The sequence below is a fragment of the Leptodactylus fuscus genome, chromosome 1 (assembly GCF_031893055.1).
Source record: "Leptodactylus fuscus isolate aLepFus1 chromosome 1, aLepFus1.hap2, whole genome shotgun sequence".
In the NCBI taxonomy this organism is placed as follows: domain Eukaryota; kingdom Metazoa; phylum Chordata; class Amphibia; order Anura; family Leptodactylidae; genus Leptodactylus; species Leptodactylus fuscus.
In genome coordinates, this window is record NC_134265.1 from 137,869,284 (window position 1) to 138,013,462 (window position 144,179).

The 144,179-nt window shown below is 41.5% G+C and overlaps 2 protein-coding genes across 5 annotated transcripts in view; one reads left to right on the forward strand and one right to left on the reverse strand.

Annotated features, from left to right (window-relative positions):
- Positions 1-35,746: 35,746 nt before the first annotated feature.
- SEMA4D (semaphorin 4D) lies at positions 35,747-113,340 on the forward strand. Of its 4 annotated transcripts, XM_075276748.1 has the most exons (20): positions 35,747-35,885; positions 44,674-44,770; positions 77,508-77,577; positions 82,708-82,973; positions 83,473-83,618; positions 85,441-85,503; positions 85,806-85,904; positions 86,216-86,309; positions 87,683-87,799; positions 88,673-88,824; positions 93,980-94,155; positions 94,344-94,500; positions 95,632-95,854; positions 96,917-97,032; positions 98,969-99,141; positions 101,087-101,130; positions 103,840-104,046; positions 108,071-108,274; positions 110,116-110,210; positions 112,871-113,340. In XM_075276748.1, the coding sequence occupies exons 4-20, from the start codon at positions 82,877-82,879 to the stop codon at positions 112,898-112,900; spliced, it is 2,193 nt and encodes a 730-aa protein (XP_075132849.1). In that variant the 5' UTR covers positions 35,747-35,885; positions 44,674-44,770; positions 77,508-77,577; positions 82,708-82,876; the 3' UTR covers positions 112,901-113,340. The 4 variants fall into 4 exon arrangements, with proteins under 4 accessions (XP_075132849.1, XP_075132846.1, XP_075132848.1 ...); XM_075276745.1 differs by lacking the exons at positions 103,840-104,046; positions 108,071-108,274; positions 110,116-110,210; positions 112,871-113,340 and adding an exon at positions 101,832-103,655; XM_075276746.1 differs by lacking the exons at positions 35,747-35,885; positions 103,840-104,046; positions 108,071-108,274; positions 110,116-110,210; positions 112,871-113,340 and adding exons at positions 36,156-36,175; positions 101,832-103,655.
- Positions 113,341-127,433: 14,093 nt separating this feature from the next.
- Positions 127,434-144,179, reverse strand: part of SECISBP2 (SECIS binding protein 2) — a 26,150-nt gene continuing 9,404 nt past the window's right edge. Inside the window, exons 5-12 of the mRNA XM_075276981.1 lie at positions 140,499-140,637; positions 138,970-139,139; positions 137,079-137,238; positions 134,993-135,128; positions 133,435-133,655; positions 130,053-130,207; positions 129,395-129,590; positions 127,434-128,178 (exon numbers count right to left, since the gene is read on the reverse strand). Coding sequence (XP_075133082.1) covers positions 128,081-128,178; positions 129,395-129,590; positions 130,053-130,207; positions 133,435-133,655; positions 134,993-135,128; positions 137,079-137,238; positions 138,970-139,139; positions 140,499-140,637 — 1,275 coding nt within the window. The 3' untranslated portion in view covers positions 127,434-128,080. The remainder of the gene's footprint in view (positions 128,179-129,394; positions 129,591-130,052; positions 130,208-133,434; positions 133,656-134,992; positions 135,129-137,078; positions 137,239-138,969; positions 139,140-140,498; positions 140,638-144,179) is intronic.

A 144,179-nucleotide genomic window follows, 5' to 3' on the forward strand; every position in this document is an offset into this window, starting at 1 on the left:
ACTATAGACCGCAGTGGCCGGCAGTGAGTAGGCTCGGTGCCAGGCCGCAATCCCACTGCCGCTATTATTATACTCAGGGGCCTTTTCAGACCCCCCAGTATAATAATCGGAGCCCCAGGGGAGGTGAGAGAAAATAATAAACAGTTTTACTCACCTCTCTGGGATCCGATGTTAATCCTAGCAGGCTTCGGGCCTGTATGATAATGTCCCAGACGTCACGTGGTTTGGGATATTACCATATAGGCCCAAAGCCTGTGCTAGCAGTACCATATAGGCCCGAAGCCTGTGCTAGTAGTAATAGCCTGTTACTGCTAGCACAGGCTTTGGGCATATATGGTAGTATCCCAGACCACGTGACGTCTGGGCATTACCATATAGGCCTGAAGCCTGCTAGGATTAACATCGGATCCCGGAGAGGGGAGTAACAGTGTTTATTATGTTCCGTCCTCTGAAAAGACCCCCGAGTATAATAATAGTTCATGGGTGGGCAACTGTGGGGCGGGCAACTGTGGGGAATAATAGAGCTTGAAGGGTCCACTGTGGCCCCTGTAATCTTTATTATTATTATTATTATTATTTTTGTTTATATAGCACCATTAATTCCATGGTGCTTTACATTTGGGGGTTTACATACAATAAACAAAATATACAGGTAGATATAATACTAACAATGACCGACTGGCACAGTGGGGTAGAGGGCCCTGCCCACGAGGGAATTACAATCTATGAGGGAAGGGGGATAGAGACACAAGGAGAGGGGGAGACTATTTTGATGGTGGTGTGGTGGTAGTGTTATTGGAGGTTGTAGGCCTTCCTGAATAGGTGAGTCTGCATGGCCTTCTTGAGTCCTGTGATTGTGGGGATCAGTCTTATGTGTCTTAGTAGGGAGTTCCGGAGTATGGGGGATGTACGGGAGAAATCTTGGAGACGGTTGTGTGAGGAACGGATGAAAGCAGAGCGGAGTAGGAGGTCATTGGAGGATCTGAGGTTATGTGTAGGCCGGTAGTGGGAGATTAGTTTGGAGATATATGGAGGGGACAGGTTGTGGATTGCTTTGTATGTTAACATTAGTAGCTTGAACTCAATTCGCTGGGCTATGGGTAGCCAGTGGAGGGAGGTGAGGTGAATTAAGCGAACAGCGCACTTTAAGGTGGACTGGAGGGGGGCGAGGGTGTTTGCTGGGAGTCCATGGAGAAGGGTATTACAGTAGTCTAAGCGGGAGATTATGAGGGCCTAGATGAGCATCTTAGTAGTTCCAGGGGTGAGGAAGTCGCGGATTCGATGGATGTTCTTGAGTTGGAGGCGGCAGGAATTGTTGAGGGTTTGAATTTGTGACTTGAAGGATAAGTCGGGGTCCAGTGTTATCCCAAGACATCGGGCTCGTAGGACAGGGGTAAGTTTGGTTCTGTTAACTTTGATGGATGGGTCAAGGTGGAGGGGCCATATGGGGTGGGACAAAGATCATGAACTCCGTTTTCTCCATGTTGCATTTGAGAAAGCGGGAGGAGAGGAAGGAGGCTACGGCCGCTAAACATTTTGGAACTCTGGCCAGCAGGGAGGTAAGGTCTGGTCCAGAGATGCATATTTGGGTGTCATCGGCATAGCTATAGTATTGAAAACCATGAGATTCTATGAGTTGGCCCATGCCAAAGGTGTAGATGGAGAACAGTCGGGGTCCTAGGATGGAGCCTTGGGGGACACCTACAGAGAGAGGGCGTGGTGAGGAGGTGGTGTGTGTGTGGAAGATGCTGAATGTGCGGTTGGTGAGATATGAGGAGATCCAAGAAAGGACCAGGTCTGAGATACCAAGGGATGAGAGAATTTCTAACAAGAGGGAGTGGTCAACTGTGTCAAAGGCAGAGGAGAGGTCAAGGAAGAGGTGGACAGAGTAATGACACTTGGCTTCGGCAGTTAGAAGGTCATTAGTGGAGTGACGAGGTCTGAAGCCTGACTGTAGTCTGTCAAAAAGCAGGTTGGACGAGAGATAGTAGGAGAGTTCTGAGTGGACGTGTTGCTCAAGCAGTTTAGAGGCATGGCAGTGAGATGGGATGGTAGTTGGCTGTGGAGGACGGATCGAGGAACGCTTTCTTAAGTATAGGTGTGACTGTGACATGTTTGAAGGCAGAAGGGAAGGATCCATTGGCTAGGGATAGGTTGAAGAGATGGGTTAGGGCCGGAGTAATAACTTCAGTGAGTTTGGAGATGAGATGTGACTGTATCGGGTCAAGCACGCAGGAGGTGAGGTGGGATTTGGAGATTAGGGAGGAGAGTTTTTCATCAGTGATGATGGAGAAACAGGTTAAGGATGATGAGCAGTGAGCAGTTGGGCAGATGGGTTGCTGGGGGTGTAGGGTGAGACTTTCTCTGATGTGTCAATTTTATTTTTGAAGTAAGAGGCAAAGTCATCAGCTGAGATAAGTGATGTCGGGGGGCAGGAGGAAGGAGGAGGGAGTTGAAGGTGGTGAATAGCTGTTTGGGATTGCGAGAGAGTGCAGATATGAGTGTGGTGAAGTAGACCTGCTTTGCGGAGGTGAGTGTGTTCTTAAATGTGAGAACTTCCTCTTTGTAACTGAGGAAGTCTTCCTGGGAGTGGCTTTTCTTCCATAGGCATTCTGCAACCCGCAAGGCACATCTCAGTTTTTTAGTCAGGTCGGTGTGCCAGGGTTGCCTATTGATCGGTCGGGCTCTGGTGTTTGTGTAGGGGGGCCACAGAGTCAAATCAAATCAAACAGGCTTTATTGGCACGTCCAAATAGATATTTGGCATTGCCAAAGCTAGTAAAGTGTGGGGGGGAGTTGGAGTCGTGGGGGGGAGTGGTGGGTATGGGAGGGTGGGGTGGTTGATTTGGGGTATAACAGTCCATGGAGTCTCATCTTCCTCTTAGTTGGTGGCCGCTAAATGGGGAGGTGGGGTGGGGTGGGTGGTTTGGGGTATAACAGTCCATGGGGACTCATCTTCCTCTTGTTTGGTGACAGCTGGGCACGTATTGGGCATATGTCAAGGGCTGAGGTAATGGTGGTGTTATAGAAGGCAGCAGCGGCATCTGTGTCCTGGAGTGAGGATATGTCAGCAAGTGCTAGGAGTGAGTCTGAGAGGGTGCAGGTGTCAAGGCGGTTGAGGTTCCCCACAGCAGCCCCCCTGCAACCTCTATTATGCCCCACAGTCTATTGTGCCACTGTGGGGCATAATATAGACTGCAGGGACCACTGTATAGGCTGCAGGGACCACCCAACCCCTATATATATATAGGGGTTGGGAGCGTGGAGAAGTGAGGAGTCAAAGATGTCTGTGTTTCAAACTTTACAGAGTCAAGTCACAGCTGGAAGAAGTGGTCATGGCGGTCCAAAGGGAAGAGACGGGAAATGTGGGAAGACGTCTCCTGTGAGTATTACTGCACAAAATATTACTGCATTGTATTTATTGTAATGTTACCGCTAGCACCCCCAACAGTCTCCTTCACCCCCCATCCTCCCCGCCGTCTGAGGCGGAAAATCAAAAGATGAACAACACTCCCCCCCAGACTCAATTCCGGGGGGGGGGGCTTGGGGGGGTTGTCCTTTGATCGTCCGCCTCAGGCAGCAGAGAGGCTAGGTTCACCACTGGTTCTTCCCACATCACTTTAAAATATAAACAACTAGCCTCGGCCCGCGACTTCGTATGCGGGTTGTTTGCGTCGATGATCCACCTATATTAAGCAAATTGCTGGCATCTATGGTTTGCCTGCTTCAGCATTTCGGCAGCTCTCAAGCTGTCCTGCTGCTGAACTTTTTCCTCACACCGTGCCTGTGATTGTTATAGCATCTCAGCAGCTCACTGGGATGCCATATAATGAGCGTGTTGTTGGTGTTAATGATCCGCCTGCTCCAGTGTTTCGACAGTTGTCAAGCTGGCCTGCTGCTGAACTCGTCCCTTGCGCTGTGCCCGTGTTTGTTCCGACATCTCGCTGGGAAGCCATATAATGAGAGTGTTGTTGGCGATGATGATCCGCATGCTCCGGCTCTCAAGCTGGCCACCCGCTCAACTTGTTTCTCGCACTGTGCCTGTGATTGTTCTTGCATTTCAGCAGTTCGCTCGGACGTCATATAATGAGCGTGTTGTTGGTGTTGATGATCCACCTGCTCCGGTGTTTTGGCAGCTGTCAAGCTGGCCTGCCGCTAAACTCGTTCTTCTTGCTGTGCCTGTGATTGTGTTGGCATCTCAGCAGCTCGCTGGGACACAATATAGTGAGAGTGTTGTTGGCGTCGATGATCCCCCTCAGCTTGTGGAGAACTCTATTGACTTCTGGCTATCTTCATAGTTCTTGTTGTTTGCGACAAATTAGATTTTCTTTTTCCTGGCATATTTAAAATTGGCAAACTGCCAATTTGGATTAAAGGTGTTTTTCCATGTCAGTTTGTCAGCACTGCCTGGAGCAGATCAGATAATATGCAAATGCATTTACACAATCCACTGAGGGTTAGCCTGTGTTTACACAGAGACATAACAGCCCTGGCTTTATCAGAAGCTGAGATAAGGCTGCTGCAAGAGCAGTTTAATATAGTATGTGAACATAAATTCATAACAGTCGTGAAGCCATGTCATATACCGGGATAAAAAGCCTATGATTTAATCAAGGTTACAAACTATCTATGTGCCAAATTTAATTCAAATCCGTTCAGCCGTTTTTGCGTGATTGAGGAATAAACATCCAGACACACAAACTTTCACATTTATAATATTAGTAGGATAGGATATAGGAAGGATGGTGCCATACACTCAAAGAATCAGTAGCGAGTAGTGATGCTGGCAAAAAAAAAAAAAGGTTCTCTGACCCCTAAAGCACAGAAAAGTAATCTGCCGCACACACTTTCAAAGTGGCAAAAAATATTTTAATACCTGATTTCCACAAAATAACAGTAGTGGTTGATATGCCATGTATAGGAGAATAATGATGTACAAGTTGAACAGTAGGTCAATGAAAAACTAAAACGTTTCGGTCGCCAGACCTTCTTTATGCCAGATCTACTATGGTAATGATAAAGCTTCCATGGCATTCAACCATTACACCAAGTCAAAATCTTTAGAATATTTAATTATTACATAATTATTTCACTTCGGTTTCCCTGGCAAATTGTACCATCTAACAAATGATGGGCAAGGTGTTTGCACAAATTTAAACAGACTTGTTTTTAGGGAGGTGGGAAGATGTGCACGTTTTTTATAAGAGTTATGTTTTTTCACCAGTAATATTTTAACAAGGCGCAGATACATCAATGATATCGTCATACATCAGCTATAGCATGGTTATCTCATACCTTTTGGTCCCAGAATACCCACAGTGCTCTCTCTTTCACTCACTATTTCCTGCTTCCCTTTCTGAACTTCCTGCACAGGAGTATCTGTTACTGTATTTGACCTGTATTTGTTACCGAACTGACCCTCAGTATAATAATCCCACATGAAAATGATATTGGTCGTACTTCCTTTTAGGAAGCGTGGCTTTGGTTACTGTTATATAAGTATGAGGAACTAGTGAAAGATATGAACATATGAAAACCGGTACGTTCTGTAGCCCAGTTCTTCATTATCACCAACAAAGGGAAGAACATATTCCCCATTGCTGTCTATCATTTTGAGAAGACAATACATAGATTATATACACATAGATAGATCTCTAAAATTATATGCCGGGCTAACCAAACTTTTTTTAGGGCTGGCTGCAAAAAAAAGGTAATTAAAAGGATTTTCCAGACATTTGATATTGATGACCTATCCTTAGGTCATATTGTACCAGGTACCCCACCAATCTGCTGATTAAGGGCTCGTTCACATCTGCGCCCGGTCTCCGTTCTGCAGGTTTCCGTTTCCTGCATAAAACAGAGCAGGAGACGGAAACCTGCAGAACTCTTTCATACCCATTCATGTGAATGGATGAGAAAGCTGTCCAGCCGTGAGCAGCAGTGAGCGTTTTATTCTCTCTGCTGCAAAACCGTTTTTTTAAATCCAGACAGAGTCGGACATGCAGTACTCTGTGTCCGGTTTTAAAAAAAACGGTTTCACAGTGGAGAGCATAAAACGCTCACCGCCGCTCACGGCCGGACCCGGTCTGTGGTTTCTGTCTTCTTTCATGCAGAAGATGGAAACCACAGAACGGAGACTCGAACGTAGGTGTGAACCTAGTGTTAGTTGGAAGTAGATGTCTCTCAGCTTCGCCTGACATCATAATATACAGCCCTACATAAGTACTATAGTGTATTATAGAAACAATCAAATGATTGCCTACTAAATTTCCCTAAATAATATAACAACATTTAAATAATGTTTTATTTTAAGAAAAGAGGTTTAAAAAGAATAAAAATAACACAGTATTTACCTGAAATGTTTTAAAAATGAAAAAAATAATACAAAATACACATAATTGTGCTCTTTAATGGAGTATGCACACGATGTAACGCGGCACTGATTCTTGCACGATAACTCGTGTAAGAATCAGTGCTGCAAAACAGAATCCCATTGACTTCGATGGGTTCCGTTTAGCGCGCGTAACACATTGAAATCAATGGGATTCTGTTTCGCAGCGCTGATCCTTACACGAGTTATCGTGCAAGAATCAGTGCCGCGTTACTCCGTGTGCGTGCACCCTAAGCCACACAATGATCAATACAAAATTGAATCAAGTTAATCAATGAGATCTACTTATTTCCCCACTGTATGCACCCTAAAATGTTGCTATTAAACACCCTTACAGCTACGTTACAGTATCAGAGCTGCAGTATCAGGGTCCATTCACATGGAGTAAACGCTAATTCATTCTGGCAAAATACACATGTACAAATAAGACTCCCATTGACTTCAAAGACATTTTACACGTGTATTTTGACATGTTTTTTTACGTGTTTTTTTACACGTGTAAAAAAAATGTAATTGAAATTGAGCCAAAATGAGCGCGTGTTTACGCCGTGTGAATGGACCCTCATAGTGTCACTGCTTTTTTTTTAATGTTAGAATCCCTTTAAACTTATCCACAATTAACTGGCCTGATATATATAATGAGCATGTACTTGGGATCGTCTTTGCTGCAGTCAGAGGACACATGTCTGTTTCATCAAAACAGTGCCAAACAGCAGCAAATGGATGTAAGGTGACACAGGCTCAGGTTTTATTGAGTGTTGCAAGTATACATAAACTAAAACAAAACAGCAACACAAGAAAATCCAGTCCAGTTAAGCTTTGTTCACATCTTTATTCAGGCCATTCCGTTCCCCTATTCGCATGAAATATGTGGAGAGAAAAGTACTGCAAGCAGCACTTTTTTGTGCGGAAACTGAACAGAAACCACATAGACCCCATTATAGTTTATGGGGTCCGTGGGTTTCCTAAGGTAACTACTTTTTTATGTGGATAGGTTTCCATTCAGGGGGTCTCCAAGCGGAATCCCCGCATGGAAACCCGAACGCAGATGTGAACCAGGCCTTACTAAATATTAAAGAACCATCACTAGCAGCTGGAGAGCTCATCCCTGCAAGGTCATAAACACAAAAATGGTCAGCAACCACTTGCTTACATGTAGCTCTTATACCGACTGGCTTTCTGTGTCCCCAGACAGACAGACAAGAGTTGCCCTCTAAGTCTCACTTATATACCCACCCTGTCTCAATACACTAATTAGTAAGCAGGTGACGGCCTCTGCCTGCTAGTAAGAGAGGAATCTGGGAGAAATACACCTCCCCTCCATAACCAATCCAGCACATGTTTCACTATCATTTTATTTATTTATTTATTCATTTCTTTTTCAAAAAGTTGCACTGTTTAAAGAGGACCTTTCATCAGTTGGGGCACATGCGGTTTTATATCTGTGCCCCAGGTGAAGAGCTATTGGTGCCGGTACTGTAGCTCTTCACCGTCAGAAGGGCATTCCTGACAGTCAGTCAGGAATGCCCTTCCTCACAGCAGCGCCTATAGTGCTGTACTGTGAGAGAGAGGAGGAATGACCCCTCCCCTCCTGATAGTGCTCGTCCATAGACTAATACTGGGAGAGGTGTTCCTCCCCCTCTCACAGTACAGCACTATAGACGCTGCTGTGAGGAAGGGCGTTCCTGACTGACTGTCAGGAATGCCCTTCTGACGGTGAAGAGCTATGGTACCAGCACCAATAGCCCTTCACCTGGGGTACAGATTATGAAAGCTGACAGTGCGCTGAATTCAGCGCACTGTTGGGTTTCTAGTGGTATATAAAACCGCATGTGCTCCAACTGAAGAAAGGTCCTCTTTAATAAGAAATAAAATATTGCTAAAAAGTGCCTGCTCTAATAGTCCAAAGTCAGGATTGTATAGATACTGATCTGTCAAGTCAGTGCTGGGCAGGACAGGATCCTCATAACTCACAAAAAGCAAATGCATTAAAAGGAAGATTGAGTCTACAATGGAGTGGTTTAAATCAGGTGTGTCGTGGATCCAGAAGGTGGCCAGCCAGACCACACAGCTAACACTCATGGAGCCTTGGCATTTTCCGGTGATGCATTGTTGAAGTAGAGGCTAACTATGCATGTCCTATATGCAACCCTAACCCTCTTGGTTTGACGTGGATACGATAGGGGCATATATCATACTAACAGTAACATTGTAGTATCTAACGTAAAGGGATGTGAAAGATCTGAAGGACCTTTCATGATATAATAAGCATGTAACTAAGTGTGCTGTTTTGCTGCTGGTTCTTTTAAAGGGATCCTACCATTAAAACTCAATTTTTTCTGCCTACCATGTAGGAATAGCCTTAAGAAAGGCTATTCTTCTCCTACCTTTAGATGTCTCCTCCGCTCCGCCGCTCGGTATATAATCTGGTTTTCGTCAGTATGCAAATGAGATCTCTCGCAGCACTAGGGGCGGTCCCCAGTGCTCCAACAGCAGAACTCTCCAGCACCGCCTCCATCTTCTTCAGGAACGGGTCTTCTTCGCAACTTCTTCCGGCGGTGGCTTCATACTTCTAGGCCTTAGGCAGCTGAGTGCGCATGCCTGCCGGCCACAAGAGAATGGCCGCTTACAATATTGTGTAAGCGGCCATTTTCTTGTGGCCGGCGGACATGAGCAATCGGCTTTTCTCTAGGCCCAAGGCCTAGAAGTTGGAAGCCTGTGCCGGAAGAAGACTTGTGAAGAGGACCTTCCTGAAGAGGATGGAGGTCGCGCTGGAAAGTTCTCTCCCATCATTGGGGACGCCCCCAGTGCTGTTTAAGCTTTGATGCCCACCCCCAGTGCTGCGAGAGAACTCATTTGTATACAGACGAAAACCAGATTATATACTGAACGGCGGCGTGGAGAAGACATCTAAAGGTAGGAGAAGAATATCCTTTCTTGAGGCTATTTCTACGTGGTAAGCAGAAAAAATTGAGTTTTAATGATAGGATCCCTTTACGGTGTAAGACTCTACATTGTGGGGTGGATTTAGAAATGGTGGGGATTCATGTAAGACATACATAAAGTAGAGCTCTGTGTAAATGTAGTCTGCAGCATATGTTTATATGTAGCAGACCCCTGTGTACTGTGTGGTCAAGTTGTTTGTGCTGTATAGCAGTTGTGTGTAGAAGACACAGACATTAACAGTAGCAGGGTAACAATCACAGGCATAGCCCCCTTATCTTATCTCTTATCTTTCCATTGACTCTAATGCAAGCATCATGATGGACACTGTTTCAATAATGTTTGTTTACTTTTGTAACAAAAGAAAAAGTCCTGCATACAGGACTTTTTCTTCCAACAAAAAAGTAAAAAAAATCATGATGGAAGAAACCTTCTATCATGTTTTTTACATTGAGATGAATGCAGACAGATACCTGAGGGGTTGTCTGTTGCTCTCATTCATCACAGGACATTGAATAACGGCAGTGTGAACCAACACTTAGGGTGCATGCAGACTACGTAACGCCGGGCGTGTATGAGAGCCGTACACGCCGGCATTACGGCAGACTGCCGAACACTTCCCATTCACTTCAATGGGAGCGCTCGTAAACGCCGCTGTTACGAGCGCTCCTATTGAAGTGAATGGGAAGTGTTCGGCAGTCTGCCGTAATGCCGGCGTGTACGGCTCTCATACACGCCCGGCGTTACGTAGTGTGCATGCACCCTTAGGGTGCGTTCACACAATGTAAAATGGAGCGCAAGCTGGCACGTATACGGCATGTCAGCATTTTGCGCGCTCAAAAAGATCCCATTGATTTCAATGGGAGTTACGAGCATATACGCCGCGTAATTTTGGGCCCGTAATTTTGCGGCCGCAATTATGCTGCGTATATGCTCGTAACTCCCATTGAAATCAATGGGATCTTTTTGAGCGCGCAAAATGCTGACACGCCGTATACGTGCCAGATTGCGCTCCACTTTACTACATGTGAACGCACCCTCAGGCTTGAGACTTATTAGAGGCCTACAATTATATTTTAATTATGCTGTGTTATCAGAACTGTGTTGTGCTATATGCTATGTTATCTGGTTTTCTACTGTATCTCTGGTTACTGCTTTTGGCTTGCTTTCCTGGTTATCTGATTTCCTACTGATTTAGCTTTATCTGTAAACTCCTGGACCTGACCCTGACTGGGAATCTGCTATTTTTACGCTGTCAATTTTGATACTACTGTGTTCTCCTCATTAAATTAGACTCTTGTCTGCTGTAGGTTATCTGTTCTGGTCTTTGTCTGCAAGTGAGCCATTTTCTGACATCAGTTCTGGGTTGCAACCTGTTGTTCCCAATTAACAAAGACCAAGCTGCTTTGCAGTGGGCTCTGATGAAAACTTTGGGGGTTGGATTACTGTCTTTGATCTGCCAGCTGACTGCAAAATAATTAAAAATTAATAAAAAAAATTCAATCACTTGGAAATTGCTTAAAGGGAATGTCCAGTTTCAGACCAATATTGAAAGAAAAATATTATTGTTTATATTAAAAAAAGTTACATAATTTCCAAATATACTTTCTGTATCAATTCAACCTATTATTCTAGATTTGCTTGCCGTCATTCATTTTGTTTACTTCCAGTGGATAAAAATCAGTCCAGGGTCATGTGATGACACACAGGTACAAAGCAATAACGAACCATGAACCTGTGTGTTCATCACATGAGCATGGACTGATTTTTATCCGCTGGATAAAACCAAACCTGATTTCTGACCTATTTCTGAAGAGACCAGAGTCTCTTGATATATCAGGCGTGCCTTGCGCCTGCCTGTCTGGTATTTTATTAGACTGGTGTACAATTGAAGAATATGTTGCTGGTATATCAGGAAGTGAAATAAATAACAATTTAATTATGTCCCTCCTACTTTTGCAGTTGATGGCATTGTGCACCTACATTGCTATCTATAAAGCAACCATAAAATATTATATCTAATTGCCTAAGATCATAAAGGCTTATTTTCTGTATTTTTATAATACACTACTGATACGGAGAAATGGCGTGTACATCCTTGGTCAAACAAATGTTTTGTCATCCATAACAGTAAGGTCTCTACAGAGGGGATTGTTTGAGGATAGATGTCTCTTTGTCAAGTGCAAATTCATCCATGTATAGAAATCTGATGATGTAATCTTTCTTCACTGTCATCGTCTATTTTATTTGTCTATTCAGACCATAAAGGAGATCCATATCCCGTGCTGCAGCACGAGTTGCCATTTAAATGCTAGCACTAATGGACAGTTTCGGACATCTGTGGATTGCCTAGTGCCTGAACCAATTTAACCCCTTCTCACCACAGCCATTTTTCAATTTTGCTTTTAACACCTGCTGTATGAGCACTAATATTATTTGCGTAACAATGTGTGCATTATAATGAAATTGGAAAAAATTGCAATTGATCCTTTTTCTAAGGAATTTTATTTTTACAGAATTCTGTGGGTCAGAACGATCACAGCTTGCTAATATTCCCAAATTTGATTTGTCTGAATTTTCAGAAACAATCCTGGCAAATTTGGGGTTTGTGTAATCACTTGTGTTGGGGCAGAGTTGTTAAAAAATGTATACTGTGGGAACAAACTTTCAGGCTGAGACCCCACGTAGCGGTCCACAGTGAAAAAGCGCTGTGGTAATTTCTGGCATTATCCTTATAGGTATAAAGTAGAAAGTCCTTATAGGTATAGAGGTAGCAGGAATGCAGAGGAAAACTGCGGACTTTCTGTGAAAAACACTGTAGTAAAAAATGCAGTTTTGTACATTGCGGAAAAGCTGCTTTTTTTGTTGCAGATTGCGGGTTTTTGAGTCAAACCTAGGAGGGGCTACAAAAGAATTGTGAAATCTATAGGAAGTTCTCATACTTCTTTCTGCTTGATGCACTCCTGGCTTTGGCTCAAAAAACACAGCAAAATGTGCAATATAAAAAGCTACGTTTCGATGGGGCCTCAGCCTAAGACTAAGGCACCATGTTGCAGAAATCCAGCGTTTTTTGTTGCAAAGGATTAGATATACAGCTAAGCACACACTATAACACATCAGAGAATTAGATATAGATTTCAGCACACAGTATCACACATTAAAGGATTAGATACACAGCTCAGCACACGATATCACACATCAGAAAATTAGATACAGAGCTCAGCCCACAGTATCACACATCTGAAGATTAGATACACAACTCAGCACACATTACAAGAATACATACATAGCTGCACACACACTAACACACATCAGGAGAGTAGATACACAGCTCAGCACACATCATAGGATTCGATACACAGCTCAGCACACAGTATCACACATCAGAAAATTAGATACACAGCCGAGCACACACTATAACACATCAGAAAATTAGATACACTGTTCAGCACACAGTATCACACATCAGAAGATTAGATACACATCTCAGCATACGCCATCACACATCAGAGAATTAGATACACAGCTCAGCACACATCATAGGATTCAATACACAGCTCAGCACACAGTATCACACATCAGAAAATTAGATACACAGCTCAGCACACACTATCATACATCAGGGAATTAGATACACAGCTCAGCACACAGTATCACACATCAGAAAATTAGATACACTGTTCAGCACACAGTATCACACATCAGAGGATTAGATACACAGCTCAGCATACACCATCACACATCAGGGAATTAGATACACAATTCAGCACACATCAGAAGATTAGATACACAGCTAAGCACACACCATCACACATCAGAGCTTTACTCCAATTTTCCATATCAACCCAGCCATTTTTCTTCACTGTTGTAGGTCAGCTTTAAAGGGGCAGGGCGCCTTTAAACAGTTACACAAGTTCACATTCACACAGCTTTACTCTAGGTGTCCATAACAACCGATCGCAGATTTTTCACTGATATCCAAACTGATCACATGATGCTTACGGACACATACAAACGACATACGTTACTTTTGAACTCAAGGGGAGCGCATTAGCCTGGATTTTTTGGTTTTATCTGTGTATATATATATATATATATATATATATATATATATATATATATATATATATATTTATGAGTTATATTATGTATGGACTACACATTTTTGTAGACTTGAGTAATAACTCCACAGTGATTTTGTTAACAGTATACGGATATTATAGTACACTTTTATCAATATTCTTTGATGTATTTCCAGTGAAAGAAGGAACATTACTTATTTAGTTCTGCTGTGTAATTTTCTAAAATGCATATGCATAGCTGTTACTGAACATTTCTTGAAGACCATTGAAACTGGTGGTTGAAAAGTCATTTTTCTCCTTACAGATCCTAAACAGTAGCTATTCTGACCGTGCATCCTCATGTTCACAATTTTCCTGCACCGCTTCTTCTGACCTTCAGCGTGTTCTTCCTTTCTAAATCATTATAATCCAGGAATGGAAATATGAATTTGATCATGTGGAACACCATCCATAAAGAGAAAAGATTATGGGATGCAGAGTCTTTGAATTTCACCCAAAATATTTTCTCCTTGCACTTTATCTTACACACATCATCTCATGAATAACTCCATGGTATATTCCTTGACCTATAAAGTCACACTTTATGGTAAATGGGTCACTGTAGTCTCTGGTTGTGTGTAAAAGTCAAGTCAGTTATGGATAAAAGCTTGAGAAATGCTGGCTAACTGTTAAGCTCCTGAATTGCAACTTTCAGAGTCAGATGCATTTAAGCACAGCTTTCCATATCCCCCTTAATCCCTGGATCCATTTACTTAGTCTTGGTAAATGTGTGAAATTTTCACCTAGTGGTAGTCAGACAAGTGTCCGCAGCTGCTCATTGGTGAGTTGCAGCTGTCTGGAAAAAGTAAACTTAGCTACAAGTATTGCAAGGGGCTGTTGACTCTATCACTCACCACTGCACTTACAGATAATGCTCTTATGTACGTCATATATTAGTTTCAGGGACTTTAATATTTACATTTATATCATCACAACAATTTCCATCAGCACACATTTCCCAGATATCTAAATACAGTTTTCTCATTTACATTTGCTAAGCTGTTCTAAAATGAAATTTATTTTCATTCATATCCAATCTTTTAACAACAAACATTTATGTGTGTGTTACCCAATACCAAAAAGTTCCCATGGCCACCCCAAATTTATGTGGTGTGCCCAAGATTCTGGTGGTGTTGTGCACTCTTCTCACAGTATGGCGAGGGTCATTGTAGCCCCTGCTCACACTGCTCTATGCCATGCCAGCCTATGTATAATCAATAACGTGACATGTCATACTGTCTAGTCTGGTTGTCTATTCATGATAATTCTAGGCTCGGGCTTTCATACTTCAGTGTGGAATATTCCAGGCTACAGAAACCCCTATGTAATTTTCTCAGTTTTCTTTGTCTTGCATTGCTCCATAAACTAGTGTAAGTAACACATAATGACAAGCTCCAGTACATATATACCAAATGATTTCCTCCATAGTTTATTCAGACCAACAAAGAGAGTACTTTGTTTTCATCTCCATGTATTTGCTTGCTCCACTCTTTATATTCAGCTCATTCACTTGCTGTGGCTGTTCTATGGTAGTTCTGTTTGTTAACATATTCCCATAGATTCTTTAGAAAACTCTTTTCTTCACACAGTGCACTTTCTTTCAGAAATTATAAAACATTCTTAAGCAAGCCTATTGTTGTCAAGTTGAGGAAGAGAAATTTGATCCCACAAGTATTGGCAGGCATCCATTCAATGGGCTGTTTTACCCTCAAGCAGTATTCATCTACTTTTATATAGTTTTCATTTGGCTTTATATTGATTGTTCTACACTATTCCTCTTTATAATCCATATTCTAGATTAGTATCTACAACCACTAGCTGTAGTGTAACTGCAAATCCCAGCAAGCCGCAAGTATGAAGTTACCCTCCTCTCAAGTATCCCTCGTTTGGAAAAACAGTCCTTAATTTTGACTCAAGTCCCTCTGCAGACATTATGTCAAAAGCGCTACGGTAAAAACTGCAATGTGTTTCTGCCGCAGTTTATCCCAGAGCGGCCTGCCACTTGGGGCCTTAGCCTAAATGTCCATTTCATATTGGAAATATGTTTGCATTAATAAACATAAATATATTGTTCCAGGAACTGTCTGATCCAGTATTATTATTTATTTATTATTGTTTATTTATATAGCACCATTAATTCCATGGTGCTTTACATTTGGGGGTTTACATACAATACACAAAATATACAGGTAGATATAATACTAACAATGACCGACTGGCACAGTGGTGTAGGGGGCCCTGCCCGCGAGGGCTTACAATCTATGGGGGAAGGGGGGAGAGACAGAAGGAGAGGGGGAGACTGTATAGATGGTGGTGTGGTGATAGTGTTATTGGAGGTTGTAGGCCTTCCTATCCATAGATGTATACTAGACCTCAGCTTATATAATGTGTCATAATTTGATGCTGTTTAGACTTTAAAATATCTGTACTCAGTGTGGGAGAAGTAGGCTCAGCGATAGTAGCAGCGGACCCAGACAGTCAGAGACACACACAAAAATCAGGTTCTACAGGTTTTTAAGCCTGTGCGTTTATTTTGCAACAAAAAGGAACTGGCAGACAAAATTAACAAGCCTTAGCTGCAGGCACAAATAGTAAAAAACCTGCTCGTCTGAGCAACTAACTGAACAAAGGTACTCCAACTATACGTGTAGCTTGCTTCAGCCACAAGGGAAAACAAAACAAAAACAGAAGCTGTGGTGCACACTGGTCTCTCACCAGATATCAGACTGTAGGGAAAGAACCCGGTTCCTCCACTCTCCCTCAGGAACTGCCCAGGACTGAAGTCTTGTCAGGCTTTATAGGCCTGTAATGTGGTCCAGCTCCCACCTGTGCTTGAAAGCTCCTTCCTGCATTAGGATAAGAAGGGGTTAAACTCACAGGTGAGATTTTGCTACAACTATGTGATGACCTCACTCACCACACATTGGTGAGGAATCTGGGGGAGATACAGCGTCCTTCCAGAACTTTCCCTGTCACTTTCTTACATCAAATGTTGTTTTGTGCAAATAGTGTAATAAAAACTATTCAAGCATATTTGTAAGCAAACAAATTTTACATTTTCACACAGTAAATTAGAAACATCCACCTTTGACACTCCAAGAGTTGGGAAGTTGGGAAGTATGCAATAGTGTTACATAGAACTTACTTTTTCACCCCAGGTCTGGACAATCACCGGTTAGAGATACTGATCTAATTTATATTTATCAGAAGAATTTCTCTTTTATCCATTGAATAATAGCTACAGCCCACAAAGTTTCAGGCAACTAAGTGTATTGTTTCAGACTGCAGTTTCAGCTCAGTAGTTAAAATTAATCAGTTAAGCTTCAGAAATTCTCCATGTAGTCCAGGCCTAATGTAAACTATACAAAAGCTATACAAACATGCATACTCAAAATATGATCCAATATCACTATAGTACATTACAATTATATCCTAGAATAATTATATATATATATATATATATATATATATATATATATATATATATATATATATATATATATACACACAGTATATATACACACACAGGGTGTCCCAAAAAATGTATACACATTTTAGCAGCTGATAACTCTATTATTTTTTCTTTCTTTACAGACTGAACCCATTAAACCGAGTGATGGCATACAGACTTGACTTTGAAGAAAGGAAATTTATTCTAAAATGCTACTGGAAGTATGAAAATGCAGTAGAAGTGCAAAGACAATTTAGGAGGGAGTTTAACAAAGAACCATCTACACGAGTTACCATAAGAAGCGTTCCGGAAGACCACGTACCTCGACAAGCCCCATAAAAGAAGAAAGATTACTGGAAATGTTTCACAGAAGTCCAAGAAAGTCTTTGCAGCAAGCTAGTCGTGAGGTAGGGATTTCAAAATCAGCAGTCCATCGCATCATGAAACGTTGTCAGTGGAGAAGTTACATTCCAAGATTAGTCCATTCTCTTAATGACGACGATCCAGACCGATTCATACTTCCAGTAGCATTTTAGAATAAATTTCCTTTCTTCAAAGTCAAGTCTGTATGCCATCACTCGGTTTAATGGGTTCAGTCTGTAAAGAAAGAATAAATAATTGAGTTATCCGCTGCTAAAATGTGTATACATTTTTTGGGACACCCTGTGTGTGTATATATACTGTGTGTGTATATATATATATATATATATATATATATATATATATATATATATATATATATATATTGATTGTCAGGGTCTGGGGTTGCTAGGTGGGGTGGCATAGACACACAAGTCCAGTTTCTTTAGTCCAAAACAATAGTAGAGTTTTATTTTCACTCAAAAATATAGTGCAGCAACAAAAGAAAACAAAACAAAAGCCAGTAGAATCATTCAGGACACAGCTCCAAAAATATCACCTCTTTGTTGGACTCTCCAGCCAAGCTCTGCCCCAAAGTCTGCTGCTGGAGCTGACTGTTAAGCTCCCTTGATGAGCAGATTCTCTGTAGCTGAGTCGCTGCCGGAACATTCCCAAAGTGTGGACTGGAGGGGAGTGGAATGACAGGTCCCACTGCCAGCCTACCTGCCATTCTTAAAAATCCAGCCTAGTAATCAGAACTTTGAAATAACCCTCAGCAGACAATAGTTATCTGCTGAGAAATGTTCTTTCTGGAGTGTTCTCATCTCACCCACCTTAGTAGTCTGGGTGAGATGTACACCCCCTCCATTACCTGACCAGCCATCGGCTTACATTATATGTGTGTGTGTGTGTGTGTGTGTGTGTGTGTGTGTGTGTGTGTATAAACTCATCTCAATAGAAAAAGAAAGAGAGAGGAAAAAAAAAGAAAAAAAACATACCTCCAAGGCCATCTTTCATAAATAAATAGTATAGTGAAAGGTAAATATACCTTTGTAATATATTCTAATACACTGATAAGCAAAAGGATAACAATATTTAGAACTTTTGACTTTCAAGCTCCATATCTCACCATCCACTACAGCTTCAAACGTGAGACTACCATCATTTTATAGACAATCATCTTGATTATCTCATATATAAATTTATCTTGCAGCTATTTAGCATATAATTAGCTATGCAGATTCTTCTCATGTAACTGCATTGTTACTGTTTTGCTCCTGTTTTTGCACATGTTGTCACAGTCCCTAATAGTTCAGTGTGTTAATAGGTTTCTCAGATTCTCCCACCTGAGCTGTGGATTTCTGCAGCCCCTCCAGAGTGACCATGGACCTCTTGGCTGCTTCTCTGACCACTGCTCTCCTTGCTTGATCTGTCAGTTTAGGTGGACAGCCATGTCTTAGTAGGTTTGCAGTTGTAGAATACTTTTTCCATTTTTTTGGATAATGGATTGAACCACTGGGATGGTCAAAACTTGGGATATGTTTTAATAACCTAACCCTGCTTTAAACTTCTCCGCTTTATTTCTGACCTGTCTGTTGAGTTCCTTGGTCTTCATGATGCTGTTTGTTCACTAGTGTTCTCTAACAAACCACTGAGGCCTTCACAGAACAGGTGTATTTATACTGAGACTAAATTACACACAGTTGGACTCTATTAACTAAATAAATGACGCACTGGATTCTCTTTAGGGGTATCAGAGTACAGAGGGATGAATACTTTTACACATCACACTTTTCAGATTTTTATTTGATAAAAATTTTGAAAACCATGTATTATTTTCCTTCCACTTCATAATTATCGGCTACTTTGTGTTGGTCTATCACTTAAAATCTTAATAAAATACATTTAATTTTGTGGTTGTAAGGTGACAAAATATTGAAAAGTTCAAAGGGTATGAATACTTTTGCAATCCATTGAATCTGTATATCTTTTCCAGAAGCCCCCTCTACCTCCTCCCCCTATGTACAAAATTTCAAAAATTGACCTGTAGTATAAATTTATGAGCAGTTGTTTTATACATTGGAGGTATGTTTTAATGTTCTTTATATACATATATACTGTGTATGTGCATATACAGACAGGTAAAATTAAACCCATATGTGCATGATCATCTTTCCATTGCACATAACTATTTTATTAGACTTAAAAACTCTACAGACATAGTCCATCATTGGTGAGCTAAAGCTGTCCATACACATTAAATGTATGCTGGCTCAGCCAGTCACTGGCAGAGAAGGGTCACTTCAAGCTTTTTTTTTTTTTAAGTTTCCAATTTAATAGTTATACTGTTATCACTAATGTGTCATTGATAGTTTAGTAGGATTCTAATTTATTAATACTATTTTATCTTTGTGCCGTGGAATTTTCCTGGTTTCTCAATCTATCCTACTAATATTATAAGTGTGAAAGTTTGTGTGTTTGGATGTTTGTGAGTTTGGATATTTGTTCCTCAATCACGCTAAAACGCCTGGACGGATTTGCGTGCAATTTTCCACAAACATAGTTTTCCCTTAGGATTGAGTCACAGGCTACTTTTGGTGCCACTAAACAACATGGCTTCCTAGCAGGAGACTCACAAAAGCAGGACTCCTAGCCCCAGCTATAGACTCACAGACACTGCCTGGCATTTCCTGCCTCAACCTGCCTGCACACTCCTTACTGTCACCTCAGGAGTAGCGCTCACTCTACTCACTCACATTTACATATAGCTTTCCACTATATAACAGATCACATTGTCTGTATCACGACATACACAATACAACACATCACATTGTCTGACACAATACAACACATCACATTGTCTGTATCACGACATACACAATACAACACATCACATTGTCTGACACAATACAACACATCACATTGTCTGTATCACGACATACACAATACAACACATCACATTGTCTGTATCACTAGATACACAATATAAGACATCACATCACATTTGCTAGCCCACCAAACTTTTTAAAGCACTTTTACAGTTTCACACGTCTGTGTCCGCCCAATTCTCAAATCACCGCAGACGAAGTTGCGGGTAAAAGCTAGTCATCCATAATACTGAATTCCAGGAAAGCTATCTAGCGTTCCTTACAGGCATAAACATGCCAGAAATCCACATAGATGGCATTCATACGTGTTCAGCAGGAGATAAAATACAAGATAAGATATAAGATTGTAGGCTTACAGTAAACCTCACTGCATATTTAAGACATTTCAAGAGAATTTATACATATTACACAATTTTATTTTCCACTCATCGCTAACTGCCCACACTCACATTGAGTTGGATATATATTGCTATTTTACATGCTTACTGGTATTTTTCTTCAATGAAGTTGGATAAAAATGGTTCTTATTTTCTTATTTTATTTATTTTAAACGTTCCAATGTAGAGTTGTATATATGCATAATCCAAATGGAATAATCTATCAATCAACATTATTCTTAATGACCAAAATGTAATTTTCTACACGAAACAGCTAAGAATATAATATTCATTAGTTCTGCATTGTATACATATTCCACGGTCATGACGGTAGACATGGACTTCCTACAACCTATAAAAGACATCCAGTTTCCAGATGTCATGTTTTGAAATTTTAGCATTTTCCTGTGTTTCTGAAGATGCATTTCCGACATTCCCTTTGATAATTTTTCACATCCTTACCACTTTTAGAATAACATTCCACCATTTATAAGTTTCCTAACATCTACTGATTTCTTCCATGACACAATGCCTCCTACCCCCTGCTATCAACCTTCTCATTTCATCTTAGAGGATACAATACTGTCTTGATGTGATGGGTATACTCTTGACTTGTTTTGTCTTTGTTTCCTCTTGTTAGTCTTACATCTCATACTAGATATTGATCAAAAGAGTGAGTAGTTTGAGCCAAAGTCAGAATTCAGTTTCAGCTAGAACACTTTGCATCCTGTAAAGGGCCCTCTCCAAATTCATGCATCCATAAATTACATACTAAATTGGAAAATAGACCAGGGCTTTAGGAATGAGTGGTGTGTAATGATCTCTTCATCTCTAACATACTTACCATGATCTGTTTTGGTGAGTTTCCTCGCTGTCAGACACCCCTGCAGTCTCCTGAGCGACATTGACAGAGATTATCGTTTTGACATTCAGATGGACTATCGTGACTATTTTCATCTGCTTATTTTAAGACTTTTAGCGCTTTTCTGGTTCTGGCCCTTGCCTAGCCTTCACTCTTTTTCTGTATTTTTCCATTTGCCTCTTTATGTATTTCTGCATACTTTGACCCCTGTTAATTTATAGTTATGCTTTACATGTCTGCTTTGCCAGTCGGCAGCCACTCTGTAGACGCAACCTGGGGTTGTAGAAACAAAGACCTGATCCTTCTATTGGGGTTAAAGGTTGCAAGCCTAATATCTTAGACTCTTAGTGACTCAAGTCAAGCACAACTGGAAGAAATCCTATTAACCGATTCCAGACTTCTCATTCACTATATGTGTCTGGCCACTCCTAAACATGCAAAGACATACCAAAATCGTGCAACTGAGGAAGCAGGGAGCCAGCCAGAGCTATTCTAGAGAAGGCTGGGATGATTTATTATAGCCCTCAAAACCACATGTACAAATATAACTCCAAAATGTGTCCAGTCCTGAACTAGAGAAATTTGTTAAAGATAGGTGACTACACTGTTACAGCATCGTTGTCTGTTCTTAAAGAGGACCTTTCATGGTTTGGGGCACAGGCAGTTCTATATACTGCTGGAAAGCTGACAGTGCGCTGAATTCAGCACACTGTTGGCTTTCCCGATCTGTGCCCCGGGTAAAGAGCTATTGGTACTGGTACCGTAGCTCTTTACAGTCAGAAGGGTGTTCCTGACAGTCAGTCAGGTACATCCTTCCCCACAGCAGCGCCAATAGCGCTGTACAGTGTGAGCAGGGAGGAACGCCCCCTCCCTCTGCTCACAGTGCTCACCCATAGACGAGTATTATCAGGAGGGGAGGGGGCGTTCCTCCCCACTCACACTGTACAGCGCGATAGGCACTGCTTTGGAGAAGCTGTGGATAAGGACGTTCTTGACAGACTGTCAGGAACGCCCTTCTGACTGTAAAGAGCTACGGTACCGGCACCGATAGCTCTTTACCCGGGGCACAGATTGGGAAAGCCGACAGTGCGCTGAATTCAGTGCACTGTCGGCTTTCCAGCAGTATATAGAACTGCCTGTGCCCCAAACCACGAAAGATCCTCTTTAAAGGGGTTTTCCACTTTCAGACCAATATTGGTAGAGAAATGTTATTGTTGTATAATAAAAAAAATATACAATTTTCCAATATATTTTCTATATCAATTCATCACAGTTTTCTAGATCTCTGCTTGCTACCATTCATCCTGCTTACTTACAGTGAATATAATCAGTCCATGGTCATGTGATGCACATAGGTGCGCAGATCGTTACCAAGTAGATGTCTGATTACTGTGCTGTAACTATAACGAGCTGTGTGTTCATCACATGACAATGGACTGTATATCACATGGCCAGAGACTGATTTTTATCCATTGGAAGTAAACCAATGAATGGCAGCAAGCAGAGATGTGGAAAATCATAAGATTTTGACAGAAAATATAATGGAGAATTGTATATTTTTTTATTATACAAACAATAACATTTCTCTCTCAATATTGGTCTGAAACTGGACAACCCCTTCAAGGGAAAACATACTTCACCTCATAGCTGACGTACATTTCCACGATCATGATAAATGATGGTGCATCTGGTGGCGTTGATGGAAGGTGGCAAGAACAGCGCAGATTTGAAAAAGTCGAAATTGCACAAAAAATTGGGACTTTTTATGACTTGTACAACAGAAAACTGGTGTACAATTCATAATAAATAATAATAGTTACTACTTTTACTTGAGAAGCAATGAAGGCATCAATACTATAAATAGTAGACAAAAGAGCCCAAATAGGTCTCACATAGTAAAGATAGAAAGCTAAATTGGTTTTTTTTTCCCTCACGAATGTTATACTGGTACTTTGGTTTCTGCAAATAAATGTTTTTCTTTATAAAATATAAAGTTATACAGTTTTCCAATTTCCTTTCATATTTTAAGATCGATGCTTGTAGTCATTCAATAGGAGACTTACTCAATCTGTCCTACCCATGTGCCCAGCTCCTACCGAATGACCGCAAGCAGAGATCATAAAAAGTATAAGCAATTGATTCAGAAATTATTTGGCTATATTTTATCATTTTTCCATGTTGGATATTGAAAATAAATTGTGGATATTGAAACAGATTTGACCTTAGGAAAAGAATATTTGAGTCGGAAATGACTTCTCAGTGCTGTCCATGGTTACCCTCTGTTCTGTTTAAACAAGCCATCTGTCTATGTTTTCTTTGCATTTACACACTTTATGGGCACTGTGTAGAAAGTCAAGTACGAACAGCAGAAAGTCATTTGGTTTTCGTTTTTTGTATCTATGTCCCTCTGAAAATCTGAAGGTTCAGATACCTTGTTTTCAGTTATATTTCTCACTTTAGTTTAGCAAATAAGAGTAAGGGTAATCTTGTTCTTTTCTTTAAAGGAATTATTCACCTTCTAAAAAAGATAGCCTATCCATAAGAGACTCCAACAATTTTAGTACGACTTCATGGAGAGTGCATTTCCCAATATTGTCTCCATCTCATCGCTGGTCTGCTCATTCGCTGTAGTTTTAGTTGTGGCACTTATGGGTACAGCAGATGTATCCCAAACATGGCATCTAAGGCATCTTTTGGTATATCATGGACCCAATTGCCCCACTCCCTGCAACATGTTTAGGGAGTGTCGATGTCCCTATACGACAGCCCAGTATTAGAGATGAGCGAACAGTGAAATATTAGAGATTTGATATTCGTTTCGAATAGCCCCGCAATATTCGACTATTCAAATGAATATCAAACCCCATTATAGTCTATGGGGAAAAATGCTTAGTTTCAGGGGAAGCCACACTTCGACTCAGGAGAGTCACCAAGTCCACTGTGACACCCCAGGAAATGATGCCAACACCCTGGAATGCAACTGGGACAGCAGGGGAAGCATGCCTGGGGGCATCTAACATGTCCAAGTACCTGTATTACACCACTATCTCATCGGGATCCCTGTCAGCTTGCGATATGCGGGAGCTAACTTTTTCCCATAGGAATGCATTGATTAGCCGAATGCCATACAGAGTACAACATTTGGCCAATCAGCGCTGGTTCTGCCGGAGGAGGCGGAGTCTAAGATCGGTCCACAGCAGTCTCCATTCTGGTCCGATCTCAGATGTAGCAGTGTTGAGCGCACAGCTCTGCAACACCGGAGATGTAGTAGAGCTGGCCGTGCGCTGAGCTCTGCTACAACCGAGATGTAGCAGAGCTGGCCGTGCGCTGAGCTCTGCTACAACCGAGATGTAGCAGAGCTGAGTGTGCGCTGAGCTCTGCTACACCAGAGACATTTTATTGGACATTTTTTATTTCTTTTTTATTTTCACATCCTAATGATAATAAATTCTGTGAAAAACCTGTAGGGTGAAAATACTCATTATACCCCTTGATAAATTCCTTGTGGGGTCTAGTTTCCAAAATAAGGTCTCTGCAAATGTGACATGGCCCCTGAAACTGATCACAGCAAAATCTACCTTCCAAAAGCTCATTGGCATTCCTTCTGTTCTGCATCTTCCTGTGTTGCCATACACCAGCTCACCAGCACACGTGGCTGTAAAAAATGTAATGCGTTTCGGCTGCTTATTTTTCCAGTGTTTTTTTTATCTACATTTAAATGGTGCTTTAGGATTAATGGCATGTTGTTTTCTAAGGTTTTTCATGCATTATTTCCTATTTCTTCATTTCAGACAGTAATGTCATAAGGAGGGGATTTATCTAGATCGGCACTTAGTATATCAGTCTTCATAATCCCAGTGTCGCCAGAAGATGCACCACATTTTTGACAAGGCAAGAAACTAGTCATAATACAGGAAACATACTCCAGTGGTGTTGTGCACCTGTATTGAAATCTACGTTAGCTCATAGCTGGCATAGCACTAAGGCATCATTTATTCCAGTAAACTGTTGTAATGCTCATACATTTCTGCACAAAAACCCAACATACCCAAGAAATATTTTTTCATGTTCAAATCTCGCTCAATATTTCTCATTCTTTCTAGAGATGAGCGAACACCGTTCGATCGAATAGGTATTCGATCGAATATCAGACTGCTGGCTGGCGCGTTTTTTGTACCAATAACTGTGCAGGGGAGGTGGGACAGGAACTATGACAATGGAGGCATCTTAAAAAAATTGAAAAAACCCATTGGCTGCCGAAAACATGTGACCTCCCATTCATAAGAACGGCTGCCGCCATATTCGTCAGATATGCGGTCTGAGATAGGGAGAGAAACATATCTGCTGAGGGCTAGCTTCAGATAGACAGGGAAAAACCAAAGAACAACAGCTCTTCTCAGAGCTATACACTGCAGGGACAGGAGTCCAGCTTTCCACGGACGGTGGAAAACAGGGATACAGAACAGTTACTTGTTGCTATATACGTGCACACCAGCTTTTGTTAGGGGTGTCCCCACACAAAATAGCACAAATCCAGAGCAGTTACTTCTTGCTGTATACGTTCCAACCATCTTTTATTAGGGGCGTCCCCCACAAAATAGCAGGAATCCACAGAAGTTACTTCTTGCTATATACGTGACAAACAGCTTTTCTCAGGGGTGTCCCCCCCAAAAAATAGCAGGAATCCACAGCAGTTACTTCTTGCTATATACGTTCCAACCAGCTTTTCTCAGGGGTGTCCCCCCAAAAAATAGCAGGAATCCACAGCAGTTACTTCTTGCTATATATGTTCCAACCAGCGTTTCTCAGGGGTGTATAGACCATAAAAAAGGCATTAGTATACATCAAATAATGTGTAAGGCTAGCGCAAGGGTACGGGGACGAGGACGGGGACGAGGAAATGCAGATGTGGAGCAAGGTTGCGCTCAACCAACAGTGTCTACTGTGCCTACTGCTCTGCGGCAGCAAGCATTGCGCTTCCCCACAGTCCCCGGCTTGATGGCCACATTAAGTAGGGTGCAGGGTACAACCCTAACCAGGTCCGAGCACCAGGAAGAGGAATTACAATGGATGGCGGACAATGCTTCCAGCATATTCTCCACCAGCCAGTCAGCCTCTACCTCAACTCCTCCTCCTACCAGGAGCCACACGGTGGCTCAGTGGTTAGCACTGCAGCTTTGCAGCGCTGGAGTCCTGGTCTTCAAATCCCGCCAAGGGCATAAAACCATCTGCAAGGAGTTTGTACGTTCTCCCCGTGTTTGCATGGATTTCCATCCCATATTTCAAAGACATACTGATAGGGAAAAATGTACATTGTGAGCTCTATATGGGGCTCACAATCTACATTTAAAAAAAACAAAAAAACTCCTCCTCCTACCCAACAGTCTACTCCTCCTTCCTCACAACATGCCCAGTCTTCCCAGCAAACTAATCCCACCTTTCATACCTCCCAGGAGCTGCTTTCGGGTCTATTCACTATCCCTCTCTCTGTCCCACCACGTCCTGAATCACCAGAGGTAACAGATGAGTTGTCTGATGCATCTGTTATCATCTGTTGTTGTTGTTGACCAGCAGTTAGCCCTCAGTGACGACTATGACGAGACAGTTGCCATCAGGGCAGCCTATTGCCATCATCGGTATGCAAGAGGAGGAGGAGCCGTCAGATGAATTGGAAGCCGAGGTGGTGGATGACGAGGACACTGACCCGACCTGGACGGGAGGATGTCAAGCGGGGAGAGCAGTGTAGATGTAGAGGGAAGTGCAACACCAAAGAGCGTGGCTAGAGGCAGAGGCATGTCCAGAGGCAGAGGACAGCTGCTTTACCGAAGCCAGACCACAGCCAGCAGGGCCGAAAATGTTCCCTCTTGTAGCCAGCCTAGAAAAATTCCCACATCAAGGCCACGGTCTTCGGTGGTGTGAAATTTTTTTTATGTATGTGCGGCAAATATACTGCAGTTTGCCCACTCTGCAACTCCAAACTGAGTAGGAGCTCTGAAAAGAGCAACCTTACGACCACTGGCATGCACCGTCATTTGGAAGGCAAGCACTGGGCTCAGTGGCAGAGAGCAAACACAGGACAATCGTCGTCCGGCGTTGCCACCACTGCCTCTCCCACTGTTGCCAGTGCTGGTGCTGCAGTCCAGACCAGCAGCCAGGAATCCTCCACATCTGCCTCCACCACTTTGGAGACTTCTCCCTCATCCTCCCTTTTTCCTGCCTCAGCTCCTTCTCCTGCCTTATCTCCTTCTCCTGTACCATCATGCGCCTCTTCAAAGCAACCCACCATCTCCCAGACTTTTGAGCGCAGGCCAACCTCCAACATGTTCCATGCTTGGCCCACATGTTCAATTTAGTGGTGCAACAGTTTTTAAAAACGTACCTAAATTTACCCGAGCTACTGGTGAAAGTGCGGCACTTGTGCACCCACTTTTGCAAGTCTACAGTAGCCGCTGCTAGCCTCCAAAGCCTCCAGCAACGCCACCATCTGCCAGAACACCGGCTGATGTGCGACGTCCCCACACGCTGGAACTCGACGTACCACATGTTGAGTAGAGTGAGTGAGCAGCAGGGACCCTTGATGGAGTACCATCTCCAAAACCCAAGGATTCCTCAGAGTCAGCTCCCGCAGTTTCTGCACCGTGAGTGGCCATGGATGGCAGACTTATGCGAGATCTTGCGTGTCTTTGAGGTGTCAACCATGAGGGTCAGCTGTGACGACGCACTCGTGAGTGTCACAATCCCGCTCCTGTGTGTGATGCGAGAATCCCTCAACGCCATCAGGGATAACGCATTGGATGCTGAGGAGTCGGTCATAGGAGCACAACCATCCCAGCAGGATAGTCAGGGCACACTCCTGTCCGCTTCACAGCGTATATTGAGGGAGAAAGAGGAGGAGGAGGATGACGAAGTGGCAGATCTCATTGTCACACAGGAGGCTAGCGGGGAAGTTCAGTGTGTCCCATTGCTGCAGTGTGGATGGGGTGAAATGGAGGAGGAGGAGGAAATGGAAAGTGACCATTCCGGTGGGGGCAGCCAAGTCATGCCAAGTAATACTCTGGCACACATGGCTGAATACATGTTGGAGTGCTTTTCAACTGACAAACGCATTGTCAAAATCCTGGAGAGCAACGACTAATGGATTTTTGCAATCCTCGACCCCCAGTATAAAAATAATGTTTCTAATTTTATTCCGGTAGATGGGAGGGCGAGTCACATGAGTCTTTGCCACAAGGAACTGGTGCAGAATATGATGGAGATGTTTTTTGTGGTAAAATTAGGGGCCTTGGCTTATATTCGGGTCGGCTTATACTCGAGTATATACGGTATATTGCTTTTGCAATACTGCTTTGTTTTCCTGGTATGTGAAATTATTCATCCCATTGTTTACACAGTGTTTCCATAACACTGGACCTGTGAGATAGGACAAGTGACATCACTCATAGACATCACACAAATAACACTAAGTCTGTTCTCTACAAGAATGTGCATGTTATTTGATCTGCATTTATATTAGAATAATAATAATCATAAGTATTGTTATACTTCATAGCGTCCTATGAGGGGGTGAATAAAGGAAGTGAGAAGAGACAACAGGCAAAATGCTGAAACAAGGAGCTGGGAAAACCCCTTTAAGAATAAACAGATTACTGTGGTTACAGCTCAAGGCATATTGATGTGTCGGTCGTAAGACTGAATTGGGATGCCAGCAAGTTCTAAACCTATTTTTCAAATTGGTGGCCTAATGCTTAAAGTCCTCAGCATTGGAGCAGTTACATTGTAGTCTTAAATACTCCCAGATGGCTAATTATTAAATTAGTTCGATTACTCGTCCAGCCTGAGACTGCACAAGATGAGGGGAGAGGGGCAAAGTGAGCAGGAAATGTTGAAAATATCAGAAAAAAGGCTAAATTGCGACTAATGCTAGAGCTGAATAGAAGCCCTCTGTCATAGCCAAAGCACTTTACTCATACCAGTGCATGCCCGTATTTCTCTCTGTATTATATATTACCTTATTGGAGCTCCACATACCTTTGTCTCTATTTGGCTATTGTCATCTGCCCTGCTTTTTTAACCTTGAGATGATTATGTGTATAATTATTCCAAATTAAGATTTAATATTATATTTTTTGTAGATTGATATTGTTTTTGACTGTATCTTTTCTTTTTAGTGTTATATGCTAGTTTTTGACATGGCCAAGGTAAATTGTATATTCTTCATGTTATTCATGTTCATGGATTATAAAAAAAAAAAAAAGAGATGAACAGTGGATTTCTCAATTAAGTTCTATATTTGATGAAAAAGTAGCAGTAGAAACAGACCCAAGATGTTGAAAAGTGAAGAATTGACATTTACAATACGTAACCTCATTAGAAAAAGAACTAAAGTGCGGTGGAACAAAGCTGCATTGGAGAATTATTTACAGAAAAACATTATTCCCAGAGGTTTACAGATAAAAGTGTTTCCGATCTTAGTGAAGATTATGTCTTCACTGGTAAATGGGAAGAAGCTTTAAGTGTTCACGGACACTGATGGAACTGCTAATTGGAGCAGACCGTAAGAAACCTGAAACTTTAGAAAAATATATTGAAATATATAAAGAAAAAAATCCTTCAAAGTGTTGAAGAGGTTTTTGAGAAAAAATTGGAAAAAGATATTGAAAAGTGGAAAAAGGAAGTATAAGAGATTAAAACAAAAAAATTCTTCCGTGATTTTGTAGATGTTTGATCAAATCATCTGTATAGGTGGAATAAAACACATCAGAGATCACGCTTACGTTCGGTATCTCGATCCATATATTGTTCAAATTCAATAATCTCCATATTATTAGAAACAGAATTTGGAAAATCTTTTTTAGGCAAGCGGGGGGAGGAGGAAATGAAGAAACCCTCAATGTGGAAGGGCAATTTTACGATCTCAGAACACATCTGCAAGATGCAAAGAAACTGGTTTAAATGCAGGAAACATTGAAGGTAATTCATTTATCCTCTCATATTCATACTAGTCACAGATTGAAGTTTTATAAAAAAAAAAAATATCTTTCTCTACCTCTGTGAAGTTTGATTACTTCACCATGATAAAAGATCTGGAATTATTTGCATATAAGATGTTTTTTAAGAAATATTTTGGTTGGGGTGATTATAGCTGTCTTGATTTGCCAATGGAAAGACAAGTTTTTACAGATTTACAACTTTCCTGTAACTCCAAGGGACAGCTATTGGGTGCTCCCTCATATGCGAATCTGTTCCTTGGGCTGTGGGAGCAGGAGATTATTCCTTATATTCAGGCTTTCAATGCCGTACTCCAGTGGTCTAGATATATACATGATGTTTTTTCATCTGACAGGGCTTGGCAGGCCTTCCTGAATGCACTCAATATTAATCACTTAAACATCCGCCTGACATGGCATTATAGCCAATCTTATGTGGAGTTCCTTGACATTTTGATTGAAAAGAACTTTGATGGTACCATTTCTACTGACGTTTCTAGGAAACAGAATTCTGCCAGTACTCTTCTTCATGCCACCTCTTCACACTACTTCAGGGTTAAGGAAAGAATTCTGATTGGTCAATTTCTACCTGTCAAACGTATTTGCTCCAATGAATCCAAATTTGAGAAATAGGCTTTGGATTTCACCACACCTTTTTAGGAAAGAGGCTATAGTAAAGAAATCTATCCGTAATGGATACTATCGTGCCAGGAAAGCTTCACTGGAATTCTTGCTGGTAAGTCATGAATCAGGTTGTATGATGTGTAAAAATGATTCTTCCTATGTGAGATTCATTACGACATACAATTCTAGATAGCATGAAGTGTGGCAGGTATTAAAGAAACACTGGTCAGTTCATTTAACAGATGTGGACATTGCCTCTCAATTGCTGAATTTCCCAAGTGTTACGTGGAGAAGGTCCAGAAACTATGGAGGATATGAAAAAGACAGGTATGTCTGGAATAGCCTTTCTAAGGGCTACATCAGTGGCGTAACTAGGAATGGCTTGGCCCTGTGGCAAACTTTTGACATGGCCCCCCCCCCCTCAACCGACACCGACAACCTCGACTGACCCCCTCCTCCGCACTCTATTATGTCCCTTAGTGGCCCCTGCACACAGTATTATGTCCCTTAGTGGCCCCTGCACACAGTATTATGTCCCTTAGTGGCCCCTGCACACAGTATTATGTCCCATAGTCGCCCCTGCACACAGTATTACGTCCCACTGTGGACACCCATAAACAATTATTATACTCTGGGGTCTTTTCAGACCCGGGGGAAATAAAAACTTAAAAAACTACTGTTTCTTACCTGTCCCCCGGCTCATACGCTGTCGGCCTCCGCTGCTGTCCTTCTTCAATGATGCCGGACATCACATGACCTGGGACGCAGGCCAGGTTCATGTGACGTCAGAGACGTCAAACAACTAGGAAGGAGGCCTGGCAGGATCGTGGAGAGGTAAGTAACAGTGTTTTTTATGTTTCTTACCTCTCCCGGGCCTCCGATCATTATACTCGGGGGCCCAGCCAGGATCGGTAAGTAAATAGGGCCCGTAACAGCCTATTTAAAAAAACAAACAAATAAAAAAAAAAAAAATGCAGCGGTAGCGGCTGTCACTGGGCCCCCTAATGTCCCGGGCTCTGTGGCAGCCGCTACCACGGTAGTTACGCCACTGGCCTACATCATAGTGTGACCAGTTTAAATTGCACTTTTTTAATGATAGTCTCCCTTTAATATCTTGCTGTCTGTTATCAGTCACTTCAGAGAGAGGAGAGGCTGATTGTAGGACAGGTGAATGCAATCTAGTGTTTGCTGTTATCTGTCATTTCAGACAGTTATATGCCAATTGGGACAACTTTAGCAATGAGGGGAAAGGGTGCACTGGTGAGTATATTCTTTGTAAAGAATTTATTTCTATGTTTTTTTTTCTCTACATGAATCTTTATTTGCATAGATTTTACATTTCTAATAATATTATTTTCTTTGCAGAGAAGTATGTCAAACACTAGTGGAAGAGCATATGTGTAATAGTCTGTGGTCATTGTAGTGTTCTCCCAGCATACTCTGCTTCTGGCTTGGCTCTAGTTCACACTGTGCAGTTTCTGACTCTCCAGATTGCTCTGTGTTCTTTTTTGGTTTTTCGGTTAAGCCCATTGGCCTAACAAGATCACCTGTGAGCTATCCTCAACCAATCCCTGACTGCCTCCACCTAGTTTAATCACAGTATGAAGCCCTCTTAGTAACACCTACACTAAATAAGACCTCATTCACACAGCTCAGTTTGATATGTCATACTGCCTGTGCGTGTTGCAGATGTAGCTGTATGAAATGTATGCATGGAGTCCCTGCATCATAATAATCTTTGAAACTACGAATACCTACCTCCCTCCTTGCAAAACTAATGTCCCATAATATACTCATGATTACCTGTAGCATGGCTTGTGTCATGGCACAATATACCTAAGTACTTCAGACATAGACTATGCCACTCAACCATGGGCAGGGTCAAATTGATTGAGTACTGGTTCTGGTTCCGTGCCAACATGGTTTGGCTCTGTCACTAGGTGACGTAGTTCAATGAAAAACTCAGCAACATTCTCTGTAATCATGAATACAGTATGGGATTGTGAAGGATTAGTTTTTGTACAATCACTAAAGAGTCACTAGTGGTACCCTAGTAGTGTAGTGGACCGGACTTAAAGAGAGTCTATCATTGAGAAAATCACTTTTTAAGTAAGCATGTAGTCAAACAGCCTTTATATAGGCTATCCCGGGTATACCTCTATTTTCTTTTTCCTCCCAGCGTTTTTTTTTTCCCCCAAAATCCAGTTTTTCTCCATGTGCATATTATCTTTACGAAGCTTCTTCTGCGTGAACAAGCATACATGCTTTGTGCGCCATCTTTATTCTCTGCATGCTCAATATTCATAGAACATGCAGAAAATAGAAAATGCCACACGGCGCATGCGCTGTATGCTCGGCCTGATCCCGAGGTGGCAGAGCATACAACACAGACACAAGATATCAAGCACACATCAGAAGCTCAGTTAAGAAAAGGAGAAGGAGGCATGACTTTACAAGAAGGGGGCATTGATTTATCCAGGCGGAGGAATTCAAATTTTGATGACAGATCTGTGCTCGGAGCACAGGGGGCGTTATCCCCCGTGAAGATCATTTGCAGAAAAATAGCATTTTTGAAAAAAAGAGATAGGAGGAAAAGGAGAATAGAGGTATGCCTGAAATAGCCTATATATTATAAAGGCTATTTGAATATATACTTACTTAAAAAATGATTTTTCCAATGATAGACTCAATTTAAACAAATCCTATCCACACAGCAGAAAATACCCACAGCTCTTGTACTTCAGATTTTGAACACATATCAGTTATATGTGTGATCAGATGCTTTTTAAAGCTACCCTAGCCACCTGGGAATCACTGCTGAAAGTAGCAGCAAATACAGCTGATTTTGACAGTTTTACAGGCATGTAACTCATAACATCTGAGTGTGCATTGAAGAAAAAACGGGTCATACCAGGTCTGGATGTTAACCTATGCTGACAGAATAGGGGATAATTTCCTGACCCGAAGGGTCTCGATTGGATAACAGAACCCCTGTTCTCATGATCTGTAGGAGTCCCAGTAGTCAGATCCCTAGTGATCATAAAGTTATTCAATCGATTTGGGGGTAACTGAAGACTTGGTACAACCAATTTAGGAAAAAAAGAAAAGCACAAAAAGTTAATTTCACATGAAATAAATTACATTTTAGTAAGGAGGGTAATTTGTAGGAGGGCTGAGTGCAAGTAGGTCTAGAAATATAGATCTGGATATATAAGAAAGGACTCCAAATAACATTGGGAGAGTATAGTCTATAAAGTATAGTCCATAAATATACTGTCTCTTCGAAACATATGACAGGGTCTTATATTATTTTTTTCTCCAAAAAAAAAGGGCTAAGGCGCATTTTCAGGATAGGTTGTATTTTTCAGGCACCGTTGTGAATCAGAATCTTTTCAAATTTGTTCCTGACAAATCTTGTAAAATGGTTAGGATTATTGACCCTAATGTATATTCTTAAAGTCTTAAACCAACTTACTGGCATTCTCTTTCTCTAAACACTATGTGTGACAGTGGTGCCGTGCTGTCTCCATCTCCTCTCCTTTTACCCTAAGGGGGAGGTGCTGTAGTGGAGTGGCTGCTTCTGTGCAAGAAAGCAGGGGTGGCACCTGACTTCTTATCATGTACAGTAGGTGGGCCAAGTCCACAGCATAGTAGCGGCCAGGAGGCAGCACTTGGAAGATGGACTTGGGAGGCAAGAAACAGGACTCTGGAATGGATTTTACCCTCCCATGGTGGAAGGTAGTAGGGCACTTGGCCAGGATGGTTGTGAACTGCGGTATGCCTATTCTCCACCTCCATGACATAACCTAGCACAGATTATAACTAGGGCTTACTTTTGGAGTAGAGCTTATATTTTAAGCCTACTCCAAAAATCTTACAAAATCAAGCTGAGGGCCCCTTCACACGGAGTTTACGTTCCGTGTATTCTATCTACGCGCTGTGTATTCTGTCCATTTTACACGTGTAAAAATACACATGTAAAATGTAGTTAGCCATTGAGTTCAATGCCTTGTTCGTATAACACGCATCTTTTTTGTGCACGTCTTTTTGCGCGCGCGTATAAGTAATGTCATCCTAAATGCGGTGACTGCTGTGCACGTTCAGGCTTACGGCTCTATGGAACCTATGCAGTTGGAAAACTGGCCAGAGACTTAAAGCCTGCAGCTCCCTGCAACCAAATATCCTGGGTCAAACTGAACATTACCATAGGCCGCAAATACTGTCAGATCATCTGGCATGTATTCCACAGACTTCCGGAAATTTTATTAGTAAAATCTACTAATAATAAAATGGGCATAAAATGGCCCCTGAGTAGATGCAGGGTGGAATTTTTTTAAAAAATTAACACCTTGTAGATTTTGATAAAGCAGCCCTTTCCACAGTATTTTTTTTCTGCCATATGCGGACAAGGTTAAATGAAAGCGCTGCGTTTCCACAATATGTAGCCTTAAATTCCAGCCTTTTCTCCATGACAAATTCCTGTGTGAACAGCGCCTTAGGGTTATGTAAATGACATACTTGTGAGGATAACATAAAGAAACACACAACGAATGACTACATAAGAGCAAACTAAAGCCACGGGCTACCGATGAGCACTGCAATCCCAGGGGACAACATTCCAGCATAGGAGGAGACCTGCTGGATAGTATTGGATTGTCAGTGCTTTCTCGATCATTTTCCTCCTCCCAAGCTCCAATTACCTCCCATCCCCCCTCCCTGTGTGACAGCCCCCTCCCTCCACAGCCAGTGCTGCTGTTGTTGTGTGCTGTTCGCTGGAGTTGCGGCTGGTGATGAGATCTGCGCCCTTTCACTCTGCCATACTGCAGCCTAGTGTAGCCGAGAACTTCCTCGCCGTGGATATTCCCCTAGTGTCTAGGAACAGGTAAGATGTCGCTGCTTCTCTTCTGTGACCCCCCCCCCCCCCTCCCTCAGTTTCCTCTTTCACAGCACTTTCTGTGCCTGTCTGTGCGAAGTGGGATTGCAAATGACTGGGGTGGAAAGGGCAAATTCCTTTTACCAGGTTGTACAGTGCCCTAGTGGTGCTGCCTTCATGGCTCCTGGTACATGTCTGCTAAGGGCTCATTCTTACCTCCTAAAATAATGATACATTGAACCTGCTACGACCGCCGCCTGGAATTGCAGTCCTGGTGCAGGAATCACATGACCCTACAGGTTTCACTCATGTGTAAATTGGCTGACATTTATCTGTGAGGGGAAGGAAAGCAGCGCAGCGCCATTTACCTGCTGTATAGTACTGGCTATTGTCTGGTAACTTTATGGACAGGTTTTACCAAGGAGCAAAAAAATCTGAGAACAATAGATTGTATTATTGTAGACTGGATTCATTTTAGCCTTATGTGACTCGTAGATGGCCGTATAACATCATTGTATATTAGTGTGTCTGGAGGATTTCCCTGACCCCATGTATATATTGCTGTATTAAGGGTCAGTCAGATATACTGCACTATACATGGTATACACATGGAGATATGCTGAGTATTGTATGTTACCGTCTCTCGAGGATTTTCTTGACCCATGTATATAGTGCTGTAATAAGGGTCAGTCAGATATACTGCAATATACACTGTATACACATGGATATATGCTGTGTATTGTATGTTAGTGTCTTTGGAGGATTTCTTTGACCCCGTGTAGATGTTATTATAAGAAGGGTCTGCACTGTACTTGGTATACTGCACTGTACATGGTATACACATGGAGATTTGCTCAGTATTGTGTGTTGGTATCTCAAGGATTTCCGTGACCCCTTGTAGATGTTGCTATAATAAGGGTCAGTGAGATATACTGCACTAAACATGGTATACACATGGAAACATACTGTGTATTGTATGTTACTGTCTCTGAAAGATTTCACTACCTTCCATGTAGAAAGTCCTGTAACAAGTCCATTCCACTACAGACATGGTATGGTGATCTTTGCATGTTAGTGCTGCACTTGCTCTGATTTTACTCCCCCTCCTCCATTTTAAATGAACCAGTAGGCCTGCATAACTCCTGCACTTTGTCGCCCACCTGATTCATTTGCCTATCTATTAGATGTCATTGTTCCCTCCCTCCTTGCTATTGTAGTGGGAGATGCCCCCTCCCCACTCTCCAGCTCACTCCACAGCAGGGTATTGATGATAAAAATTACCAGACTGGTGAGGGGTGTGGGGGCAATGTGTGATGGATTTAGCCTGAAAGCAATTACTCTGGCAGGACTAGCAATCTCATGCTATATGCGGATTGCACCATTGACCTTCCTGGCCCTGACAGCTAATTTGATAATGTCTTAATGCAATCATGGTGCAGTCCCTGCTTCTATCTGGACTATCTCTTGTCATATGGGGCTGTGAAGCTGATTCTAAACCTAATGATGATTATCTGTGGTCTGATCATAGTGATCAATGATAACGTCTATTTCTATTTGCTATAGCAGAGATTTGATCCAGTGGTCAAAAAAAGTATAGTGGTGATATGAAACTTTTGTGAAAGTTTCTGATAGCTACATTCAAAGCCATCTGCTGAAACGTATAAGCAACGCCATGAACACAAGTAATAAATGTAATGTTCAGAATGAATCTGAAGGCTTGTTCCACACATGTGTATACTGTCATATATAGCACTTCTGAAGTAAAAGACTGAGCAAAGAGAACCGTTCTGGGAATTGATCTGATTAAAGAGATTGTCTAGGCTTGATGCAACCATACACTGGGTGGGACGTTTTCTGAGACAACTGTTTTGACACCTGGAGAATATTGTGCATATGTTAATAAATGGAACAAGAGCACAATACTTGTTGGACACAGGACAATTACCTCAACTACTGGTCCTGTCCACTGTGCATTTCAACCTCTCTACACCCAATGTCAGATCATGTAGACCAGTGGGTAGGCAACGTTCGGCACTCCAGTTGTTGTAAAACTACAACTCCCAGCATGCACACTTACTCTGCTGTTCTTGGAACTCCCATGGAAGTGAATGGAGCATGATGGGAGTTGTAGTTTCACAGCAGCTGGAGTGTGAAAGGTTACTGACCTCTGATGTAGAATAATATACCTTTATGAAACTGTCTGTGATTTCATTGTTTATAGTGCGCTCAAAAAAAATGAAAGCTCTGCTGTGATTGGTTGCCACGGTCAACAAAGGCAGGTTTTCTTTCAGTTTCATAAATCTGTCACACATACGTACGATTTTATGCTATGTCACATGCGGCAGTATGCTGTGCTTCATGAGGACACCATTGTGTACCTAGGTGTGCAACACTCAGGGTTCATAGCTTTGCTCTGGAAGTCTGTAATTTTTATGCAAGAAATATATGGTCTCCTTCACACACACATGTACACTTACACACACATCTACACTCACACACACACATATACACTCACACATACGAGACAGTTTGCCCTGCAGTAATTTATGCTAAATGTATCAAATGTAGTGATGTTACATATCGTGAACTGGAGTGATTTGTGTCTAATTGCTGTGCGCCAGAAAGTTAAATTGGGACCCTCCGCGATAAGATTGCGGGTTCAATGGATTTGCCATGGCAGACAGGAGGCAGGGCTACGGCCTCCAAACTGCCTATGTACAATTCACATAGGAATTACTGTGTGATCTGCAATACTATGTATTGCAGGACATTGCATAGGGGATCTGAGATCCCAACTTCAAGTCTCCTTGTGGGACATGTAAAAAGTAAAGAAAAACAAAACAAAACACCTGTATATGAAAAAAAAAAAAAAAAATCTAATGTAAGCAAAAAAAAAACCAACCCATACAAACATGTTAGGTATTCTCACGTGCGTATAAGTCCCCACTGTTCAAAAGAAATATATATATATATATATATATCTCCCACAATGCACAAATTAACGTATTTTGGTCACTTTGCTTTCCCCAAAAAATAACAATAAAAATCAAAATGTCATACATGCCAAACATTGGTACCAATAACAACTACAACTTGTTCTGAAAATAAAGAGCACTGATATATCTCCTTCAACGGTACAGTACAGTAAAAAAGTTGTAGGTGTCAGAATACGGTGACCCCAAGAAAATCGTTCATTTTTTTTAAAAATTACGTTTTATTTTTAAACGTGGAAAAAGGTAACAAAAACCAATATAAACATCGTATCGCTCCAATTGTAATGACCCCAAAACTACCATGTCATTTTATGCAGAGTGAACGCCATAAAAACAAAATGCAAAAAAGTATGATAGAATTGTGTGTTATTTCACAAGGACGCAAAAAAAACATAAATAAAAGCTAATCAAAACATTATATGTACTCCAAAATGGTGGCAAATAAAAGTATAACTCGTGAAGAATCCGTTGGATGAATTATGGTAAATTTTAATCCCTTAAAGGGATTCTACCATTAAAATCCCTTTTTTTTTTTTTTTTTTAATCTCAATCACACGCAGGAATAGCCTTAAGGAAAGGCTATTCTTCTCCTACATTTAGATGTCTTCTCCGCGCCGCCGTTCAGTAGACATCCCAGTTTTTGTTGGTACGCAAATGAGTTCTCTTGCAGGACTGGGGGTGCTCCCAAATTCTGCGAGAGAACTCTCCAGCGCCGCCTTCATCTTCTTCAGGAACGGCCTCTTCACGTGTCTTCTTCCGGCACTGTGGGTCAAACTTCTAGGCCTCAGGCAGAGCCGACTGCACATGCCCGAGGCCTCGAGAAAAATGGCCGCTTACACATTACAGTGAAAATCAGCAATGGAGTGAGTTGCATAAGGCAAAGGCCCCACAGAACGTCCCACAGAAAAAAAGCGCTGCGGGAAAAACTGTGGCAGCAACGCATCGGGGTTCTTCCCGCAGTGATTTAGGGTAAGTTCACACAGGGTTTTTGAGGTGAATACGGCCTCATAATCCTGACCAAAAATACGGCTCCCCCGCCCTAGCAACACAGTCAGCAGAGACACTGATCTGAAGGCAGTGAGATTGTGAACACCTCCTGCGTGAAAGCAGCTTGTCTACATCGTCTTAGTGCGCCACTGACTTCAGCAGAGAAGACGCTCTGGAAACATCTTGGGGCGGCCCTGGAGACAGTGCTGCTTCACCACTCACCTATCGGCAGCAGCGCTTTTCCAGTGGCCGCCCACAGTCAGCAGCAGGCCTCTGCTTCCTTGCTCTCCAGATCCTGCCCCCCCACACACACACACGATCCATCACATGCCGGGTGACGTGGCCATGTAAGCTCAGGCCCGCACCCGACGTGTGTCTGTGTTCCTGGCCTGCTAGTAGAAGTACCGTAAGTACACTTCTGCACTTTAAAATGAATAGTAAGTCTAGCGGCCGCCCACGGGTGTCTTGCCGATTGTGTTGCTCTAGCTCTTGACTCAAGTATAAGCCAAGGGAGCTTTTTCAGCACAAAAACTTGCTGAAAAACTCGGCTTATACTCAAGTATACGGTAGGTAGTTCTTATACTTCTCCCTTCTGCTCAGTCCACTCCTGGCTTTGGCTCAAAAACTGCAACAAAACCTTCAACAAAAAAAGCTGCGTTTCCGCAATGTAGGACCACAACTTTAAAGCAAAATCTGTATAAAGAATTTCTGATTTAAAAAAAAAAAAAAGTTAAAAACAATAGGAGGAAAACTGAGTGTGAGAATTCAGCCTGAGCATCTAATGCAGAGTTCACACTAGCGTTCGGGTTTCCGTCCTTCGGGTCCGCATGTCAGCTTAACAATCAGTTACACGTGGAAGCCGCGGACACCATACACTATAATGGCGTCCTACGGTTTTCCACCGATTTTATACTAAAACCGGCACAGAGAAAAGTCCTCCTTGCAGGACATTTCTCTCCACCAATTTTAAAGAGGACCTTTCACCATTTTGCCCATAGGCAGTTCTATATACTGCTGGAAAGCTGACAGTGCGCTGAATTCAGCACACTGTCGGCTTTCCCGATCTGGGCTCGGTGTGAAGAGCTTACGGTCCGGTACCGTAGCTCTTCTATGGTCAGAAGGGCGTTTCTGACAGTTAGCCATAGACGTCCTTCTTCACAGCACAGCCAATAGCACTGTACTGTGAGAGCCGGGAGGAACTCCCCCTCCATCTGCTCACAGTGCTCGTCCATAGACGAGCATTATCAGGGAGGGAAGGGGCGTTCCTCCCGGCTCTCACAGCACAGCGCGATTGGCTGTGCTGTGAAGAAGGACGTCTATGGCTAATTGTCAGAAACGCCCTTCTGACCATAGAAGAGCTACGGTACCGGACCGTAATCTCTTCACACCGGGCCCAGATCGGGAAAGCCGACAGTGTGCTGAATTCAGCGCATTGTCAGCTTTCCGGCAGTATATAGAACTGCCTGTGGGCAAAATGGTGAAAGGTCCTCTTAAGCGCATTCTCTGGAGGTGTCTCCTATTGAGATTATAACGCAAGTGTGAATTCAGCCTTAGTGAAAAACTTTCATTGTGAAATATTTGTGATAAATGTTTGTAATACTACACATTTTCATAGAAGAACTTTGGGCCATAACTTACCTGAGCAATCCTGTTAGACAAAAATATCACATTTGGGGACAAGTTTGGTGTTTCAGCGGCCATGTGAGTTGCTTTTGACCTATTTACTAAAATGACTCATGATAGATGCTTCTTATAGTAAATGTTGCTAGAAAACCTCAACTAGCTCTGCACCCGCTTAACATGTCACTCTGTTCTAATGACCCCAAATGTACTTGTTGGACTGCAATAAATTTGTCACATGTCACAGCCCTTGTCACGGGCAAAATGCAGGAGAGGTTTTGGTGTTGTAAGTAACATCAGAAACCTCAACTGATGTACGTTAGACCATCTTATGCTGCAACACCATGACAATTCTGCCCTACAGCTTATTGGATTGTAGTAAATAAAACAACGTGTAAATCTTATATTTTACAGTCATTGGTAAATGTCATATATGGAGTAATAGTCCCCTCAATGTATCATTCATGTCCTGATTCTTTTTCTGCTTCCATGTGAATGAGCCTGGTACTGAGATTTTATTGCAGCTCTGCACCTGTTACATGTCCTGCAGAGTTTAGCATTTTGGGTCCATGCCATTGTAAACTTGTCTTGACTGTTTGTCCAGGGTGACTCCATTATAACACATAGAATCTAATGACTTTACCCGGGTTGTAATTTAACCCACAATTCCCCAAAACGACTTGTGAATTTCAATTGCAGCAGGTGGATACGTGTAAATAACATATACACATGCAGCCGCTGCATGGTAAAGGCTCTGTGTGTGTTATCTTTTTATAATGTTTATGGATATTTCCTATGCTTGTTTATCATATTATTTTTATTATTTTGGTTTATCATATTCATTTTATCATCTTACTCTCATGTTTGTATCATACAAATCCTCAAAAGCTTTAATAACACTTTGACTGAATTTAAGGGGTTGTCGAGTTTAGAAAACCTATTTTCATAACCGGAAATCTTGTCAGTGGAGTGTGGACCCATTAAAAAAAAAAAAAAAAGCACACTTGCTCAACCATATGTGGATGGGAATGTTGGGAGGAATAGCTGCTGACAAGCAAATGGCAATCGGATATCTTAAGTGTATCTGCTTATTGTTAAGGAACCCTTTCTATAGTGGAGAAGCCCCTTTAGTTATGGACATCCTAGTTATAGTTGCAGTGAGTTGGCCACCACGTATCCAGCAGTGGTTACCCCAAAGTCATGTACAGCAGCATCACAGCAGATGAGATATCTCTGAATGTCATCTACAACATGGACTGCCAAGTGACCTCTGCTGTGAATTTAGCCGCATGTTCCACATCCTTAGGCAACTCTCATATGGTCAGTATTTTGCATCTATATTTGTAAGCCAAACCCTGGAGTGGAACCTATACAGATAAACTGTAGAACTGTAAATCTTCTGTGGATCCAGTTCTAAAATACTGATGTGAAAGTGGCTTTATAATAATAAATCTTACAAACTGTAATGATGATCTGGATATTCTCTGGAGATAGATGAAATAGTTGTAGTGATCACTGGACTTTCTGTCAATTGTATTATTGAAGAAGTCTTGAGCCGAGCTTTTCCCTTGTCTGAGATGTTTAGCCGTTCATGTGAACTTTGCCTTATTAGAGTGCAGTGCTGTCATCGTCCTATGGACAGAGATAGAATGACTGATGCAGATACAGCCCACTTGGTCTGTATTCTTTCCATTGTAAAAGACATGACACAAGCTTTCTTCCATCATGCTTGTTTACCTTCCTAGGGTTCTACTTGTGGTTAATCCATTTTTCATTTGTTAAAAATGGATTTATTTATTTTTACTATAGTTTACAACGTGTCTGAGCAGCATGTCAATGGCATCCATGTGTTGTCTATAATTTTCAGAGACCCATAGACTAGAATGGAGCTCCGTGGTCTGCAGGACAGACCAAAATAGTACATACCACTGTTCTTCCTCCATAGACAAAAGAATGGATTTCAGCATGCGCTTTCCAATCGATGGGTTCCTGCGCATGCAGTTTGTGAGTAATACGGACATCACACATACTGTGAGAATTTGGTGCACTTTGATAACATGGCTTGTATATAAGGCTCTTTAAAGGGGCTCTATCAGCGAAATCATGCTGATAGAGCCACACATATGCGTGAATAGCCTTTAAAGAGGCTATTCAGACACCGTAAATGTTATATTAAACTCCCCCCCCCCCCGTAAATGTTATATTAAACTCCACCCCCCCCCCCTTTTTAAAATAAAACCCTAAAACGGAATGTGATAAACTTACCCATCGTGCACGGTGGTTAGGCATTCCGGGTCCGCCATCTTTTTCAGCCATGCCTCCTCTTCCTGCGATGTCCTCGGGTCCCGTCTTACTCGCGAACTGACATTGATAAAAAAAAAAAAAAAAAAAAAAAATGGTGTGAGCACATGCGCAGTAGCCATAGGAGAAGCAGCATGCTGCTGCGCATGCGCCTATGCCATTTTTTATCAATGGCAGTTCGCGAGTAAGACGGGACCCGAGGACATCGCAGGAAGAGGAGGCGTGGATGAAGAAGACGGCGCACCCTGAATGCCCGCCCAGCGTGCACGATGGGTAAGTTTATCACATTCTGTTTTAGGGTATTATTTTAAAACGGGGGGTAGTTTAATATAATTTTTACGGTGCCTGAATAGCCTTTTTAAAGACTATTCACGCATATGTGGGGCTCTATCGGCATGATTTTGCTGATAGAGCCCCTTTAATGGGTTTTACATGTATAAGTCACGCACACAAAAATTGACTCAAAGCTTAGCAGTAATACCATATGGTACATGCGCAAGCAGCATAATACGAGCTATTCACATCAGATTGGACCAGAAACATGAACAACCAAGCTCAGGGGAGCAGTTTTGAAAACAAAAAAATGAGTGTGTTTGCGCAAAATTCATCACGTTGTGCTAGTCACTTATCTTTGACTGATTGCCAAACATTTCCACCATATCAGGTATTTTTTGACAGGCAGAAGTCTGCTGTTGCAGAACAAATGACATATGGATAACACAAGGTTGCATCTCTATGTTGACTCATGTCTAGACTTTAATAGACATGAGTGAATTTAGATGAAATTAGATGAAATTAGAGTACACTGAATGACCTGTTTTGTCCTTCAGGATGCAGATTTTTTTTTCATAACTTTTATTACCATATTCATAACTTTTATATTTCCATTGTTATAGCTGTATGATGCCTTTTTGAAACCCAAGCAAGCATAGAGGGGATCTCCAATCTTCCATCAGACTTAGCGTATTGCTATACGACTCCTCTTCTGATAAGGTATTTATACAGGATTTACTAGTTCTGCAGTAAGATTATATAGCAACATGCTATGTAGGGTTTATGTTGTCTTGTATGTGTACTTGCATTGTATGTGCGGTGACTCTGGTATATTCAGCACTGTGGAGAATTACTAGAGAAACATTGGTTGTTTGCATATTAATTCACACACAGTCTCTCCATTGTGTTCGCTTTGTAATGTGATGATGCAGCCACTCCTGAGGGCTTTTGCCTAGAATGATACCGGATAGTGGAGTAGAGAGGTCTGCCTTGCGGTGTTTTGTATAGCGTTGTCGCCTCTGCTATAACAGCAATAATTACCATGATTTCTGAGTCGTGCTGGGCAGAGTTGCCGCACACAGGAAATGTCATAGCAACCTCTTAGCTCCATTGTTAGAAACGCATAAATACATGTTGTCTGTGATTACAGACGCAATACCTGCCACCGAGGCTGCTGTCACCCTGTGGAGCTACTAATTACAGTCACTTTTTTTTGTACACGTGATTGTTTTGGTCATTACTCTTGCAGTCACAGAACTTTCTTGTATGCATTTTTACAGTATGTACATACACTTACTTACATACCTAAGGGCTCGTTCACATGGGGTAAAAGGGGGTAGATCTTGATGCCGAATCCACCTCAAAATCCGCCCCCTCACAATAGAGGTCTATGTAGACCGCTAGCTTCCTTTTTTCCGTGAGCGGCATGTTCCCACCCACGGAGAAAAAAGCAAGCTGCCCTTTCTTCAGGCAGATTCCGCGGCTGATTCAGCCCTGGCGTCCACCTCGCGACAACACCCTCTGAACTAGGCCCATTCATTTGGGCCTACTCCGGAGCGGGAAGCCACGACTGTCGGAAGTTGTGGCAAGCGCATTTTGGTCCTATTCTGACGCGGTTTCCCGCTTCAAAATCCGGACCAAAATACGCGGTCACAACCCCCGTGTGAACTAGCCCTTACATACACACGGGGAAGGGGGAAACTAAATGGCTCCAACTATAGTTTGGAATAGCTTTGTATATTGCTTTAGAATTCTGCTGCTGTTGTGCTCATGGTACAATGAAGGTAGTTCAGCAGGCCTTAGACATTCTGTACATGGATAGATATGAGGGTCAGAAATATTTGTTAAACAGTACCAATAAAAATTATTAAAAGATAAGGAAAAGGGGATGTCCAGGATTAGAACATATGGCTGCTTCCCTTTAAAAAGAGCTGACCAGCTTCTTTTTAGGAAGTGACATCACGTCTGTGGTCACATGGCCATGCTGCAGCTCAGTCCCATTCATGTGACCAACCAATAATTTGTCATTTGACCAAGAGACATGATGTCACTTCCTGAGGAAAAAAAAGCAGCAATGTTTTCTAATCTCAGACAACCAGAAAAACATCTTACCACTTCTTTGTTGGCTTAGATTGCAGCAAAGGTATGCCACCATTTTCGGTGCACAGCGGTGCAATTAAGCCCAACCCTTTTGTCAGACACCACTCCCACTCCACTAAGCCCCTTCCTCTTTTCAATGTGGCTCACAAAATGTCTGAAGCAATTACTGTAATATAAGGCACGAATGACTGAACGTTTTTTGGCGTAAATTACAACAGAATACAGGCACATGATGTTTGATAAATACCTTCCTGCCATTAGGTCTGCATTGCACTCTCTTTTTACGTTCTGTCAGAGAGAACTCATTGATTTCAATAGGCATTTATACACATCAGTATTCTGCAGTCAGAGCATCTGCTCCAGTAACTTATCTCTAATAGCTGCTATGGGGCCCGTGGAGCATGGGGCCAGGACCTGTATTACTACTTCCTCCCTGATCAGAGCAAAACCCTTTAGTTTCTGCAGAGTAATGTGAAGGAAGTAGGGAAGAAGCAATGATGTGCACTGCAAACGGCTCTTCCACCTCCACTGCTGTAACTATGAATGCTCATTCACCAACTAGCTGGTCAGTAAAGCTGCTGGGTATATGTACTGTATATGCTGTGTGGGGAGGGGGGATAAATAAATATATATGTAATAAAATAAGGGGCTTATTTATCGATCAGTTATGTTACGTGCATTACTTTACAAAAGTAAATGAACTTTTCATTCATATGCATATATGATCCTGAGCCCTCCTTGCTTTAGCCCCTATTTGCACTTGTGGTCCCCACCCCCACCAACTCAGCCATATCAAGTGGTTTAGATGTGATTTTGGTGGTGGTAGATTTGAGCGTAACCTAATAACTGTGCTCATTGTGTCAAAATGCAGACTCCTATATATGTACTCAAGGGCTCATGCACATGACTGTAGTATGACTCCTTACAGAGACTTCATATGGCACCCATAGACTTTTAGAAAACACTACTTTTTGAATGCTTCTGATTCACACAGTTATGTTATTGAATTCTTGCAGAACTGGACAGAGAAAAGGTTTGTGATATTTTTCATCAGCTGTACAACAGAGTATATCTAAAATTTAGTAGTGTGTGATGGCACCATGTGAGTGCTTATGTCTCTCTTGTAAGGCGGTGTAAAGACTGTGTTGTATGCTCAAGGTCTAACTTGCTGCAAACATTGCATGGTCACCCCGTATTCTGAAATGATCCAGAGAAAAACATACTTTTTGCCACAACAACTGTATGAAGTTTGGATCAGAAGGTAGAAAACAGCCAAGTTTATCGTGGTCACAAATTGTCTTGGTTATTTACAGGTTCAGTACCTAAAGGCCCAGTGGGTATATTTTTGGACAGATGCAGAAGAAGCTGCTTTGTTTACCCTATTGAGCTCTTAACCCCTTAAGGACCAGGCCATTTTTTGGTTTCGCATTTTCGTTTTTCCCTCCTCACATTTCAAGAGCCATAACTTTTTCATTTTTCAGTTCACAGAGTCACATGATAGCTTATTGTTTGCGGGACAAATTGTACTTTGTAATGGCACCATTCAATATGCTGTGCAATGTACTGGGAAGCTGGAAAAAATTCAGAATGAGGCGCAATTGAAGAAAAAATGCATTTGCGCCATTTTCTTATGGGTTTAATTTTTACAGCATTCACTGTTTGGTACAAATGACATGTTACCTGTGTTCTACGTGTCAGTACAAACGCGGTGATACCAAATTTATATAGTATTTGAAATTTTTTGATACTTTTAAAAAAATGATAAACTTTGCAAAATAGAAAAAAAAATTTGTGTCATCATGTTCTAACACCTGTAACTTTTTCATATTTCCATGTATGGAGCTGGTTGTGGTGTCTTTTTATGCGGGACAAGATGACGTTTCTATTGATACCATTTGGGGAAAGATCCGATGGTTTGATCACTTTTTATTCAATTTTTTATAGGAGGCAAAGTGTTGAAAAAAACGCTTTTTGGCTGTTTTTATTTTTTTTGCCGCTACACCGTTCGCAGTACGGGATAAATGTTTTAATATTCTAATAGTTCAGGCATTTTGGAGCGCAGGGATACCTAATATGTTTATGTTTAATGTTCTTTAATTACTTTTATAGCTGATCTAGGGAAAGGGGGGTGATTTGAACTTTTATATTTTTTTTATTTTTTTAATACTTTTAAAAACTTTTTTTTTTCTTCTGTTACATTTATGATCAGACCCCTTAGGTACCTTGAAACCTAGGGAGTCTGATCGCTCATACTATTCACTGCAATACTACAGTATTGCAGTGAATAGGAAAATCGCAGCACTTCTATTAGACGATGCCTCTGGCATCGTCTAATAGATCTCATGCAGAGACAAGCCTGGAAGCCTTCAATAGGCTTCCGGCTGTCATAGCAACCGATCACCGCCCTCTTGTGACGTTCAGGAGGGCGGCGATCGGCAAAACATGGCGGCGCCCATGCCGCCGGCGCCGTTTATACACTGCGGTCACGTTTGACCGCAGTGTGTAAAGGGTTAACAGCAGCGATCGGCTCGGGCACCGACCGCTGCTGTTAGTGGCAGGTCCTGGCTGTATTATACAGCCGGCATCTGCCATGTATGGAGCGAGCTCAGCGTGTGAGCTCGCTCCATACATCCCCATGCGACCCATGACGTACAGTTACGTCAAGGGTCGCTAAGGGGTTAAGGCCTATTTACATGTCTGCTTTCAGAGGTCCATTTAAATTAGACTGCTTGTGCACTCATTGATTTTTAATGGGTGCATACAGACTCCATTCTAGTCTGTGAAAATAATGTGCATATGTGCTGTTTTATCTGATGGCTGTAAGGTTGAATTCACACCTTGTCTTTGTTGCACAGGCTTTGTAAACCCCAATGTGCCAGTAGGCTTTAGTAGCCAGCATGTTTCCTTTTAATAGCAGTCAAAGTTAGTCAATGGCTCCAATTGTTATATACCACAAAACCGGTGTAAGTACAGTACACCCTTACGTTATTCACTACATTTTTAGTAAATTAAGTTATTAATAATTTCCCACGTGTGAAGTTGAGAAGAGAACATACAGGAAGTCTGTGGTGACGCTGAAAAGTTGAGTCAGTTGTGGCTTTTTGTTCCAAGCAAGTCCTTTTTATAGATATGTAAGGTGTATATAAGTGTGTAATAGATGATATTCTAGCTGTGGTCTCTTAAGTTCATATCTTTTGCTTGAGGTCTACCCCAGATGGTTCACAGTAAACTTTCTATCCAGGCTAACGCTAGCAAGTCAGTTGTATGCGGTGACAAGTTATATACAGCATTGTATGGCCAGATAAACCATGCGACAGATGCAGATGTTTGTTACTCCAGATACAATGCAGCTATGAAGAGATAAAGAGATACAAGCTCTTTCATGTGGAGCCATTTATGAGGGCTGGAGAAGTTTGCTTCCTGTGTTCTTTCTGGTGTGCCCTGGTGTTAAAGTGTAAATGACAATTTCCCCCCTTCTCGGCTTTTGATCCTGTTTAATCCAGGTGCTCCTGGCTTTTACTGTTTCTGCTGTCATGAGTAGTTACTGCATATCTTGAGGAAAGCTTTTGAAGTATTAGCTTTTCGGATCTAACCTTAGTGACTAAACAATGAATTCACAGTAATGCGGTTTAAAAAAAAAAAAGCCAGACAGTAATATTTGAGATCTGAATAAGGAGACTTGTGAAATTGCTCCTTTGTGCTTGGAAAGGTGTTTGTCTGGGGAAAGGCCAAATCCGTATTTGAAGCTGCAGTAGTAACATGGTGCCTGTTCTCATAGGGATGTGTCATTGAGAGCAAAGTAAAATACCATCACTGGGAGTTTATTATTATTATTATTATTAATAATAATAATAATAATAATAATAATAATTAATAATAATATTAAGCTGCCCTATGCGAAATTAAGTGGCACAAAATACTGCTTTTTGGTATAATAATATGAGCAGAGGTCCCTCAGCATAGGGCGCAAAAAAACAATGGTTGGTCCCATTTGCTTTTATATAAGGTACCACTTGCCAAAGTCCTGTTTTTTTGATGACTTTCAAATATCACTGCTATCTACCTACAAAATTTAGAAGGAAATTAGGCCCAGATGAATGGGCCTAATCTGGAGCGAGTTTTGAGCCGCGGATGCCTCGGCTGCGGAATCCGCAAGAAGATACAACATGTCGCTTCTTTTTTTCCGCTAGCTGAAAAAAATCACTAGCGGGAAAAAAAAGCAAGTGACTCCCACTGAAATGAATGGGAGACGTTTTTGCAGGTGGATTTTGAGGTGGATTCCACGTCAAAAATCCTCCTGCAAAATACTCTGTGTGAACATACCCTTAAAGGGAGTCTACTACCTCTCCCAACAACTTTTAAGTCTTATGCAAATGAGAATGCCCTGAGAGCAAAGGGAGCATCAACTCACTGTATGGGGTGCTGCAGGCAGAAGATGGAAGAGGTCTGAGTGATAAAAGCAGCACTCACAGGGCAGAAGGCCCGCCAACAGAGCACCAAATGCCTCATTTGTATAAGACTTCAAATGAGTTTTTCTCCAAATCTACAAAAGTGGCATCCACGACAAAGGTGTGTTGTATATCATTGTAATGTGCTCTGTCACACAGTAGTAACAGTGAAGAGGATTAAGGGGATTCTATCATCTCCCCCAAGCATGTTCTACCTAAAAATGTGTCTATTTTATGAAATGTTATACCTTTTCCCTTTTGATCCAGTGGAGTTCTGCTCTGATGGCTTTCCTTTAGAAGTGTTGTCGCTTCTGTAGCATTTAGTAACCAGGCACACAGCACATGGCTCGGGACTGATCCTCTTAAAGCCCTGTAATTTAAAAGGGTTTAGAAGCTGTGTCGTAGAGAGTGCCTTTTGGCGTCATGCAAGGGCACGCCAAATGAACAGCATTCAAGCTAATCACTTGATCTTTTTCTCATTGTTATTGTCTTAGTGAGGCCATCTTTTTTATGGATAGAATATAGCACTATACTACACAAGTGTGAACAGTGCATAGATATATGATGTAAGAGTGTTTGTATGATAAAGCATTGATAATAAAATATATGATAAGCATTGATTTTGTATGATATAGCATTGATCTGTATTGATAAAGCACCTTTACAGGTCCTAAAATAGTTTGTTGTAATGTATTGTGCATTTATTTTGCACTAGCATTTGCCCACGACTTCGGCCGCATGTTGTCGTAGGCAACGACCTGCGGCTGCATTTGCTGCTGGCTATGATGCGCCTGTGCCGCGTCTCGGCTGTGTTGCATCTGTGTATATGCGTAGTATACGCAGGTGGGCCCCAGCCCCCCAAACCCACCTCACGCGCGCACCCCCCTCGGCCGTGGACCCCCTCCGTCCGTTCCCTAAACTCAACTCGCGGGGCTACCCTCCCACTATTGCGTGCTTCCCCCCCTTCACCCCCCGTCCGTTCCCTAAACGCATCTCTCGCGGCGACCCTGTCTTGCGTGGGGCTACCCTCCCAATATCGCAACTACCCCCCCAACACACACACACACACACTCCTGGCACCACTTTCTATCTATTTAGCAAATAGGAAGACATACAGTTGTGCAATATACATGCGGGTGTGACCAACCTGACACGTCATGTATTTAGTTAGCACTGTGTAGGTATGTCACAGGTAGATAGTAGTTTATTGATGGGCAGAACTTCTACAGTATTACTACAGCAGCTCCCACATTGTTCTCTCTGTCTTCTGTTTCCTTCCTTTTTTTTTTTGTCTAGCAGTTACATTTATTAACTAAAATAACACTGTCATCTACGATCAGTTTTTTTTTCTACAATTTACTTTATTTAAAAATAAAAAAAAAATCACCTACAGACAGGCAGTAAAGCTAGAATATGCATGTAAATTCAACCCACAGTTGAGGGATGTTCCACTTCTACTTACTGAATGCCAAGGGTCACATTAGGAAGAGGAGTCTGTGTGTCACGTGAAAGTCACCATATTTACTCCTTTTCAGTCTTGTACATGGATGCATTACACAAGACTGACTGTTCCACGAACTCTACCATTCTACAGTATGAACTCGGGTTAGCAATGGTATAGAATGCAAAAACAAAAAAGACGTGTCAGCTCACTTACGTGTCTTCAATCGAGGATTGATTGTAAAAAACACTCTGTTTGTCCCGTGTTGTAGTCCTCCAGACTAAGTATGCATGCACGGAAAAAAGCCTCCCAGCTCGAGGTAAAGTTGAATAGCCACACGATGAATCCAGCAAAGCAAACTTAAATAAAACGTAGCATTTATTTCATAAATCCAGAATAAAATATGCGTCAATATCAAGGTTCAAAAAACGTCCATGATGGCAAGAGGAAAAAGACGACGTCTGGCTGACGCGTTTCGGAGCTCTATAGGGGCTCCTTACTCATAGCCTGACGAAAGTAATGCAAGTGCTCATTTATATAGCAGGAATTCCTGATTGAGCAGCTGCAAAACACCGACAATACAAAGACTGACAATATGACGTACAAAGACCCACAAAAAACACAAATAAATTTGAAAATAAACTTTCATCACACCAATTAAAAACACAAATCTAAAATAGTAACACAAATTGCAACCTAATAATACATTGTTATACACAAAAATTATTAATCATGAGATTCCTGGCTTATTTGGATTAGTGACTGACAGTATTGTACCTGGATCCAAGGGGATGTTTGACCTTACTAAAGATGGCTAAATTGAGGTTCATTACTTGCACGTAGTTGTAAATATTGTGTGGATAGAAGGTAACTAAAACAAAAACCATCTGTTGAACTGGAAAAATGGCAATCTAGAAGCCTGAGTTCAGGAGGACTTTTGCCCTCACTAAAGATGGCTGAATTATGGCTCATGCTCATGCGCAAGTTTTGGGTCCCGATCACGTGACCTGTATATTCACTGAAAAGAAAATTACTGAAAAGAAAAGAAAAGAAAACTACTGATCAACCAGAACAGAAATAACAACGGCAGCAGGTAAGTACATCCAGGCATAGAAATGGCAATAGGCAACAATATCATATTCTATATTTGTTCCCTGCAACCGAAAAAATACGAATAAGTGTATACATTGAGGATGCAAAATCACCTAATAGTTAAAGCGACCATAGTTGAAAAAACTCTTAAAAAAAAAACTAAATAATACTTATATTTTATAAATATAAGAGAGGTCACTTTTAAAATTTAATCCTTTTGGAAAACGGGTATCCAACTTTAGAATCCAAAAGGCTTCCCTTATCCGAACCTGTTGTTCCCAATTGCCATTCCTTTTTGGTTTGGGTACCCTTTCTATACCTTTAAAGGTGAACGTAGATAGATTACCACTGTGTGCATCTTTGAAATGCTTAGTAACACCAGTTACTTTGGTTGATTTCTCATTATAGATTGAATATAGATGTTCAGAGACTCTCAATTTTAAGGGTCTGATTGTACTTCCAATATACTGCAACTTACATGAAGTACAGCAAATGATGTAAATAACGTGATCTGTACTACAATTTATGTAACTATTGATGTTATAAGAGTGATCCTGTGAAGCATTGAAAAAAGTGGAAGTTCTATCCACATATTTACAAGTTTGGCACCTGGCGGTGCCACATTTATAAAACCCTTTAATGTAAAGCCAGGTCTCTGATACATTACGACCCTCGCTAAACAGACTTGGGGAGAGATAGTTGGCTAGGGTTTTGCCTTTTTTGGAAACAAAATCAATCCCTCCTGAAATTAAAGAGCAGAAAGTGTCGTCCTGCCTTAATATCCCAATATTGTTTTTGATAATTTTAACAATGTTACTGTAATCCAAACTATAGTTTGTTGAAAAACCGTACCCGTTTTCCAAAAGGATTAAATTTTAAAAGTGACCTCTCTTATATTTATAAAATATAAGTATTATTTAGTTTTTTTTTTAAGAGTTTTTTCAACTATGGTCGCTTTAACTATTAGGTGATTTTGCATCCTCAATGTATACACTTATTCGTATTTTTTCGGTTGCAGGGAACAAATATAGAATATGATATTGTTGCCTATTGCCATTTCTATGCCTGGATGTACTTACCTGCTGCCGTTGTTATTTCTGTTCTGGTTGATCAGTAGTTTTCTTTTCTTTTCTTTTCAGTAATTTTCTTTTCAGTGAATATACAGGTCACGTGATCGGGACCCAAAACTTGCGCATGAGCATGAGCCATAATTCAGCCATCTTTAGTGAGGGCAAAAGTCCTCCTGAACTCAGGCTTCTAGATTGCCATTTTTCCAGTTCAACAGATGGTTTTTGTTTTAGTTACCTTCTATCCACACAATATTTACAACTACGTGCAAGTAATGAACCTCAATTTAGCCATCTTTAGTAAGGTCAAACATCCCCTTGGATCCAGGTACAATACTGTCAGTCACTAATCCAAATAAGCCAGGAATCTCATGATTAATAATTTTTGTGTATAACAATGTATTATTAGGTTGCAATTTGTGTTACTATTTTAGATTTGTGTTTTTAATTGGTGTGATGAAAGTTTATTTTCAAATTTATTTGTGTTTTTTGTGGGTCTTTGTACGTCATATTGTCAGTCTTTGTATTGTCGGTGTTTTGCAGCTGCTCAATCAGGAATTCCTGCTATATAAATGAGCACTTGCATTACTTTCGTCAGGCTATGAGTAAGGAGCCCCTATAGAGCTCCGAAACGCGTCAGCCAGACGTCGTCTTTTTCCTCTTGCCATCATGGACGTTTTTTGAACCTTGATATTGACGCATATTTTATTCTGGATTTATGAAATAAATGCTACGTTTTATTTAAGTTTGCTTTGCTGGATTCATCGAATGGTATAGAATAGTCACATGAGCAAAATCTAAATACATGTATATTATAAAACTGCACATTTATATCCTATATAAATATATTTAAAAAACTAGCCTCTGCCCGCGACTTCATCTGCATTTGTCAGAGTGGATGATCTGCCTATATTCAGTAGATTGCTGCCGTGGATGGTTTGCCTGCTCCGGCATTTTGGCAGCTCTTAAGCTGTCCAGCTGCTGAACTTTCCTCCTCATTCCTCGCACCGTGCCTGTGATTGTTTGGGCATCTCAGCAGCTCGCTAGGATGCCATATAATGAGCGTGTTGTTAGTGTTGATGATCCGCCTGCTCCAGCGTTTCAACAGCTGTCAAGCTGGCCTGTCGCTGAATGCGTTCCATGCGCTGTGCCCGGGATTGTTCCGGCATCTCAGCAGCTCGCTGGGAAGCCATATAATAAGCGTGTTGTTGGCGTTGAGGAGAACTCTGTGACTTCTGGCTTCCTTCATAGCTCTCGTTATTTGCGACAAATTAGATTCTCTTTTTCCAGGCATGTTTAAAATTGACAAACTACCAATTTGGATTAAAGGTGTTTGCCCATGTCAGTGTGTCAGCAGTGCCTGGAGCAGATCAGATAATATGCAAATGCATATACACTCATGGTTAGCATGTTTTTACACAGAGAGTTAACAGCTCTGGGACCTGAGATAAGGCTGCAGCAGCAGTGTGATATAGTATGCAAACATCAATTCATAACAGTCGTGAAGCCATGTCATTTACCAGGATAAAAAATAGCCTAGATTTTTATTGTGTTTAAAATCTATGTGCCGAATTTCATTCAAATCCGTTCCGTCGTTTTTGCGTGATTGAGGAACATACATCCAAACACACAAACATCCAAACTTTCACATTTATAATATTAGTAGGATTACAAAGTGGACAATCCCTAAGGGTTAATTCACACGCAATTCTGCTGTGGCTGCCGCGACGAGATGCCGGTGTATTGCACGGCATCTCGTTGTGGCTTTCCGCTCCGGATTAGGCCCAAATGAATGGGCCAAGTCCGGAGGGTGCTGTCGCGAGGCGGCAACATGACGCTAGCGGAAAAAAGAATGCTAGTGGTCTACATAGACCAACGTTGCGAGGGGGCGGATTATGACGTGGATTCCGCACCAAAATCCGCTCCCTCTTGCCCCGTGTGAACGAGGCCTTAAGGAGAGTGGCTCAGTAAGAGTGATTACATTATATCCGAGTGATTGGCTGCCGTGGTCTAATGAATGATGTCATTGCTGTCTGACTGGTGTGGCAGGTGTTGTTACAATATTTTTGAAAATCCCCAGCAACCCCTTTAAGTTGCCATAGTATATAGTTTAGTAATGGTGTGAAAAGGAAAAGGTTGGTTTGCGACACTCCTTCAGTAAAAAACTTTTCTTTTATTTAATCCATTAAAAAGAGACACACAACAAAAAAAAGGAAGTGCAACAAACACACGAGGGGTGCGTTTAAAAGAAACCGCTTACGCGTTTCGGGGACATCGCTGCCCCTTAGTCATAGTTTTTTGCACTTCCTTTTTTTTGTTATGTGTGTCTCTTTTTAATAGATTAAATAAAAGAAAAGTTTTTTACTGAAGGAGTGTCGCAAACCAACCTTTTCCTTTTCACACCATTGCTGGCTTGTCCTCCACTAGCCCGGAGGCTAGGTTTGGCACCTCCCGAAATTGTTTCTCCATATGCGGTAAGAAAACAGTCATCCATTCTTTTTTTATATAGTTTAGTAGCCAGTCAGGTGAATAATTTTAGAGAAATTTGTTTTCGGGCATTTCATATGGAGTTCTTTGGCATGAAAATCCATAGTGACCTCCAAACTAAGGGTCATAGACTTAGAACAGTACGGTATCATAGAAACAGAATTTTAAAAAAAAAAGTATAGCATTTTTTTGACATTTGGGAACATGTTCATTTGGTGTTGAGTCTGCACAATTCAAGTCCGAGGCGATTTAAAGCTTTGCAGACTCTCATATCTTCCATGTGGTGGTGAAATCTAATTACAAGTTTCAGGTTTCTGTCACTGAACTGGTATTTTTTTAGTCTGTGAGAGGTAATGAAATATTAATGTTTTAATGCACCAGGCCTGTCCTGACACATTACACTTTCATTGCTACAGTTAAAGGGACGGGATAGTCAGAAAACAGCATATTATTTAAAACATAAAGAGAATCCAATTGTCACAAAGGTCACAAGTTGTACTGTAGTAAGGTGATGGTTTCTGTACTTGCTTTGCTGCAAATACTGAGACAGCATGAGCAGAGAAAGTAGACTATCATTAGAGGGTTGGTGAGTTAGTGACTGCTCTGTTGTACTGCTGGATACCTACATAAGGCAGGAGAGTAACACTAGACACTTTACACACAGATGAGGCGCTATAGGCAGCCCACATGCTGATCCCTGATTTTGGGGAAGGGATGTTTGCCATCACTTCTTAGATACTGTAATAGTCTTTTATCTCCATCAACAACCTCCCTTTATTGCAGCTGCCATATAGTGGGTGTACACTTAACTGTATGTATCTTCAATATGTTACTGAAAACATTGTGTTGTCCATCTTCATCCAGGACAAGCATGCTCAGTTTCTCTTTTCCTTCACTATATCTGTTTATTAGATCAGTACTACATATCCATATGTGTGCTGTCCTAACAGAGCCGGCATGTGCAGTGCATGAATTATTTCTGTTAGAACGAATGGCTAGTGGTGAGGGGGAAAAAGCAAAGTGCATTGGGGAAATGTAGTTTACACTGGTGAAGCAGAAAGTCACATGCTGTACAGTAAGGACTGAATATGAAATGAGTCTATAGGGGTACAGGTCATAGAAGAGTAGGTACATAGGAGGTGACTGAAGGAAGTCACAGGGAGGCCCCTTGCAGACAACCATCTACTGACCACTAGCCATGATTGAACGACACGGCTGATGCACAGACAGCACACAGATGTCATCCATGTACCGTCTGTGCTTCTGCAACCCCATTCATTCAATGAATCGGAGCCGCAGAAGCACGACTGCAAAACCGGACAGGAATAGGAACTGTCCTGAGTTTTTGCAGCCCAGACTGTCGGCCTGCACACTGCTCCGTGTAATACATGGTCATGTGTGTGGCCTGACAGAAATGAATGGGTCACTGTGCTATCGGAAAAAGCCTGGATAGCACACTGACCTAGACAACTGTCATCTGTAAGGGGCCTAACTGTGCAGATGTTTTTATTTGCCTGGTTGTTGTAAAAAAAAAAAAAAAAAAAAAAAAAAAGGATGTTGATAAAACAAGTCTAATGAAGCTAAAATGAAGTACGAGCCCGAACATCCCTTTAATGAGTAGCCACATTGACTAGTTTTCCACATTGACTAGTCATCAGATGGATCTGTGGTGATGAAGTGGGTACTTACTATAGTATTATCAGCTTCAGTGATCCACGGTGACCATTTATTCGTATGTTATACTGCTATATAAGGATGATGGTGTATCTTTTGGCTATTAAGCTATATTATTGAGGAGTATATTGTACTCTTAAGTAATGTCATTTGGGACCCCCTGCCGTATGTAAAGAATATGATTAGGAAGCTCTCCTGAGATCCATTAGGAAATAAAGTATAACCAATTAGCAGAAGTGTGTGCTCACCCTGTGTCACCCAGCAAATGCCTACTGTATGTAGCATCTGGAAGTTCATTGAATTCTCCTCATCTCCTTTAAGAGGCTGGTGTTCCTTTCTCTGTTTTAGTTAATACTCAACTCAAGTTCCTGTGCAGTCAAATATACTGTCCGGGTGGCGGGTTCATGCAGATTTATTTCTCCTTTTTCCCTGCCAATGTCAGGGATGGGGTCCTGGGGAACCTTAAGTTGTCATTCCTACCCATCTATTTAGATTGTAACCTCTTATGACCTTTTTCCATTTCTCTGATCATTTTTTTAAATGACTTTTTCTTTTACTTACTTGTTGCTTTCCCAGGTGTAAAGTATAACTGAATGATTTTTCCATTCCTTACCTACTTAGAAACAAGCTTTCATTTGTGTTTGTCATCTATGAGCAGACTGAAATTAGAGCCATCTTTACTGAAGTAGCAGGTCTGGTTGCTGCTGTGTCCTGGGAAACCCCTGACCTGGTTCCAGGGAGCGCTGACATGAGACATCACTGTATACAGTACAACTCGGTCATGTAGTGTACACTTGAAATCTTTGCAGCAGAGCAAGTTGAATAGATCAGAAATGAACAAATTACTGTGAACTTTAGTAATTGGGTAGCTCAGTCATTAGGAAAGAGAGTAATAGTGTAGGTGCACAGGTAGGATGTCACTCCATCAGCAGTATTACAGGGGTTGTCCAGTTTCAGCAAATAAATGTGATGGTTTGTATACTGAAAAGTTCTACAATTTCCTAATACACTTTCTGTATCAATTCCTCATAATTTTCTAGATCTCTTGTTGCTGTCATTCATTTGGCTTTCTTCCAGTGGATAAAAATCAGTCCATGGTCATGTGATGGACACACAGGTGCACCATTCGATACAAGACAGAACTCTGATTTCTGGGCAGCTATGTGTCCATCACATGGCCATGGACTGATTTTTATCCACTGGAATTAAAATATGAATGACAGCAAGCAGAGATCTAGAAAACCACAATGATTTGATACAGAAAGTGTATTTCGAAATTGTATAAATAATATTTTTTTGCTGAAACTGGACAACCTCTTTAAAGGGAGTCTGTCAGGTCCAAAATGCCTTTAAAACCAATAATAGTGCTGTATAGTGTCCTTTTAATAGGAGACAAACTGATGAAATGATGCAGAGACTTTGGATCCCTCTAGCACCCTTCCATGATGTGTATAATCGATTTATCATGTACTTTATACAGTCCATAGAACAGTGTGACGTTTTGATCTACAGGGAACCTTTCTCCAACAGGCTGTAAAAATATTACAAGTACATGACAGAATGTAATATAGTCCTAACATTAGGAGAAAAAAAAATTACATCCCTAGTGGGGCTGGGTCATTTTGCTTATAAATAAAATGTACATTTGTATCAAGTTTATGGGCAATTCTCAATTTTAGTCTTGATTTTCATGTTTTCACTTAAAGAATTTCTAAATGTTCTGTGAGCTGGTATTTTGGGAAAAGACACACATACCTGATGTCGACCTCTTCTGACCACCCAACTACTGACTAGAGGGAAGAAACTGTGCATCATAGTTTGCAGTAAGAGCACCAGGGGAATAGATCAGACTTCGGGACAGGGCTTACATTAGGTTCACACTAGCACTGACTCTTGGGTGTTCGGGTCTCTCTGTTGGTTAAATAACGGAGAGGTGGACCACTAAATCAGAGGTTACATGCAGAGCCCATAATGGGGTCTGTCGTTTTTTTAAACGCCAATTTTTGGCGGACTCTCCAACAAATACTCTGAAGCAGATGTGAACAGAGTCTAACAGCAATTTCACGATTCTGATGGAAATAAGAATCCCAAGTTTGCCATGATTAATTAATTCAATAATCGCACTGCCCTGATCCCTAATGGGTATAATAATCATGAGATGGTGACCACTGGTAAAAGGCATGGCAATTTGCATCTTTTATCAGAAATAAAGGAGAATGAAAAGAAAAAAAAGTTTTATTTGGATGAGGCCACATTCACATCTGCATTGGAGCCTCTCAGGACACCGTTGTCGCAGTTTCTGCCTAAAGCATCAGACATAAGTCACGCATGCACCACTTTATCGTATGGGACTTTCAGTTTAAAAAATAACGGATACTCAAGAGACCCCATTATAGTTAGTGGTGTCCACTGGTCTCCATATGTGTCCACTATTTTAGTGGTTTGTGTATCCATAGTTCTGGTCATCTTATGGACCACAACATTGCACACCCCAGTGCCGAAGTGACAGTAGCCTGAGCTATAACCTCGCTGAACGGGCAGATACCTAAAACAGGAAGGGAAGATACAGGCAGAGGAAATGTTGTAACAGAAAGAATGTGGTGGCATGACTTGAGACGGCGAATTATACAGGACTGTTCCTTTCTTGTGGTTACCTGATGAAGCACACTGCCTCAGACAGCAGCACTTGCAGATTACTGTCTGCCATGCAAGCAAGTTTTATCTGCTGTGTCTTTGCCATGATAAAGATTATTCAATGTAATTGCTCAAGCACAAGCTAGCTATGTTATCAGATTTCTAGAGTTCAGAAAGTGTCATGGAAGGCTGCGGCTGTCCATACCAGGTCTTGCTTCTCTAATTTATGCTGTTTCTTCGGTTTGCAGATTAATGTGGAAAGTGTGTCTTTATTCACAGATTTTATTACATGGCTGATCACTAAGGGTAACTAAGATTACAATATGGATGTCATAGATGAATATTTCTTCAGTAAAGACTGATGTACAATCCTTTCGCATCTGTTATTTATGGAATTTTGGGACAGATTTATTAAGACTGGTGTTAAGTGTCACCTTTGCCCCATTCAATCTCTGTGGGGATGACAAAAATAGCCTAATGCTGTACTTGGCTATATCTGTAAATCCCTCATAGATAGAAGGGAAGATGTACAGCTTTTGTTCCTTTTAAAATGGTGGATGCCTGACCCCAGAGGGTAGATCAGTTGTTATACTGGGACAACCACTTTTATACCTTTCTGTTTTCTGTAAATTATTTTTTTTTAAAATAGAATTGTAATTTTTTTTAAACGTTTTTCTGGACTTATTATGTGATTTTCATACTGATCAATTATTCAGATATAGGATAGGTAATTACCGTATTTTTCGGACTATAAGACGCACCAGGTTTTAGAGGAGGAAAATAGGGAAAAAAAAATTTTGAAGCAAAAAATGGTAAAATATTTAATATATGGGAGTTGTAGTTTTGCAACAGCTGCAAGGCCACATTGACAGGTGACCCTGCAGCTGTACGGGGATGCATAGAGTGTTTTTTTTAGTGGGGCCAGCTGTACTTTTTAGTTATACCATTTTGGGGAATATCTATTGCTTAGATCACCTTGTATTGAAAAAAAAACCCGGTGGTTTATGATATATATATATATATATATATAATTTTTTTTTTTCTAGGGACAGGAGGTGATTTAGAACTTTTATTTATATTTTTAAAGCTTTTTTTTTTTTTTTTTACTATTTTATTCCCCCCCGGGGGCTTGAACCTGCGGTCACTTGATTGCAAGTCCCATAGACGGCAATACAACTGTATTGCCGTCTATGGGACATTCTGTCTATTAGTAATACTAATACAGCAGTGACAGGCCTGGGAGCCTCATTAGGCTCCCGGCTGTCACCCGAACAGGTCGGCTCCTGCGATATCGCCGCGCAGGAGCCGGCCTGCAACTCTACAGGTACGGTGCCGGTGGGGACCGGCCCCGGGGGAGAAGGGGCCACCGATACTGACCCGGCATCCGCTGTACTAGAGAGGCGGATGCCGGGGAGGGATAGACGCCGGCACAGGTGCCGGGGCGTGAGACATCGCTGCGCTCCTCTGCCCTGCATGAAGCCAGTGGCGGGGGGACGGAGGAGCGGAATAGCATCACTCCTCCTGCTGCTGGCTTCATGCAGGGCAGAGGAGCACAGCGATGTCTCAGGCCCCGGCGTCTATCCCTTTCCGGCTTCCGCCTCTCTAGTACAGCGGGTGCCAGGCGCCACATTCAGACTATAAGACGCACCCTTCTTTTCCCCCCAAATTTGGGGGGGGGAAAAGTGCGTCTTATAGTCCGAAAAATACGGTACTATCTGATCAGTGGGGTTTCGCACCTGGAACCCTGCACCAATATCCTGGCACCCCTGGTATACAGTTGATGGTGTCCTCTTCGGTCGGTGTAGTGGTGGTGTTACGATACTGCTGCTTCTTTTTTTTTTTTTTTTTTTTTTTTTTTTAATGTAGATTGTGAGCCCACATAGAGCTCACAATGTACATTTTTCCCTATCAGTATGTCTTTTTTGGAATATGGGATGGAAATCCATGCAAACACGGGGAGAACATACAAACTCCTTGCAGATGGTTTTTTGCCCTTGGTGGGATTTGAACACCAGGACCCCAGCGCTGCAAGGCTGCAGTGCTAACCACTGAGCCACCGTGTGGCCCCCACGATACTGCTGCTTCTGACTCTATCCACTGCTATACCCTCAGGCAGCTGGACCAGCTGATCGTCATGGGGTGTGGAAGTTGCACCCTCGCCAATCAGATACTGATAAAAATGCCTTCAATTACCTAAAACTATAGTAAGCTGGTAAAAATAATAGCAAATATATTTTGTGTAAAGGCTTGGTATCTGTAATGGTGTCAAGTTTACTCCTCCTCTTGGGAATCTACATTTTAAAAGAGTACGATTCTTTTCATTGGCACTATCGACAGAAGACTTTTACGTTCTCTGTCCTCTGAATTCCTCCGCTTTTTGGAGCAGTAAAGTTATATAAAGTGAGATTTAAACATTTGGCATGCCGTGACCTGTATGGGCATAGATAAATGTCATTGGCATGCTTTGTTGTTATTGCTCACCTGCATGGTTGTGTCTGCTCCTGCACACATGATAATGGTTTCCAGGAAGAAACATGGGACGGTCTTTTGAAGTTCTGGAATGAATAGTCCGCCAGTGAGTGTGAGTGAGTCAGATGAGTTCTTCAATTTAGTATATTCTAGTACAGTGATCATTTTGTCAGCATGCTATAACTTGTGACTTCAAATGAATTATCAGAATCTTAGTGGTCATTGTGTTTGTTGGAGTAATGTGAGTATTACTGTTTACAATGTCACATGTATTTATGGCTCCTTTTTTAATTGTTAGTATGTCCTGAGGTCAGCTTCTGAAGGTGGGCGTTCTTCCCCGCTCACACTGTACAGCGCTATTGGCGCTGCTTTGAAGAAGGACGTAGCTGACAGACAGTCAGGAACGCCCTTCTGACTGTAAAGAGCTACGGTAATGGCACCGCTATCTCACTACCCGGGGCACAGATCAGGAAAGCCGACAGTGCGCTGAATTCAGCACACGCTCTGCTTTCCAGCAGTATATAGAACTGCCTGTGCCCCAGACCATGAAAGGTCCTCTTTAAAGTTGTCTCCATTGGCTCCATTATAAAGAAACCACTGAGCAATGTTCCTGTGATTCCATTTTGCAGCTGAGATAGTTGAACACTTCATAGAATCATCCATGTGTCTATGTATATAGTCTTTCATGCCATCTACTTTGCAAACTCTACCCCTCCAAAATGCAGATATCACTATGCATCCAACAGTGTCCATTGGCCTATAAAGATCAATACACGTATGACAAATTGCAACACGTACAGCATTTAGCCTGCCCTATACAGAAAAGCAATCCAAAATGTAAAAGACTTGAGACTTGTTTAGACAGTAGAAGTTTATGTATCCACTAAATGCACACACAGGTATCCTTTCTCTTTACATATGTCTTGTTCATAGAATATATTTGTAGTTGAGAAAAAAAAATAATGTGATAAAATCATCTATAATAAAGCCAAAATGTGATAATGGCATTTTACTCTACATTTTGTTTCACGCAGGGTTTACACCAGTGCTTGTACTGCGTTTGGGGGCTCCGTTCCCTTCTCTGCATGAAAAGTGCATCTGCTTGCAGCGCTTTTCTCTCTGCTTTTTTCGAGTGGAAGTCAAGCAGAAACCACACAGACCCCATTATAATCTATGGGGTCCGCAGGTTTCCTAAGGTAACTGCTTCTTTATGCGGTTTAAATTTCCGTTCAGGGGGTCCCCGAATGGAAACCCGAACACAGATGTGAAGCTAGCCTTAACCTTGCTAAAAGAAACAAAACATTTAATGGGGTCCTATCATATAAACCTTTTTTTTTTTTTCTTTTTGAGTAACATGTCGGAATAGCCTTAAGGAAGGCTATTCTTCTCCTACCTTTAGATGTCTTCTTCGCGCCGCCATTCCGTAGGAATCCCGGTTCTTGTTCATATGCAAATGAGTTCTTTTGCTGCACTGGGGACTGGCCCTAGCGCTCAAATAGCATTTGGGGAGTCCCCAATGCTGTAAGAGAACTCTCCAGCGCCGCCTCCATCTTCGTCAGCAGCATCCTCTTCTCCCGGCAGTGGCTTGTAACTTCTAAGCCTTGGGCAGAGCAGACTGCGCATGCCCACAGGCCAAGAGAAAATGTCTGCTTACAATACTGTGCAAGTGGCCATTTTCTCGTGGCCTGTGGGCATGCGCAGTCTGCTCTGCCCGAGGCCTAGAAGTTACAAGCCACCGCCGGAAGAAGAGGATGCTGCTGACGAAGATGGAGGCGGCACTGGAGAGAGTTCTCTTGTATCATTGGGGACGCCCCCAGTGCTGCGAGAGAACTCATTTGCATACTGACAAGAACCGGGATTTCTACAGAACAGCGGCACAGGGAATACAACGAAAGGTAGGAGAAGAATGGCCTTTCTTAAGGCTATTCTGACGTGTTACTCAGGGAAAAAAAGGGTTTGTAGGATAGGATCCCTTTAACCAGTTTGAAGCCTAAGCTAATAATAGTCATTATGTCATAACTGTTTTATTAGATACTGTATAAGAATACTCTTATGATGGATTGATCTCTGCGGTACCTGCCAATATCTTACCTTATCAGTACCTCATTTGTAATTCAGGAAATAGCTCTTGAATGTAATATTATTGCTGCATTGTCTCTACTTCATTATATTGATCCTAAATCCCGCTGTGCTGAGATAAGTGTACTCTACTTAAATGCATTCCATCCTGTCCGTGACACAATATTTACTTGTGCTGGATGAATGTGTTTGTGGCTTTATTGTGTCTATAGTTGGCATCAGTGATATAAATAATGGAGAAGGAATTGACCCTGGTGTTTTATGGACGTGGGCGCTCAATCTTACCTACTCCTTGCCATTATGTTGTAAAGGAAATTGATGGACCCAACCTGAGCTTGGCCTTTTTATTACCACTTTTATTATCTGTCAAAAGAACTGTCCATGTTATTCACAAAACTTTTGTTACTTCAAGTATTTTTGTACAAATGATCTTGTAACCATAAAAAAAATGCGTATTTGGTAGCACCATGGGCAGCACTAGGGTCCTGGATTTGAATGTAGCCAAAACAACATCTGCATGGAGTTTGTATGTTCTCCCCGTGTTTGTGTAGGTTTCTTCTACATGCTAAAAAGGTATATGGATAGGTCAGTTGGCTTCCCTTGAAACAACAGACCCTTATGGCGTTGAGTGCTTGTATGGCAGCCACTAATTCCACAACACTCTCTGCACTTTGAGTCCCTGTGAGAAAAGCGCATTACAAATGTTCATCATTGTTTTGTCACTATATTCATATTGACCCATAAAATATAGTTAACATGTTATAAATAGTGAAACGAAATGGCATTTAGCCATCCCCCCATAAAAAAATTCCAAAAAGCAATAAAAGTTCCACAATTATATGTACTCCAAAAAGGTGTCAATAAAAACAACTTATCTTGCAAAACAGATATATTGCACAGAAGATATTGCTCACAATAAGCTAGAGCATAAACTAGAATCCTTCTATGTTTATCCCTCTTTTATACTGCATGAAGTAACCAGTATCCAATGCGTTTGGTAGCCCTTCTAATGCGTATTTGCTTTATTAGCTTTGCATGGTTACCGAGTACTTTACGTATAAACTGTGGATTAGCCGGACATCTGAAAGCTCTAAGAGACTTAGTGTCACATCCTTACTCTGACAAATCGGATGACAATTTATGTATTGTGTACTTGGAATTCGGAAAACCCTCTCCATGTGATACCAGTGTGCTATCAGAATACCCAATATTATCTTCCTTTCATACTCTGTACCTGAGGAATAACACTATATGGCTATTATATGACTTCTCATTTCTAGACTGTCGCAGTTTTCCCCTCTCCATGTTCTTTCATTTCCAGTTTTCCTGCACTGTGTGCACAGATTACTTTTTTCTCTGCCGCTTTCAGTTTTAAAATGGCAAACCCCATTATAGTCAGTGGGGTGAGCTGGTGTCTGTACGTAACTGCTGTTTCAGTAGTCTAACTCTCTGTCATTTGGGTCCCCCGGCAGACCTGAAAGATGGATAGCAAAGCACTAATGTGAACCTAGTGTCATAACTGTGTAGAGACAACACCCCACCCACCAATATGGGAACACCACCTTGTCAATATATTCAGATATTTTATGGAGGTATAACAGAGGCACATTCAGCACATTACAGGGATATAAGGAAAAATGCAACAGAAATTTTATTTAATAAAAGTATTGTATAAGGGAAGCTGATATTATCTTTTAGAGGACCTTTCATCAGATCGGACACATGCAGTTTTATATACTGCTGGAAAGCTGACAGTGCGCCGGATAAAGAGCTATTGGTCCCGGTACCGTAGCGCTTTACAGTCAGAAGGGCGTTTCTGACACTTAGCCAGGGACGCCCTTCTGCCCAGCAGCACCTATCGCGCTGTACTGTGGAGCTGGGAGGAACGCCCCCTCCCCTCCTGATAATACTCTTCTATGGACGAGCACTGTGAGCAGAGGGAGGGGGGCGTTCTTCCCTGCTCACACTGTACAGCGCGATAGGCGCTGCTGGGCAGAAGGGCGTCCCTGGCTAAGTGTCAGAAACACCCTTCTGACTGTAAAGCGCTACGGTACCGGGACCGATAGCGCTTTACCTGGGGCACAGATCGGGAAAGGCAACAGTGCGCTGAATTCAGCGCACTGTCAGCTTTCCAGCAGTATATAGAACTGCATGTGCCCAGATCGGTGAAAGGTCCTCTTTAAGCTAATGTCATTTATAGACATGTTGATACAAATGTATGACTGCATCCCCTATTTAATATATGAAAAACAAAAACCATCCCCACATACATCACTATCATTAAAAGGGTTTTCTGGGCAATAAATATATATATATATTTTTTTTTTAATAGGTCTTACTGCTATCAATGGGTTAATAAGTCACCCAAATACCTTTAGCAGTGTTTTGAGTGATTTCTGGGGTTCTCTGGGAGCTCCTAGCAGCCTCTACATTTATTTACATGGGAGCTTCCTGCTGTCTTGGCCTACAACTACCATGATGCATTGCAGTTCACTCAGATCCTAACTCACAACCCCTCCTATTTCCCTAGCTAGCCCGCGGACTACTAGCCCTACCTAACTAACTCAGTCCCCCCAACTCACAGACCTCATTATAGTCTATGGGGTCCGTGTGGTTTCTTAGCTAACCGCTTTTTAATGCGTTCGGGAATTCCGTTCAGTGGGGTCCCCACACAGACACCCCGAACGGAATACCGAACACAGATGTGAAGCGGGACTAAGATATAGCCTGTATAATACTGCTGTAGGGCTGAAATCCTTTGTTAGGGCTCGTTCACATCTGCGGCCCGGTCTCCGTACTTAGGTTTCCGTTTCCTGCCTAAAACACAGGCAGGATACGGAAACCTGCAGGAGACTTTCTCACCCATTCATTTGAATGGGTGAGAAAGCTGTCCGGCCGTGCGCGGCGGTGAGCGTTTTGCGCTCTCCGCCGCGAAACCGGGTTTTATAATCCGGACACAGAGTTGGACATGCAGTACTCTGTGTCCGGATAAAAAAATCCGGTTTCGCAGCGGAGAGCGCAAAACGCTCACCGCCGCGCACGGCCGGACCCGGTCTATGGTTTCCGTCTTCTGACATGCAGAAGACGGAAACCATAGAACGGAGACCCCAGACGCAGGTGTGAACCCAGCGTTAGTTTCGTCTTCTGACATCATTTGGCCTTACAGCTCAGCATCATCGCTGGGTGGCTAGGAAAGCCTTCAGATGGTACACTTCTATATGTAGTGCAAAGGTCCACTTTAAAGAAAATACACACTGGTTCTGTATAGGGTTAGGATCCCTCTTAACCCTTCATATACTGTATACTGCTAATTGCTTTCCAGACTGCAACCGTTGTTTGTTTTGTAATAGCTGCTGAGACATCCCATATGAATCCACAGAAACCGCAAAGACTTTCCTTTCAGCAAACACTGCATTTGGATATTTTGGGTCAGGGGGATTAGTTGCTTCAGGGAGTGTTTAGTGGGTTTAAAGGAAACAACATATATTTATTGTCCTGGCCTGCCACCATACTATTATGCGGGATGTTAATAGCCTTTTAAGGATATGTTCATATGGAGTTTTTTGGAACAGATTTTGAGGTGTTTTCCACCTCAAAACAAAAGGAACCCCCCCACCGCCACACCTGATACCGATGAAGTCGTCAAACAGACAATAAAATGTAAAAACTGAACGGATGAAAAATGATGCAATATATCTGTCAAAAATGGGCAATTATGTTGGGGCAACACGGTGGCTCAGTGGTTAACGCTGCAGCCCTATAGTCCTGGGCTTGAATCCTGCCAGGAACAACATCTGCAAGGAGCTTGTATATTCTCCCTGTGTTTCTGTGGATTTCCTCCCATACTACAAAGACATACTGATAGGAAAAAAAATACATTGTGATCCCCATATGGGGCTCCCAGCCTACATAAAGAAGGGCGTGTATGTTCATATTTCATGGTTTAGATGCGTCAGAAATGGCACGGTGGTAAGAATAAGGTGTACATTAGATTCCAGGGAGGGAATCCCAACAATGTCACAATTCTGAATGACATCAACATGAATATCATTCCATTTATTTGAAGTAACTGTCCGCCATACATTCCCCATATACAGTCAGTGAGAGGTAAAAGGAGAGGTCAGCATCACAATCTGCTTCAGATCAACTCAAAAGATTATATAGAGAGACCTCATTCCAATCCCATAGACTTCTCTGGAGAAAGCTATATCAGGGAGCTATGTAGGATATCTCCATAATAGGGTACTATGCAGCTGGACAAGGAGGGTCTCATGTGAGTCTCAGCACTAGAGCTCAGTGACCTCATGGACCTCCCTGACAGTCAGGACCTTCTTGCTGCCATCTCCTCCCTCACTGGCCTCCATGTTATTAGATTACCCAGGAGAGCAGTTCTGGAATGAAGCCTAGCATTGGTTGGTTGAGCTTGAGCCAATCAGTGCTCGGCTTGTTTCTGCTCTTTCCCGGGGCTCAGCAGTGACGTCATTGCTACAAGGGAAGCTGTACCTGGAGGCAGATATGGTGAGGAGATTAGTCAGACAGTCCACCAGCCTAGCTCCATACACGTGTCATGTCCTCTTCTCCTCAGACAGCACACTGTCCTGTTCGTTTTTGGACATCTTCTGTCCATGGTTTTAACAAATTGCCTTACATGTTAGGAGGAGTCTGTCACCAGAAGCAGCATACCAACCCAGCACCACAGATAGAGGTTTCCCCTTGTGAATGGGAACCTCAGCTGCTGAGATGCCATCGTTTTTGTCAATATGCAAATGAGCTTTTTGGAGCAATGGGGGTCCTGCTGCTTATCTCTTTGGGGTAATAGCAACACCCTCATTGTGCCAAAGAGCAAGGGGAACACTGTGTGATTCAGATGACCCTAACCTATCTGAAGAACTGGGTTGATATTTGGGGTTCTGGTGACAGACTCCCTTTTTATGTGCCTGATCCATGAAAAAAAGAAACTCATTGCAGCACCCTCAGGGTCACATTGTGATTTGTTTCACTTACATTAGGGAAGGAGTGTGAAAGGGAGCCGTGTAGTCTCGCCTGAATGTATGAGAAGTGTGGGAGGGGATCCTCTGCAAGGCTGGATTTTCATAACTATCTATGTATACTGGATAAACTCCAGGCACATACACTGAACAAATCTATAGTTCCTCTTTCGTCCTTCGCATGCCAAAAACATGTACTTTTTGCATATGGTGTGCCCCCTGAATCAATTCCACTGGGGGGCCTTAGGCACCCCAGTCCAACGCTGTACACATCAGTGGTACTCTGCCATGTGCATGATGCCTATGGACTCAGGCAGACAATAGTGTCTTGTGAGTCTCATAACTATTGTGTAGTAAATTGCACAGACTACACAATTGGTTTTGGTTTCATTTATCGTAATTATTGATTAACCAATTGTTTAACCAATTTGTGATAAAACTTCCCGCTTGTTTTCTGTCACATTGTGGCAGCTATTTGTAATCTTATCCTAAGATTATTGGCTGGATTTCTATCAGACTTTCTGTCAGGTGTCAGTGTCTCGGACAAACATTACTGACAATGTGTAAGTATTGACAGCCTTGCTTGTATATGCTGCTCTAACCACGGTTTGTACAGTGCTTTCTTATCACATTTGTGGTAAGGTTTTGTTCATTTGCAGGTTTATTTTTAGCACTAAATGTGCACTAGAAGAAAATACTTACTTGCCTACACTGCGATTGTTCTCAGCATGTCTTCAGTGACATGGAAAGCATTCCTCCGAGTCTAGCTGATGAGAAATTTGCCACACTTAATGCACCATCATCTGATCCTTCTGGCCCAAGGCCAAGAGTCTGATTACATTGTTAGAACCTTCCATATATCCTTGATGTATGCCAATGTATAGGCATAGAGTGGCATGGTGCACATGACTGTATAGGTCAGAAGGAAACTTTTTGCTGCCATTGGTTAAATGGAGCCCTGTGGTTACATAGATATTGGGCTTAACATGGTGTGAACAGTGCCTTATTTATCATAGTCTTCAGACCTTTATAAGAAACCGGCTGCATTACCATCACAACAATACATAGGTGTTCAGCATCCTTTAGGTGGAAAGGTATAAGATGCTTTGATTCTTATATTTTAAGTGTTCTGTTCAGCTCTGTAGGGCACTGTTCACATTTCATCTGATCTCTCCATTACACATACTCCTTCAGTAGAAGGCACTATAATGTTTTGTCTTCCACTATAGGTGAGTAGAGTTCTATGGACACATAGTGTAACATTTGACAGTAGCAGAGTCGCACAATTCTGATGGACAAATCTTTGTGTCGTGACCGTTCTTACCAGTTGGTTGTTTTTAGTATATTCTGTATTGTGAGGAGGTTTAAAGAGCAGAGGGACGTAGTTCATGGAAACTTATTAAACCTTCCATTCTGACTCCTGTGTCAACATATTATAGTAGTTGCAGCATTTTTCTCATTAGATGTGAGTGGGTGTTGCTGTGCGCTTTTAATAGAAGTGTATATACATGGTAAAGCTGTGGCCGGGCACCGTGTTATTGCTGCGTGCATATGTGCATGTAATCCTTTGCGGCTCGCAGGCATGGTCTGTTCACTGCTCCTTTCACCTTGCCTCCAGATATGTCTGACTGCTTGTACATCATGCTGTGCCAAGTACTGAGCCATGGCCTACTTGCATTGCTAATGATATATTAACTAGCTTTTTGACATAAGCTGCAAGGTTAAATACGACATTGCATGGCATATCTATATGGCAAGTTTACTCTGTTCCATCTGTTTCTGTATCTGACGTTTGTGATCAATAAATTAATGGGTCAAAGGTTGTAACTGCTGCGGGAAATCTGGGCTGCAGCTATGTTTCTTGTGCTCTTCATTGGGCATTAGAAGATTGTTATATAAGGTGGCTAGGGTCCGAGCTCACAGCCCCCCAGTTTTTCTGTTCCATAAGAGTAGAAGAAAAAGGAAAAGACAGAACACTGGATCCGTCATGAAAAACCCCACTGACTTAGAGCGTATTCACACGACTGAGTTTACTATAATCGGTACAGGACAGTATGTCGCTGTAAAGCAGGGACTCCTAGCCCCGACATAAGGTGCGGGCTAGTAAATCTGGCTAACTCAATCATGTATGTACATGAGCAAGTGTGCAGCAGAATACTCTCTGATAACACTCCGAGTCACATCCTAGTGCATGCTGTCATGCATTCATTTATGCATTCATTTATGCATTCATTTCTATGGGGTGCTTGGTGCTAATTCTCACCATATGTACATACAGATGTATGGCCAGATTTATTTTGACTGCAAAGTTTTGTGCAAAGGAAAACAATACAATCTAAAGAAGTATAGAAAGGGCAGATTTTTGCTAAATGATTTACAAACCTACATATTTGTTTCCCACAGTTTTTTTTTTTTTCCCATCCTTCAGCGACGATAGAAAACCCTGGTTATTGTTATTGAGGTATTCTGCCCTACAAGCTCACAGTTCCATAGTACGGAGCCATAGGGACTTGTCATGTTGCCATACAGGTCTGTAATGTGTATAAGCCCTTAGTCACTGCAGTTCTTCCATCCTGGGAAGTATAGAAAGCTCCTATAATTGATAAGGGAAGTATGGAGTAAAGTCAGAATCGTGGATTGTTTCCCAGCATGGAGCAGGACGGTTATATTTATAGCACCTGCTTAAGCAGTCTGCAGCTCTACTGTAACGTGACACATGCAGGTGTTATTATCAAGCCCCTCTATTTCTTATAGAATATCACTACTGGATGCCGTTTATATAACTTTATTTTCTTTAGCCTGTCATTATTGTCATGTCAGGAAATCTTGGAGTTTTCTTAGTTTGCTGGGAAAACAGCAAGACTGACTGTGTCACATGAGGATTGTGCAAGTCTGTGGTAACCCTACCAGATCTGAGAGACATTGTTGTGCAAGTTCATGTCTCTGCTTTCCGTGGGTGCTCATCATATACCATATCTCATGTCATGCTCTCTACAAGGATCAATCAATAGAGCCTTTCCCCATGGCTGCCTGGTTGCTAGGAGATATCCATTTAACCTGTGCAGCGCCTCTACCAATCAATAATGGCTGCAGAGAAAGCATTACAGTCAGAATATCATTTCTCTTCTACTGTGACCTCATTTTGTCTAGCGCTACACGTGTTTTTTTTCCCCGGTTTTAATGGATTTCATGTTCAGACACAAGGTAGATTCCCTGGAAGGTCTATATGTGTATGTCTGCACGTATCACAACATAGTTTAGTACTGTAATGTCTCTGATCATCTAGTTTCCTGATCCTTATTAAGGCTAATCAATATGTGAAAGCTTGCTTTCTTGTCACTTTGCAGACAGATGATAAATTATTTATTTTTTTAATACTCGCGGAGCCATGTATTCCCCATGTGAGACAGTATGATACAATAAGACAGTAGATGTTGAAGTTTCATGCTTAACAGAACCAGATTCAACCTCCATTATTGTATAGGCAGAAAATATGGCTGTTTCATAGTCATTTCAGAATACAAACACTCTTCATTTTCAACTTGTCTCATATTAAACTTATTTGAGACTGTTTAGTATGTGTTTTGTGTCCAGAGAAAACGGCAATGAAATGAGCCCCTGTGCCATAGCTTACTGCCCAGGTAGAGCTAGTGCTCTTTGTAGGGAGTAAAGGCACTGTGCTTCTGTTTACTGATCTTAGCAAACTGTGTAGTTTAGGAAAGGAAACTTCATGGAGCTTGGCGGAGGGATCAGCTAATTGCATATCCCATGTACAGTACAAGTAGAAGGATGACCAGGAACTGCCAATGCTAACATATCATTTCAGCGAAGGGCTTATTTATACGCAGTAGTATTATCAATAACTTTCTGCTATAAGCAGGGGGTCTACTGCTACTTCATTTTACATTTTTGGCATGACACTTGTCATTGATTGAATTCTTCATGTTTGTGGCCAATTTGTTATGGCTACTGAACTTGACATAGTTATCATATATGCACATAGGCTATAATTTGCAACAAAAAATATCCATCAAGATCTGATGTGGAATTTGATGCAAAAGCTGCACCTTTTTTTTTTTTTTGCATGGGTTTTTCAAGTGAATGACCTTTCATATTATCACATCTACTATTCTGCTTCTGTAAATTCTACAGGTCTTCTGCCTTAAATTCCAAGTTTATTAAAGGGGCTCTATCATTGGGAAAAGTCATTTTTAACTGAGCACATCCTTGCATAGCCTTTAGAAAGGCTATTCCACACCTACCTTTTTGTATGTAAATCGCCTCAGTATTTTTTGAATGAGCCTGTTTTTATTCATATTCTAATAGCCTCTTGGTGCACCCCCGAAAGTCTCATCGCGCACCTTCTGCCTATTCTTTCCTATGTATGTATATAGCACAGGTTGCTGCTTCTGCTGATGACTTCCTGCTTCCTGTTTGCACACACAGGTCGGAGAGAATAGCAGAGACAAGTGCTGCTGGGAACTTCCTGTGCTGGCTGGAAGCTAATTAGCATATGAATAAAAACGGACTTATTCAAAAGCCACTGAGGTGATTTACCTACAAAAATTAGGTGTGAAAGAGCATTTCTAATGGCTACGCAAGGATGTGCTTTGTTAAAATTGACTTTTCTCAATGATAGAGCCCCTTTAATCTCCAAGATATTATTTCATATAGCCTTACCTTACCCATATACCTGGAAAAAAAAATCACAGACTATAGTCTATGGCAGGGGTCAGCAACTTTCAGCACTCCAGCTGCTGTGAAACTACAACTCCCAACATGCTTCATTCACTTCCATTGGAGTTCCAAGAACAGCAGAGCAAGTATGCATGTTGGGAGTTGTACACTCACCGGCCACTTTATTAGGTACACCATGCTAGTAACGGGTTGGACCCCCTTTTGCCTTCAGAACTGCCTCAATTCTTTGTGGCATAGATTCAACAAGGTGCTGGAAGCATTCCTCAGAGATTTTGGTCCATATTGACATGATGGCATCACACAGTTGCCGCAGATTTGTCGGCTGCACATCCATGATGCGAATCTCCCGTTCCACCACATCCCAAAGATGCTCTATTGGATTGAGATCTGGTGACTGTGGAGGCCATTGGAGTACAGTGAACTCATTGTCATGTTCAAGAAACCAGTCTGAGATGATTCCAGCTTTATGACATGGCGCATTATCCTGCTGAAAGTAGCCATCAGATGTTGGGTACATTGTGGTCATAAAGGGATGGACATGGTCAGCAACAATACTCAGGTAGGCTTTGGCGTTGCAACGATGCTCAATTGGTACCAAGGGGTCCAAAGAGTGCCAAGAAAATATTCTCCACACCATGACACCACCACCACCAGCCTGAACCGTTGATACAAGGCAGGATGGATCCATGCTTTCATGTTGTTGACGCCAAATTCTGACCCTACCATCCGAATGTCGCAGCAGAAATCGAGACTCATCAGACCAGGCAACGTTTTTCCAATCTTCAATTGTCCAATTTCGATGAGCTTGTGTAAATTGTAGCCTCAGTTTCCTGTTCTTAGCTGAAAGGAGTGGCACCCGGTGTGGTCTTCTGCTGCTGTAGCCCATCTGCCTCAAAGTTCGACGTACTGTGCGTTCAGAGATGCTCTTCTGGCTACCTTGGTTGTAACGGGTGGCTATTTGAGTCACTGTTGCCTTTCTATCAGCTCGAACCAGTCTGGCCATTCTCCTCTGACCTCTGGCAGCAACAACGCATTTCCGCCCACAGAACTGCCGCTCACTGGATGTTTTTTCTTTTTCGGACCATTCTCTGTAAACCCTAGAGATGGTTGTGCGTGAAAATCCCAGTAGATCAGCAGTTTCTGAAATACTCAGACCAGCCCTTCTGGCACCAACAACCATGTCACGTTCAAAGGCACTCAAATCACCTTTCTTCCCCATACTGATGCTCGGTTTGAACTGCAGGAGATTGTCTTGACCATGTCTACATGCCTAAATGCACTGAGTTGCCGCCATGTGATTGGCTGATTAGAAATTAAGTGTTAACGAGCAGTTGGACAGGTGTACCTAATAAAGTGGCCGGTGAGTGTAGTTTAACAGCAGCTGGAGTGCTGAAGGTTGCTTACCCTTGTTCTAAGGTATCCACAGGTAACCGCTGTTTTAGTGGTCGGGCTCTCTGACTTTTGGGTCCCCAACAGATGTGAGCGTACACTCAAGGTATGTGAAACTAATAGACGATGGACAATAAAAATTGACCACATAGACTGGTATGGGGTCAGGCTGGAAAAAACAGATAGATAGGACATGTCTTGTTTTAACTCGCAGTATTCCTATCAGTTAAAAAAAAAAAAAAACAACCCTGATGTGTATGTTCATTGACTCCCTTCTTCCTAAAATTGAACATGTAACAAAAAAAAAAACCAAAAACCTGTTTTTCACTATGGTGTGCATGGGGCCTAAGAGCACCTGCTATAATACAAGATTGTATCATTATGAGGTGTTTGAAATATATGTACATTTATAATATTACCGTATGTGGTGTGGAAATGTATTTGTTTAGAAAATATCCTGTAAAGTCATCTTGAGACGTGTGTACTGTACTACTGTATGTCTTTTTCTTTGTTTGCACCTAGACTTCAGAATGGATATGTATATTCGTTTGTTTCATTGCCACAACATACAATGCTTCTCTAATTGTAATGGGTTCAATTATCCTGGACACATTGACATAGTTTCTGTCCATAAAAGGATTACATCAAAGGAAACAAGCTGTTAAGTACAGAGGCGATTTAGGAGGCCCTTTAGGTATGCAATGTATCCATTCCGCGCTGCCTCCTTTGCTCCCGGCAAAGATTATTTTTTGGCATCTTCCCAAGGCATGTAACACAGCAATGTCACTTCTATCAGATGCTTAACAAATCTGTGCCTAAACCGTTATATGTTCCTTTATACTTTCCATGTTACTTACAGAACATCTTGCTTGTTTTCTTTTTACATTACAGGTCAAGATAAGTGAGTTAAGAAAGCAGTACACATCTCTCCTATATTGAACATGTGCATGGGAGGAAGCAGGTTTGTCCTTTACATTTCCAGATGAAAAATGATGCATGTATGTCACCTATACACAGAGTTTACACTCTCTTTTAAAATAAATACATACAGTATGTGTGTGTGCCTGTATATATAATTTTCTTTATAATGGCAGCAAATAGCTGCTATCTCAATGATTAGTTATTTTTTCAGATTAAGAAGGATCAGTGTATGAAGTAGAGTTGCCATTTGGCAGATGCATAAGCTCCTCTTTGCTACAGGAGAATATGTTAAACCTTGTTATGTATATTACATATTAAGTAAGCTAGCTAAACTTTGCAAAGGCTTATAAGAAATATTAATATCTGTGGTTTTTAAGATGAAGGTTGAGGTGGGAATAGGCTGTTAACATTGACTTCCATGCGAGCAGTTTTCTGTTAGTAGCTTACCAGCATGGAGCTTTATAATGTCGTTCAGTGTAACCTACCGTATATGCCCTCCATGATGTTTTGAATAGGAATGCATTTTCAGGCAATATTAGGGAATGGTGTAAATTCTATAATGAAATGTTAAATAAATTGTTCCTGCATCCAACAAATGATGTGAAATACTGTACTACTAGTGTATGTGGCCCATCTTCTGCTCTCTGTGTGCAGACAGGAGCCTAGAGCTCAGAAATATGGTTGGACCTGGGTGCTCACCGATCCCAATGACATATCAAAATTCTGTTGAAATGAAGCTATTTCCTAACAGAATTATGAACATGGATGCATGCTCTTGGACTAGGGTTGCATACATGCACTTACCATGCTGTAAATTCTAAGAAGGATCTAAAATATAAAGCTAAAGCTTGCCGTATGTTAGAGTTTTCCATTCATTCAATGACTACCTTAGGGTGCATGCACACTACGTAACGCCGGGCGTGTATGAGAGCCGTACACGCCGGCGTTACAGCAGGGCTGCCGAACACTTCCCATTCACTTCAATGGGAGCGCTCGTAAACGCCGCTGTTACGAGCGCTCCCATTGAAGTGAATGGGAAGTGTTCGGCAGTCTGCTGTAATGCCGGCGTGTACGGCCCTCATACACGCCCGGCGTTACGTAGTGTGCATGCACCCTTAAAGTGTAACTGTTTATTTTAAAAAAACAAAACCATTGTGTGGGTCCCCTTGCATTTCTAAAATTTGTAATGTGTTTGGTCACTGTTTGGATGCCCATTCCCTTTGTTGTATAGCCCTGCTGCTATGGTCTGCACCCATTTCTTTACTTGCCCATTTCTATGGCACCCTGATCGTATCTCCTGGGGTGTCCTCACTTGCTCATCCTTTTCCTATATTAGTTCTAACGGCAGTGGTAGATATTCACAATCTCTGAAGCCGATCATTGGGATGGCAAAAGTGAGCCCCTGAAACAGCCCAGGAGCATTGTGGGAAGGGAGAGCAGGCTCCTGGCAGACCTCACCATTACTGTGGTCATCCCACCATCTTGTGCCTGAGTCAGTTTGAATAGAGCCCAATGAGAGTGTTACATTGGTGGGGAAAAGGTATTTCTGAGGAAAATTGGCTACACAGTTATACTCTTTAAGGATGTTGTTTTTTGTTTTTGAGAGCTGTGAAGCGGGAGTTACACTTTAACCCCTTAAGGACCAGGCCATTTTTTGGTTTCGCATTTTCGTTTTTCCCTCCTCACATTTCAAGAGCCATAACTTTTTCATTTTTCAGTTCACAGAGTCACATGATGGCTTATTGTTTGTGGGACAAATTGTACTTTGTAATGGCACCATTCAATATGCTGTGCAATGTACTGGGAAGCTGGAAAAAAATTCAGAATGAGGTGCAATTGGAGAAAAAATGCATTTGCGCCATTTTCTTATGGGTTTAATTTTTACAGCATTCACTGTTTGGTACAAATGACATGTTACCTGTGTTCTACGTGTCAGTACGAACGCGGTGATACCAAATTTATATAGTATTTGAAATGTTTTGATACTTTTTAAAAAAATGATAAACTTTGCAAAATAGAAAAAAAAAATTGTGTCATCATGTTCTAACACCTGTAACTTTTTCATATTTCCATGTATGGAGCTGGTTGTGGTGTCTTTTTATGCGGGACAAGATGACGTTTCTATTGATACCATTTGGGGAAAGATCTGATGGTTTGATCACTTTTTATTCAATTTTTTATAAGAGGCAAAGTGTTGAAAAAAACGCTTTTTGGCTGTCTTTATTTTTTTTGCCGCTACGCCGTTCGCAGTACGGAATAAATGTTTTAATATTCTAATAGTTCGGGCATTTTGGAGCGCGGGGATACCTAATATGTTTATGTTTAATGTTCTTTAATTACTTTTATAGCTAATCTAGGGAAAGGGGGGTGATTTGAACTTTTATATTTTTTTTTATTTTTTTAATACTTTTAAAAACTTTTTTTTTTCTTCTGTTACATTTATGATCAGACCCCTTAGGTACCTTGAAACCTAGGGAGTCTGATCGCTCATACTATTCACTGCAATACTACAGTACTGCAGTGAATAGCAGAATCCCAGCACTTCTATTAGACGATGCCTCTGGCATCGTCTAATAGATCTAGTGCAGAGACAAGCCTGGAAGCCTTCAATAGGCTTCCAGCTGTCATAGCAACCGATCACCGCCCTCATGTGACGTTCAGGAGGGCGGCGATCGGCGAAACATGGCGGCGCCCATGCCGCCTGCGCTGTTTACACGCTGCGGTCACGTTTGACCGCAGTGTGTAAAGGGTTAACAGCAGCGATCGGCTCGGGCACCGACCGCTGCTGTTATTGGCAGGTCCTGGCTGTATTATACAGCCGGCATCTGCCGTGTATGGAGCGAGCTCAGCGTGTGAGCTCGCTCCATACATCCCCATGCGACCCATGACGTACAGTTACGTCAAGGGTCGCTAAGGGGTTAAGTTGTAGCTCTTACTACATCAGCCAATTCAATTTCCCTGAAAAATGATAATTTTTGATGGACAGTTATTTTCTTAAATATACAACACCACAATGGAAGCTTTCATTTAGGGGTTGTCAAGTTTCATTGAATAACTGGTCAATGGAAGGTGATGGTTTTAAACAAATAGAGTGATATTTACCTCCTTAAATCCCCCAACACTCAATCTCTTCTGCTCCCTTTCAGTGTTTGTTGAAGGGCTGTAGTGGTGATGACGCTTCAGTGCCTCAGCCAATATGTGGCCACAGTGGTGTACTGCAGCAGTCACATGTCATTGATTTACCTGTTACTGAATGCTGGTGAGGCGCTGGAGGAAATTTAGTACTATTTTGTTGTTTTTTAACACCCCCCTGCCAGTGGCTGGTTTTTCAGTGAAAGCAGACAAACCCCATAAGGAATACAGCTATAATACACAGTGACTATTACTCTGTATGTACACTGCATATATAATTTCTGTTCTTCATCTTGGTTTTGCAGTGCACTAGTTGTGTGGTGTTGTGCTGCCCTACATCAGTTAAAGTGCCCACTATCCTTTTTTATAGCTGGCTTGATGTGGGCACTTGATGATTTTATGAATAGTTTAATTTTCAATAAAACGGGGTCATTGACATCCTAAACCAATTGTTTCTAGACTTGTACAGTATGGCGGCTCTGCTCCTGCTTGGCATCTTTCTATACTTGCAGTGGACGTGAGTAAGCGCTGCATTTCTTTGTACATTCCCTTTCACTGCTCGCACTTTAATAAATGATGAGCATCCACAAGCTGCTTAAGAGTTGAAAGGTTTCCTAGCAACAAGCTGTACGAGAGATGGCAGCCCAGATTTAGCGAGCCTTTGTTTTCTCGTACTTGTTGGTATCGGAGTACAATTGTTCAGTAAAGAGAATGATAAATGTCCTGCCAAATGGATGCTGGGGAAATGTGAGACGTTGACCTGCTTAGCAATTCAGAACAAAGAGCAACTCTCCCAGCTAGTGTTTAATATGCGTGTACCAGATTTCATTCACGCTGGTAAGCAGCAGACACAAGCACATTTTCTTCACATTTAGAATACAGAAAGTAAAATCAAATTGTGCAGGATCATTCAACAGCCATTATGTTACCCTGGAAAGAGCACAAGGCTCTGGAGCCTTATGAACATGGAGCAGAGATTGTCTCCTAGAAGGATGCATTAGCAGTCAGTCTTTAAGATTTTAATTACAGTGTGAGCTGTAAGCACAAGTCTTGCTTCTGTATGACCCTGCCCTGGCTTCATCATTGGCCTCCATCCCCCTCATCACATTAAAGTTTCCAGGGAAACTAACAGCCATTAACATTTAATAGAAAGCATTTTCTGCCCGCATAGACTTAGTATGGCTCCTGCTCCTGTAGTGCTTTACTTCTGTGTCCCATATTTTATGGTACCTTGTATGATTTGTACTTGAGCGGCCACATCAGAGGCCATTCTGAGGTAGGGTACAGACCATCTAATTTTAAGGATATGTTCACACACCACAGACAATGGTTAAAAAAACTGGTTTCACTAGCTTTCATGTACCAACAAAGCTTTATGTATTACTTTACCATTCTGATATACTGTAGCCACATGTGATTTTTCTATCTCCTGTGCTAACACAGATAATGATGCTGCTACTAGTGTATGATATTCCCTAAAGGTGCGCTCTCCTGCTATACTCTTACACCCTGCTTAGACTCTTCCACTGTCTCTATTGCTATTTCTATCACTGCTATTGTGAGAGATGGGAGATGCAGATGGAGCATACTGTATGAATAGACTACAGCCAGGAGCTGTGTTTTGTTGGATTTGTGTAAAGTTCAGCAGCATAGCCAACTACTTGATGCAGCTACGCAGACTCTACAGCAATAAAATGGTGGGAAATTTTAATGAAAATTATTTAAAACACCGCTTAATATGCATTTAGGTGGGAATCCATAACTAACAGAATATTGTGCACATTAATATTATAAAATCATTAGTTAAATATTGGGCAAAGAATAATAAATACTATAAGAGTACTATTGGTGTCTTGAACTGTCACCAAAATGAGGTAAATGCTATACTGCATTTCATGTCATTCTTAGGATACTACACCTGTTGTCAAGCATGCCTTCTCCAATCCCCCTCCCGCCCATGATGTACATTATGAATGTGTAGGAAGTCCTTTTATAGCTATGTAACATTTGCTTCACACTTCCTATATTACTCTTTCAGATGATGCATAAAGGAAGAAGAACTGTGATCACAGTCACATTGTGGCGTACTCCAGACAGCATTTCTTACTTAGAGATAATGGGTTCTCCATACATGTGATCAGGTTGTCGTTTCCTTTCCATTACAACTGTTGGGTTGTAACCTGGATTTGCTACATTTGAAGATTTCGATGGAGATGGCTGTGTACTTTCTGAGCGCACTTGTGTGTTTTGCACTAAAGACTGAAGCCTTTGCTTTGGAGCCAAGACTCACATGGCAAGAAACAGGTAAAGATTACTTTGCTCTTGGTGGATTTGCTAGTGTGAGCCCCCCCTTGTTAGTTGTTTGTTGCTCTGATTCCTCGGTGATGTGACACTTCTTAAACGTATTCTTTCTACAGGGATTGGTAAACTCTCTTGCCCGCACAGCTGTTCGAGTTACTCTTAGGCATAATTATAGCTTTCAGCTTCGTTTTTAACCTCTTCCTTGCATTGCCGAGTAGAGCTAGAGAAGCTTGCAATAGTGCAGAGTTATTCTATTCATCTAGTATACTATTCTCAGCCACAGAAATGAGACCCTGAATATAACCAATACTACGTTTATTTTACTCCTAAGTATGAGGCTCTCACAAGTGTGCCAGTACGGCCTATATAATATACTGTGCAATTGCAGTATATGCAAATGACGTGTCTCAGTATAATGTGCACTCCACAAGTCGGTTTCTCTTCTATGAAGCAATAAGTATATATTCATCTTTTTCCTACAACATTTTATTTGTTTTTGCAGAAATTAGCCTTACTCATTTTCAAGTGCAAGACGTATATAACTATTCCTCTCTGTTGCTAAGTGAAGACAAGGATACTCTGTACATTGGGGCCCGTGAAGTGATTTTTGCAGTGAATTCACAAAATATATCAGAAAAGAAGCATGAGGTAAATTATCTATATTTTTTTTTATTTGCATCTTTAAGCCGCTACTGATATGGATATAATTTTCGGGTGTGGAGAAACTCAATCATTACATTTCAGAATGAATATGTGTTAGAGGAAATGAGTGACTGAACCCAAACAGTGACTGAGCCAGCAGTTATGACTGACTGATAGGTTGGTCTTTGTGCTCTTAGATATCATGAGTTTTGCTTTTTATCAGAATTTTGTTGTTCTCTCCAAAATTATCTCGTGCACTCTTTTCACCAACCTGAAAACAAAGTAGTTTGCATGTGCTATATATCTAAATAGCCAGTAATCTACATGTAATCCAGAAAGTCTGCTAATGTGGCAGAACAGCAGCACAAAACTGCAATAAAATGTGAAATTTTACAAGACAGGTAGTAAAGACTGAGCAGAGAGATTTCCAGTTTTGAAAATTAGTCTGTTTAAAACCACTTAAAGGGCTTGTTCAGATTTCAAAATGTTTAAACCCCTGAAAATGAGCAATAAAACTTATTCACATCTGGACATTCCCACCAGGAGTCGAGCGATACCTTTCCATTAGTCCTCCAAGTGTTTACATTCATACGGTATGTTGACACCATGGTTAAATGCCATATTACTGGCAATAAGACTCTCCTCGTGTGGCCACAATGTCACTAATAGGGAAAGTTTGGCTGCAACAGTCACATATTCTTGTAAACAAACATCAGGACGACCTGAAACCCAGGATGCCTTGGGCTATAAACAGATGAGTGTTCAGTTTTTCATTTTAGGCCACTTACAGGGGTTTGAAAATGAAAACCTAGACAACCCAGGAGTTTTCTCACTGAATACACTTGCCCTCCACCTACAGGATAGGACATTAGTGTCTGTAGTGAGAAGAACTGCTTTAAGGCTGAGGCCCCATGTAGTGAAGCACAGCAATAAAACACTACTAAAACATGTTGTTGTGGGTTTTTTTTGTTTGTTTGTTTTTCTGCACAGTGTTTCATTTTGATTTTGCAGAGTTTTCCACTGCAGACTTTCTGCCCCTGTTATACCTATATGGAAAGCGCCAGCTTTTCTGAAGGTATAATTGGCATGCTGCGATTTTGGAAAACGCAGTTTTTTACTACATATTTTTTTCTGCAGTGTGTGGCTGGAATTAGCCAGAATCCCCTCAACTTTGCAGGTACTGTAAAATGCGGCGTTTTCACAAATGTGGGGCTTCAGCTTTAAGAAGATTTTACAATATTATAAAGTGACAGTATATTACTAGGATACGACACTTTGTTTAGTAGGCATCTGACTTCTGGGAGCTACACTGAATTGAGAATGAAGGGTACCAGAGCGGGTATAGCAAAGCATCCACTTCACGTTTTTTACCTATATGCTGCACTGCAGTGTGGCCATATCCAAGTAAATGTGGGTTGCTATAAGTTAAGAATACCGCAGTACAAAGAAAAATTAGGTTATTGCTGTGTCCTTTTCATTTTTGGGATCAGTGGATGGACCCCCAAAGGTCATAAAATGGTTGTATATCCTAGCAATAGGATTTCTCTTTACAAGATGGGAATATCCTTTCAAATTAGCAGATTGTGATAACATTTTATCACTTCTCCTTGAAGGCTCTCTACCCCAGATTTGCTGTGAATGCCCAATAATTCAGCATATTTAATATTCTGCCACCTATCTGATCACATTCAAATACTCACGGTTTTACTGTTTGTTGTTTTTTAATGAACATCTCTCGCAGACTGATTAAGATTAGTCCTAAATTTTTGTATTCTATGTCAGAAACCAGCTGATTTCTACTCATTGTACTTTTACCGTTGTTCTCTAGGCATACTGGAAGGTTACTGAAGTTAAAAATGAGGAGTGTTCTCGAAAAGGCAAATCTAAACAGGTAATGTATATTATTAACTGTGTTATGAGATTTGGTATATTCACACGTACAGAAAAAAAATGAAATTGATCAGTTTTTATGCAGTAGAATATTTGATAGCATATCGTAGTCAATTTTTTTCCTGTTTCCTTGTTGTATTTATACATTACCAGTATTTACATATATTAAAGGTTCTTCTCTTTGAATAACTATTTCCAGATTAGGGAATGCAATAGCTTATCTCCCATATAGTAACCTATGCAGGTGTGACTATAGATCGTAACAAAATTTTTTCTTCTTTATACCCACTTATCCTGTTTTAGACGGAGTGTCTGAACTACATTCGTGTGTTACAGCCGTTTAACGGAAGTGCTTTGTTCGTGTGTGGAACTAATGCTTTTCAGCCCGTCTGCGACGTTCTGGTCAGTTCTGTTAAGACAACTTCATATGTGGCCTTGTTACATGGGATTGTCAGATACATATTTGCTATTGGGAAGTAATTGTGATCTTTAGGGGATATATACCCTACTTAAGGCACCCTGAGACTGCACAGTATGTTTGCAATTGGGAAGTACCAGTGACATTTAGGAGTTAATTATATATAGCACTTAAGGCAGTCTGAGGCAGTAAAGTAATATATAGACTACCAATTTTCATTGCAATGAGCTCCATTAGTGACAATCTATTTAGATACTCTATAATGTATGTTACATTGCTGTTAATGCCATTATAGGAATTAAATAGATTTAAGCTACTGGGGAAAAATGAAGATGGCAGAGGAAGATGTCCCTTTGACCCTGCACAAAGCTACACTTCGGTAATGGTTGGTAAGTGGCAATTACTAATCTGTTAAGATTTGCAAGTGCTAAATACACCATCTATGGTAATGTTTTTGTGCGCATTTCTTTCAGCATAACCAAAAATGAGCAAGTCACAATGGTCTCAACATTCTGGGTTCTCACTGTATTTACCGCCTCGCAGATCTCAAGACAGTAAATACAGAGAATGTACTTAAGTGAGACCCAAGTGACTTTTAATGATGTATGCAACTTTGAAGAGTTTTCTGTGAACATTATGCCTCTGTTGGGTCTCATACCAGCTCCGTTGTTGTTTTTAAATACTCAATTTTGGTATGACAACCACCAAAAAGTGCATAAATCTTAAGAGTATCTCTTCTTCTCTTTTGTTCAACCTTTGGCTAGAAAATAAAGACTTGTCAACCAAGCCTAGAAGGGTAGGGAGAAGCTAAAAGTTCCTAGCAGGCACTTTCCATGTACTCTGCTCTTGTTAAAACTTTGGGGTGATTTCTCATGGGGGAGAACTTGTCAAAGTGCAGTCTGCGTTGCTGAAATTTCTGACAAACTGATTTAAACATTGCTTAATGTCCAACAGTTGTGTCCTGACATTACTCTACTTTTTACGCCACTGGATTCTGGAGTAAGATGCCAACAATTTTTGAAACTTATTAAAAATAAAATAAAAAAATTCACATCTGATAAATCTGGTGTAGTGATAGTAAACATGAAGAAAATGAAAACGTTATTTTTCACAAATGAGCCCGAAAAGGTGATGACAAGATTACAGTGGTTGATGACGCCTAGTTCTTCGTAGTTAGGAAGTAAATTGCAATCCAAGCTGACCCCATCTGTGGTAGCATAAATCTGTCGCTAGGTTACCATATAATCTTCTTGTTATGTAGTGTTTTTTTAAGGTAACATTTTAAGAAATATATTACTTTTTTTTTCTTCATGCTTAATATACATCACAATGAAAGCAGTCTGAATACATAGTAATTCTTGAATAATTTTCAACAAACTGCAGAAATTATTTTGTCTTCTAATTTTTTTTTGGAATAATTTTCCATACTCAAAATAAAATAATTACGCTTTCTGATTTTAATGTCACAGCTTTTTAGTCACAGCACAGTAATCAGATATAGGTCTTGTAAGGAGCTGTGTCCATCACATGACCATGGACTGATTTTTATCCATTGGAAATAAACAATTACAGTAAACCGAAATCTAGAAAACCTTGAGAAATTTGATACAGAAAGTATATTGAAAACTTTTCATTATGCAAACAATAACTTTTATTTGCTGGACTACTCCTGAAAGGATATATCATACTAGAGAAGATATAGACTATTTTTTCCCTAGTGTAAAGTCTTTAAATAATAATTCTTTGCTTTTATTTCCCAAAGATGGAGACTTGTACTCTGGAACTTCTTTTACCTTCCTTGGCAGTGAGCCAATCATCTGTAGGCACTCCCAACACCTAAGCCACTTAAGAACAGAATATGCTGTACCTTGGCTTAATGGTAAGTCAGTAACTCAAGTAATTTTATCTATTCTTTTAGGCCATGTTAACACTTGTTTGATGGCAAGAGAATAGAGGCATACATCAGTATTATTGCAGTCAAAATTATGGATCTTTCATTACACTCTATTGTTAGTAAATGAAATCCTTATGTTATCATTTAGATCATTCAGATAATGGATCAATAGCTTCTGTTATTAACATAAGCAATATCACCACTGCGAACAGAGTCTTGGAAAACTGGAAACCTCAGCAAACTTTTTTTGTTATATTGTGAATGGAGCACCACCTTTTTTGTTAATATGGGGCAGTTGTGAATCCTTTTATCTCCTAATCACTGGTGTTGCAGCTATCAGACACCTATTACCTAGATGGGGGATAAGTGTCTAATGTGGGAAATCCTTTTAATGTTTTAAAGAGGATCTTTCATGTCCTCAGACACATGTGGTTTTATATACCGCTGGAAAGCCGACAGTGCACTGAATTCACTTACAGACCTTTGTAAGCAAATTGAGCCCACCCCTAATGCACTTGCAGGCTGACTACCATATCCATAAAAAGAAGATTATTCCTACATTGGTTTGTTTCTGCTCCTATTAAACACCCCTACATGGAACTATTAATGGTCTGGGAGGCGTTGTGGACCTGATTAACTTTTAGGAGGCTGACGATCGTAAGACCTATTTGAACACATGGAATGAATTTGTAACCCGAGTTGCTTATAACTTGTACATTTTTTCCTTTTGTACAGCCGTGCAGTTTTGAAACTTTACAAAAGTCACTTTTATGACTTGTGTGATAGAGCAAAATGAGCTTATATCAGGGGTACTTTATTTTCTCCGCTGACCTGTATTCTGTTGTTTACATTACACAGAACCCAGATTTGTGCATGCAGATGTTATCAGAGCACCTGAGAATAACCCTGAGGGGGATGACGACAAGATTTATTTCTTTTTCACTGAAGTGTCTGTTGAGTATGAATTTTTCAACAAGCTTCTGATACCAAGAATAGCCAGAGTTTGCAAGGTGGGTTAACTCTTATTGTTACATATAAAGCAAACCTTAGTTTCAGTGCAGAATGCATTGTTATTGTTTTATGTGCTTCAACTGTATCACCAGGGCTTTAATCCTCTTCCTATGGCACATTAAAGCCTTTTGTTGGGGTATATAGACATTATGTGGAGGCATCTTCAGTGACTACCCACAAGTATACCTTTCTGTAACGGGTTCTATTTAGGCATATTGCTAGGTGAAGGCCATCAGACTCAAATGTCTGTCATTTTTCATTTTTTTCATCTTTTTATCGGGGACTCGTGTACAGCCACTACCAAGGATCACTAGTTACCTACTGAATGTGATAGACTCAGTTTGATAGCTTTATAATTCTTTTAAATTAGCTATGAACAAGACTTTATACATAGCACATCTTCTGGTTTCAAAGTTATTTCTATGCTCTTGGCAAGCAGGACAATGCTAAGTGTTTAAGAAGGATCATCTCTGAGATCCACACTAATATCCACAGCACAACTGTGTTATAATTGAAGGCAATGCTTTGCATATTCCCAAGAATCAGTTCAGGTTACATATGCATCTGCTAAAAACAGTTAAGTGACTGCAGATCAGTCTCATTCTCTTCATTGGATTTGACCTACAATTCCAGAGATAACCCATGGACAGGTTTTGGTTCTCTTTCTGGAAGAAGGCAGCCATGTTACTCATTTTGCTAAATCTCTTTTAGCCTAAGGCCACACGTAACAGGCCAAAATGTGATTTCGGAAAAACCACAGCGGAAACGAGTTTTTTTTTTTCCTTGGTGCTGTTCACAGAAAATCCACAGTTTTCCTCTGCTAACTCTCTGCTTCAATTATACTTCTAGAGAAACCGCCAGCTTTACCCTAGGTGTAATTGACATGCTGCAATGTGTGGATGGGATAAGCCAGAAACCCTACCACTTTGCAGGGACTACATGGTTATTGCAGTTGTGTTTCCGCCGCAGCAAAATCGATGCGTTTACACTATGTGGAGCCCCGGCTACTTTCAGAAGACAAGTAGCAATCTTGTAGTATGGCAGTCTCGATTAGTTCTTGGGTGGGTGGTTTCCTAGGGATGCTGGTAGTGGGACCTCAATCATTGGACAAACTTTCCAAAAAGCTCAGGATAATGTTATCATACTCCTAAAATTAGATCTGATCATACATAATAATTCAGGCTTGTTCTGCTGCAGATGTATCTGTGATGCCAAAAACATTAATTGGAGTTTGGGGAATGAGTTATGTTGGAAATGAATGTGAGCTCTCCTTTTCACATATTTTCTTTAAGTGTTATGAGATGCTTCTGACAAGCTGTGTTTTGTCTTAAGCAGCGATGACAGGTGGAAATTCATGCTACGCTGTCATCACTCAGACCAAAAAATGAGCCCAGCTGCCTGCTTCTATCACTTGCTTGTAGAGATGGTTTGGCACTGCTTCATCATTGACAATCTCAATTGTGCACGGAGATAACTTTTATTGGTGTTCTTGTGCATCTTCGGCAGCAGTGATGATACAAAAATCCCGGCATAATGAATATAATTTAACCGTTGCCACTCCACCCACACTAGTATTTACTGAGGAATGTTATTCATTAATATTAACAAAACAAAACATGGTCTGGCGATTTTTCAGTAGTATCTTGCTGCCTAGCCCTTACCTCTTATTGGTTCTGTCCTGACCTCCTTTCAGTAGCCTGCTGTCTATGTGTTAGTCCTGTGAGCTTGGAATATGTGCTCACGCAGCAAGCCTCATGCAGCAGCTAGACTCAGCAAAGGTGAGCCCTGCAGTGTCATTGAGAAGATGGGGCTCAAGGAGAAAAGATGGTTGGGCAGACTCTACACCTAGATGTTATCTCAGTCGCCCAATGTGTCTACAGTATAGATCAATAAGCTGGGTAGTTTATTAATCTGCCTGGTGTATTATACTGATCCATAGCCTGCTTGATGAATGTCTGTATTGCGTTCAGTGAGTGTACATGTTCATCTCTGTGCCAGTGCAGTTCAGCACATATACATCTGTGGCGTAATGCTGCTTCTTCTATATTCTTTACGCTTTATATATTTATTTGAACCTATTAATGTTTGGTTCATACGTGCAATAGCACCAAATGACATTATAGCGTACGATGAGTTCTTAAGCTTACAGAGGAAGACAGCGTTTGGTCCATGTTACAAATCCAGGAGTTCTGGTATTATAACTGTGGCCTGCTGAATACAGTGGCAGCCTGCAGCTGAAATGTCTAGTTTAATCCTGAAAGTTTCCACAGCAACCTGAGGCCCTGGGAGACATCTAGCCAGACAACTACACGTTTCAGCTGCGATCACTGAATTAGTTGATGGGCTTAAGGGGGAAAAAAAAAACCTTAAAACCACTGTTCCTCATCTTAATACATAGATTAAAGTAGTGTTAGAAATGACTAACTGTATGTACCCAGTATTTATTTGTGGTTAATGGCAACCAACTCACACCATATGTGATTGATTGGTATAGGCTTAAGTATGGGTGGGCAAGTAATTTTCCCATGGGGCCACATGAGAAATTTTAACGGCCATGTGCGCCGTGGAAAATTTAGCTCCACCCACTTCTCCGCTGACTCCGCACATTCTCAATCATCTTTCTATGTCCCCCACAAAGTAAAATCCTCCTACAGTCATCCTAACATTATACACTCCCACATTATAATGTTCCCCTCCAATTGTCCCACAGTATTAATTCCCTGTCCTGGTGCCCCAGTATAAACTAGCAGAAACTAGTGGGGACATTAAACTGGGGCAGCTGGAGGGGGACATTAAACTGGGGGCAACTAGAGGCAGACATGTCCCCCCCAGCTACCCCTCATGGTTTAATATCCTCCTCCAGCTGCCCCAGTTTAATGTCGGATGTGGCCCGCGGGCCGTACATTGCCCAGGTCTGGGCTTAAGGCTGGATTCACATTTGCGTTGGAGTCTCTATATGAGACTCCTCCACAGATTAAACTTAAAATCAGCGGAGAGAAAAGTCCTGCAAGGAGGACTTTTCAGTTTAAAACTATGGGTCCTTGGGTAATCACTTTTTAAGTGGACAGTGTCTCCGTCTTTCAGGTCCCCATGCAGACCTCAACAATGGTGACCCAAATGCTTGTGTGAACCTAGAGTCACTGGAAATTTTTGTTATAACATTTTTATGCTTTTTTTAATTATTATTATTTATTTATTTATTTTTTAATGTAGATTATAAACCCCATATAGGGATCACAATGTACATTTTTCCCTATCAGTATGTCTTTGTAGAATGGGAGGAAATCCACGCAAACACGGGTAGAACATACAAACTCCTTGCAGATGTTGTTCCTGGCAGGATTTGAACCCAGGACTCCAGCGCTGCAAGGCTGCAGTGCTAACCACTGAGCCACCATGTTGTCCCCTTAGAACATGTTTTATGCTTTAGGGCTCTAGTGCTTTACAGAATATGTTCAGGAAGTTTGCCATTTAGACTATGTAAAATGTGAACCTCAATATGCCAGAGTGCAAGTATCTTGGTAAGCAAATCATCTGTTTGCTTGATAGGGGTCAAAGACGGTGAGCGCATGCTAGGCTGGAATGCGAGTAGGGACATGGGATTTCTTTTGTTCTGGCCAAATAGCTATTAAAATTGTACTGAAATTTCCAATTGTTACTTAGACCTGCATTAATGTATAGCTATGTCAGAATGATTGTTTTCCATAGGATAGGACATTAGTTTAAGCTTGGTGGGGATCTGAGCGGGAGGATCCCCATGGATTAGCTGTTTTACTGTGCTGCTGTAAGCTACAGTGATCTCTCATCATATACGTTTTTAAAGGGGATCTTTCATGTTTTCATAGATGTGCCGTATTATATGCCGCTAGAAATCCTATAGTGCTCTGAATTCACTGCACTCTGTTTTCCCAGTATGCGTGTTAGTTTCGGCATGATATCTCTCCTGTGTTAGAAGGGCAGGCCTTACAGATCAGCATCATTGCCTGCCTTTTAACAGTGGGGAGCACTGGGACACGTACCTAGAAAGCCAGCAGTGTGCTGAATTCAGTGCACTGTCAGCTTTCTAGCAGTATATAGTAGCACACATCTATGAGGACTTCAAAGGTCCTCTTTAATAGTGGTGTCTGTGAGTAATGCAACCTGTGTCCTGTACCATTGCAGTGCTCACTATGGCCACCATTAAAAGTATGGTGACTGAGCTCTGTGGCTTGCAGAGGCACAGGGAAATGGCTGATATGTGGGGTCCTGGACATCAATTTGAAAAGCTAGATGAAAGCAATGCAAATATTTTGTTTTTTGCAGTATTGTCAAGTGAGTGGAGGATCATCTAAACATGTTTGGCTGCTTTTGTTTTGATAGCAGTAACATACTTTCATTAAAAGGACAATGTCTTTTGATTCTACACATACACCAGTATGAGCTATGTGTTTTACTGCATGTCTTATGAAGGCCCCTATTATGTTTCCAGACCTCTTTCATAAAGAAGGTGGGAAGCTGATTGTGAATATAAAAGCTTTTCGTTTTCGAGAGACTGAGCCCTCATATTTCAGACATGGTGTGAGATATTTACAGTTATGCCCAAGGTTCTGTGCTGCAAAACATTGCGAACACCATCTTTATGAACTTTAGTTGCCACTAAAGACAATATAGGTTTTCTGTTGCAAATGTTGTTGATTTTAGTGATATTTTTGTGATTCTTTTCTGATCTGTATTCACACATTGTTATTCGGTTATTAATTTCAATGAGATTTTGCAAAATGCGCAACTTGACCGCGGTGTTTGAGTAAGGTATAAATGGTAGCGAACATAGTCAGGTACAGTTGGTTGTGTGTCAGTGGATATACTCAATATATCCCAGCAGGCCTGTTGTATGAGGGTATGTTGGTACAAAAAAAATGTATACAAATATTTGGGCAAATCACGTGTACATATTAATTAAATTCTCCTTTTCTTCTCATGCATAATGGTACTGCTAAGTGCACATACATGTTCAGAGGATCAGGGTAGTAAGGGCATTACCAGCAATGGAATGGTTTCTTGGGAATTATATTCTGTGACTAAAATCATATAGTATGCACCCTGATGTAGGACTATATTCTTCAAAGCTTTGCAGGTGCTCCTATTATCATTACATTCTCTTATTTTATCTTCTAGAGCGATCAGGGAGGTTTACGAACATTGCAGAAGAAATGGACAACATTTCTCAAAGCCAGGATGATTTGCCATTCGCCAGAAAATAATTTAATTTTCAATGTTGTCAATGATGTTTTCATTCTGAAATCACCAATGTTAAAGGAACCCATCATCTATGGAGTTTTCACTTCCCATCTGTGAGTATAAATATTATTACTAAAATCGTTTCCCCTATATGCCGTTCTTGTTTTGGAATTCTTATTCGAACTGTTATTATAAGATTTCTGTTAAAAAAAAAAAAAAAAAAAAAAAAAAGTTTATGTCAGTGTGTAAAATAATTTTTCTGAAAACTGTACAAGTAACATTTACTTTCCTTTCTTTAAAGAAACAATGTTGGCATGTCGGCAGTATGTTCATATAGCTTATCTTCAGTGGAAGATGTCTTCACTAAGGGAAAGTACATGCAGAGTGCCACGGTGGAGCAAGCCCACACTAAGTGGGTGCAGTTCAATGGGGAAATACCAAAGCCACGCCCTGGAGCAGTAAGTTACTATTTTCACTAAGGAAGTTGTCATCTGAGAACTGGAGGAGTCATTCAGATGTATACTGAATAATGTATAACTGAATAATGTTGTAACTTTCAATTTTAGGTTAAGCGGAAACCAAAAGTGCTAAACAGTAAAACTGACTCATATTATAGATTACATTTGTTTATGGTTTGCTTTGTATGCATTGATGTAGAGTATGTATTATTTTAATAGAATTAAATAGAATTAAACTAAAATGTTACACTATTTCTGGAATCATTCTGTATTCCGTAACACATTTATTTTCTGCAAAACATTGGTGTATGTCCGACCCACCAGCACCCTAAGTGCTCAACCGATATGGATGCTGGAACTGCTCAGTGTACAGAGCTGGAAGGAGACTTCAGCTCCATACATAGATATAGACATTGCCTTTACTATGAGAGATTGTTTGCTATGATTACTAGAAATCTATAATAATGAAGTTCAAATAGTATGCACATAAATGTATGTTACATTACATAGGTACAGTTGTTGCTAGGACCCAAGAGAGTGGGATTGCATTAATCTCAACACTTATTTGTGTGAGATACCAGGCACTGACCAATCCCCTCTGTGGAACCCTTATCAGCAAATTGAAACTTAAGTAAGAGCAGGTGATAATGGCTCTGAAAGCAAGCATGATATGAGGACTTAGACCCCCCTCCTCTCCAGAAAGCAGTGAGTCACACATCATTCGTCATCCATGCTGGATCACATAAGAGCAGCACAAAAGAAATGTAGCGTAAACAATGTGAGGAATAATCACACCTATCAGGCAAATGAAGCAGCATTGCTAAAGCAATGTATTTAGGAACACTCTTGAATTTAGATAAGATTGCAGTTGAGATGGGAATATCCCTTTAATCCTGGAGAACAGCTTTAAGAACTTGAAAACTGTCTAAGCTAAATGCACCACAATTGTTTTACACAGTTTTTGTGCCTCACTTGATGTGGGACATGACTTGGCAGGCATGCCTTTGGCTTAAGATGAGCAAAACAGGCCAACCTATAGGTGGTGTAAATTTACATATAGTCAAATCTCCCCCATTCTGCATTTAAAACTGATACATTTCATCTTAAATCCTATTTTTTTCTTGATTTCAGTGTATAAATAATGAAGCTAAAGCCATGAACTACACTAGCTCACTAAACCTACCAGACAAGACATTGCAATTTGTGAAAGACCACCCTCTAATGGATGACTCTGTGGCTCCTATTGGAAAGAAACCCAAGCTTGTACATCAAAATGTGACCTATACTCAGATAGTTGTAGACCAAGTGGAAGCATTAGATGGTAGCACCTATGATGTCATGTTTATTAGTACAGGTATGATCTGCTAAGAATGTGTTTTTCTTGTACCTATATTTTTGTATTTACAATGGTGGGTAGAATTCCTATGGCTGACCCAAACCTATAGAATCCTATTTGACAGGAACCAAGATGGCACTAACAAATGACAACATGGCAATGTATTTGGTTATCCTGAATTTTTATTTATAGAGGGAACAGTAGACACACACATATTTCTATATAGTTTTTGTAACAATATTCAATATTCGCGATAACCAAATCACTAACTCGAAGACAAAGGTGGAACTTTATTCAGACTGCTGTTTTCTACATTACTATAATTCAGTTCCCCCAGTGGTGTGAGATGCATTGGAATTCAAAGGCCATTTCCTCTTAAAGGGGTTATACAGGGAGAAGTAAAGCTGACCACTGCTTCCCTGCAAAGGATATGTTTTATTTTTAGTGTATACGCTGGTCCCCTGGATTATATGTGCAGAGCATCGCTGCTGTTGTACTCTGGCTGCATGTCCATAGAGTAGATTGGGGTCGGTTATGTGACCAAGAATCTGCGCGTCAGCAGGGTAGGCACAGTGAGTAGCGCAGGACATGCTGAGATGTTGTGTGTACAACAATAGTGCTTGACAATATTACTGGGCAACTGGACAATTTAATCTGACAACTGGGCAATGTGAACATATGCTTTGTGGAAAATCAATCTTCACTAGTTTCCCAACAGAGCTCCATGAATCTGAATCTACATACCAGTTGTAAGGTTAATATTAAATAATAGATATTAATATATAATAATAGATATTAATAGATATCAGTAATATCTATTAAAGGGGTCTTAATCTATGTTGATATAGATGCTGTTTGCCATATAACCCCAGGGCAGATAAATCAAACCTATTTGTTTCCATTGGTGGCTGCATTTAGAGAACAATAGCACGATAAACAGCTTATGTATGCGATAAATACAATTCACTTAGTTGTAATTTAGTGGCATCATGCTAAAGACTGAAATGTGGGAGTTATTCACCTTTTACACAAAAGATTTTACATAAGCATACAAACACTTATTTGAAATATCTTTTGTAGATAAAGGTATGTTGCACAAAGCAATCAGCAATGACCTGGAGATGCGTATCATTGAAGAAATTGTCCTATTTCCTGATCATCAGTCAGTCCAAACATTACTGCTTTCAGACAAAACGGTAAGACTTATTTTTAACTGTTAAATGGAACCTGTCAGGTGGATTTTCCACCTGAAATGGGCACCAACACGTGCAGCAGTAAGATAATGACGTTCCAATGATGCCCCTCACTAATCTTTCAGTTGTGTAAAAGTGAAAACATAGCTCTATGTATGCGATTGAGCCCTAACTAGTCATGCTGTCATTGCTGGTAATTATGTACCAGGAGGCATGGTTCACAGGGCCCGGCTGTGTGACGCCACCCCACAAGACATCACAACTGATGTCAAATCTCACACACATGGTTGCTAGTTCTTTCTTTTGTGTCTTTGAATTCAGGTAGGAGACTCTGCAAATGTGCCCGACCCTTAAAGCTGGGGACAGCGTAGAAAGAAGCAAGCCTTTGGTTAGAATGTCACACAGCAGGGTCCTCTTCTCCTTTATGACTACGTAGGGATGATTTGCATACATGGATCTATGTTTTTAAAAGCATAAAACATCATGTTTGTGCAGTGGAGATTAGTGATGAGGCACTATTGGAAATTGATTATCTTGATGCTGCACATGGTGGGACTTATTTACAGTGGAAAATCCACCCAATGTGTTCCCTTTTTAAAGAGGACTTTTAACTAACTCCAGCTCTGTAGCCCTCACCGACCGTTCCAGAGCAATTGATGCTATTATTTTTTGTATCTGATATGATTCTGTACTGTCAGGTGGGCGGTGTCAGACAGGAGCTGGCAAGGGGTGTGATTTTGAGCTCTGACACAGGCTGCATCTGATTGGAGCTCTGAATCACGCCCCTTACCTGACACTGCCCTTCTGACATTACAGAGCTTAAAGAGGTTGATCAGGCTAAAATATGGGGATAATGTTCATCCTTAAGGAGAAACCACCTATTAGATGTGTGGAGACTTATACAGCCATAGTCACTCCACTACAAAGGAACATGGGAGAAATATGCAAATCTGTCTCCCAAGATGTAAATAGGGAGACAGTGCCTCTGTTATGCTGTCCTCTATAGGAAGCACCCTGAACATCATGCCTAACTTTCCCAGAAGCCTTTACCGCATAATGTGGGATTTTTACCAAGTCAGTTTCTCAACTACGGACGGCCGTTTTGGTCTGGTTGGATCGCACTGACGAGGTCTTCTTGCAGGCTGTAACGTCCCAGGTCCCTTCAGCTGAGGCCATTGATTGACCTCAGCAGTCACGTGCAGTGGGGACTTCTGCCGGAAAAAAGTAACGGGGCTGCATTCATCTGTTGATTTTGCTCTCTGTATACCTCTCCTTTCTTCAATCTCACTTGCAATGAAATAACAGTTTATAAATCACTCCACATCTGAGATCCCATGTAACTGTGAGCAGCAAACGCATAGAGTGAGTGCAGGCAGATGAATCATGGGAAATGTACTTTGTCCACATATTCACTACATGTAAATAACAGTGATACAAGAAACAGCAAGTAAAATAAAGCCAAGCAAAAGGTGCACAAGGGAACAGTGAGTATTTAGCACTGCTGTGTATGTATTTGCAGATAATTTTTCGAATCTACATAATCCCTTTGAATAGCAAATCAGGCACCAATACCAACTGCACTTCCAACCATCTGCTCTGTGTTGGTGAGGACTAGAAAGAAAATTCCAACTGCGCTGGAATCAGTAGAGCGGCACCTATACACAGATGCTAAGAACTTGAGTTAGTGAAGGTGGCGAAAGGTCCTGTTTAAGCTAAACTTCATAAGCTTCTTATGTTCCGTAACATATTTTTTTTTTTTTTTTATATAAACCAAGCTTCTTCAAATATTTGTAACTATACTTATCAATTGAAATGAAATTAAAGTTATTGAAGTTCATTCCGCGTAACCAATTAGTTTCTGTATTACGTTCTATCAGAGTCTCTTATTTGCCAGTCCATATCACTAGACTTCATTATCTCTACCACTGTTTTAACTCAGAGTAAAAGATTTATCTATGCGGGATCCAACACTGAGGTGGTACAGACTCCTGTTGCTTTCTGTGAGAAGCTAACTTCATGCGCAGAGTGCATACTGACAAGGGATCCTTATTGTGCTTGGCATCCAGTCAAGAATTCTTGTGTTAATATCCTTGAGGAGAGTAACACTGACAGGTATGTAACAGTTCATAAAAATAATTGCACAAACAGCCCAAAAAAACCAAAACAAAACAGATGAAATGTGAACAGTATAACAAATGCACAGCTTACATCAAAGAGGGGTCTCATTTTACATCAAAAAGTAATCAGTTTTCACATACATGTGCTCGGTGAATGCTTACTGACAGCACATGAACATATTGATTTTCTGAACGTGTTGGTTCTAGAGATGAGCGAGCACTGCTGGAATCAGCCGATACGAACAGCACGCTCCCATAGAAATGAATGGAAGCACCTGTGACGCCGGCCGGCCACCGGCAAAGTCAGCGTCACAGGTACTTCCATTCATTTCTATGGGAGCGTGCTGTTCGGATCGGCTAATCCGAACAGTGTTCGCTCATCTCTAGTTGTTTCCGCAGCTCATTTGTTTTTTCACATGTAGATCAACCATTTCTAGATAGAAAGCGATATACTTTGTACTGAGGTTGATGAGTGACAAACAAATAGAAAACAGGTAACTTCCAAAGGCTGTAGTGAGAATCCATTAACAAAATAGAGCATGACACCCTTTTTAATTTGGAGGCACATGACCATAAATAAAAAATGGACATGTGAATAATTACACTGAAATCAATATATCCATGTGATTAAGACCTGACAGTTCTAATTTTTTTTTGTAAATTAATGCAGTGAATATTATTAAATTATTATGTAATATATTGTATAAGAGGAAAATGCTTCCTCTTCTCTGTTTCTTTCTTGCCTGCTAAACTACTCAATTCACTGCTCAATCCTGTTTTCACTGAAGGTGAACTGTATATCACAGAAGTCTCTGGGGAAGTGGAGAGGGTGACACAGATACAGCAAACTTCTATGTCACCAGAGCTTTAGTCACATGTATACTGCTCAAGTCTGCTAAAACCTGCTGAAAAACTGCCAGAAATCTCCTAAACACACACTTTGCTGTCTCTGTGTTTGTTTCTCCCTTACTACGCTCCTTTTCATTTCATAAATTTCAATGTACCTGCTCTGTCTGTGAGTATCCAGTGCAGACAGATCCCTCAGTGAATTAAGCAGTTTAGCAGACAGGAGAGAGTAATAGACAAAACCATTTTCCTTTAATAAGATATATTACAAAGTTTCTTGAACTTTTCATTTAAAAATAATTGAAACATTTACTCTATAATGGTTTGTGTAGTGTAGTTTTATATTTTAATTATTTTATTTTTTTAAAGAAAAGTCTGGAATATTTTGTTATTATAAAGGTCCTTTAAAGACTATGGATACCTAGGTTCTTTTTTTTTCCTAAATGAAAAATTTTCAACTGTTTATGGGCTTCATTAAAATAATTTCAAATTACCTATTTGCTGCTGTAAATTTTGTGCAACCTCTTCACATAGCTGGGGGTTATGCTGCTTCTACAATAGTTCTGATGGAGCACATCTCCTTGCCATGTCATCTGTCTGCTTTCTTCTACCCTGTTACAGATATTGGCAGAGAACAGATTGATGATGTACACCACTGATCGTAGTGTGGAGTGCAGGACAAAGAATCTAGTCTTTTAGGAAAGCCTGTGTTAGGGGACATGCACGCTACTGTTATAAATGTCCATTGCTCTGATCTGTCATAGGATTAGCACAACAGATATTACATTCAATAGAGGGACAAATTCAGACCGAGCCCCTCCATCTGGCATCAATTCCCATTTATTCTAACGTCTGTTGTTCTCACACTATGACAGAAGAGAACAATGGACGTTAACAGTAATAGCAGTGTAGACTTACCCTTATAGTAGCTACAGCTGTACTGAATTACATTGTGGATAGGTAGAACAAAACACACAAGTGAGTCTGCAGTGGAAAGAAAGAGGAGAGAGATCAGGGCAACATGATGGCTCAGTGGTTAGCAAAGTCCAAATATTTTAACTTTGTCATGTATACATTGTTTTTATTTTTTATAGAATTTTGATCCAAGATTTAAATGGCGATGCATCTCGCTGCCCAGGTATGTTTTCTAATTTAAACGTTATCAGAATAGAAAAAAAATCTATGGGCGATTTGAGGATTTGTTATAAGATAATATTTGCAGAGGTCTCTCTAAGCATTACTTTATTAGCCATATTACTTATACTGTAAATATCATGAATATATGTATTAAAGAGGACCTTTCACCACCTCCACCAATTCAGGTTCTTAGCATCTAAGGTTAATTGGCACAGTTGTAATTTTTTTTCTAGCTTCCACCGTTTCTGAGCAACAAGCACAGGTAATTTTAGTGCTTCATGTGCTCTCTAATGTCAGAAGGACCGTGTCAGAGCTCAGAATCACACCCCTTGTCAACCTACCTGACATCATCTTCTTAGCTGTACAGAGCCAAAATAGCACCAAAACTAACAGCATTGATTGCTTGGGAATGGTGTAGGCTAGAGAAAAATTCCAACTGTGCCAGAATCTGTAGAGCAGCAGCTATTAGATGATGATAAGAGCTGGACTTGTTGGAGGAGGTGAAAGGTCCTCATAAATATGGCTAAGTCTTGTGTTACTCTTCAGCAAAGCAAATGATTTTTGTTTTGAAGAAGCATGTGGGGGGTCAATACCCAGCATACTGGAAGGTATTAAAGGCTTCCATCAATGCTTTAAAAGTAAAAACTTTGTGATATAGACTCATTTAATGGAATGGTTGTTGATATGTACCCACTTTTTTAGATTCTGCTGATAAAGGAATCCGGGAAAGTATGAGGTACAAGGTGAAGGCAGGAAGCACAGTAGAGCTGAAATGCTCTTACAAGTCTAATTTGGCTTCAGTGTTTTGGACATTTAATAAAAAAGCGTTGACAATAAACCCACCTAAATATCTTCTGTACAACACTTTAATCATACTCAATGTGACCGAGTGGGATGCAGGCACATATCAGTGCTGGTCACAAGAGGTCATAATGGACAAAGCATTTTCTCAGGTGGTCATGAAATATGATTTAGAGATTAAAAGGACACCACTTCCCCTGACCAGCACAACACAAGCCACAACCCGGAGGGAAGAAATCATGGAGACCACTCGCTTTTATACAATCGCAAAGGAGAAGACCACCAAAATGTCAACAACTCAAGCAGTGACACAGTTCATCGGTATAACTCATTTCAACAACAAAATAACACCCACAGTATCTGAAATGGAGATCTTCAGCTCCATGCCTGATGTTGGCGTGGGAAAGGCTTTGTACTTGACCAACACCAATGACTGCTCCCTCCTTATAATCTTGGTCATTGTGTTCTTTTTTTTGTTCTTCTTATTGTTGACCTATAATTGCTACAAGGGATTTCTGCCAGCCACTTGTCTGAAGTACCGTGATGCTATGATGCATAGCAAGAAGAAGACTCCTCTCAACCTAAAAGACTGCGAGCAAGGTGTTAAAGAAACCTTAGTGGAGAAAGTGTGCCCTGAGAACCAATGTGGAGGAACTCAGAAAGCACCTCATGACACCGGCTATGAGACCGAGCCAGACTGTGGCAATGGGAGCATCACACATAAGGATGATGAGACAACTGTGGAAACAGAAAAGGACCAACCATTTGATGTCAAGTGTGAAATAAAATATGCAGATTCCGATGGCGATTGAAAACCAGACACTTGGGGATTAAAGCATTCTGAGCCATAACCAATAGGGCTATTTTGCAGTCCACTGTCCAAGTTCACTTCATTTCATAAAATGTGGATGTGTGAATATTGAGAGATTTCTTTTTATCTAAGCCCTGAGGTGATGTTTTTTCTTTACATTCCTTTACGTTTTCATGTTTCTTCTTCACAGCAGACTGATAAAGTGTTTTCAGTCATTGCACAATACCGAATAATGAAGTGAATTCCAAATTGGAAGTTAATTGTTTATCAGATTGGTAAAGATCTGCTCAGCTGGGCCACGTAGGTCCCTTCTATTCTTTTTAGTACTTGAAGGTGTAAATTTCACAACAACTTGCTGTACATATGTTATAATTTGCCTTTGGTTTTCTGACAAATATATTTTAAGTTGATTTGCTTTCTCAGGGAGAATAAAAAAAAAACGTGTCCTTCCTTTTACAATATACAACATAAGACAGAAATTCCACATGGTATGCGCCACAATATTGACTGGAACCAGAGGAAGAATATTAAATCTTTCCAATGCAAATAATCCCTGCTCTCCACATTGACACCTTGGGGTAGGATTTCAGAGATCAGAAGAATCTACGCCATTGCTTGTTTGGACAATGAGGGAACACTGAACTTTTTTTTTAAAATAATATATTTTACCTGTCGAAACACTGGAGTGAAACCGCAAAATCTTATAAACTTGCATTGAAATAAAATGACTGGAATCTGAAAGTGTTGTAGCAGTACAATTGTTTAGGGCGTACTCTCCATATACTATATAAGGCTGTAGGGGAAAGACACTGTGATTCATGTTGTTTATATTTCTGAGAAATGATTGTCTATTTTTCTATACCAGTTCTGTATAAATGTAAATTCTGAAAGCCCTAAAATTAAAGTATTATTTTATTGTTTTAAGAGAAATGGCCAGTGTGGAGTCTCATTGACCTTCATTTATAGTAGTGCTTTTCATCTTCCATATGTCTACCTTTCCTGAGTTCTTTAGTGCATGGATTTTGTTTTATGTATACTTCTTTATTACCTTTATTTTCTTAGTTCCCTTTCTCTCTTCTATCCCTGTCTGTTACACAGCCTCATCTCCCATTCCTTTTCCTCCTTCCGTCACTTCCTTTGTGTCCTCTATGGCTTCTGAACTACATCCTTCACTGTCCAGCATGCCACTTGAAGTTCAGTCTAGTACAGACACAGATGTACTTAAACTGCTCCCTCCTTTCCTAAGTGATCAGGGTCAGCTGGTTCATGTCCATGCAACCTTTCACCTCTTTTGTCACGGAACTGGTGAGTATGAAGCCCGAACATCAGCTAGTGAGTGTGCGTTATTTTGCTTACTAACCAGAAATCTGATTTGCATTCAGTATATTTCTACAAAACTACATACACATTATTATAGATTTTATCCTAATCCAACTTCTAAAAAAAATATTATCTTAAAGTGGTTTTCCCATCTCCATGTATCAGCAGGCTGCCTGCAGTGTAGGCTGCCCCACTTCCTGTATTTGTCCCCCCCTCCTCCCTCAGGCTGAACGGGATACAGAAGACTTGTGCAGATCAGATATATGCAGAATGTACAGAATGGACTCAGTGTTATTTGTGTGTTTACATAGAGAGATAACAGACTCAGGGTTATCAGCAAACTGCATTTAGCTAAATGATTGTCCTGCCAGTAAGAGCAGTAAGTAAGTGACGTCACTTGTTGTATAGGTCATAGGTCCGTGGTTATAGGAACGCTGTGTAAACAATGGGAGGAATAAGGTCACATAGCAGGCAAACAAGGCAGAATTTCTAAAGCCATATATTTAGGAAAAAGCTTCAGTTTACATAAGCTGCCACTATAGATAGGATCCTTGAGATGGGACAACCCCTTTAAAAACTACCTCCTAAGGCTCTAACACTGCAAAGAGATGTGATACCTGCTAAACAATCGTGTGTGTTTCTTAGCACATTCATATGGGCCAGTTATTATCGGGAACAGCCATTCCTACAAATGTTCCTTCCCAATAACTGGCTCAATCATCAGTGAATATAATAGGGCCTTCATCTAGACCAGATGTTTCCATGATGGATTTTTCAGCATTTAGTAAGGACAAACTATATTCAATCCTAAAATAAAACCACCCTCACACACTAGTTTTTCATTAGGATTATTCATTCTAGTGACAATAAAAGCGAGATTGAGCACAATTGGGTAAATACAGCTGCTAACATTTTTTTTTTTTTATGCTACACTTTGTGAATATACCTGCATGCTGCTAACTTGTCAAATTTATGTCTTTCCATTGTGTTAAACTTATGCAACCTCAGTTGGATTGACAAAAGTAAGTACTGGCTTTCAGGAAAATGTCCAGAAATACTTTTTGCATAGCTTTTGTTCCCTCCAATTAAAAAAATGTACCTTTCAAGTATGCAGTGAAGCAGAAAGCACACCATGGGCTTTAGTAAGGTGTTACTTTGTTAAAATACACAGAGCCGTGCAGTCACATGCTAATTCCATCAACAACCTGTCCTTTCCAGATTATAGTTTGCATGGAAATATTGTGCCTTGAGCTATACCGAGTCACTAAATGGAATCTTCTAAAAGTACTGAAAGCATTCATTTCACAGCATTGACTTTCTAGGCTACATAGGACTGTGCTAGCTGCAATGTGCCTTTTCACTTTAATTTGCCAGGAATGGTTTATTGTAGAGTTACAGTGGCTTGCAAAAGTATTCATACCCCTTGAAGTTTTTCACATTTTGTCACCTTACAACCACAAACTTAAATGTATTTTATTGAGATCTTAAGTGATAGACTAACACCAAATGATACATGGTTCTCAAAATTTTAATCAAATAAAAATCTGGAAAGTGTGACATGCAAAAGTATTCAGCCCCCCTATATCAATACTTTGTACATTTACTGCATTTACAGCTACAAGTCTTTTTGGGTTATGGCCCTACCAGCTTTATACATCTAGAGACTGAGATTTTTTCCCATTCTTCTTTGTAAAATAGCTCAAGTTCAGCCAGATTGGATGGAGAGCGTCTGTGAACAGCAAGTTTCATGTTCTGCCACAGATGTTCAATGGGATTTAGGTCTGGACTGTGACTGGGCCATTGTAACATGAATATTCTTTGATCTAAACCATTCCACTCTAGCTGTGGCTGTATGTTTAGGGTCATTTTGTTGATGAAAGGTGAATCTCCTTCCCAGTCTCAAGCCTTCTGCAGCCTCCAACAGGTTTTCTTACAGGATTGCCCTGTATTTAGCTCCATCCATCTTCCCATCAATTCTGACCAGATTCCCTGTCCCTGCTGAAGAAAAGCTTTCCCACAGCATAATGGTGCCACCACCATGTTTCACAGTGGGTATGGTGTGTTCAGGGGGATGCACTGTGTTACTTTTCCGCCACACTATGCGCTTTGCATCTAGGCCAAAAAGTTCAACTTTCATCTCCTCTGACCAGAGCACCTTACACATATTTGCTGTGTCCGCTATATTGCTTGTGGCAAACAACACTTCTTATGTCTCTCTTTTAACAATGGTTTTCTTCTTGACACTGTTCCATAAAGGCCAGTTTTATGGAGTGCACAACTTCTAGTTGTCCTGTGGACAGATTCTCCCACCTGAGCTGTGGATTTCTGCAGCTCCTCCAGAGTGACCATCAGCCTCTTGGCTGTTTCTTTGACCAGTGCTCTCTTTGCTCAATCTGTCAGTTTAGGTTGACGGCCATGTCTTGGTAGTTTTGCAGTTATAGAATAATTTTTCCATTTTTGGATAATGGATTGAACAGTGCTCCTTGGAATGCTCAAAGCTTGGGATATGTCTTTTATAATGTAACCCTGCTATAAACTTCTCCACAACTTTATTTCTAACCTATCTGATGAGTTCCTTGGTCTTCATGATGCTGTTTGTTCACTAGTGTTCTCTAACAAACCACTGAGGCCTTCACAGAACAGGTGTATTTATACTGAGACTAAATTACACACAGCTGGACTCTATTAACTCATTAAGTGACTTCTGAAGGCCATTGTGTGCATTGGATTTTATTTACAGGGGGGGGGGGGGCTGAATACTTTTACACATCACACTTTTCAGATTTTTATTTCTTTAAAAGTTTTCAAACTTTCAAACCATGTATAATTTTTGTTCCACTTCACCATTATCTGCTACTTTGTGTTGGTCTATCACTTAAAATCTCACTAAATTACATCTATGTTTGTGGTTGTGAGGTGACAAAATGTGAAAAGGTTCAAGAGGTATAAATAATTTTGCAAGCCACTGTATCTTTTTTTTTAAATTTTTTTTAATAACTTCTTTATTTATAACAAAAGGAACAGAAAACAAACTCAATATAGAACAGCATAAAACAGTTACGCAGACGAGCCCAACAAACCATGAAAGGGCCGCATGCGAAACAGTATAGAACGGCAGCACAATGACAGGGCAGCTCAAATACAGTCAAGCAAAAGAACACCCCACTACTGTCTGGAGAGCAGATGGAGAAAAGAGGAGGGGGGGGGGGGGTAGGGAAGGAAAGAGAAGAGAAAAAAAACGGGAGGGGGAGAAAGGGAAAGGAGTGGGGGACTCCCTCCCCCCACAAAGGGGAAACCAGCTTGTCACGTGGCTTCAGGACATTACGTCTCTGTAAGACTGAGAGCCCTGGAAAAGGATCCAGGGTGTCCAGGCATCCATGAACGCCCCTCGAGTGTCTTGTATGGAGGCCGTAAGATCCTCCATGCACTGGATATCCTCCAGTGGTGGAAAGATTGGGCGACTTCCAGAGCGCTGGGATGCACACCCTAGCGGCGTTGATCATGTGCCTCAATGCCGATCTGCGATAGGTACGGGAAGAAACATCCGAGAGGTGGAGCAGGAAGAGGGCTGGCGAATGGGAAAGGGTAGTCTGTAAAGCCACTGTATCTTCAACTGCCCACATACATAGATTAAATAATGGCCTTGTTCACCTTTTCCAGACCAGATTTATTTAGGTTACAATGCCTTACTTTTGGCCAATGAGACTCTTATTGGGCACTAAAACTTATTTACCAAATTTTGGGTGTTGCTGTATTTTACTGCATTTCTGAAATGTCAATATTACAAGGGTGTTATGATGTATGATATCAGTAGTGCTGCATGCCTCATAACATTAAAAGCAATGATTATTGTCTGATAAAAATCGGAATATGGTCATGTGATGAACACATACATCTGCCTGGTAACAAGCTGTGCAGATGTGTGTCCATTGACATGACCATGGGCCTTATATCACATGACCATAATTTGCAGAAACTGTGTAGATTATAAGCCTTTTTTGTGCTTCAGGACCAAAAGATGCACATTTTGTTTGGGAAAAAGATGGAGTGAAAATGGAGAGTTGTGCTAAGGAAGCTAAACTCCCACTTGCTGAAGGAAATGTGCACATCCTCAGCTGGGTGAGAGATATTGCCACTAAGGATGCAGAGTATCATTGCAGCATTGAATCAGCAAGTGGACGCAAGTCTTCAAAAGTGTTTATCAGAGTTACAGGTAAAGTCTTATGGTGCGTTCTTTGTCGTCTCCATCTCCTACTCAAACTGGTTTTCCAAGATAATTGAGAATTTTCCTGAAGTGAATTTATTATGATTAAATAACAAAGTTTTATACTCACTCATTTAATCCTCATGCTTCAGTGCCCCCTTTCTGGGCTTTGTCTACGGGGTTCCAGAAATGACATGCCTATATACCCCAGCAGTCTCATAGACTCTGGGTGTATGTCAAGTAAACAAAGGCCACTGGGAGGACCAGAAGTGATGAAATAGGGGAGTATAACTTTGTTTAACTTGGGAAAAACCCTTTAAGCTAAGGCCTTATGTTGTGGAAACTCAGCATTTTTTGTTGCAGATTTTACTTTTTTTTTTTTTTTTTTTTTTTTTTTGTGACCCAAAGTCAAGAGAGGAATGAACAGAAAAGGGAAATGTCTAAGATTTTCCTTTTACAGTTTCCATTCCTTTTGCAGCTACTCCTGACTTTGAATCAAAAAGCTGCAGCAAAATGTGCACCAAAAAAGTCTAAGGACATATGTGGTGAGAGCTACAATAGCATTGTAAAGCATGGGACTTAAAGAGGGTCTTTCATGTCCTCAGGCACATGCGGTTTTATATACTGCTAGAAAGCTGACATTGCGCTGAATTCAGTGCACTGTCGGCTTTCCCATTATGTGCCCTGGGGCAAGAGCTATTGGTGCAGTTACCGATAGCTCTTCACTATCAGAAGAGCGCTCCTGACAGTCTAGACTAGTACTGGGGGAGCGTTTCTCACAGCTCAGTGTCATGGCTGGGCGGTAAAGAACACCCCCTCTGACAGTACAGAGCTATGGACAGTACTGTCAGGAGGGGCGTTCCTCACAGCCCAGCTAGACTGTCAGGAACGTCCTTCTGACAGTGAAGAGATATCTGTAACTGCACCGATGGCTCTTGCCCCGGGGCACATAATGGGAAAGCCAACAGTGCGCTGAATTCAGTACAATGTCTGTTTTCTAGGGGTATATAAAACCACACGTTCCTGAGGACATGAAAGGTTCTCTCTAAACAAATCTTCACACATTGCAGAAAAAAAACGTGCAATGCACAAGGTCTTGTGCTGCAGGTTTGAACACTGAGCATGTCAATGTTGAGTGTTACGCCGCAGTGAAAATTGAGGCTTACCACATGGGAGTCATAGGTGGACATGAGTTCACTTTTTTTTTTTTACCTTATTTGTGTTTTGCAGTTCACCTGCCATCTAGGCCTTTTCCATGAATCTAAATGTTAGAAGTGTACCTACTGATTTATACTGGACTGTAAAGTATGCAAATCGGTAGAAGCAATTTGTAAAATTGTTGTGAAACTGAAATAGCATTTTTTATTTTGTAAAAAAATCAACTGAGAGCAGGAAAAACCAGGATTACTATATCACAACATACCACTAGTCTTTTCTAGTGTCTTGTCACCTACCAACATCAGCGTCTGTTGCTGAGTAATGGCTCAAATTGCTTTGTCTTTTAACCACTGTGTTTGCTAAGTAGGAACTCAATTTATTATTTGCTGTATAGTATGCTGTTAAAATCCGTAAAAGTTAAAGGGGTTATCAAATTAAATTTTTTAATAATCTTTCCTTAGGATAGCTCATTAATTTGAGATTGATGCAGCCCTCATACCAAACAGCTGCTCTGAGCATAGTAATGTAATGGCAGAAACATACAGGTCTATAGGCTATGCGGTGGCTCAGCGATGCTACTTCTGGCTCTGTGCACTGTGATCGGTGAGGGGGCCTTGGACTCCCACTGATCTCAAATTAATGAAGGATATGTTTTATAATAAATCTGGGATTAATTTTATTTTTTTTTTTAGGTTCACTAAATCATGGCTGGTCCAATGAGCTAGCAAGATGGAAGACTGCTGTTAGTGAGCACAGCAACGTAATGGAGGGCTGGAAAAAAACATGGGTATAGTATTTTCTTTTGGATTAAATTCCTTCATCATAACCCATTTCTGTGGCAGAACATTTTCTTTCTCTTTTTGTTTTGTTTTGTCTTATTTTTTCCATTCAAAGAGAGCTGTATGAAGACTTAGGGGGCGTTCACACTACCGTCGGTGTCCGACATGTAGTGTCCGCTCCTAGTGTCCGCTCAAAATCTGTCACGGACACTAGGAGCGGACATTAGATGTGTCCGTGACACCTGTCATTCACTTGAATGGGCATCGGGTGCGTTCTTTTGCACTCCGTGCCCATCCTTTCCTGTCCGCAAGAGAAGATGTCCGACTTCTCAAGTGGACAGAGGAACCCTGCATGCAGGGACAGGGAAGGACGGGCACGGAGTGCAAAAGAACGCACCCGATGCCCATTCAAGTGAATGACAGGTGTCACGGACACATATAGTGTCCGCTCCTAGTGTCCGTGACAGATTTTGAGCGGACACTAGGAGCGGACACTACATGTCGGACACCGACGGTAGTGTGAACGCTCCCTTAATGTTTGTAGGAAAATTGTACTTCATAATGGAACCATTTAATATTCCCAACATTGTACTTGGAAGCTGGGGAAAAAAATCTGAATTGGAAAAAAAAACCCTGCATTTGCGTCACATTCTTATGGGTTTTGTTTTTACATTGTTCACAGTACAGCCAATATGACATTGTGTTTATTCTGAGTCGTTACGATTGGGGCAAAACCAAATTTATATAGTTTTATTACATCAAAAAAGTTTTATTTGGTGTTGCAATAAAAAGGGAAACATTGCAACACATAATGCTGATAGAAGAGAAACAATCAATAGCTGGTACAACCGGTCCATGGGAGAGGGGGGAATGAGATGGTGAAACAATAACTAAATCCACCATAAACTGGGAAAGGGAGGGGGTAGTGCTCCTGATGCAGCAAAACTATACATAGATCATATGGATCATTCATAGTATGAACGGTAAATTTATATAGTTTTAACACCTTAAAAAAAAAAAGCTGATGGTTTTATTGCTTTATTATTAAAGTTTTATGGGAGGCTAAACAGTGAAAAAATATCCTACTAATATTATAAATGTGAAAGTTTGGATGTTTGTTACTCAAACTCAAATCACACAAAAATGGCTGAATGGATTTCGCTGAAATTTGGCACATAGATAGGAACCCCGATTAACATATAGGCTGGTAAATGACGTCACAAGATGATCGTTAAGCACAAATTTACTCACACACTACGTTTGAGGACCTTTGATGACGTCATCACAGGTCCTTCAGCCGTCCCATAGGATCATGCTATGTGGTGGGCGGAGCTAAATAGGATGGAGCCGGACAGTTTGAAAGTTGAAGAAAATGGAGTCTCCGGCTGAACGGATTTGGCTGAAATGTGGAACATACATAGATAGGAACCCCGATTAAAACATAGGCTACGTTTTATCCTGATAAATGACGTCACTACATGACTATTAAGCACGAATTTAGACACACACTACGTTTGAGGACCTTTGATGACATCATCACAGGCCCTTCAGCCGTCCCATAGGGTCACTCTGTGGTGGGCGGAGCTACACATGAATTTGGGGCGGAGCTAAACAGGAGGGAGCCAGACAGTCTGGAAGCTGAAGAAAATGTACTCTCATACAAGATCAGGACACTACAGAATATACCGGCTGTGTGTGGCCAAGAGGAGAATATCGGCTGTAGAGTTTCCGTGAGTAGGACGGGGAATCTGTTGTTCTACCTCGGATGGGGGAGGGGGGAGAACTGTTGTACATTTCAGCAACATCCATTCAGCCCTGCCTAACACAGAAGCTGCTCAGACACTCTCACACAAATTCGCAGATGTAGCAGAGCTGAGGCGCACTAGCACTTTGTGTGTGTAACACGAGGGGGGGGGGGGGGGAACTGTCTCAAATTTCACCAGCAGCCAGCCATTCAGCCGTCTCTAACACAGACACTGCTAGGACACTCAGAGAAGACAACCCCTGTGATAGAAATTGCCCGATGTAGCTGAGCTGAGGGAGCGCGGTACCACAGCTTGCTCTGATCTCCATACGGATGTGCATAAAGCTGGGGCTGCTGCGCATATGCACAGATGTAGCAGAACTGACACGTGGATTTGGCTAATTATTAGCGCCTCATCGCCAACAATCTGCAGACGAAGTCGCGGGCAGAAGCTAGTATAATATATATAAAAGATATAATTGTAACAGAAAGTCCACAGAGGAAAACTCTACAAACTTTCTGATTAAAGCGCTGCAGGAAGAACCGTGATGCATTGCCGCCACTGTTTTTCCTGCAGCGTTTTATTGTTGCGGGATGTCACGTGGGGCCTTAGCCTTAAGGGGTTATTTCTCAGGAAAGATCTATAACATTGATACAATATTATAGCTTACTTGTATTCTGATATAATATGCAGGTAAATCTTCTTTACAGCGACATTCCTGCATGATTTTTTTGTTGTTTAGTGTTTTCATGGTTTTAAAGTGTATTTTTCAGTTGCTCGGTTTCTTTTTCTAAGTTGTGGACCTTTCCCCATCAACTTCTCCAGTATGTTGTGATGGCTTAGGTTTCATGTGACTGCCATAACACTTGACCTGATTCAAGCTGTACCCAGGAATGTGCTGAAACAGTTTTCTATTATTGTAGGAGAGCTGCAACAAGAAAGAAGTCAATTAAACAAAATGGCAAAATTGCAACAAGACAGATTCCTGGAATAAGCAGCCTGGACTTCCTGAACACTGCTGTATTATGTGGATGGGGAAAACTGTATTTTGGAAAGAATTTATGCTGTTAGTTATTCTGTATTTGCCAGCAAGTGTATGAGGATTCTGCCATTGTTTGGATAAATCGTGAGAAATATCATTTTCATCCAAGATTGATGGTAAGCGACTGCCATAAATTGTTTAGTATCGTGAGACTCTACCATGTGCAGTTATGGATTTATTGTATTGAAAACCATGAAAGCATTGTACTTCATTTCATTAATGTATAACCAACCTAATCTATAAAAGCATTGCTTGCCTACATAGGGACGTCAGACCTAGACGAAAATACTGACTCTGTTTACAAAGTGCTGATATATTTTGATCATTCCCATGGAATAAAAGTGAATTGTATCTGACCGATTTGTCTGACTTTTCTTTGCACTTTTTCTTTTTCACTATAATAAATTGATCTTTCCGTGGCTAACTATATATTGTTAAACTTAGCATACAGGAATCCAAGATGGTGGGACCACACTATTTTTACAGGTTTTTTTTATTTTATTTCACCTGTGTGCAAAATATGACAGTTTGTAGTAAAGTAGTTTTGCTGCGTGACACATTACCAGCCTGTGTGAATACACCCTAAAGCTTCTAAACAAATAAAAGGTAATTGCTAAACGCAGTGCAATTGAAGTCAGTGTAACAAGCTTGTCCTATTCTGTCCTCCTTCGCACAAAAGAATGTAACGTTGAATATATTACAAACACTGAGCAATAAAAATCCTGACTCAGTTTAACATTTAACTTTGTTTTAAGAGGTTCTCCTTTTTTGTAAGGCTGCCATGCAATATAGAAAACTTTTTTTTTTTTTTTAATCTTCTCCCCCATTTTCACCATTCCACTCATTCAACTCTTGCATACCAAGTGTGGACATGAATACAAAGAAGCTTGTCTATTACAGAGGAGAACCACCATAAGGAGTCCTAAGGATAGAAGGAGCAGAGATTGCAACCAATAAGTGTCAAGTTATACTGAATATTTTACCACAATGATACATATTAATCTGCCGAGATCCTCCTAGTTTTATAACAAGCTGGCACTAAGTTGGATAGCATTCTCACTGACCGGTTTGCTCTAAGGTGTATAAAACATTTTTATGGAAGGTGTGATACAAGTAGGACAAAGAGTTAAGGTTTCCATTTGTGAAGTCTTGTATAGTGAGCTTAAACTAGTACTACAGAAGAAGAGTAACATCAATCATTCAGGCAACTGCTTCCGATTTCTGACCAGTGCTATTGTATAAGGGGTAAGGGAGCGTTCACACTACCATCATTGTCCGACAGCTAGTGTCCGCTGCTAATGTCTGTTCAAAATCTTGCACGGACATTAGCAGCGGACACTAGCTGTGTCCATGACATTTTACATTGATTTAAATGGAGATCGGGTGCGTTGTTTTACAGTCCATGGGTGTCCTTAACTGTCTGTTCCTAAAGATATCCAATTTTTCAAGTGGACAGAAAAACCCGACATAGGTTTTTTCTGTCCGCTTGAAAAGTCGGACATCTTTAGGAACGGACACTTAAGGACAGGCACGGAGTGTAATACAACGCACCCGATCTCCATTTAAATCAATGAAAAATGTCATGGACACAGCTAGTGTCCGCTGCTAATGTCCGTGTAAGATTTTGAACGGACACTAGCAGCGGACACTACCTGTCTGCCACTGACTGTAGTGTGAACGCCCCCTAATATGAAAGATTTTTAGATATCAAATCAATATTATACTTAAATAGAAATCTAACAATAACAACTATTATTCCATTGTAATTGTACTCTAGTGATCATTGTACTTGTTTTATTATATTTCATATTGTGGGCAGGAAATGAAACTATCCAAAGTGCTCTGGGCTTGTTCTGTTCTCTGTTACATTGACAGAAGAAAACTCAACAATAGTTGCTCAGACAAACCTGAAGATAGATAAAATAAAAGGTGAATTCTTAATAGAAGGCTTGTGTTGTCATGATCTATTACAAAAGACAACAAAATGTTCCCTGCAGAGAAATATTATCCTAATAAAAATCTCAATGGTTAGGCAATAAGTCTTTAAGTGTAAAAGTTTAAGTAAAACAGAAGCAGAATCTCAGAAGCACAATACCTACTGAAAGATAAGGATTATGATGTGTACAGTCCATGTTTACATGCAACTTATGCCTATATCTACATGCACAAGTCATTACATATTTATCACTAAAATCTCTTCAATACAGATAAGATAAGATATTCCTTTAATAGTCCCACAATGGGGAAATTTCAGTGATACAGTTTCATAGATGGTACAGTAGTATATAACAAGAGAGAAACACAAGCTCATGGCAGAGAAATCCTAGGAATCATAGCAACTAAAAAAGAAAGAAACACAGACACACTGCAGGATCATTTAGTTCTCTGTGCGGATAGATGTTAATAATAATTATAATAATAATAATACAGCCGACTTGGTTGTAGGACACGAGGAGGGGGGTCACAGCATGTGGATATAACAAGCAGAAATTTTTGCAGAGGTGGGGGACATATGCAGCTATCATGATAACATGTGGTAGTTCCTTTGGTAGGTGGTGAGATCTCCTGCTCACAGCTGATAGTTCGGTATCTTGCATCAGCACTATTGTCCTTTTAACCACAAAAAATGCCCCAAATGTCCTTCATCACAAGCCGTCCTCCTCCTCCTTACCACAGTGTTCTACTACCCCAAGGAAGTCAGAGACCATCCAGGTATACATGGTGCTGCTCTCTTGCCAAGCTTCCATAACTCCTGGGGTAGGTGGGTGTTGGTAGGTTCCCAGGTTGTAACAGTGTCCCACGTGTCCACAGTAATAGAAAGAAATACCAGTCCGCTGTAGCATCTTCACACATCAGCAATTGACGCCAGAAATCATCTCCTTGAACGAAGAAGTCCACATTTCCGTGTAGGTTTCTCTTCCATGCCGCATGTTGAGCCATGCTGTCCTAGCTGGGGGGATGGTAACAGGCACATGTGGAAACCAGCTGAACCAGGTCTTGAGTCCATGCTTTACAATGGAAACAAAAGGAACAAAAAACTCCACAGGGTCTTCCATTCGATTTATAGTTGCTAAATTCATAGTGCTAGATTGCTTGGTTAACGGATTCTTGAAGATACAGAGAAAAAGAGTGAAAAAGGAAAGAAAAGTTTGCTCCCAGCTTGGAGCACTGCATCAAGGCAGCCAGCCTCTCAGGGGGCGGCGCCTAAAAAAAAAACTGGTAAACAATTGGGTTATGAAGTCGACAAATGTACCGACTTGGTGCAGGCAGGGTCTGTAGTCACACAGGTCACACCAGTATTTGTGTCTGTGTGTTGATTTGCTGGCATGACCCTGATGTCATTCAGGAGGCCCGAATAGGATGTGCCGGGGGCCAGGGGAAGTGTGTAACACTTATGTTTACTGAACTAACCTGGGACTCCACTTATTACACTCTGGGTTGTGTAATAGTAATGTGTACATGGCAAACCTCAAAAATTTGTAACGTGGACCCGTTAAGGCAACCCTGTTTATGAGCCATTATGACATTAAATTAAGTAACCAGTAATGATTTAATACTCAAGGGGTTCAGTTCTGATATATAAAAAAAAGACAGAAGATAACAAAATAAGCAAAACAGTTTAAAAAAAAAAAAAAAAGACAGAAAACCTGGTAACTTAGAGTCCTTTTAGGCTCATGGAGCTTGGAGGGTTTTTCAGATGGGATGGCCAACACCCAGCTTGTTGCTGCTCTACAAAGGTTCAAAGCATTCACAGTTTTTGGTAATGGTGAGCTCCTGGCTTTTGAAGACACCCCCTTTTCCTGCCAGGGTGCAGCCTCCTTCCCCTTTACTCATCTATGAAGGGACCTTTTTAGTAGTCCTGAAAGCTCACAATATGTAATCATTTTTAGTTAGCCATTTAAAGAGCACCTTTCATGGTTTGGGGCACAGGCAGTTCTATATACTGCTGGAAAGCTGACAGTGCGATGAATTCAGCGTACTATCGGATTTCCCAATCTGTGCCCCGGGTAAAGCGCTATCGGTCCCGGAGCTCTTTACAGTCAGAAGGGCGTTCCTGACAGTCAGTCAGGTACGTCCTTCTTCAAAGCAGTGTCTATCGCGCTGTACAGTGTGAGCGGGGAGGAACGCCCCCTCCCTCTGCTCACAGTGCTCTTCCATAGACGAGTATTATCAGGAGGGGAGGGGGCGCTCACACTGTACATCGCTATTGGTGTTGCTTGTACAGAAGGACGTACCTGACTGACTGTCAGGAACGCCCTTCTGACTGTAAAGAGCTACGGGACCAGGACCGATAGCTCTTTACCAGGGCACAGATCGGGAAAGCCAACAGTGTGCTGAATTCAGCGCACTGTCGGCTTTCCAGCAGTATATAGAACTGCCTGTGCTCCAAACCATGAAAGGTCCTCTTTAAAAAGGTATCAACTACTGAAGACTCCTCAAAAAATTTTTTTTTAGATATTTCATATCTACTGGCTAACACGGTACAAATATATTTTTCATCTTGGAAATTAATTGTTCCATTTGTACTTGGGAAAGATGAGTACCCTACAGATGGCTGAGGCAACTTTCTGGTTACAATTCCTCCCCCCATCTCTTTATGCCTGACTGATTTCTGATAGGGACACAGGATTGTAAAGCAATAAACCTAGCTTGGCAGGATATCTGGTCTTGTGATTTCAGGAAGTTATTAGCCTCACTCCTGGCTTATCTCAGACATTACATATAAACATTCAGAAAAAAAACAATACAATACAATAATATATTTACTAATGATGTATGGTAAAGTACAAAGTGGGCTTCTTTGATCACAGTTCAAAACAGACATTTGTGTAGAAAAAAAAAGTTCCACAGTTTTATGCAAACTGTTAAAGACAATACTTGTGTAATTCTCTTGCAAAAATATATTAATTACCATATATACTCTAGTATAAGCCGACCCGAATATAAGCCGAGGCCCCTAATTTTACCACAAAAAACTGGGAAGACTTATTGACTCGAGTATAAGCCGAGGAGGGGAAATGCAGCAGCTACTGGAAAATTTCAAAAATTAAAATGGTCGGAGTTTTTGGGTGCAGTAGTTGCTGGGGAAGGGGAGGGGGTGTTTTGGTTGTCTGTCTGCCCCTTCCCTGAGCTTGAGGACTGCTTCCCCCCCCACCACCACTTGGAATTCAGTCTGGCTGAATATAGGGGATCTGCAGTGCTCCTATTAACCCCTTCCCGACGGAATAGGAGCACTGCAGATCCCCTATATTCAGTAGACCGGGAAAGGTCAGACACAGGGATACCTAATGTGTATGTGTTTCACAGTCATTTTCTACTTTTATATGTATTCTAGGGAAAGGAGGGATTTAGAACTTTTATTTATTTAATTTTTTTATTTTTTTTAAAGCTTTTTTTTTTATCATTATTTTATGGGAGATTCTATATATTACTATTGCGGCAGGTCATAGACTCGAGTAGAAGCCAAGGGGGGCTTTTTCAGCACAAAAACAGGGCTGAAAAACTCTGCTTATACTCAAGTATATACGGTATACCAAATTTAGGCTAGATTCAGATGATCGACACACAGTCCATGTACAAGCTGTATTTCACAGACTGAACACGAAACTGTGTGAATTGAACTCGATGCATCAAAGTGATTTGGGACGCAATGACCTCCCAAATGGATGGATCTGACTGCTTTATGTTGTTTCACTGCAGCAAATTCACCATGATACAGTGAGTTCAATTTACACAGCAGAGTTTAGTATAAAAAATACAGCCTCCTCATGGATTGTGTATCTTGGATTGGGTTCTGTTATGTGAATCCAGCCTAGAAAACAATAGATTCTGAAGAAAACAAACAAAAAAAAAACTTTACTGAAGACAGCTAAACTATTGGGAGAATTTTTATTCATATATACGGTATTAAAGTCCATTTTCTTGCAAAGTTCATCAAATATTCTATCCATCATCTGCCGTGCATGTGTGTTGGATATCGGTACTTTACATGGTACAGGCTTGGGAGCTGTGTTAGGGTTCCTGCTGTATAATGTTGGTGATTGGAGACCACTCTCATCACAAACATATATAATCTCTCAAATGCCACAGTTGAAGTTGTTGCGCTGAAGGGTACATAGGATCCATTCCAGTGTAAAGTATTGAGCCTTATAGTATAAGCAGTCTACTGATTGTACGGTGAAACGCCTTAGGGTAAGTTCACACAGGGTTTTTTTGGACCGGATTTTGACGTGGAATATGCCTCAGAATCTGGCTCAAAAAAAGCCTCCCATTAACTTCAACGGGAGCCATTCAGTTCAAGAAGCAAGCTGCCCTATCTTGCCACGGATTCTGCGGCTGAATCAGCCACGGACGTCTGCGGCACGACACTTCCTCCCAACTAGGCCCATTCATTTGGGCCTAATCCGGAGCGGAGTGAATAGGAAGATGGATGGAGCTAAATACAGGGCAATCCTAGAAGAAAACCTGTTGGAGGCTGCAAAAGATTTGAAACTGGGAAGGAAATTCATCTTCCAGTGAGACAATGACCCTAAACTTACAGCCAGAGCTACAGTGGAATGGTTTAGATAAAAGGATATTCATGTGTTAGAATGGCCCAGTCACAGTCCAGACCTAAATCCCATTGAGCATCTGTGACAAGACATGAAAATTCCTGTTCACAGACGCTCTCCATCCAATCTGGCTGAACTTGAGCTATTTTGCAAAGAAGAATGGGAAAAAATCTCAGTCTCTAGATGTCCAAAAGACTTGTAGCTGTAAATGCAGTAAATGGTGGCTCTACAAAGTTATGGTATGGGGGGGATGAATACTTTTGCACGTCACACTTTTCAGACAATTATCTGCTACTTTGTGTTGGGCTATCACTTAAAAGCTCAATAAAACACATTGAGGTTTGTGGCTGTAAGGTGACAAAATGCGAACAAGTTCAAGGGGTATGAATACTTTTGCAAGCCACTATTTATGTCCGTGGGATTGACAGACTGCTGAGCACAGCAAAGTGAAACCCTTTAACTCATTACAGTTAAGATGCATATTTCTTCTGCAGATTTAGTTGCAGTTTGTTGTGAAAGCCAGGAGTGATTTCAAAAGGATTGGTAAAGGAAGCTGTTATAGACTGGGCCACCATCAGGAATTTTGGGGCCCCATACAGCCTAAGTGTCTGGGCCCCCCCTCCCCCGCCATTTTAAAACGACCTTATTTTGCGACATACCAATTCTGTATTACATTTCCCTTTGCGCGCCGTGGGAAATTTAGCCCCACCCACTGTTATGTTGACTCCGCCCACTCATTAATTTTCCATTTGCCCGCACACTGTATAATCCTCCTACAGTCACCCGTAAATTATATGTCCCCCCTCCGTCTCTCCCCCAGCTTCATATACACCCTTCATCTGCCCCCAGATTCATGTCCCCTCCATCTCTGCCCCCAGATTCATGTCCCTCCATCTCTGCCCCCAGATTCATGTCCCCTCCATTTCTGCCCACAGATTCATGTCCCCCCATCTCTGCCCCCAGATTCATGTCCCTCCATCTCTGCCCCCAGATTCATGTCCCTCCATCTCTGCCCCCAGATTCATATCCCCCCATCTCTTCCCCCAGATTCATATCCCCCCATCTCTTCCCCCAGATTAATGTCCCCTCCATCTCTGCCCCCAGATTCATGTCCCCCATCTCTTCCCCCAGATTCATGTCCCCTTCATTTCTGCCCACAGATTCATGTCCTCACATCTCTGCCCCCAGATTCATGTCCCTCCATCTCTGCCCCCAGATTCATGTCCCCTCCATCTCTGCCCCCAGTGTCATGCCGTCCTCTCCTTCATCTGCCCCCAGTTTCACGTTCCACATTACACTTACCTTCTCCTTCGTTCCCTCGCTGCTCTCTGCGCGCCTCTCTCTCTTACTGGCGCACAGTTGTAGATGCAATGTGACGTCATCACATCGCGTCTACACTGCCGGGTAGCCGGCGGTGAAGTGAGGAGCTGACACAGGTCAGCTCCTCGCTTCGGCGGCTGAAGCGAGCTGACCTGTGTCAGCTCCTCGCTTCGCCACTGCCGCCTCTCTCGCTGCCGCTGACACATATGCGGCTGAAGCGAGGAGCTGACCTGTGTTCGCCGGGTTCCAGCTCAGCTGCATATGTGTCACCGAGAGAGGCGGCAGCGGCGAAGCGAGGAGCTGACACAGGTCAGCTCCTCGCTTCTGCCGCATATGTGTCAGCGAGAGAGGCGTGCCACTGCACGCCTCTCTCGCTGACACATATGCGGCAGAAGCGAGGAGCTGACCTGTGTCAGCTCCTCGCTTCAGCTGCGTATGTGTTTAACTCAGATCTGCGTCCTCTGGACGCAGATCTGAGTTGAAACAGGACATACAATGACTGCTGCCGGCGCCAGGGGGCTGGCACACGGTGGCGGGCCAAAACCGGGGCCCCCCCATTTTTAAATTTGGCCGGGCCCCTGACGCCAGTAGCAGTAGTACTGGCCTATCGGCGGCCCTGGTTATAGATATCACTTCTGCTACATCCACTCTTGGCTAAAAAAAAAAAAAAAAAAACCACAGCAAAATCTGCAACAAAAACACAGCTTTTCCTTACCATGTGGCCTGAGCCTGAACAGAATCAAGTGGTGGCAGTTACATGATTGAATGGTCCAAAAGTGTAGTTATAAGGGGTGCAGTGGTAACTTCCACAACCTGGACCCTGAAAGGTCTGTCTGCCACATACAATATACCAGTATTCTAACTAGTACATGGTAGGCAGGGGTCCCATTATATTTGCATTGGGTCTTCACGTTACATCTCTCCTTTTTTTTTTTTTTTTTTTTTATAAATGTAGATTGTGAGCCCCATATAGGGATCACAATGTACATTTTTTTCCCTATCAGTATGTCTTTGTAGAATGGGAGGAAATCCACACAAACACAGGGTGAACATATAAACTCCTTGCAGATGTTGTTCCTGTCAGGATTTGAACCCAGGACTCCAGCGATGCAAGGCTGCAGTGCTAACCACTGAGCCACAGTGTTGCCCCGTTACATCTCTCCTTGCCCACCTCTCTCTCCTTATTGTATTCCTGCTAAGAATTGCTCTAGTGGACAAAAACTTGAAATCATAGGCAATTTCTTCTAGATCCAGAACAGCTAGACCACTAGATCACAGAATGTCTTCTTTGGGCAGATGACGACAGGGTATATATTGCAGGCTGGTTGGTATACAACCCCTTGTCATGTAATAGGCAGACTGTATGCTGTCTCTGGGGCTGCTGTAAAATAATCACCTTTTTGTTTTGTAACCTCTGAATATCCATTGTTAAAGTGTTGACAGACATTGTGTCCTGTTGGTACCTGTGTACTCTAGTATAGAGGGTTTGTGGGACGACATCTCCTGGGTCACTGCCATGTGGATTTGACTAACACTAGGTTCACACTAGCAATCAGGCAAATCCGCCCAACATCCCACTTAAATTGGCAGAGAGAACAGTGTTGCAAGCAAGAGTTTCCGCTCCTCTGATTTCAGTATAAAATCAGCAGAAACCTGGGAGAAAACCATTATAGTCTATGAGTCCATAGGTTTCCACAGGTAACCGCTTTTTTATTTATTTTTTTAAGGTGGACAGGGATCCGTCCTTTGGGTTCCCATGCGAACCTGAAGGACGATGACTAAGCACTAGTGTGAACCTAGCCTAGCTTTGCATCCTAACCAGCTTTAATTAATTGATGAATTATGTGTTTGCTGGTAACAACTACTGTCACATCAAGAATAAGCACACTACTTGCTCTTCCACTGCTATGACACATTATGGTAATTCTGTGGGTCTTGTGATGTGGCCTCCAGTGGGGAAAAATGGCACCTGATTGCTTAATAGGAAACAGTGTATAGAACATTTCTGTGTACTAGTGTATGACACTTGATGAATATGGATGACTAGCGCCACCTGCTGGACACTATAGATAGCAGCTCTTGTTTATGATGTTCTGATCAGTAACTCAATAATGTGCTATTTTTATTTGCCTAGTGCTCACATTACTATGTTAGCATATTTACTAGGAGGTTTCCTATAAACTATCCCTGACTGTCTTGCATTATGATATTAGTCAGTGGCACTGGCTATTTCTCACCAGCCAGTATTTTACTCTGCATTCTTTAGGGGCAAACACCTTAAAGGGGTATTCCCATAACTCTTGTTCTGCAGCCTGCAGGGCTCTGTGCTCTCTTCACTTCCTGGATTTCTTGGCACATTAGTGGGCGGGGTTTCACTTGCTCTGCTATCTGCTGTGTTTGCAGTGAGTAATGAGGGATTGGTTGTAAATGCATTAGCACAGTATAAAGTTGATGTGGAAAATGATGTAGCAGAGCGAGATTTGAGTCAGCTTGCATAAACGACTCCTTATCTCAGCCCTTATCAGCCAAATTCAATTAAACCGGCTGCTAAGTGGAAAAGCTGAAGATAGACAGCACAGTAATCCCCGAGCGCTCACTTCCCCCCTCCCCTATCTGAGGAGCTCTGTTGCTTGTCAGCCCCTCCCCCCTCCCTGAGAGCAGGCAGCTAGTCACTTGGGAAATGAGCAGATAAGCCCAGTGGCCATAGAAACTTAGTGTCAGCAATGAAGTGAACAAATTAAGACAGCGGCCAAACAAAGCAGTTTTGATAAAGCAATGTATTTAGCAAAAGTCTTAAATCCACACAAACTAGCAGTATAGATAGTATGCTTTTCATGGGACAACCCCTTTAAGGTGGAGGCCACACATTGCAGAAACACAGCGCTTTTTTTTTTTTAAATTGTTGTAGATTTTGTTGCGTTTGTTATATAAACTATCACGGTTTTATATTATCATATTAGTCAGTAAGTGGCACTGGCTGTTTCCAAAGAAAAAGATCTCGGGTGAATCTGAATTTTGCTTTGGGTGACTAGAGCAGTAATTCTTCAGCGTATCGAGTCCTCTAATCCTCCAACACATTTCTTCTGAGCCAAAGCCCAAAATGGATAGAGAAAAAGGAAGAAGTATAAGAGCTTCCTAACGATTTCCAATTCCTTCTGTAGCTACTACTTGGTTTGGTTTAAAACAAACAAAAAAACTGCATTTCCGCAACACGGGGTCTTAGCCTAAAACCATTGTCTGCAGATGAATATCTTGCTTTGCTGACATCCTAGTCATGTTGTATGGCCTGTTATAGGGTCAGACATTGCCTATAGGACCACTACCTCTCAAGAGGAAGGCAGTTAGAGGCAGTTTACTTGTTTTGTTCTCTTTGACAGTTACATAGTAGATGAGGTTGGATGAAAACACCAGTCCATCAAGTTCAGCCTATAACCCTACAGTGTTGATCCAGAGGAAGGCAGAGAAGAAAAAAAAAAAAAAACATGACCCTTATGCCAATTGGCCCATTTCAGGGCAAAAAATTTCTTCCCGTCTCCAATCTGGCAGTCAGTATAAAATCCTGGATCAACGTGTCCTTTGCAACATTTCCACAACGCAGGGTCTTAGCCTGAAACCATTGGCTGCAGATGAATATCTGGTTTTGCTGACATCCTAGTCATGTTGCATGGCCTTTTATAGGGTCAGACATTGCTTTATGGGACCACTACCTCCCAAGAGGAAGGGTTAGAGACACAGTTACTTTTTTTTGTTCTTTTTTTCTCTCCGACATGTTCATTAACCCTGTAATTTGCACTAAGCAGTGAGTTACATACCTGTTGCTATGAACAAAAGCTACTTGCTGCATATCTTTTTTCCTGGCTGCAATATGATCTGATGTAAGGGAACCAGTGACCTAGTAAATACTGAACAATCTGCAGGCAGCATGTTATATAGCAGAAGGAGCTGAAAAGATAATTGTGTAAAAAGATTCTGCTTAACCTGTCATTTATCATTTGACGTCTGTTTGTTCTATGCCAAAAAGGCGTTCCTATTAGAAATTGTGCATACAGAGATCGCTGCCATAGAGGGAAGGATCTCCTTAGAAACAACTTGGTTTATGCTCATTTTAATGGTTATACTTGTATAGAAGTATTAAGGCTAGCGGTTCAGCAGAAACATGTTCCATTCCGCTCCCCTTCCTCATCATTGCACCCTTCACCTGATTGTTAGTGCAGAATGTGCTAAACTATGTAAAGTGAATAGACCTCTCTCATGCTCCACATTCAACCGGACCCCAGCGCTCAATTTCTCGGTGAATTGGTGGGCAGGGTTTCACTTGCTCTGCTTAGCTCTCCTCATAGCAGTACATGTTTGCACTCAGTAATGAGGGATGGTTGTAAATAAATTAGCACAGCATCACTGGAAGATGAACAATATGAAGCTGATGTAGCAGAGCTGGATTTGTTAGGTGATGAGAATCCCAAACATACATGCTACATGACCAAGAGTCAGCTTGCAATAAACTCACTTTTAGGTCACTTGTCCTGGGCAGGGATATCCCGGGTCCGTGGTTATGGAAACACAATGTAAACAATGAAGTGAATAATCTCAGATAGCAGCCAAACAAAGCAGTTTTGCTGAAGCAATGTATTTAGAAAAAGTCTTAAATCCACATAAGCTAGCAGTATAGATAGGATCCTTGAGATGGGACAATCCCTTTTAAAGGCTATTCTTCCCCTACCTTTAGAATTCTGATGATATTCCCGGTTTTCTCCGTATGCAAATGAGTATCTACACAGCACCGGGGGCGTCCCCCCGTGCTACCCGAAGACTCTCCAGCGAAGCCCTTCTTCTACAGCCGAGTGAGTCCTCTTCCTCTCTCATTTGGCCACAGGAAAATGGCCGACAGACGTGCAGTCGGTGCTTTTGCATGAAGACACAAAGGTAACACGGGAAAAGAGGCGGTCCAGAGAAGACGACAGAGATGTCGCTGGAGAGCTTTCAGACAGTACAGGGGATGCCCCCTGTGCTGTCTAAAAACTCATTTACATCAGGAAGAAAGAAGATATTTCTCAGGAACGTTGACACAGATCAGAATAATAAAAGAAGAGAAGAACAGCCTTTCTTAGGGCCATTCCTACCTGTACTTAGTTAAAAAAGGGAATTGTAATGATAGAATCCCTTAAAGTATACTGCACACCAATCCCTGATTTTTTTTTATCACCTTTTATTGTGCTCATTGTCTTAGCACAATATTACATGGGCAGTTACAGACTCTACCATCTCCCACTGCATTGTCCTAAATAATCTAGTACAGACCACAAGTACACAGTATACAAGTACACAAGTATACAGTCGGGGTCTCTGAGCTGCAAGCTCCTTTTCTATAACTCTGAAACAGTCCATCCAGTTTCAGAAAGTTATTCTGACTTTTGCAGAGACAGACAAGCTCAGGTCTCAGCAAGTCTCAATAAAATTAAATAACCAGAAGAGAAAGATCTCTTAAGTTTTCAGCTAGCAATAAGGTCATATTCAATGAATTTATATATCAGTACATAGTGAAAGGAGAAAAAAAAAATCCCCAGATCATCTATTTTTATCTTACTTTACAAATTATAAGGAACTGTGTAAATTAATTAATCCAAATAAAATCATTATATTGGGGGAGAGCTTTCGAGAAACTAGAAGGTTACAACATTTGTAAAGTTAGTCGTAGCAGCTTATAGAGCACTGACAGTGGCGTAACTAGGAATGGCGGGGCCCCGTGGTGAACTTTTGACATGCCCCCTCCCGACGCCGAAGACCTCGACCGACCCCGTCCTACGCATTCCTGCGTGTTCTATTATGCCCCATAGCGGCCCCTGCACACAGTATTATCCCCCATAGTTGCCCCTGCACACAGTATTATCCCCCATAGTTGCCCCTGCACACAGTATTATGCCCATAGTGACCCCTGCACACAGTATTATACCCCATAGTGGCCCCTGCACACAGTATTATGCCCCATAGTGGCCCCTGCACACAGTATTATAGCCCATAGTGGACACTGATAAACAATTATTATACTCTGGGGTCTTTTCAGACCCCAGAGTATAATAATCGGAGACCCGGGGGGAATAAAAACATAAAAAACCACTGTTTCTTACCTGTCCCCTGGCTCCTACGCTGTCTGTTCTGCTGCCATCCTTCTTCTATGACGTCGGACGTCACATGACCCGGGACGCAGGCCGGGTTCATGTGACGTCAGAAAGGACGTCAGGAAGGAGGCCTGGCAGGATCGTGGAAAGGTAAGTAACAGTGTTTTTTTATGTTTCTTACCTCTCCCGGTCCGCCAATCATTATACTCGGGGGTCCGAAAAGACCCCAGAATAAAATAATAGCAGCGGTAGCGGCTGTCACCGGGCCCCTAATGTCCCTGGCCCTGTGGCAGCTGCCTCTGCTGCTATGGCGGTAGTTACGCCACTGAGCACTGACAGTGTATATGCCATTAGGGAGCTGGTAGACTTCCTATACATTTACCATGTTAACCATTTACAGCAGCACACGATTGAATATGTAATACCTGTAAACTTTGACTTACAGTCTTTTTTTACCATTTTAATTCAATATTTTCTTGCTTCTATACAATGTAAAAGACTTCATGAATCTCAAATCCAATGGCTTAAAAAGACTGTTTGCAGATGCTGGAGACAATAGTTATAAAGTATTATATGCAAAAGATATGAAACTAAAATATCCAATAAACAGCCTGAAGTGAACATGCTGGATTAGAAATAGTGGTGCTCTGTAACTGAGTGACTTGTAATACATAGCTCAGTATGTGGCAATGTATCCAGTGGTTATTCCTTGCTTCTGGCCAGACATGTATTAGTTTCAAGTCTTCAAGCCCAGTGACTAACTAATATTCACAGCTCCTCTTCCCTTCTGGTCAGTGGTGTGGAGAAAATGGCATATTTTTGCACTACATTTGGGGACACATAAGAGGGACGTTCCTCTTTAATTAGTCAAATCCAGTCAAATTAATCAGTGAAATTATACTGAATTGTTTGATATTTTCATTAAAGTAGTTCACTTCATATTCCAGGTTAATGAAATAAAAAAAGGTGGGATCCTCCTTATCGAAAGTCACCAGACATCTAGCTCTTTCTTCAGAAGAACATCAGGGGGCTACAGCCTCACTGTAAATCAGTTGCAGGACTGATTTTAGTTCACAATTGTCTCAATAACTGAAATATCGGCTATCAAAGATGGAAATTAAACATTTCATTTGTAAGAGACTCTTCAAGGCTCATTGCATATGGAGTGTATTTCTCTTCCAGCATTCGTTTCCATACTTTTACTGCAAAAAAAAAGAAAAGAGATAGGAAGAAGACCACCAGGGACATTAGGAATTAACAGATTAAAGTGCACACAATTATGAACAGATTTCTCCACTTATCAAACTCCCTTTTCCAATATTTTCTTAATTGTTCAATGACAATGTCTGTAGAAGTAAGCAAATAAATAAAACACTCCGGAATCACAGCTAGAATCTGTATCTAGAAAAAAAGTGACAGACTGTAAACTCAATGAAAGTTCAGATTACATGCTGCTCCTGGAAGTCTATAGAAAGGATGGGAGTAGAAGCAGAGAGAGAAAGAAAGGCAGACACACATACACATGCTTGTGAAGGTTTTAGTATGGTTTGTATCTCACCCCGGTGCTGGATTCACAGTTACACTGCTCATTATTGCTGTATAATGTCCTCCATGCTTCTCATGAGATGTTACAGAGCATTAAGTTACCTAAAAGAGTCTTTAACTTCCTGCCTCTCTCTCTACCCCCTTCTCTATAGACTTCTATGGGCAGCAAAAGGTCTTCTGAAAAGTGATTTATTTCCAGTGCAGATGCTGAGCTAACTGGGAGAACTAAATGCTGGTTGTGGAAAGCAACTGAAAAATCACAATATATACCAATGAATCAAATATGGTAAAAGGATTAAGTCTGGAAAGAGAAATGAACTCTAAGCCATTGAATCATTGTAAAATAATACAAAGCACTGGATAAGACATGTGACCACTAAATAGACATGGAACCAAACAAAGTGAAGACTTACAAAGACATGTGGCTTCACTGTGCCAGACTTGCAGATAGGTAAATTGCAGTAATTATGGGGAGCAACCAACATAGTTCCTGGCCCAAGAGGTTGTAAAGGGGTTTAAGAGAGCGTGTCAACAGTAAATGGGTTATAAACCTAATCACAGTACCGTGCAGAGGTGATTCTGTACTTTCTAAAATCACAGTTTCATGTAACTCTCATCTGCAAGTGTTCTGGGAGCATGCCTTGCCTTGGTCTGGTCTCCTCTCTAGAGTCTCAGGCAAAGCACTTTTTCCCTCACTTGAACATAAATAAAAACAGTTAATGTGTACATAAGCTGTACAATAGAGGCATATTTGGAAACTGTAGTTAGTGTTTGCCCCAAAAACCTAGTCCAGACTTGACTCATATTTATACAGTATAAATTAGATTAGCTGAAAAGCTGGACTATGAATATCAAGAGGTTGTAGACACTCACTGTAGTTTGGCTCATCTGTCTCTTCTATGGTAGATTCTGTGGTACTTTCCAAAGGTGCTTGCTGGCTTTCTTCTGAGACACTTTCCACATGTTCTTCTCCTTCATCTTCTTTCTGTTGCTTTTGTAGAGAGTTAATCATTTCCTTATAGTCTTGTCTAGCCTTCATTGTGAGATCATATAATTTGTGAAAATGATCCTGCAACACATATGAGACACTGAATAAAACACATATCCTTATTAAGTACATCAAAACTTGTTTTAATGCATTTAACCCTTTCAGGGCACAGCTAGCTTTGCCCTTCCAGACACAGCACGATTTTTCAAATCGGGTACGTGTTATTTTATGTGGCCATAATTTTGGAATGCTAATCATAGTTACTATACTACATGCTAGCCACCAGTCCAATTTTTGATTTCTAATTTTTTACATTGTGATCAGCACCGTCACAACTAACATGAAAGGTTGGAATCAGATTGACTGATCTGTTTACAATATATTTTATTAAGATTTTTTTTTTTTTTCGTTGCATGTTATTTTCCACAGCAATATCTTATTGATGCGCATCTAAATCTAATAGATGGAATTTTTTTTTATTGCATTCAGTGGTGCTGACAGTTTTTGTAGGTTGGGCTGTAGGTTGGTTACAAGTTGTCTCACCTGAGCTCCATCATAGCTGAATATGCCAACCACGCTCACAGGTACAGCTTTGTTCACACAACGACCCAGAGCTTTGCGATTAAGAGCAAACACAAAGGGGACATTCTGTTCACAGGCACAGTTAATGATTGTTTGCAGAGTGTCATCCAAACCCCCTGGAGCAAGAGAATAAGTAAAAAATAATCTGTACTGCAGCATTTACCCATACAGTAACTACAACACGATTAATCTTATAATTTCCTTAAGACCTAACCAATATTCTACATGCTGCATAGTCATCCATCAAATTTATAATCTCAGGATTCTGCTGTAATAAGATTTTATGTACTAAATAGATTGTTTTAGAAGAGCAACAGCCAAAACATGGTCTACTAAAATACCAAATGAATCTGTTTAACAAGTGATGGATGTCACTATCAGACAATGAATGAACAGGCTAGATTCTAAATCTGTTTCTCCATTTGTCTCCTGTTAATGTGCACTGTCAGTTACACTTGGGATTGTGACCAATGTTATGGGATTGTGATAGGTCATCAAAATTATTCTTTAGATCAGAAGTTTACTGCTTAATCCCAGCAGAATCTAAACTAAAAATATCTCAATATGTACATCATGCCCCTACCAGTATGTGATGTTACATCTGGGCCCACCATTTTGCCCTAAGTGACAAAAGGATGTGCAGCCATATAAGTGAATGAAACACTTCTGAATGAGTTTTTTGTTTTGGAGTCTTTATATGGTTGTGTTTGTGTATTATTGGAGCTATTTTGCCCTATTAATTCCAGTAGGGAAAACCACTGCATCAAAACACAGTCTTTACTTCAGCCCAGTGCCACACCTAAATGCAATGTTTGAACAGAGACTTAGAACAAAATATTTTCTTCACACAGTAATAGAGGAATTTTCACCAGCCTCAGATTTACTGCAGAAATGTCAACTGAAAATCAAATAGCCCAACAAGCCACATCTTTTAAACAGCTGTTCACACTGCTTTTTTTTTTGTGCATCGGTTTTGAATGCAACACAGGTGTGCATCCTAGGAATAGAAGAATTAAAATTCTCAGTTTTATATTACTTTGGATCCATTCCCAGTTTTGGTTCCAAAAAATACTAATGCAAGAGGTAAAGGTTGAAATGGGCCTATAGGAAGGATACACTCATTTCTTAAAGGCCTTTCAAGTGTTTTAGCTGTTTAATAAATTTGGAGTAAATCACCCCAACAGAAAAACTCAAGAGAAACAGCCCTACAAACTGTCAAAGCCAGAATTATAACCACAGTTGTAGTTTCCTGCAATTTCATGCTCATCAGCAGAATGAACAACAATGGCACCCACTAGGGTATGACGTGGCCATGGTGTGCATGAAAAATGGGTAGCTATGCTATTTGCCAGTGTGTCACTAATTCATTACAAAATGATTATTTAGGTGTAGTTTTGCAAGTTACAACACTGCTATTAATTTGGAACACTAATAAGTAATCAGTTAGTAATGAATGTTAAATGGTAGCTGGCAAGGGCACCCAGTTTTCGGTTAAGTCACAACTGTTCCATGTGATCATACCCTTAGGGTGGGTCCTTCACTACTATACTGGACAAAATAATATCCACAAGTGTACGGCTAAGATTTAGGCTAAATTCACACGAAAGCGGTGCAAAACAGCCATTAAAAATATACATTTTTCATGGCTGTCTGGCACCTGAGGGGCATCAGTTTTCACAGGTCTTCCATGCAATGCTGTAAAATTGACAAAAATAGGACATTACCTATATTTTGACGGTCCATGGCCATCAAAATACAGATTGTGTGAATAGCTCTCATTCACTGACAGTGAAATGAATACTGTCAGGTGACGTCAGTTAAAAAAAGATGGCTGTCTCATCGCCAGTTTTCACTATTGTGTGAATCTAGCCTTATACTGCAGCTAAGCTCCTTCAAGTTAGATACAGAGGCATGTAGGAGTGTGCAGGTGTAATTGTTTAGAAGAGTACAAGTTCCTCATTGTTGTGCTGATGCACTAATGCATAAAGTCTTAAAAAAACCTGTTTTAACCCCTTCCCGACATGCGCCGTAATAGTACGGCGCGTGTCGGGTCTGTAACTATGGCGACCGCCCGGGAGCCGGGCAGCCGTCATAGCCGCCGGGTGTCTACTGCTTTAAGCAGTAGACAACCGGCTCTAATGCCTCCGATTGGTCCCCGGACCGATCAGAGGCATTAACCCCTCCGGCGCTGCTGTCAAAGGCGCCGGAGGCGCCATTTTCCCGGCAGCGCATGGGCGCCGCCATTTTGGCAGGGATCGCCGGCTCCTGGAGCGTGCTCCAGGGCCGACGTCATGTTGCCATGACAGCCGGGAGCCTTGTTAAAGGCTCCCAGCCGGCCTGCAAATTCTCTCTTTTGCAGGCTGGTGTATGCAGCCTGCAAAAGAGATGATGCTTTTTTGCAATGCATTAGCATTGTAATGCATTGCATTAGTGATCAGACCCCCTGGGGTTCAACACCCCTAGGGGGTCTAATAAATGCAAAAAAAAAATTAAAAAAAAAAGTAAAAAAAAAAATATAAAAAAATATAAAAAGTATTAAAAGTTCAAATCACCCCCCCCCCTTTTCCCTAGAACAAATATAAAAGTAGTTAAAAACTGTGAAACATATACATGTTAGGTATCCCCACGTCCGAAATCGTCCGCTCTACAAATCTATAAAAATATTTTTCCTGTTCGGTAAACGCCGTAGCAGGAAAAATAGTCAAAAGTGCCAAACCGCCGTTTTTTCACTGTTTGATTCTGATAAAAATTTGAATAAAAAGTGATCAAAGCAATAACATTTCCCGAAAATGGTAGAACTAAAAAGTACACCCGGCCCCGCAAAAAAAGACGCCCTATACATCCCCGTACACCTATGTATAAAAAAGTTACAGCCGTCGGAATATGGCGACTTTTAGAAAAAAAAATTAACACCGTTTTGGAATTTTTTTAGGGGTCAAAATGTAAATAAAACCATATAAATTTGGTATCCCTGGAACCGTACCGAAACACAGAATATAGGGGATATGTCATTTTGGCTGCACAGTGAACGCCGTAAAACCAAAGCCTGTAAGAGAGTCGCAGAAATGCATTTTTTCTTCAAATCCACCCCATTCTGAATTTTTTTCCTGCTTCCCAGTACATTATATAGAATAATTAATGGTAGCATCATCAAGAAAAATTTGTCCCGCAAAAATTAAGACCTCATATGGCTCTGGGAGCGGAGAAATAAAAAAAGTTATGGGGTTTAGAAGGAGGGGAGTCAAAAACGAAAAACGAAAATCAAAAAATGCCATCGGCGGGAAGGGGTTAAGAAATAAAGCATTAAACCTATTAGTTCTTATCAGACAATATTTCCCAATACCTTTAGACTGTATCTTTTCACAGTTAGGAGAAATGATAATACATTTAAGCTTCTTAAGTTTCAGATGTTTCAGCACTTCCCTTAAACCCATCACCAAACGCCTTTTGGTTTTTGCCTTCACTGGATCTTTAAGGTACAACCGATCCTGGAATCGCACTAGCTCTTTAAGCAGTTCTGTCACACAACTATCCACTTCTTTGCTGAGAACCTGACTACAGTACCTGAAAAATACAGCAATTTATTAAACATGCAAACAATACATTTAAAAGAACATGATCTTGGTGCTCTCCACCACTCTGAAGTCACACCATAGGCAAATCTAGAGTGCTTCATAGCTGTATACAAAACCATTTACCGTATATACTCGAGTATAAGCCGACCCGAGTATAAGCCAACCCCCTAATTTTACCACAAAAAACTCGGAAAACATATTGACTCGAGTATAAGCCTAGGGGGGGAAATGCAGCAGCTACTGGAAAATTACAAAAATTAAAATGGCCGAAGTTCTTGGGTGCAGTAAGTGCTGGGAAATGGAAGGGGGTGTTTTGGTTGTCTGTCTGCCCCTTCCCTGAGCTTGAGGACTGGGTTTTTTACCCTCACTTGGAATATAGGGTATCTGCAGAGATCCTATTAACCCCTTCCCAACGGAATAGAAGCACTGCAGATCCCCTATATTCAGTAGACCAGGCACTGTCAGACACAGGGATACCTAATGTGTATGTGTTTCACAGCTATTTTCTACTTTGAGGGCAGGTTCACACCAGCGCCCGATCTCTGTTATGCAGGTTTCCGTTTCCTGCCCGAGAAACTGGGCAGGAGACTGAAACCGGCAGGCAGTTTTCAAACCCATTCATGGGTTTGAAAAGTGTCTGCTGTTGAGCGTCTTCTGCTCTCCGCAGCGAAACAGTTTTTTTTTTTTTTAGTCGGACATGCAGGACTTTGTGTCCATTAAAAAAAAACAAAACGTTTTGCCATGGACAGTAGAAGACGCTCACCCACAGACACTGAATGTCGGTTTCCGTCTTCTGCCGACAGACTTGAACCAACCGAGGGGACTTGAACCTATAATCATTTGATTGCAAGTCCCATAGATGGAAATACATGTGTATTGCCGTCTATGGGAGATTCTCTACATTACTATTACGGCTGGTCATAGACTAGCCACAATAGTAATATAGCGACGACAGGCCTGGGAGCCTTCATTAGGCTCCCAGCTGTCATCGGAACAGGTCGGCTCCTGCCAGCTCGCTGCGCAGGAGCCGGCCTGCAACTTTACTGGTATGGGGCCGGCTAATTTTAAGCTTGAGGGGGGGACATCTCTGGAGGGCACCTCCGCTGTAACACTTACAGCGGAGATGCGAAAGCTTATGCCTACATACCAGGTAGCTATCCTGGCCTGCTACCAGAAAATTACCGTAATGACCCGAGTATAAGCCGAGGAGCACTTTTTCAGCACAAAAACTGTGCTGAAAAACTCGGCTTATACTCGAGTATATACGATAACTCATCTATGGCAGTAACCCAGCAGATTGATAAAACAAATTCAGAATTTACTCACTCACGGAACCGCCTACTATGAATTTTGGGGAGGTTAAAACTTGGAGGTGGAACAGAAACTTCTGTGGCATCAGGAACATCCTGAGGCGGTTCTGAAGGAGGAAATGCACAGGCATCATCTGATTCAGTTCTCTCTTCTGTTGGTAAGAAAAGGTGGTTATTAGTCAGATCAGAAACTCAATAGGCTGAGAACACACACATAGTTTTTGAGCCAAAGCCAGCAAGAAGTAGTATAATCCATTTATATTTACTATTACTGCTGAATCCACTTCAACTTTAGCTCAATAACCTGCATGTGCAATTTTATAGTAAGTTATTTCAGCATTAACAAACAGAGGACTTATGTCCATATTATGCCTAACCTACATATCCTGGGAGGAATATGCAAATCTGTCTCCCAAGATGTAAACAGGGTGACAGTGCCTCTGTTATGCCGCCCTCTATGGGAAGCACCCTGAACATCATGCCCAACTTTCCCAGAAGCTTGAGCATTTGTCCTAATCTCTTATGGATGGTGTACATCTTTTCTCAGCCAATCAGATGGTTCCCCCAACTTCACCCCCTTCCCAGTCACAGCATGCAGTGTCAAAGGTAAAAACTGCATTCCACTAGTCCTGTAGCTGTATTGGGATATGACCACATGGAACGGTCATGAAATGGCCAAAAACTGGGCATGCCAAGTGCCACTGTAATCTACTGAAAAGTGATTGTTTATTGCAGACATTAAAGGGGCTCTATCACTAGGAAAAGTCATTTTTAACTAATCACACCTTTGCATAGCCCTTAGAAAGTCTATTTCACACCTACCTTTTGTATGTAGATTGCCTCACTGGTTTCTGAATAAGTCCGTTTATATTCATATGCTAATTAGACTAGTGCACGATAGAAGGTGCACACCTCTCCTACTGTCTTCTATGGGAGACGGCTCCTGCTGATGACTCGCTTCCTGTTTGCTTCACACACATAGAAGATAATGGGAGAGAGGAGGCTGCTGGGAACTTCCTGAGCTGGCTGGAGGCTCATTAGCATATGAATAAAAACGGACTTATTCAGACACCACTGAAGCAATCTACATACAAAAGCGAAGTGTGGAATAGCCTTTCTAAAGCCTATGCAAGCATGTGTTTAGATAAAAATGACTTTTCCCAGTGATAGAGCCCCTTTAAGTATTGGTGTGTAATGACATACAAAGACATAAAACTAATGAATAAAATACTAAAGAAAATAGGATGACTACTACGTTTTTGGCCAAATAACAACCATGACACCACTGTGTGGTTGTTTTCTCACTCTAAACAGATTGCACAAAAGAAAAGGTGATATGGATATTATGTAAATATACCATAAAGATTCAGATATTTGCATGCATGTGATTTATTCCTTATTAAAGGTATATTTCTGTCTTATGGCAACTCAAAGGAATATGCATAGCACTGTTTCTGGTGGATGACTGTTGGGATTGAGGTTTGGCTTTTCTCCAATACAATGGCACTCCCAGCCACCCACTATGTAGGAACTTGCTAAACATTGCTCTATTGAATAAATTAAGTGGTGCTGAAGTATGTTGACAGTGGATGGATGACAGCATCACTATGCAGAAACAAAAGAACTTATCTAATGCCGTGGCCTTCAATCTGTGGAGGTTGAGGTATTTGGACACAGCACACACATATTAGTAATATGCAATCATTTTCTATGGCCTGACTGTAATATGCTGCGATTTTTCCAGCGGCGTTTCCGCTGCGGGAAAATCACTGCGTTTTTGTCCCTTGGGACCATGACCCCAGCAATATTATCAACTTTGATGCCAGAAGTCCTCCCCCCTATCCCCTCTACTGCCCTATACTGTAATACAGCTTTCAGTACAGGGAAAAGTTTATACATGCATGTACAAAGATGACTAGGACGCTGGGAGTGTGCCCTGTCCCAGTGTCTGGTCTGGGAAATACGTCTGACCAAATCACTCAAGACGACTTCCTTAATACATTCCAGTACTAGCAGGAGACGTTAGCAGTCCAACTGACCCAAGAGGAAAAGCTGAACCCACTGTCTTCACTTAAGTGGTCTTTAGACTTGAGTATATTTACCAATATCTTGATCATCAGGGGAGGCTGGAGGCTGTTCACTTAGGGCTTGACTTTCTTCCGTAGAATCTGTACTATGAAGAGGAAATATCACTGGCTGAGTTGGATCTGGAGTTTGCAGCAAATTGAGCTGTTTGCGTTGTTCTCGCTCTTTCAAGATTATCTATGATCGAAAATATATTATTGCTATGCAAGATTTTAAAAGGGGAAGTAAAACTACTAGTACAATGTAAAATATACAGACTTCTACATTCAGTGCATTAGCTTTGTTAATTTACCAGCAACAGACAAGCAGAACGGTTCAGCTGTCATTTGCCCAAGACTCTAGAAAAATTACAACTATGAGACAATTAGATAACTGCTCAATTTAAAGGGGTTGTCCAGGATAAAATTGTACTTTACAAAAAATGTATAGTTACCCAAATCGATAGGGGTCATGTGACTGCCCCAGGCACATTTTCAGATTTTCTGGTGATGTTCCATTTCTGGAAACAGAACGTCACCTGTTCTAAACCTTCCCCACTCCATAATACTTACCTGTGCGGAATTTCTGGGCACAAAACATCCCTTCCTTTGGGAGTGCAATAGAGCGGGGGTGCCGAATACAGCGCAAGCCGGCACTCCGGATCTATCGCACAGGCGCCAACAGACGTCAAGAGAAGTCACAGAAAGAAGTGATCTCCTGTGCCTAGAAGATTCGGACAGGAAGACAAGAAAGTATGATGGGGTAGGGCTAAGTTAGTTAGTTAGGAAGTTAGTAATGGGTGGGCTAGCTTGGAAAACAAGAAGAGGGAGGGGGGTCAGCTGTGAGTGAAGAGCAATGCATCATGGTAGTTATAGGAAAAACAAATGCAGAAAATGCCAGGAGCTACCAGAAAAACCCAGAAATCACTCAAAACATTGCTAAAGGTATTTGGGTGACTCACTAACCTATTAATAGCACAAACAGACCTTTTTTTTTGAAAAAAAATATTTTTTCCTGGAAAACCCCTTTAAAGAGGACCTTTCACCATATCTGGGCACAGGCAGTTCTATATACTGCCGGAAAGCTGACAGTGCGCTGAGTTCAGCACACTGTCGGCTTTCCCGATCTGTGCCCGGTGTGAAGAGCTTACGGCCCGGTACCGTAGCTCTTCTATGGTCAGAAGGGCGTTTCTGACCATTAGCCAGAGACGTCCTTCTGTCTCGCGGCGCCAACCGCGCTGTGCTGTGGAGCCGGGAGGAACGCCCCTTCCCTCTGCTCACACCGCTCGTCCATAGACGAGTATTATCAGGAGAGGGAGGGGGCGTTCCTCCTGGCTCCACAGCACAGCGCGATAGGCGCCGCGAGGCAGAAGGACGTTCCTGGCTAATGGTCAGAAACGCCCTTCTGACTGTAAAGCGCTACGGTACCGGGACTGATAGCGCTTTACACCGGGCACAGATCGGGAAAGCCGACAGTGCGCTGAATTCAGCGCACTGTCAGCTTTCTGACAGTATATAACACTGCCTGTGCCCAGATGTGGTGAAAGGTCCTCTTTAAGTTTTGGAGTTTGATATATCTCCATACCCCAGTCTTTTCAAACAATGAATAGGTGTATTCATAAAACCATTCTTAATCTATGAGAAATATACATTATAGAATGTCTTTTATATGGCAACAGGCAAAAAATGTATATACAGCTGCATCTTATGATTTCTCAAAACAAAACTGGCCCTATACTAGTACATCACCAGAAATAAGCAGAGTAGCCATAGTGGCGCTTTCGATAATAGGAAGCAATAACAGCTGATTCAATAATAATTTTTGACAACCAGTATGACCTGGCTTCCTATTCCTATCACTTTTACAATAGCAGCTAGAGCAAACACAAAGCAGTCATTGGTGTTTTCAAATTTATCAATAACTAGATACCTTTTTAAGTGAGGTCGGTTTCTTTGCTTTGGGCACCTCTCTTTGCTTTCCTTTTTTGACAAGTGGGGCACTGGAATCCAAAGGGTTGTGAGGTGCCAAACCTGGTTTTGATTGTGGGTTCTTTACTACACTTGCTGGATCTCTGGGTTTTACAGGGACACCACTTCCAACTAGGACAGAAAAAAATTAATCATATTGGTCCAAATTGTAGAATATTACTATATAGTCAAATTAATTGGTGGTAAATGCTCACCTTCAAAATTAAATTTTTCCGTTTAAATAACCAATTAAGACAGGGGCCCCACGTAGCATAAATGTCACGGTTTGCCCACAGTGGAAAAGGCGCAGAAAGAACCGCTGTGTTTTACAGTCTAGAGAAACCCATCTCCACTTTGTGAAAAAATACATGCAGCAGACATGCTACCATTTACAAAACTGTTGTGGTTTTGGAAATCGCAGAATATCAATTATATTTAAGGAAACGCTGCGGGTTTCCCCATAGGTATTATGGAAACAGAAAGCGCTGCAGGAAAAACCACAACTATTTTTTCTGCAAAATGCTACCTGGGGCCTTAGATTAGTTTAATCTATCATTAGAAAAACGTCTTTTTAACTAATGGCACGTTGGAATAGCCTAATAACCTTCAAAAAGGCTATTCTACTCCTTCCTTCCATTCTTTTCTTCTCCCCGCCGTTTTTGATAAAAATCAGTTTCTTCTGTTATGTAAATTACAATCAAAGAGCACTGTGGGCATTGCCCCTGTGCTCCGAGCACCCTCGCATCATAACCTTGCGCCGCCCCTTAGCTAATTGTGCTCATTCCCCTCTTCCTCTTCTCCGGATCTTCTGACATTCAAAGGCATCGGACACAGTGCAGTACGGATGCCAAATCTCGCACATGCGCAATCGTCTCTGTCACTTAGGGTTTGGGTAGTGCCAACTGCACATGCCCGGACCACCATTTTGCAGTGGTCTGCTATATTAGAATACTGCGCCTGCGCAGTACACTCGTATAGTTTTGTGGAGAACTGAGCATACCGATGCATGCAAAAGGCAGCTATAAATTCAGAAATAGCACAAAAAAAACCCCCATGAATCAAAACTGCTATTTTTTTTTTTTTTTTTTTAATTATTTGGTAGTGGAACCCCAAGAAATTTACTCTCTCCAAGCGCTAGATCACACAGAGTTTTTTGCAGGCAGATTTTGACGTGGAATCCGCCTCAAAATCCACCTGCAAAAAAGGCTCCTATTGACTCCAATAAGAGCCACTCACTTTTTTTTCCCACTAGCTAGTAGCAGAAAAAAGAAGCAAGATGACCTATCATTCCGTGGCTGAATCAGCTGCGCGCCCACGGCTCGAGACACGCTCCTGTTTAGGCCAATTTATTCGGGCCTAATCAGGAGCGGTATGCCGGAGATGGAATGTAGATGCTGCATCGGCATCCCGTCGCAGCTAGCCGCGCAGAATGTTCACAAGGCAGAAAAGGTAATAAAAGAGAAGGTAATAAAAGAAGTTGATTCAACTTACCAGAAAAAACTAGTGGCTTAGCAACCTGCTTGCTTTTCTCTGTGGTTTGCCGCTGTTCCAATGCAGCCAGCATGCCTCCTAAATCCAGCTGCACTGGTTTTTTGCTTTTTTTCCCACTTTTTTTTTGGTTTGTTGACTCCTAAAAGGTAACACATACAGATTTTAAAGGAATTTTCCCATTTTAGCACATTATCATGGGGTTATCATGGGGGGTTTGACTGCCCAGGTCCCCAACAGTCAGGAGGAATTTTGTTCAGTAGGGCTACCTGAAATACTGTAAGCTATTTGTAATACATTTTAGCCGGCCTAGAGCCATTTGTAATAGGGCTATTTGCAATATAAGAGGATATCTATAAATAACACCAGTGACTATGTGGACTTAGTAACTTACCTTCATTGGGAAAGATGGTTTATTAATAAAGGTTATGTTTTAGGGGTGATCAATTTTCTTGTGGATTTTTCAGCACTACAGTGACACTAGGTTCACACCTGCATTCGGGTTTCTGTTAGGGGGATCCACTTGGGGACCCCTGAACAGAATCCTAATCCGCTTAAAAAAAAAAGTGGTTATACTCAGAGACCTGTGGACCACAAAGACTATAATGAGGTCCGCTGGGTTTCCGCCCGAAAAGAGCGGAAGATTGAGGGGCAAGAAGTCCTGCTTGCAGGACTTTTCTCTCCACATTTTTAAAGCAGAATGGGAAGGGAATCCACAAGCGGTAGTGTGAATCTAGCCCAGTCTTTCTCAAAGTGGGCGATAACGCCCCCTTGTGGGCGCTGGAGGCCTATAGGGGGGCAGTAAAGGGCACAGAGAAGATTGGGGGGCGTTGAAGCAGTCTAGGGGGGCGATGGCTAATTTAAAGGGGTGGTATTATAACAATGATTCTATCTATACTGCTTGTTAATGTGGATTTAAGACTTTTCCTAAATACATTGCTTCAGCAAAACTGCTTTGTTTGTCCACTATCTTACTTTATTCACTTCATTATGGACACTAGCACCTGGCCCCCTGCTCATTGCTGAGGGAGCCACATGACGTAGCTCCCTGCTGTGCGGGGGGAGAGAGGGGGGGGCTGAGTGTACGGAGCCAGTCTGTGTCTGCACCACACATACACATCACATACTCATACCTCCCAACTTTTGAAGAACCGAAAGAGGGACAAAATGTGCGGCGCGCGTAGCAAATTTAGCCCCGCCCACTTTTGTGTTGACTCCGCCCACTCGTTAATTTTCCATGTGCCCGCACACAGTATAATCCTCCTACAGTCACCAGTAAATTATATGTCCCCCCTCTATCTCTCCCCCAGTTTCATATACACCCTTCATCTGCCCCCAGTTTCATGTCCCCCTTCCATCTCTGCCCCCAGATTCATGTCCCTCCATCTCTGCCCCCAGATTCATGTCCCCCCTCCATCTCTGCCTCCAGATTCATGTCCCCCATCTCTGCCCCCAGATTCATGTCCCCCATCTCTGCCCCCAGATTCATGTCCCCCATCTCTGCCCCCAGATTCATGTCCCCCATCTCTGCCCCCAGATTCATGTCCTCCCTCCATCTCTGCCCCCAGATTCATGTCCTCCCTCCATCTCTGCCCCCAGATTCATGTCCCCACATCTCTGCCCCCAGTGTCATGCCGTCCCCTCCTTCATCTGCCCCCAGTGTCATGCCGTCCTCTATTTCATCTGCCCCCAGTGTCATGCCGTCCTCTCTTTCATCTGCCCCCAGATTCACGTTACACCTCCACATTAAACTTACCTTCTCCTCCGCTCCCTCGCCGCTCTCTGCGCGCCTCTCTCGCTGACACATGCGGCTGAAGGAAGGAGCTGACACAGGTCAGCTCCTCGCTTCGCCGCTGCGTGTCGCTCTCACTGACAGATATGCGGCTGAAGCGAGGAGCTGATCTGTGTCAGCTCCTCTACAAGCCAGGAGCCGGCGGCAGCGGCGAAGCGAGGAGCTGACACAGGTCAGCTCCTCGCTTCAGCCGCATATGTGTCAGCGAGAGAGACACGCAGCGGCGAAGCGAGGAGCTGACCTGTGTCAGCTCCTTCCTTCAGCCGCATGTGTCAGCGAGAGAGGCGCGAAGCGAAGAGCTGACCTGTGTCAGCTCCTTGCTTCAGCCGCATATGTGTTCAACTCAGATCTGCGTCCTCTGGACGCAGATCTGAGTTGAAATCGGGACATACCTCCCTCCAACCGGGACCGCGGGACATGTCACCCAAATCGTGACTGTCCCGCGGAAATCGGGATGGTTGGGAGGTATGCATACTGTACACATCACCTAGCTCCCTGCTGTGAGATAGAGGGGTGTGTGTGGAATAAGTGCTGCTTTCTTATATAAAGCAGTCTAAATCCTACTGGGCTAAAGGACCTGGTCTCTCTGTTCACTAGGATAAAGCTTTATTATATAGAGCAGGCTGCTAGTGGGCAGAGGAGCCAGGTCCTTTAGGAAACTCCGTACAAGGTAAATCCAAGTCTACAGGACCTTTTGATGACATCACAGGTCCTTCAGTCATCCCATAGGATCATGTGGTGATCCTAGGATCATAGGCTATGTGGTGGGCGGAGCTACACACTAATTTGGGGGTGGGGCTAATTGACGCGAGCAAACAGGAAGAAAGAAGATTTTTAGGCAGCTTAGAAGGCAGATCAAGCTTCATGAGGCTACCCCTTTAAAATTGTTTTTTTTGCTTTTAACACAAACTTTACCGCTCCTTTACGCTTAACGCACGTTTCCTCGTGTAACGCCATCTAGGGGACTAAGTAAAGTAAAAAAAAAATTTTTTTTTGGGGGGGGGGGGCGCTAGAAAATAATTAATTCTCGAAGTGGGCGGTAGACAAAATAAGTTTGAGAACCTCTGATCTAGCCTTAGAAAGAAAACATACTGTAACCTTCACAGCACTTTCTTTATCTCTCCCTTCCTTCCTCATAGCCAGTGTGACAAGTAAAATGGGTTTCTGGACAAACGTGTGACTTTCTAGGTAGTAGCTTCACAAACCAAAACATATTCTCCATTTTCTGGACTGACCACCTCAGAAGCTTTCTTCCTCTTCTTTTACAGGATACACTCCTTCCTGTGTCGCCATACCTAACTTACTGAACCACTGTGTCTAGATTTCCCAAAGACTCCCAATCTGATGCATCTTACCAACTGCCTAAAATACACTAAAAATCACCTTCCCTTCCCACTCACTGGTTACAATAGTGATAAACTTGGCAATATAAACTTACTGTACCCTCCCCACACTACTAGAAGAGCTCCAGTGCCTTTTGTATACTTTGTATTATGCTTCTGTAGACACACTACTGCCTGCTTACACAGAGTGGGGAGGAGGGTAAGGGCTACCTCTTGAAGCTCATCAAGAGAATGCCAAGAGTGTGCAAAGCAGAAATCAAAGCAAAAGGTGGCTACTTTGAAGAACCTAGAATATAAGACATAATTTTCAGTTGTTTCACACTTTTTTGTTAAGTATATAATTCCACGTGTTAATTCATAGTTTTGATGCCTTCAGTGTGAATCTTCTGTATTTTCATGACTATGAAAATTGTAAACTCTTTGAATGAGAAAGTGTGTCCAAACTTTTGGTCTGTACTGTATATGACAGCTCCAAGACTGCAGGAACTCCCTTTACACTGCACTGTACAGGCTCACTATACGTTTCTCTTCTGTTCACGAGGCCCAAAG

Coding starts and splice junctions, on each gene's coding strand:
- SEMA4D (XM_075276745.1), top strand. CDS start 82,877: ATGGAGATGGCTGTGTACTTTCTGAGCGCACTTGTGTGTTTTGCACTA. Junction 85,905..86,215: donor AGCCCGTCTGCGACGTTCTG/GTCAGTTCTGTT, acceptor ATGCCATTATAG/GAATTAAATAGATTTAAGCT. Junction 99,142..101,086: donor GAGGAGAGTAACACTGACAG/GTATGTAACAGT, acceptor TATTTTTTATAG/AATTTTGATCCAAGATTTAA.